The sequence below is a fragment of the Sesamum indicum genome, linkage group LG13, assembly GCF_026168435.1.
Source record: "Sesamum indicum cultivar Baizhima isolate 11 linkage group LG13, ASM2616843v1, whole genome shotgun sequence".
In the NCBI taxonomy this organism is placed as follows: domain Eukaryota; kingdom Viridiplantae; phylum Streptophyta; class Magnoliopsida; order Lamiales; family Pedaliaceae; genus Sesamum; species Sesamum indicum.
The window spans coordinates 12805878-12927946 of record NC_142669.1 but is presented as its reverse complement, the minus strand read 5'-3'; the positions used below and the strand labels follow the sequence as shown (position 1 = coordinate 12927946).

At 33.8% G+C, this 122069-nt stretch overlaps 9 protein-coding genes and 3 non-coding genes across 14 annotated transcripts; 9 read left to right on the top strand and 3 right to left on the bottom strand.

Moving 5' to 3' along the window:
* Positions 1 to 5144: 5144 nt before the first annotated feature.
* On the bottom strand, positions 5145 to 10069 carry MIS12 (minichromosome instability 12 (mis12)-like protein). The gene is made up of 7 exons (XM_011098636.3): positions 9649 to 10069; positions 9485 to 9542; positions 9230 to 9349; positions 7431 to 7526; positions 7186 to 7324; positions 5506 to 5643; positions 5145 to 5411 (listed from the first exon to the last, which is right to left on the bottom strand). Exons 1-7 carry the CDS (start codon positions 9768 to 9770, stop codon positions 5353 to 5355), a joined length of 732 nt encoding a protein of 243 aa, XP_011096938.1. The 5' UTR covers positions 9771 to 10069; the 3' UTR covers positions 5145 to 5352.
* Positions 10070 to 20371: 10302 nt separating this feature from the next.
* LOC105175984 (serine protease SPPA, chloroplastic) lies at positions 20372 to 40903 on the top strand. The gene is made up of 13 exons (XM_011098635.3): positions 20372 to 21243; positions 21827 to 22010; positions 25326 to 25463; positions 26599 to 26769; positions 26852 to 26955; positions 28128 to 28195; positions 28683 to 28849; positions 33236 to 33305; positions 35326 to 35480; positions 37573 to 37678; positions 38899 to 38986; positions 39114 to 39257; positions 40367 to 40903. The coding sequence occupies exons 1-13, from the start codon at positions 20812 to 20814 to the stop codon at positions 40592 to 40594; spliced, it is 2055 nt and encodes a 684-aa protein (XP_011096937.1). The 5' UTR covers positions 20372 to 20811; the 3' UTR covers positions 40595 to 40903.
* Positions 40904 to 46752: 5849 nt separating this feature from the next.
* On the top strand, positions 46753 to 54478 carry APG5 (autophagy protein Apg5 family). 2 transcript variants are annotated; one of them, XM_011098634.3, is made up of 8 exons: positions 46753 to 46983; positions 47401 to 47525; positions 48432 to 48498; positions 49182 to 49271; positions 49729 to 49816; positions 51329 to 51472; positions 53061 to 53189; positions 53988 to 54478. In XM_011098634.3, the coding sequence occupies exons 1-8, from the start codon at positions 46858 to 46860 to the stop codon at positions 54320 to 54322; spliced, it is 1104 nt and encodes a 367-aa protein (XP_011096936.1). In that variant the 5' UTR covers positions 46753 to 46857; the 3' UTR covers positions 54323 to 54478. The 2 variants fall into 2 exon arrangements, with proteins under 2 accessions (XP_011096936.1, XP_020554365.1); XM_020698706.2 differs by lacking the exon at positions 51329 to 51472.
* A 988-nt stretch (positions 54479 to 55466) lies between these two features.
* Positions 55467 to 57070, top strand: LOC105175982 (putative glutathione S-transferase parC). The gene is made up of 2 exons (XM_011098632.3): positions 55467 to 55832; positions 56726 to 57070. The coding sequence occupies exons 1-2, from the start codon at positions 55515 to 55517 to the stop codon at positions 57068 to 57070; spliced, it is 663 nt and encodes a 220-aa protein (XP_011096934.1). The 5' UTR covers positions 55467 to 55514.
* An 11580-nt stretch (positions 57071 to 68650) lies between these two features.
* On the top strand, positions 68651 to 73076 carry LOC105175981 (NAC domain-containing protein 54). Its single transcript, XM_011098631.3, has 7 exons — positions 68651 to 68777; positions 68964 to 69269; positions 70474 to 70751; positions 70903 to 71196; positions 71427 to 71870; positions 72025 to 72106; positions 72232 to 73076. Exons 2-7 carry the CDS (start codon positions 69113 to 69115, stop codon positions 72774 to 72776), a joined length of 1800 nt encoding a protein of 599 aa, XP_011096933.1. The 5' UTR covers positions 68651 to 68777; positions 68964 to 69112; the 3' UTR covers positions 72777 to 73076.
* A 7923-nt stretch (positions 73077 to 80999) lies between these two features.
* On the top strand, positions 81000 to 90250 carry LOC105175980 (plant/protein). The gene is made up of 11 exons (XM_011098630.3): positions 81000 to 81511; positions 84748 to 84850; positions 84996 to 85009; positions 86277 to 86495; positions 87211 to 87282; positions 87444 to 87533; positions 88054 to 88092; positions 88659 to 88763; positions 88853 to 89018; positions 89676 to 89785; positions 90044 to 90250. Exons 1-11 carry the CDS (start codon positions 81302 to 81304, stop codon positions 90125 to 90127), a joined length of 1212 nt encoding a protein of 403 aa, XP_011096932.1. The 5' UTR covers positions 81000 to 81301; the 3' UTR covers positions 90128 to 90250.
* Positions 90251 to 93461: 3211 nt separating this feature from the next.
* Positions 93462 to 94654, top strand: LOC105175979 (beta-1,3-galactosyltransferase pvg3-like). The gene has a single exon (XM_011098629.3). The coding sequence runs from the start codon at positions 93729 to 93731 to the stop codon at positions 94611 to 94613; it is 885 nt and encodes a 294-aa protein (XP_011096931.1). The 5' UTR covers positions 93462 to 93728; the 3' UTR covers positions 94614 to 94654.
* Positions 94655 to 94702: 48 nt separating this feature from the next.
* On the bottom strand, positions 94703 to 99053 carry LOC105175978 (sucrose synthase 5). The gene is made up of 15 exons (XM_088877109.1): positions 98730 to 99053; positions 98436 to 98590; positions 98065 to 98257; positions 97852 to 97970; positions 97520 to 97736; positions 97335 to 97430; positions 97089 to 97262; positions 96870 to 96986; positions 96612 to 96778; positions 96255 to 96479; positions 95591 to 96157; positions 95367 to 95505; positions 95200 to 95279; positions 95092 to 95115; positions 94703 to 95007 (listed from the first exon to the last, which is right to left on the bottom strand). Exons 1-15 carry the CDS (start codon positions 99051 to 99053, stop codon positions 94992 to 94994), a joined length of 2613 nt encoding a protein of 870 aa, XP_088733235.1. The 3' UTR covers positions 94703 to 94991.
* Positions 99054 to 101432: 2379 nt separating this feature from the next.
* On the top strand, positions 101433 to 101541 carry LOC148784521 (small nucleolar RNA Z103). Its single transcript, XR_016063912.1, has one exon. It is a non-coding gene; the product is annotated as a small nucleolar RNA Z103 (small nucleolar RNA).
* An 80-nt stretch (positions 101542 to 101621) lies between these two features.
* On the top strand, positions 101622 to 101721 carry LOC148784520 (small nucleolar RNA Z103). The gene has a single exon (XR_016063911.1). It is a non-coding gene; the product is annotated as a small nucleolar RNA Z103 (small nucleolar RNA).
* A 368-nt stretch (positions 101722 to 102089) lies between these two features.
* On the top strand, positions 102090 to 102197 carry LOC148784519 (small nucleolar RNA Z103). Its single transcript, XR_016063913.1, has one exon. It is a non-coding gene; the product is annotated as a small nucleolar RNA Z103 (small nucleolar RNA).
* Positions 102198 to 107682: 5485 nt separating this feature from the next.
* Positions 107683 to 111583, bottom strand: SDG40 (SET domain group 40). Of its 2 annotated transcripts, none has more exons than XM_011098626.3 (7): positions 111388 to 111583; positions 111154 to 111304; positions 110443 to 110574; positions 110182 to 110322; positions 109899 to 109989; positions 109688 to 109818; positions 107683 to 108384 (listed from the first exon to the last, which is right to left on the bottom strand). In XM_011098626.3, exons 1-7 carry the CDS (start codon positions 111528 to 111530, stop codon positions 107770 to 107772), a joined length of 1404 nt encoding a protein of 467 aa, XP_011096928.2. In that variant the 5' UTR covers positions 111531 to 111583; the 3' UTR covers positions 107683 to 107769. The 2 variants fall into 2 exon arrangements, with proteins under 2 accessions (XP_011096928.2, XP_088733080.1); XM_088876954.1 differs by having other exon boundaries at positions 110280 to 110297.
* Positions 111584 to 122069: the final 10486 nt, after the last annotated feature.

The following is a 122069-nucleotide window of genomic DNA, read 5'->3' as shown; positions in this document are numbered from 1 at the left end:
CAGCTGAGGATACTTGTCTAGCTTTTCCTAATTCTAATGAGGGCAAAGGTTTCTGAAGTCATACTGATAAATTTGCCTTGCTGACTACTCAAAAGTTGAGGAGTTTCACAGGTTAGGATAGCATTGCCCTTCCTTAGGTATGGCTTTGAGGCCTATCAAAGGCAGTTTCCTAGGTATGGGTATCCTTATCTAGGAACAGAGTTCACATTTCTAAATTTCGAGGCAATCCTAGATAGTGCTCCAAATCCTTTCGCAATAGCCCCTTATCCACCTATTTTCAAGTCATCTCCTATAGATTCAAGTAACAGAGTTGCCCGTCTCTTATCTCTTCTCACTGAAACTTTTAAGTTATTGTATGATATAGCCAGTAAGTAATTTTTAGATGAAAATTTGGACACATTCTAAGGGCCGTCATGTAGGAGGTGCAAACCCCCTAGCCTGCCAATGTGCCCGTAGTTATGGATGCAGATGCACCTAACGAGCCTTCCTCAAAGCCATATTTTGAGCAGGCCTTAGCCCCTGTTAGAATATTTTTACCAGAAAGTCAATTAGATGGGCGATTTTGAGAATTTTTTGTCAATCTTTATCAAAATAATATTATCATTATGAATAAAGTAAATATTCATCAACGGTTTAAGTGTTTGTTGTGCTTACTACTTAGCATTGAATGGCATTTCAGTATCACAAAAAATGCCCACAGATCAAATGGTTAAACCCATTGAGTTGGGTTGAGTATAGGTTAGCAGCTATGAGACCAACTTTTGAGGGATCATCTGAAACGTTCCAAGTCGAGGACCTCAAGAGTACAATAGGGACTTGCAATAAGTATTGTTGTGTCGTGTTTCATCAACAAGAGACACGGGTCGTCTATGAAATTTTAGTGGGTTGGTTGGCAAGATAGCCGATTCACTGAACTAGCTCAAGAGAATTGTTGTATGAAAGCCTTGAAACTTTGTCGATATGACTGGAATTCTCAATTTTGGTAGTATGGAATTAGTTCTCAATCTTAAGGAATTATGGCAATCTCATACATATGAAGATTGTACATGGATTTGGTGAGAGGTGACTGCATCATGAGGTATGGTTATTATAATTCTTGTCCAGTGCAATTGGAGCACGTAGCGAGAATGGTGATTTCAAGAAAGAATCTGTCCCCTGTCAGTAGTGCTTGATTGAGTGGGAAGCGATTTCTTACGTCGATCAGTTGAGTAAACGTATCTCGAATATGAAGCATAGATATCTAGTCAAGGATGGGAACCGATGCCCAATTCTATGCCCTAAACTAAAGTCAGGAGATGATTAACAGGAGGACCGTACCTATATAGAACTTGGAGCCTAAATGTTCACGCCAACATCACCTTGTCTCTAATACCATGAACTGTTGCTAGACGCCCACCCATGGTAGCTAGCATTTTTTATCATGGAATAATTAAAAATAATTAATTAAATTATATTTAATTAATTGCATTGGTCAAATGTCCAAAAGTCTAGTTGAGAGTAAACTTAAAAAGTTGCACACAAATCATAAAAAATAATAGAATTAATTTAAAATTAATTATGAAAGAGGTGGATTAATTTAATTAAATTAAATTAATTCCTGAAAACATAAACGAACGGATCATTTATGAGGAATCATCCATTGAATGGATCGTTCAAAATTTAATAATTAGATTAATTGAATTTTGGGACTTAGCCCTTTAAAGCAATTAGATTCATTAGCTTTCAAGTTGAACCGCTTTCTTAGGTTTAGGAGAGGGGGTCATGAGGGTCACATGGCTATTAAGTTAGATATAAGTAAAGCATATGACAGAATTGAGTGAAAAGTTTCTTAAGGGTATGTTATCTAGGTTAGGGTTTTATTGTCAAGTCGTCTCTTTGATTATGCATTGTGTTGAAAACATTCCTTCATGCTCAATGGTTCACAGTTCGGTTTCCTTTGCCCGAAGAGGGGAATCCATCAAGGGAACCCTCTCTCTCCATATCCTTTTATTCAGTTTGCAGAAGCGCTTAGCTATCTTTTGCAAAATAGAGAAACCTGGGGAGATATTTGTGGTGTGGTAGTGGCTCGGAATGCACCGAGGCTATTGCATCTCTTGTTCGTAAATAATATCCTTATTTTTTGAGAAGTGTCAAAGGAGGCCAGGAGATCATATACGAGAGGTCATCGGGCCAGTTGATCAATCTTGATAAATCTTCGGTCTTCTTCAGCCAAAACTCTCTAGTTGAGGTTCGAGAGTCACTTGCAGACATCTTGGGGCTTTGAATTGAAGTTAGCCCTTCTTGGTGGGCCAAAATAAAAGAGATGTTTTCAGTAGAGTCCCAGACGTGTATGGAAACAAGTTGGAGATTGAAAAGAGAAGCTTTTGTCACAGAGAGGTAAGGATATATTAATCGAATCCAATATCCAAGATATTCCCTCCAACTGTATGAGTGTTTTCAAGCTACCCACTAGTCTTCTAAAGAAAACTGAGAGTATTTCATCTAACTTTTTCTAGAATGTCTCCCCAAAAAATAAGATTTATTGTGTTGCTTGGGACAAATTGTGCAACGGCAAGAAAGAAGGGAGAATGAATTTCCGAAATCTCCAAGCTTTTAAACTAACAATGTTGGCCAAAGAAGGGGGTGGCGGATCCTTAAACAAGCAAACATTTTGCTTAGCCGTATTTTCCGAATAAGGTATTTTTTGTTAGGGGACTTCTTGCAAGCTAAAAGGATTTTTAATATGTTGTTCATATGGAGAAGCATCCTTGATGCCATGGTGTTATTGAGGCAAGTTTGCACTGGAAAATGAGATACAGGAAATAGCTACATCTGTGGTCCGATCCTTGGCTCCCAAGATCACATACATACTTTCCTATCCTTGGCTCCGAAGGCCATATACATACTTTCCTATCACTTCAAGAAATATTTTCCACGATGTTCACATCTCAAACATGGACTCGGCACATGAAGGCTGAAATTCTAACTTGTTGGATTATCTCTTTTATCCTTAAGATGCTAAACTTATTAAATCATCCCAACTGGACAATCACACCTAGGTAACCCACAAATCTGGCACTTTAACAAGCAAAGCATTTTTTCCATGAAGCCAACTTATCTGCCCTGCTCTCAGATTGGTCTCAAACCCCTCTCAGAACATGCCAGAACGTAGCAGCATATTCTTAGGGAGTTGGTCGTTTATCTGGAAATCGAAGATACCACACAAGGTGAAAATCTTCATGTTGCATATTTGCAAACAAGTCCTCCCTACAATATGGAATCTTTGTTGTTGTTGCTGTAATATCGAACCACATTGCCTATTGTGCGGAGGGCTAATCAAAGACATCCCACACATATTTCTCAAATGTCTGTTTGCTCAACAAACATAGGTTCTTTCTCACATTCAATGGGGTGTGATTGCAACATGGCGGGAGGAAGCTAAGGAATGGGTATAGAATGCAAGGAATGATCGAGATCATGATCAATGCAATATGTTCATTAGACTCTGCTGGAGCTTGTGGAGGTGGAATAGGTTGGTTATTGAGAATTCAAATGGTCGATCTAATGATTATGTGGCGTGGTGGTAAACTTCTATTCGACTTTCATAATATTGTTACAGTTAAACCCTCTGCTCCTCTATGCTCTCAGTGGCTTGCACCCTGTCGTGGGGAGATCAAGGAGAATTTTGACGCATCAGTCTCAAAATAGAAAAACGGCGTTAACGTGGGGCTATTGCACGAGATCTTTGGAGTTGGTATGTTGCATGGAGTAAGGCATTTTTTGCATGTATAATATACCTAGAACATAAAGAAGTGCTAGCGGCCTGCCTCACGATCTTGTTGTGTGCCGACATTTTGGGTAGGACACCTGCATTTTCGAGGGAGACTGTCTCCAAATTGTGCAAAAGTTATGGTCTCCAATGGTTGATTTCTCTACTGTTAGACACATTATTCATGACATATGCTCCCTCATACCTTCTACGAGGAGTTTATCTTTCTGTTTTGTGCGTAGGTCAACTGATATGGCTGCTCTCACCTAGCACGTCGTGATTATCCTAATTGGGTTTGAAAACTATTATGAGTTATGATTTGTTTAAGTTACTATGAACAATCTTATTTATACTAGAATTTTATTTTTATTTGAATATTTGAGTTAGGTGATAGAATAATTTTATTTGTAATTGATATGTTAAATTTTCTTTCTTTTTATATTTGTGAACAATTGATTTTTTAAAAAATAAAAATAAAAAAGGAATTTGGGTCTACCGAATCAAACGTCCCCAACGGGTTTTGTAGCGGGACTAGGCATAAAAAAATACCAAGCCAGGTCCCGTGTCCACTGTATTCACATTCCCTTGCCATCTCTAAAAATCCTTCACTCCACCCAAAAACTTTCAACCAAAATTACTCAAATTTTTCTATCAAAATTGAATGCATATTGAAGAGGAAAAAAATTATGTTTCCGCAGTGCCACTACAAGACCCTGAATGTAACGACTTTCCCTCCTAACTACAATAAGATTTCACGCTCTTAAAATGATTGTGTATGTTGCTGGCATTAAAGAAAAATAAAGAGTTTGTTTTGCATTCCAATTAAGATTCTAAGTTTTAATGGTGCGTATTACTCGATTCATTTACTACCATTTTTTATTGAAATGGTAATAAAAAATGGTTTCGAAATATGTAATTCTATTGTCTAAACTCTTTTTTTTTCAACTTCTGACTTGGATTTGCAAAACAATGTTCCACCAAATGGGTTAAAATCCAATTGCTCCGAAATGCACATTAATTTTCACCAGAGAATTGAAATTGCCCAAAAATAATTGCCAAGGAATTAGCTATAGGACCGCGGTCGCCGCCACCCCCCTAACTTACAAATGAAAATTGAAATTTTTCCCTCCATTTCTTTTTCATGTCAACATCTTAGATGACACTTACCCCAATTTAAAAACCCTGAAATTGGCTACATCAACTGACTCCAGCCAAATTTGACCACTCCCATGGCGAAGTCCTTGAATTGCATAAAACTAAATAACTGTTGTCATTAAATTGCCACCCCATAAATGGTGTTTTCAGAATATCACCCCTCCTAACATGCTGGATTAAAAATGCAATTTAGCCTTCATGTCACATAAGCACTATGGATATAAATTTATTTTTAACTATATAATTAAAATTAACATTTTATACATATAACGCACATATATGAGTTGAAATACAAATAAAATATCAATCCAAAAGACATGATTCGGGCAGAAATCAAGAACATAGACACAAATGAAGTTGAAAACAGTAATGCTAAATCCTCAGGTAAACTCCTATGTAACAAACCACAATAACGATGAATTCTTACATAACTACGACGTATAATGCTATTATCTCATTATCTCATCCAGAAACTCCTGAAGTTCTTCCAACTTTGCACCAAACGGACCTACAAAATCAGAAGCCATCATTTGACAAAGGAAATTAGTTAATCTCCCTCAGAATCATCTGACATAAGTTCTGCAGTCTGCCGTTAGCGTTACCATTGCCATGAGGCATATTGAGCAGGTCACCATGTCTGACACGTAGCCTATCTGTTCTATCACACTGAATTTCCTCTATCTTCTTCCTTTTCAGGTTCTCCAACTTTACACGAAATTCTGAAGCCACAGTTGTCAGCTCTGTTGGAATAAAGAATCTACTTAAAAATCAATCGGTCTATAACAATACAATTATCAACTGAGGATGTGCAGCAACGAGAAACCAGAACTGGTAAATCAGTAAGTATAACTTTTCTCAGGAATTCTCAAAAAGTACAACATGTGATGAGACAAGTTAAAAGGAAAAAATGACTTAGAATGATAAAGAAAACACAACGTCATAGAAGCCACTTCCAGATAGGAACAACTGTACCTTACTTAATGTTCTGCAAATGGAGTTGCATTAGATTTAGATTGCAGTGGAAAGGCTGAAGCGAGAAGATCCCCCCACCACATAACACATAATTTTGCTCTCATTGTGTTTATAGGCGGAAATAAATCAAATTATATGTGAAATTTAAAAGAATTAAAAGTTTTCCTGGCTAGAAAATACTAGAGTGACAGTTTGCTATGGCATGCAAAACATCCAAACAATCAAAGCATGTCCTGTCTATTACTACTGGTCAGCAAACCAAACTCTATTTTTGCCCAAAAAAAATAGATACCAAGGAATTTTAATAAAGACATATAAAGTGGAGGCAAAAGTTTGGCAGAAAAAATCTCAATAAAGATCCATTAATTATAGAAGTTGAGAGAAGAGAGAGATTTAAACAAAAGGAAAATGTAACTGAAATAAAAAAAGAAAAAAATAGTGGAGAAAGAAGAAGGAAAATGCATGCAAGACAGGAGAGAAAGGATATAGAAGGATATACATGTTGAACTCGAGTTGAACTTTTCTGAAATGTAAAATTTGTAGCGTTCAAGCTCAAGATTGAGTTGAGAATGTGCAGCTCGAGTTCATCGAGTTTGAAATTTTAAGCTCAAGTCTCGAGCTCGAACTCATTTAGAAATATCAAGCTCAGGCTCAGTCATTTGTAGTTGAGCATATTTGAGCTTGAACACATGCATAAAAATATTAATATACTACTTGAAACGGAACCAACTTGAGTTGCATTGTTCTAATTATTTATGTATAATATTCATACTGTCACTGACATGAGTATTTTTTGTTATAAATGTTGTTATGACCAAAAAAAAGCATAATCATATTTATGTATTATATAATTATTAAATTAAAATATAATCCTATTACTGTTATTATTATTATCGTCAGTAAGAATGATAATATCATTAATAGTTATTATATACCACTATTGATATTATCAAAGATTAAAGTAATATTAGTAGTACAAACAAACTCAAAATTTAAGAAAAGCCTGCAATCCGCCTCCTGAGCTTCTGAATTTTTTTATTTTTTTTTTGGAAAAACCACCTAGAGGTTGACTCCAGCTCAGTTTGTCAAGGAATTGAGCTTGTGAGCCATCTCGACTCACCTTACACCCCTAGATGAGAATGCCGACAGGGAGTTGATAGGGTAAAGACCACCGTGGGCTCTTCATTAATCTTGTCTTTCAGGAGTAACATGAGAGAAATCTCATCCCAGAAGTAAAGGTATTCATAATTTCTTAATATACCTAAAAAAAGAATTTCATCACTATTACTAGTCAAAATCTAATTAGGTACCTTGGAACATTTGATGGACATCATTTTCCTTGTATAACTGCAATGCTTCGTCAATAGACCCCGCAGACTGATTACTTAATGAAGACTGCCTCTCCAGTGCACGAAGTTCTCTGTCAAGCTCAGCAGATTCTTTTCCTATCTTTTTAAGAAATTTAAAAGTTTTATGAGGAGAAAATATAAGAAATGACCACGCAAAGTTATTGCAAACAACTGAGGAAATTTATGTCTGAAGGAAAGCAAATTACCGCAGTAAGTTTGTCACGCAGAGAGTTCAACTCCGTGTCGAGCTCTGTGTCAGTGAGAGCATCAATATCTGGTAAATCATCTCCAGACATCTCGTTCTACAATGTAATATTTAAGAAGGAACTCAATATACAATTCCTTGGCAAAAAAGATAAGCAAATAAAAACTCGCTATAATTTCATTTTTCAGTTGAAAAATATGAATTATGAGTAATGAATGATGCTATTTGCTTTAGCATTGATAAAAGCTAAGAGATAATTGAAAAACTGAACTACCCCAAATAAAATGAAAATTATATTCATATATTATGCAAGAGCTTTTGGGTACCTTATTTTTCATTTAAGTCACATAGTTAAGTAATTCACAGGTCTAAAGAAAAGCAAATTGTTCCTTGATATGCAGTAAAAGAACACTCATAATTGGGAATGCAGATCTTTTATGGCCTCGACTAGTTGTAGACTTGGGATAATAATATTTAGCATCAGGAGGTACGCTGAATAGTTAACAGCACCGGATCAAAACGCAACCGTTTTTCACCTTGAATTCCAAGATATCAACGCCTGTCTGTCTCAACGTACTCCTATTATACTATTGCGTAGCCTAGCCTTTTGTGCTCCCAAATGATAAAAACTTCCATTCCTACTATCTCCTCAGACTTATATTGGCACTACACTTGATTAATCTAAAATTTCTGCAGAAGTTTTCTGCAAAGAAATGCTGTCTGGGTGACAGGACCAGGGATAATGCAGTAATGCATCAAGTGTTCTTTATCTTGCAGCAGCAAAACATGAGTTTATGAGATCATTGTTGTTTAAATGGCAAGGTGCAACGGTATATTGTGGGCATAGGAGCAATGCAAGTTGCACATGTTATGAAAGTGAGGTGCTAAAATGCATGTTTTCTAGTAAGTATCTATCATAGCAATACGTTAATAAATTTAAAATGCTCATAACAATTTTGAACTTATAGGCACTTAATAAAAATGTTCCTTAACCATCTCAAATAAAAATATATATATAAAAAATAAAAACGTTCCTTAACCCATCAAATTTACATAACCTGAAATGTTTTCAGCAACTAACTTTAGAATGTATTCAAAGAAACCATGTATTTCTTCACTTAGTTTAAAACAATATTCATAAATTTCAGTAGATTTATTGCATATCTGGATTGTTCGGCAAACAAACAAGAAAGAAAAACAAATAATCCCTATGGTAGGTAACTGGATCATTCCGTAAATGATCTTGACTAAAACAGAGCGACAAAGATGAATAGATAATAATATCTTTGGCATAAGAGAAAAGAAAACTCAGGTGCAAAAAGTGGGAGTGGAATTTGGGATACATTCCAAGTTATCAGTGAAAATGAATCCTTTAATTTCATTCCAAAAATATTATCATTTCCCAATGACATAAATCTAGAAGAGGTGGCAAAAGTGATCCATTATCTATTGAATATGTGGTACCAAATAGCAAATATTGGTTCTCAAACATAGCCACTTATGTATTTTTGGTAATCAAACAATTTGATGTTGCAGTATTGGTCCTCAAAATGTTAATTTTTTTCGATTTTTTTAGTCATTTTGTTAATAAAACGGTTAAAGTTAATGGAAGTTTAAAAATCATTTTTCCCCTCATTTTGTGGTATTTTTCAAACTTTGGCCTAATGCACATAAATTCATACATTTTAGCTAATAAAGACAACATAACCAAAAGAGTTAACCCACAAGCAGCAGCAGCAGCAGCAGCAGAAGAAGAAGAAGAGAGAGAGAGAGAGTTTAAGCGCGCATTAGTAAACATACTGCTTTCGGCAGTGCAAATCCTTCCGGTACACGAAAACAAAATCGAAGACAATATTCTTCCCACTTCTGCATTCGCTGGTCCAGGGCCAGTTGAACCAGATTCCGTATATAAGCCACACCCTATTGATTGAAAACAAGAATCTCCAAGAAATTAATGGTAACAGGTAAACCTACAAAACCTAATCTGAAAAGCCAATCAAAAATGCAAATTCATCACGAGTAACAAAAATCAATCATAAATAGAGAGCAAAAAACCTTGCTCAGGTCGGCAGATCGATCTGTCCCCTCAACTTTCAGTAACGTAGAACCCTCCCTGTGACAAATTAAACAGAACAGCAAGAAAAAGGAGGGAAGTTTAGTAAAGTAGATAAATTTCCGAGTAGCATACCGGAAAAAAATTTTACTGGAGAGGGTTTTACTGGAGAAAGAAATTGAAAGCCTCGTCGAGCAGATCGTCGACGATGTTGAGTACTTCATTGATGAAGAGCTGTGGGCTCAGATTCAACGACTCGAATATCGCCTCACTATTGCTTCCTTCCATCTCTTATTTTCCAGCTTCTATTTGAAATTGAAAATGAAATTGTCGAGGGTTCAGGCAGGTGGGCGCCCGCTGGGGGTTGAGGAGGGGTTCAGGCAGGCGGGAAGCCTATGGGGAAGGGCAATGACGGAGCTCTGTGAGGGCGGAGAGTGGCGAATGAGAGGGAAGGGTGCGGGCGACCAATGACGGATGAAGGGGAGGGGGCGCGGGCGGTTGGAGAATGGGGGGAAAGGCGTTGGCGAACGGCAATGCGGGGTGGCGGGCGGGCGGGTAAGTCTGGACTAGACATTCAATTCAAATATAATGAAATCTTGCCATTCATTTTTATTTAGACCACAACCATTCATATGTTAAACATAGATAATTTAGAAATTGTTGATATTTGTCCTAAAAAATTCGTCCATCTATATCATATAAAATTGAATGATTAATAAATTAAGGTTTAAAATAATTTTAATATAAAAAATCAGAAAAAAATTTCATATAGGTCGCGTGTATCTCATCACAAGGGCCGATGGGATATATTGCTATATTTTTAAAATCATTGGGGAGGGTTTAGTATTTTATTTTTTATAAGAGGTATATGAAATATGGTTAAATACACATTTTTTTATATGTATAAGTGGTTAAATACACGTTATTTCTCAAATCATTTTTTATGTAACATTTTTCGATAAACTAATGAATGTAACATTTACCCCCATAGATGGAAAAATTACCCCTCATACAGTGAATGTTTATATTATTTTCAATATATTTTAGTATTTTACAAATTAAATTATCACCAAATTATTTTCTAACTAAAAAGATCTTTTAGTAAGTAGAGAATTTAAATTAGGACAAGACGCATAAAACCCCATGTGTTTTAAAAAGTAGGCTAAAAACACCTTTCTATTTTAAAATAGGCTAAAATCCCCCTGTATTTTGTAAAACTCAGTTCAATCACCCCCTCTTCGTTAAATCCAACTAATGGTGTTAAGTTTTATAAAATAACTGTTATACCCTTATTTAATATATATTATTTCTTATTTTAATGACCGTTGGATCTTTTTTATCTAATATTGCTCGTTAGATCTAATTAATTAATTTTAACCGTTAGATTTTAAAAAAATGAAAGGTTTAGATTCAGCAAATTTTTTTACTTATAAACACATACACATTCGAGGTTCGAGGAGGACGGTTCTTGGGATTCACAGTAACTGAGAAAAGGATCGAGGCAAATCCGCTCAAGATTAAAGCTATTCTAGACATGAAGGCTCCAACCAACGTCAACGAAGTACACCGATTGATGGGAAAGATATTTTAATAAAATCATGTAAAATAATATTTTAGTGTTTGTCGAAATTAGCTAATATTTATTTTAGTAAAATCAGATTTAATATTAACTCATTATCAAAAAAATATATATTTTTTATTCACTTGAAAAAACACACTAATACTGAGGAATATTGGAAGTTGCTCTAGTTAGCACGGATAGACGGAACGAGTTGTTCCTCCTATTGGAACATTGTTGTCGACTGGTGTATGCCAATGCGATTAAGCTCGAACAAATCATGCTACAGCAGCAACCAAAGATGTAGTGGATGAAAAGGGGGGGGATCAATATTCACGAATCTTCTTTTACAAGATTGTGTAACGTCGGCCTGTTCGAATGATATTGCAAATCAATGATGAACATGGGACTACCTACACAGAGCCAAGAGCGATTATTCATGAGTCTGTCTCCTTTTACCAGGCTCTATTAGGTGGAGACAGTTGGATGCAAGTGATAGATATCTGATACCTAAGGTCATGGGCGAGGCATGTGCTCAATGAGGAGGAGACCCTCATAATCCTCCAACCGGTGACCGCAGCTGAGGTGAAACAGCTTGTGTTCGATATTGTTGAGGACAAAGCACCAGGACCTAATGGGTTTTACTCGGGCTTTTATAAAGCCACTTGGCCAATTCTGGGTCCTCAAGTAACGGAAGCGATATTGGATTTCTTTGCTACAGGGAAGATGCTTAAGCAAATCAACACCACGCTGCTGGCACTTATACGCAAGGTACAGTCCCTTAAATTGATCACGGATTTTCGTCCTATATCATGTTGTAACGTACTGTATAAAGTGATTGCTAAAATTATTGTCAAAAGTTGAGTAGGGTGTTGGATAAATTAATCAGCCTTTGTCAGGCTGCTTTTGTTCCTGATCATAGTATAGGCGATTCCGAAAGCCTGTGACACAGTGGAATGGGACTTTCTACTAGCAGTTTTGCACATGTTTGGATTTCCAGCACAATTTATTTGGTGGATAGAAGAATGTGTATCAACACCCATGTTCTCGGTGGGTTTGAATGGAAAACTCCATGGATTTTTTGCGGGCTCACGAGGGTTGAGGCAAGGTGATCCCATGTCGCCTTGCCTATTTATTCTTGTGATGGAGGTGTTACATCTTTTATTCCTACAGTTGATTGAACAGGATGGGCGTTTTTCGTTCCATTGGAAATGTGCTCCTACTCGACTTTTTCAGCTTGGTTTTACAGATGATCTGCTACTATTTTGTAAAGCTTATATGGATTGTAGGGGTCTTCGAGTAGGGCCTAGTTATGTTCGCATTTTGGTCGGGTCTACGGCTTAATGCACATAAAAGCCACCTTATTATCTCTCGCTCGGCACACGGGATTCGAGAAGAGTTGTTGGCGATGCTGGGATTATAGGAAGGGTAGTTACCGATGAGATACTTGGGACTTTCGCTCCTCTCATCTCGATTACTGATACCAAATTGTCAGCCATTTTTATTAAAAATTGACCAACGCATTAAAAGATGGGAAGGTTTGGCGTTGTCCTTGCTGGGAGGATTCAGGTCATCAAATTTGTCCTTATGGTATTAAACATTTACTAGGCCTTAGCATTTCTATTGCCTAAAGGTGTTATAAGGGAGATTGAGAAGCGACTTCGAGCGTTCTTGTGGAAAGGGGGACGACTAGGGGCTATGCCAAGGTAGCATGGCAAGAAGTATGTAAGCCATTTTTCGGAAGGTGGGCAGCGCTACGAGACATTGCTACCTTAAATCGGGCTTTAATGTGTAAGAAGCTCTGTTACGTTATAAGGTGTGATAGGACGTCTATATGGGTGGAGTGGCTCTATCATGGGCGGGTGCGAAATACATCTATTTGGGCGGTTCTAGACCGTGGGGGTTCGTGGGGTTGGCAGAAACTACTTCGTCTACGATCCTTTATTCGGCCGATGGTGGACTTTCGGTTTGGTAATGGGGCTGCGTTCTATCTTTGGCAGGATCCTTGGCACCATCTTGGGCCCTTCATTGCTAGATTTTCCCATGGATCACCACTCCCTGAGCTTGGGATTTTTACCAAGCTCAATAACATTATCATAGAGGGGCAATGGCAATGGCCCTTCATTAATTACATTGAGTGGTTGGAGATTCTAGAGTCACTGCCTCGGATTCATGGCGATGTTGATCGCATTATTTGGCGGTATGAAAATGGTAGTCCTACATCCACATCTCTATACCGGTCACTAGTCCCTCCAGGACCCAAGGTAGGTTGGTCTTTACTACTCTTGGGTTCCCTCAAGATCCCCAAGCATAATTTTATTTTGTGGTTTGCTATACTGGGGAAGCTTTCGACAGCTGATAAACCATGGTTCTCTTACCTATGAGCCTGTGTTCTATGTGATGAAGGCGTGAATGAGATGCATAGGCACTTATTCTTCCAATGCCGCTACACCCGATGGTGCCTTATAGCTATTCGACGATCTGTTCGCTTCAATTAGCCAAATCGAGACTGGCCAATGGACATAGATTTGGCTACAAAGAAAATGGGGAGGGCAACACATTATTAATCTGGTTTATCGTGCGCTACTGCCTTCATGTGTATATCATATTTGGAAGGAACGGAACTTGAGACGTTTTGAGCAATCTAAGCAAGAACTGACCGCACTTGCTGGACTCATTGTGGAAGAGGTTAGACAGAGGATTCTTAGTGCTTTTTTAGCTTGCCCTGTTAGTTCTTGTGCCTTATATAGACTTTGGCGTATCCTTGGCCTATCGAGGGAGACGTCAGTCATTGAGCACTGTTGTACTGTATGATTGTACTATATATTTAATGATATTATATTTACCTAAAAAAAATAATATTGGAAGTTGTTGCCATTGGTAAAGACTCTACGATCAACCATTTGGAGGAATTTTGACGAAGAATAAATACTTTGTAATAAGAGATAAATATATGGTAAATAATAAAATAAAAAATAAAAACAAATAAATCTTAATTCACAACACAAAAAAATCAATTTAAAATACATTAAAAAAACGGAGTAAATGTCAACTGCCTTGGGTGGGCAAAGGTAGCAGATAAATGGTATGGAGCTCAATTCTGCACCATGTAATTCATATCCTTTGGGCTCTGCCATAATATCTTGTGCCAGCGGTTACCAATTGAATTCTGGTTTTTGGGCGTCTTTCTCTCTTTTTTCTTTTCGGGAATGGCTCAGTTACTTCCTACGTCTCGCTTCACCTTAATCCACCAACACTTAACTCGTTCGATTAAATGCCCACCCCTTTTGTTAGTTCACTACTCGCTTATACTACTCCACTTGAAGCCACATTCTTTCCTCCACAAGAACCGAAATTTTCCCAAGTTTTTTTACTCGGGCTTTTGATACAGAGAGCGATGAGAAATTATCATATGATTATCAGAAGATTGAAAGGGGAGGTGGGAGGGAGGGGGAGATGGTGGGTGATAATGGGAGCTCTTTTTCTGGAGTTGATGATGACAAGTACCCCAGCGGGAGTTTTTGTATAGGGAATATTATCTTTGGGAGACTTTGGTTGTGAAGTTCAGGAAGTTAGTTGCATTGCTTTGGGAGCGTGTCAAGAAGGGCATCGTGCTTGTGATGAAAATTCACGGAGAGGTGAATTATGCTTTCCATCTTTTATTTTTCTAATGACGGTGGATTATTGTTGGATATTTGGTTATTGTGTTGGGTGATAAGATTGTTTGATACTCGTAATTCTTCTACAATTCATTGCTATTAGATATCATTATATATATGAGATTTAATTTTCAAGCATGTATTGTTATGATGATCTGGTTGTTCATATCATGCAATAATTTTGTGATGATCCATTAATTGTTGCAACATTTGAAGAAAGTTTAATGAGGGAAAAAAATTAAAATATATATATATATATATACAGGGAGTTAGTATATGTGGATTTTAAGAAGTATGACACTGATGGTGGGTGGGTACACCTGTTATGATCACATAGATTTGTCTTGTCAATATGTGGCATGTGATAAGCATAAGTGAAATAATGAATAAGAATGATATATGTGAATATATCTTATGAATATAACTAATGCACATATGTAAGACATATACCTTATAATGCAAAAGTTACATCTTTGAATTTCGAAATTAAATTATTACTCTTACCCTTTACTCTTATTCTCTTAGCTAGGGGAGGTTTAGATTGTGTTGATTAGGTGTTTGACTTCAATACAATTTTCTAACATAATGAATTTGTGAGTTTCTTGTTGGAATTGTTGGGTGCTCAAGGCGAGTGTCTTCATGATATCCTCCAGGGGCATACCATTATTGGGATTAGTTTAAAGTAGTGGTAGTGGTTGTTGGTGTGGAACCCTTTGAAAGTTTTGAGGTTGACTGTCATACCTCAAATTTGGGTGATCTCTCCATCCAGGGTTATAGGCATTGGAAAATGGGTCATATCTCCTTTGTTGTTGCCCAAAAAATCCACCGACGGCGTCAGCATGTTCAGTTGATTCTTCGTGAAGTGTAGGACAAGCGTCGGTGCAATGTCCCGAAGATGTACATATCCCACAAGTCTTGACTTGTTGAATGCTTCCCCCTATAAGCTTTTCAACAAGAGAAGTAAGTTTATCTAAACGTTCATCAATAGAAGTACTTACCTCGTTTACCCTTCGTGGGGGGTTGTCATTTCTACTACTGAATTGTTGATTATTATCCGCCATGGTTGCAATTAGTTTGCTTGCTTCGGTAAGAGTTTTGTCATACAAAGCACCTCCACTTGCTGCATCTACCAAGCTTCTATTTTCCTCAAACAACCCTTCATAAAAATATTGAATTAGAAGATGGTCGGAAATTTGGTGATGAGGGAAACTCTCCACCAATTGCTTGAATCTCCCCCAATACTCATAGAAACTTTCACCGAAAAATTGACGTATTCCACTTATTTCCTTATGAATGCTTGTAGTCCTTGAAGTGGGGAAGTAGTTCTCAAGAAATTATTTCTTGTGCTCGTTCCAACTAATAATAGATCCCGAAGGTAAGGAGTAGAGCCAAACTTTTGCTTTATCACCCAATGAGAATGGAAAGGCTCGTAGCTTGACTTTTTCTCCGGTGACTCCTTGAGGTCTCATGCCGTAACACACCACATGAAATTCCTTTAGGTGTTTGTGTGGGTCTTCACCTGCAAGGCCAAGAAAAGTGGGAAGTAAGTGGATGAGACCGGATTTAAGTTCAAAATTAATATTTAAATTAGGATATTCAATGCAAAGTAGTTGTTGATTTATGTCGAGGGAAGTCATCTCTTTGATCGTCCGTTCCAGATTTTGGGCCTTGACTTCGTCCTTAGAGTCGCTAGACGTGGGCACGTCTAATTTAGAATCTGCTGTTGGTTTGGAAGAAGTAGAAACCTCTTCCTTGTGTTGCTTAGTTTCTTTTCAGAGTCTACAAGCGGTCTTCTCGATCTCTAGGTCAAATTCAAGTTCACCTATATGAGAAGAACGTGGCATAAAATCAAGTAACTAAAATAAAATAATTTAAAAACACCAATTCCCGGCAATGGCGCCAAAATTTGATGAGTGTCGAGTCCACCAAACTAATTCCTATGAACACTTTTGTAGAAGTGTGAGTAGGGTTGAATCCACAGGGATTGATTTTAAATTATTTCCTTCAAAAATAAAAATAATTAAGGGATTTTTGATTGTGAAGAAGAATAAAAATAAATAATTAAACTAAAGAGCAAATAAAATTAGAAGAGATAAATATAATAGAAGAGTATTCCAGTTAAAGATAGGATCATGCTTAATTCCATGGTCGATCATAGATGCAAAGATAACAATTATTCATGATAGATAAATTGGTTATGTAAATTGGTACGACCTAACGACCTCACGTTTTCTTACCTTGTAGATAGTCAAGGAACGTCCATTCACTAAATCCCTAATCAGTAAACAACCTTGGGAATATTATCAAGATTTAATTTACCGACAGCATTAAGAACTAGAAAAGCCCAATTCTAACCAATAAATTCCTACGAGGATTTATTTAAGTTAGATTGTGCATTCCCCACAACATAATCGAAAACTTCTACATAATCAATTATGCTATGTTACCACTAGTTATTGAACTAAATAAACAATTACGATTTTTTTTGGGGTAAATGTAAGTTTTATTAATAAAATAAAATCGTAGAGTACAACAGTGCTCAACTGGTGGTTTCTCCCTCGACAGGCCAAGGGATACACCATAATCTATATAACGCACACGAACTAACAGAACGAGATAAATTAACACTGATAATACTTTGTCTAATATCTTCTATAATGATGGTGGCTATGATACTCGGTGGTCGCTCCGTATGCTCAAAGCATCTCAAATTTCGTTCCCTCCAAATGTGGTAAATGCAAGCAGCAAGGAGTACACGATAAGCCAAGTTAATGATATGTTTTCTCTCCATGTCCTTCAACCCACTCATGTCCCGTGGTCACTCTCTATTAGGCCATTCAAACCGAAATAATTCGCCGAATCGCTGTCAGGCATCTTCTGACATAACGACATCGAAAGAATAGATGAGTATGTGTCTCCATTGCACCCTCATCACATAATATACATGCGCCTAAGTATGATAGCCATGGTTTATTAGTTGTGGATAGTTTCCCCAAAATCACAAGCCATAGGATGAAATTATGCCTGGGGATCTTCAAAGAACCCGAAAGTAGTGAATACCAACCTACCTTGGAACCCGGTGGGTCCAATAGCCTGTAAAGAGATGCAACTATGGGTTGTCCCGTCTTATATCGCCAAATAATGCAGTCTGTCTCATCATGAATTATTGGCAATGCATGCAAAATCGCCAAGCACTCAATGTCCATAATGAGTGTCCATACTGAGAGGCCAACGCCATTGCCCCTCCATAATAACACTGTTGAGCTTGTCCGCCATCCGAAGCCCAAGCAGACATGGACTCTGTGGGAATCTCTCAATAAGGGGACCAAGGTGATGCCATGGATTGTGCCACAGATAAAATAAATTCCCATCACCAATCTGATAGTCCACCATCGATCGAAGCAAGGGGCGTGACGAAGGAGTTTTCTCCAACCCCACGAACCCCCATTGTCTGTTACTGTCCATACAGATTTATCACGTAGCACCCGTTATATAACCATTCTACCCAGATTGATATTCTATCACATTGAATAACATCACACAGCTTCTTGCTCATCAAGGCACGGTTTAAAGTAGCAATGTCTCGTAGGCCCTGACCCCCTCCGACGCCAGCCTACAGACATCCCTCCATGCTACTTTAGCATATCCACTGGTCGTTGTGCCCTTCCATATAAAAGCTCTCAAACGTTTCTCAATCTCCCTTATAACACCTTTAGGTAGGATGAACGCAGAAACCTAATATATACTTAACTCCATAAGGACAGATTTAATAATCTATACCCTCCCAGCATACGATAATCTCATTCCTTCCCAACCTTTTATGCGGTGATCAATTTTCAATAATAAAGGCTGGCAGTCTGTTAACGATAACCTAGAGGAAGTCCCAAGTACCTCATCAGAAGGTGCCCTTCCTGGAAGCCGAGCATCACTAACAGCTGCTCCCGTATCCCCTGTGCAGATCGAGAGATGATAAGATGACTTTTATGCACATTAATCCGGAGACTTGACTAGGAGGTGAATAGGTCCAACCCCTGCTTAAAACCCCCTATAGAATCCATATTAGCTTTGCAGAGCAGCAACATATCATCTGCAAATCCAAGCTGAAATAATTGAGAAGGCTCACATTTCCAATAAAAAGAAAAACGCATATCCTGATCAATCATCTGTAGAAGAATCAAATGCAGAACCTCCATTACGAGAACGAATAGATATGGCGATAAAGGGTTCCCCTGCCGTAACCCTCTCGATCCCGTAAAGAAATTATGGGGTTTCCCATTCAGCCCAAACAATTACGGATTTGCAAGTTCAATTGGCTAGGCAAATATTTTTGACAATGAATAATGGTACATATCCTTCATAAATCAGATTATTTGTAATAAAAACATAGAAAACAACACAAATACCAATATGAATAAAAGTAGAAAGCATAAATTAGATCTCACAACTTGTTAGATTTAAGCATTCATCAAGTTTTCAACCGAAATGAGAGAACTAGCTAGACATGCTCATATAAGAATGCATGAAAAGCAAAATAGAAAAATATGATAAAAATGTAGAGAAATAGAGAGACGAGAATTCAAGGTCTGAATTATCAAGAGTTCAAAAGTTGTCTCTTAAAGTGAATTACATCACATATATATAGTAAGTAGATACCTAATTCTACTAGGATTAAAAGTTAGAATCCTAATTGAACTAAAAGACTAATTGAAATAAAATTATAATCATAGTTAAACTCCTCATTCATAAAAAAAGGTAGTCCAAGTAGCTTCAATTTCTTGTCAAAAATCGAGTTTGAGTCTTGTCCGAATTTCTATTTTGGTTATTTTCTTCATTTTTCATTTGTTTGTCCTAATGCCGCAAAATAATATTTAATTAGGAGCATTTTGATCACAAAATAGGTCAAAATATCACATGAAATAAGCACAAAATGAGATCCTATCACATGGACTCAATACCCATGTTGTCAAAATTGCGAACCGAGAATGTTCTTGCGGCAAGTGGACTCAATTTGGTATTCCTTGCAGTCACGCTCAAAAGATATGCGCTGCATACATGATTAATGCTGTATCAATAGTGAAGAATTATTATGATGTAATGACTTAGAGGAATATATATTCTACGTCATTTGAACCTATGGATTTCGAAAATTATTGGGATGTCCCAAAATTTGAGTTGGTCGACGACACTACTATTCGTATCTCTACACGCCCTAGTCAAAACCAAACATCACGTATTCACAATGAGATGGATTGAGCGCAAACGCATGAAAGGGAATAAGCCTAACAAAGAGATTCTTCTACATAGTCAAATGTACCGGTGCTGGGTAATTAATAATAATTGTATAGTTTATTGTATTTTTTATAATTATATAAAAAAGTATACACTATTACATCTATATACTTAATTGTATTTTTAAATTAATACAATTTTAATATATATTGTTAAAAATTAATTTTATATAATTAATTTATATAAAATCTAATTAAATAAAAATTAAAAAAAATAAAAAAGAGTCGTGGATTGGAACCACTGCTTGTGCAAATTTTTTTTAAAAAATATTTTTATATTCGACATCCGCGACGCGTTATAATTATATTATACAATTTCTTTATTTTTTTAATAATAAGAAAATAATTAACCCGCACAAAAAACCTCTCCCCTCACCAGAATTTCTCAGGCACACACAGACACAGAGAGTGGTCTAGAGACTTCATTTTTACTAACAATAAATTGAGGACCACTGTCTTTCTGGATGTGGCAGTAGCTGAAGAACGTATTGCCACATTAATGAAATCTTTATGCTGGAGATCTTTTTCATCATTTCTTTCTGCCATATAGTGTAGAAAGAAAAATTATGAACACACTGCTACTGCGCAGAAATTTCTGATATGTATTATTTGTTGTTAGTTTTTGAATTTGGTACAGCAGTTTAAGTTTTGACATTTTACCAGCGGTACTTCTGAAATGTCAATTAGGTTAAAAGATAAATGGTATGGAGCTCAATTCTGCACCATGTAATTCATATCCTTTGAGCTCTGCCATAATATCTTGCGCCAGCATTTAACAACTGAATTCTGGTTTCTGGGCCTCTCTCTCTCTCTTCTCTCCGGGAATGGCTCAGTTACTTCCTACGTCGCGCTTCACCTCAATCCACCAACACGCAACCCGTTCGACTAAATGCCCACCCCCTTTGTCAGTTTACTACTCGCTTATACCACTCCACTTGAAGAAGCCACATTCTTTCCTCCACAAGAACCGGAATTTTCCCAGGTTTTTGACCCGGGCTTTTGATACAGAGAGCGATGAAAAATTATCGGATGATTATCAGAAGATTGAAGGCGGAGGTGGGAGGGAGGGGGAGATGGTGGGTGATAATGGGAGCTCTTTTTCTGGATTTGATGATGACAAGTACCCGAGCGGGGAGTTTTTGTACAGGGAATATAATCTTTGGGAGAGTTTGGTTGTGAAGTTCAGGATGTTAGTTGCATGGCCTTGGGAGCGTGTCAAGAAGGGCAGCGTGCTTGTGATGAAAATTCGCGGAGAGGTGAATTATGCTTTCAATCTTTTGTTTTTCTGATGACGGTGGATTATTGTTGGATATTTGGTTATTATGTTGGGTGCTAAGATTGTTTGATACTCGTAATTCTTCTACAATTCATTGCTATTAGATATTCAATCTTTTGTTTTTCTGATGACGGTGGATTATTGTTGGATATTTGGTTATTGTGTTGGGTGATAAGATTGTTTGATACTCGTAATTCTTATACAATTCATTGCTATTAGATATCATTATATATATGAGATTTAATTTTCAAAGCATGTGCTGTTATGATGATCTGGCTTTTCATATCGTGCAATAATTTTGTGATGATCCATCAATTGTTGCAACATTTCAAGAAACTTTAATGAGGAGAAAAATTAAAAAATGCCCGTCAATTTTCTTGTTCTCGTTCAACTTTTTGATGCAGGTGGATTTGCTTAGTCTTAAAAGATTACAAGGCAGCCAATGGGTTGGGGATATGAAAATGCATTTTGTGTTATATTACAAACCTCAATATGTTGTTTCATATTTTTGTATAATATTATGTTATAAAACTGAAAATGTCTTCCTCGTGTTCTTTTGTCAGATATCTGATCAGCTGAAGAGCCGTTTCTCCTCAGGATTATCTTTACCTCAAATTTGTGAGAATTTTATAAAAGCAGCTTATGATCCTCGCATTTCGGGTATTTATCTCCACATAGAACCATTGAGTTGTGGATGGGGTAAAACTGAAGAAATTCGAAGGCACATTTTGGACTTCAAGAAATCAGGTATCGCCATATAATAATGAGGGCTTGTGCTCTGCTTGCATTGTGTTCTTTTGTTGTGTCCCTCAGAAATAAAGAAAACAGATTCAGATCCCTGATAGGGTTTGGCTAGAGAAACTCAGTGATGGGCGGGCTTGAAAATCTAAAATTGGCTCTATATTTCAAGTACTGCATGCATAAATCGATAGATGCTTGTATGCATGTGGCATTAGTTCATTAAAATGCACCTTCATTTACTTGTCCCTTCTTCCTTTGTCTCCTGCCATGTGTAATCACCAAAAGGTAACTATAAGGCTCATCGCAGAAGTGGCTGGTTACATATAAATTATCCATTAAATAAAACTAAAATTTTGTACCTAAAGTTGGTTAGCTATTGGTGAAAGTGGAAAAATGTTATTGTTTGACATTTATATTGTATTGCATCGAAGTTGTAAGATGGAGAAATGTCTACATCCTATTCTATATTTTTAATGGTGTTAGTAACTTGACAAATTAACAACTAATGGATGCGGAGAGGGGAATGCCATTGTTTCTTGGTCATCGTTACGATGTCCGTATCACTGTAAATTAATGATAAGTAATAACAGATGATTGCCAGCTTTTCTACATTGTTTTTGATATCTTCAAGTCTAATCAACTAGTTTTTTTGAGCACTCATGTGAGTTATTGCTCAAGGAATAATTAGGTAACGCAATAGTGTTTTTGCTTGAGTTTCTGTGAGGCAACAACAACCAAGTAAGTTAATTATTAAGATAAAAGAATATAGAGATCTACAATTTATGTGCATTACTTTCAATCATAAAGTACTGCTTCACATGGATGAACCCTCAGAGAAGCTATTTTTCGTTTATAGTTCAATTGATAACCTTACTTGGGTTGATATTTCTTTTTGTTTGCATGTGGGTTCAAATGTATTCTTGTTGGATGGAATTTGACTTTTGGAGCTCAAAATGTGTTAAATGTAGTTCCTCCTTTCTTTTTAACGTTTTTTTATATGTTGCATAAACGTCTTTCTGTGTGCTTAATTGCAAACTTAATTTTAAATGTTCCGTTCTTGTTTGTTTCTTTTGTTGTGGAAAATCATTATCTGGTTTTAGCGCCAAACTTGACACATTTGTTGCACTTACTATAGTGAATAATTCTATACCTAATGCTTAAACCACTAACCAGTCCAAGACTTATTCTGTGAAATCTGAGGTTCGGGAAAGACCATAACAACTTAGAGCAGATAGAATTGTGTACCAGAAGTAAGTTGGTGAGCTTTGGTTGATCTAATACATGCCAATTTATTGCAATTGGTTCTGCGGTGGGATGGCAAATCAATTCATTGGCTTCTGCATGAACATCATATGGAGGTTGTTTGTAGCATTTTATGGTACTTACACGTTGCCTTTTGGAAAGGAGTATAATTTTCAAAATTTTGTATGCACAAGCTCCAAAAACTGTAGACAGGCTGATCAAGAACTCAGCTAATGACCACAAAGTTCAAGTATTTTGGAATGTGTTGTAGCTATTTTACTTTTTAAGTACTTTTTGGTCTGTAATTTAAGAAGAGGAGAAATTTGTTGGACTGGAGAGCCAATAAAAAAATTGTTATAGCATGATTGAGTACAGAGGCAGAGGTTTGAGCTGTTTCTCATATTGTTTCTGAACTGTCTCTAAAATGTCTTGGAGGTCGTCTGGACCCAATTTGACGAGTCTTTAACATTGTATCGTGATAATAAAGAAATATCCAATGTTTCCCATGATCTAGAACATGATAGGTAGATTGCGGATTGAGGTGGATGGACTCTTGTCTAGCAGAAATTGGACCATAAGTTGATCTTCAGCCATTTTGATTTGACAAAAACTGCTTGCTGTAATTTAACCAGTAGAGTCTTATTTTCTGTAAATTCATTATGGATCCACTTCTATTGGAGAGGTAAATGAACATGGCGCAATAGCTGCAAGTTTAGGAATAACAATAGCAATAGCTGGTACAATCTGAATACAAGAAACAATATGGGAAAATCGAAATAATGGGATTTGTCTCGTACATCAAAGTCAAGTTCGAATTCCATGATTATTTTTCGGCTTAAGATTATTTTACAGCAAGTGGGTAATTGCGGGTTAATATGCTGGTCCGTAAAGTGCTAATTTCTGTGTAGGACTTTGTCCAATATAATTCTACCCAAGCTTATTTGATAAATAGAATTCAATCCAATATGCTTGCAAGTGGGTTATCTGATTCTTTTTGCTTAGTCCTTATATTATCTGAACTAATTATAAAGAGCTTGTCGGGGTTTAGATCTTTTTATTCTGAGTACTTCTACAATCGAGGATACTAACTTGTGGGATTAACTCTTATTTCTCTGTGTGACTTTGCTACATTATCAAGACGAGGAAATTAATTAAAAATAGTTTAAAAAAAGAGAAAATTGACTAAACACTGCATTTTGAAGAAGTTTCAAGATTTAGGCAGAACGGCGTCTGTGTTACATAACTTCTGCCTTTAAAATTATATTTGAAAAAAGAAAGAGTTCCTGGAAAACCAAAGAAAAAAGAAAACATAGAATTTTACAACAGCGCAGAACCACACTTTCAAAGCGCAGTCCTGCTCTGGGGGGTTTTTTATTTTATTTCGTCGGCAGCCAAGCGGCAGCATTGAAGCTTTGTTACTGCCATCGATGCAGCTTTGCAGCGCCAAAGCAGGGGAGGGCCCACCCACCCTCCTCCCCTCAATAATGATCATCCCCTAAATAATAGCCCTCCCCTCTCTTTCACATAACCACACCAATGCACAAAAGCCCTTTCCCCTCACCAAAATTTCTCAGGCATACACACAGGCACACAGAGTGGTCTAGAGACTTCATTTACTAACAATAAATTGAGGACCACTGTCTTTCTGGATGTGGCAGTAGCTGAAGAATGTATTGCCACATTAATGAAATCTTTATGCTGGAGATCTTTTTCATCATTTCTTTCTGCTGTATAGTGTAGAAAGAAAAATTATGAACACACTGCTACTGTGCAGAAATTTCTGATATGTATTATTTGTTGTTAGTTTTTGAATTTGGTACAGCAGTTTAAGTTTTGACATTTTACCAGTGTACTTCTGAAATATTGTGTCAAAACTCTGAAATTCTCTAATTTTGTAATTATATATAGTTCCTTAACTGGATAAAGCTGTTAAGAAGGCATTATGTTTTTAATCACATTTGCCATCTGAGGCTCCTATGATGGATCATGAAATTCCTTATATAGAAGTTGTTTCATCTACCCTTGTGGAATCTTTTCTGTCATAAAAGTTCATGCATGTATCTTTCTTCCAATATGCAGGCAAGTTCATTGTGGGCTATGTGCCAGCATGTGGAGAGAAAGAGTACTACATTGGTAGTGCTTGTGAAGAGCTTTATGCCCCAGCAAGTGCTTACTTTCAATTGTATGGACTCACTGTTCAGGCATCATTCCTTGGAGGTGAGTTGTTTCTGGTGGCTGCAGAAGGCTTATTCTTTAGTTAAACAAAGGACCCAGTACAGTATAGCCCTAACTTAATGCTGATGTAAGATGGTAAAAATGATGTGGATGCTACAAATATGCTCATTTCAACCAAATTTTCACTTTTGAAATTCGACTCTTTTTTTCTATTTAGATTTCAGTTTGTATATACTATAGGCACAGCTATGTTGGCTCATCAGAGACCATACAAGATGTTTCATAACCAGTAAAGAACTTTTAAATAGCCCAGTAATAAGCCCCTGCCCCCTGAACTAAGTGACTGAGGGTAAAAAAGTTACCTTTAGACTTACGAAAAAATTAAAAGATATAAATATGTAATTTACCAACTCCAAAATGAAAACCAGTTGCTTAGTTAATAAAAGAATGAGACAACCTCAAGTTAGCCATTTGATTTATGTGGAGGGCCAACCAAGTAAAATACTTTGTCATGCAACGGAACCCAAGTCACATACCAAGACTTAACCTGGTAGGTCATTGTCTTGCTTTGCTCACCACATCAATTGCGACGTTTATCTTATTCATGTTTGGTTGATGTTATGTCCCTTAGTTGGGCTTGGAGAAGTAGTTCCTACTTTCCAACTGTATGTTGTTCATTTCAGGCTCAAGTCGTAGGAACTTCTTTATCACTTCCTTTATTCCAAGCTGTTGCTTTCCTTATTATATCTGTACATGGCATAAAGTCAAATATATCCGGTTATGAATATGCATGAAGTTGTCAGTGCCTTGTTATTTAATCCATTATTAAGTTCTTCTTTTCTGCATCGTATGTGGCTCTGTACCGACATTCAGATATTTAAAAGACTGTTTTCAAAATTTTGGTAGCCCTCAGGTTGTAAGATTCAGCTAATAAACAACAGCTTTTGTCACTATTCAATGTAATGGTTTGGTTTTTTAATTTAATGAAATTATCCCTACCTCAAAACAGGAAAATGTACTTTCTCATTGTTTCTATACATAAAGCAGCTTACCAAATTGGTAAGAATTCAAATAGATAGAAAGACTGGTAACTTATAAGCATCTTAGGCTGCACTTATGCATATCCTTATAATCTCCTTTTAACTGCAGTGGAGTGGCGTCAACAATTGTTTTGTAGGTGTCCTGGAGAAAATTGGGGTTGAGCCACAGGTTCAACGGATTGGTAAATATAAGAGTGCTGGGGATCAACTTACGCGTAAAAACATATCTGACGAGAACCGGGAGATGCTAACAGCTTTGCTTGACAACATTTACGCAAACTGGGTAGAGAAAATTTCGCTTGAGAAAGGTAATTCTTGCAGTTAGTGGCTTGGTTTACGATTTACATTCAATAGATATCTGGTCATCTGATCTCTTATTTACATATGCAGGAAAGAAAAAAGAAGATATTGAAAATTTTATTGATGAAGGAGTTTATGAAGTTGAGAGATTGAAGGAAGATGGCTGGATAACTGATATAAAATATGATGATGAGGTGCGTGAGTTATATGTTTCTTACTTAAATTTTGCGACCTTTGTGGTGTGCGGGATGGTTCCTGGGTTTGGTACTCCTAACACAGAAACACTTAATTCAAAGGGGACATGGTGAAGCAGTGATTCTAAGTGATATCTCCTTTTATTGTATGGAAGACATGCAAAAGAATTTTGATTTCTGTTCTCTCAGATGCAGCATCTAACAGGATGCATTTAATTAGGCATCTAGTACTACCTGGGAAAAAACACTCTGACAACTTGTTGCTTAGCTAATTTGTGTAATTTGATATTTACATGCTTTATGATCAAACAATAATCTGAAAGCTTCACTAAATGGATACAGAGGACGTATGATATATGAAAAAGAGTGTTAGACTATAACAGTAGTCAGTGAAGGCAATAACTCAATAACATTAGGATTTGGCAGTTGAACACACATGGAAAATACGTAGTTCTTTTGCTGATCCTGCTGACATGACATAGTTATTGGTGCTAGGCTAGGCCTTAAAACTGGAACCAATTCTGTGAATTGGTCAATATGCTGTGTCCTGCATTTTCTTAGAAATAAACATACGAGACATTGTTGACATTTTTTTATAGATGGATACATGTCATATGCAATGTTGAAGAAAAAGTAAGCATATTTTGGTGAAGTTAGTAAACTTTTCTGTGTGTTTCAATAAGCATTATTTCTGAACTTGCAATAGACATTCAATTTTCTTGTGAGATGAATACCGAATCAATAATTTGGAAAAACAAGAGCCAAACCTATCCCTTTCTGACCGGCTCTTGTTCTACATAGGAGAAATACAATAGATCAATCCATTCCTCACTGAGTCACTCTCATACCTGATATTGTTCTAGAAAGGAATATAAGCAATCAATCTTTGCTGAGTCCCTCTCTCGTCTGGTCTTGTTCTTGAAAGGAAGTAAAATCAATCTATTTTCACTGAGTGTTGATTTGAAGAGTTGCCAGCTTCATAAAATTAGCTAGTTTTATGACTAAGGTAACTTAGATTACCGTTTGTTGTGTAATTTTTCATTACATGTGAATCATTTTGATTTCTGGGGGATTAGATTTGGGATCAGCAATGTCAACTTTTCATATCCTGAATCTCAGTTTCTCTTTGTTACTGATCATTCACATCTTTTTAGTAAGTTTCCATATTTCAGGTTATGTCACTGCTAAAAGAGCGTTTGGCAATTCCTAGTAGTAAAAATCTTCCAACAGTTGACTATAGGTATTTCTTTGTTGAATTTTATATTCATATCAGAATGCGACATGTATTTTTCAATTTTTTTTATGGTTTACCTATGGGTTTGGTATACTCTTCAGGCTGCCGTTGCAAAAGACAATGAGACTTTGCATCAATTGCATAATCGTGATGGTTAAAATATTTGTACCTTAATTTTCTGAAGTCCTTAACTCAGTTTCCCATAAACTATACTTAGAAGTTCTATACATAGTTAATAAAGTTGACCTTGATGATTAATCAGGAACTTTCTGTTTTGACCAACAGTCAGTGGTAAAATCTGTTTTTATTGGGAAGATAATATCTTTGCTACTCACCTAAGTTCAGATGCATTAGCAGTACAAGTGTTTGAAAAACTGTTCTTATCCCAGGAACAGGTCTTGGAATTGTTATAATATATGTAGGATGCAACTTCCCTTGTGTTTAAACGGATAATATTCTATGCTTATACTATATTCTTTCCTGACACATGTAGGAAATACAGCCGCGTTAAGAAATGGACTTTAGGCTTGACTGGATTTAGAGATCAAATAGCCATAATTAGAGCCTCTGGAAGCATCAGCCGTGTACGAGGTCCACTAAGTGCATCCAGCTCTGGGATCGTAGCTGAGCAATTCATTGAAAAGATTCGCAGTGTAAGAGGTACATGTATTTCCTATATATGTGAGAAAAAATGTTAATCTTATATTTGGTGTAAAGAGCATGCAAGCAGAAAGCTGACTCACCCTTGTACATCCTGCATGAGCACTACATAATACTCTATGTTATCTATGTTTTAAGTAAGGCTGCTCGAAACTTTAACATATAAAATTTGGTATCAGCAATTGCTTTTTTTTTTGGCAATCTAAGCATGTGTGTATATATATATTTTATCTTATAATTATAAGTTCTTATGTGTAAGAGTATGAATATTAATGATGTGGGGGGTTATTAAGAGAGTAAAATTTGGAAAAGAATTGAAATAAATAGGACAATTGCAGACTCGTTGGGACAAGTCTGAGCTCAGAGTTATTGAATGCTTACAATCTCTAAACAGAGAGAAAAACACTAGTACCCATTCCTTCTCTCATCAAATGGAAATTTGAACACGACTAATATACAAAAGTTTATATTTATTCATGCTTAATGATTGAAGTCTTTGAAAATAAATGTCCTTGTTCTTTGATTTTTATAGTGTGTGGATTTAAAATTTGCGAATGACTTTCCATTGATTTCTATTGTGAAGCCTCAATCAAGCTAGCAGATCTTTGTCTTCCAATAGAGTTTCTCAAGAAATATGAATATGAGGACAAATGAATATATCCAGAAATTGCATGGCTCTATTACCATTTAGTACCAGGAAATGATAACTAAGTGAAGATCAAATATAAGAAACATTGTTGGAACAAACATGAAATTGTTTGTGAGATAAAAGGCTTATTCCAAATTCTAGACAAAAAGGGTCAAGGGAGAATAACAATTGAAAGATATTAAACTAAGAATAAGAATATAAGAACTAAAATTGAGACTTACTCATTGAATTACTGGACTTGAAAAATTACAGAAGTTTTATAGAAATAAACAACGTATAGAGATGTCAACAATCAAAGACATTCTTGTTTTTGTTTACTAGAATATTGCAAACTTGCTAGATAGAGGGAAGTAATGAATTGGAAAAAGTTCATTTTTAATCTTGTGGCTAGAGGGGAGTTGCATTTTTACCCTTTTCTTTTGAAAGAATACATTTAATCCTATAATTTTAAAAATGTGATGGAGAAAAGCGTGTGTTCTTCATGCGTGAACGAGGCTGGTAAGTTGTGGATAAAATGTTTAACACATGCATTCTTATTTCATAATCCCAAATTTTCTATTTCCCATTTTTCTCACAAGCACTAATTTTTCACCCCAATCCATTGGAAGACCCAATATCTCTTCCTAATTCATCAATTGAGACCTAATTTGTCTCATTCATTCCTACCCAACCTCTAACCCATCCTGAAGATTTCCTTTTTGCAAAAATTAAGCAGTCTGAGATTACCCCATTAAGCGAAATACCAAATGTCTGAAAAATCTTGAAGTGCCTTTTTCAATTGTAACTGCAACATACTTGCTGAGCTGAGGAACTCTTGGAATTGCATCATTTTTATGTATTTATTTGAGGAGATTTAGGATTGATTCGAGAGAATAAGGCATTTTTGGAGTTGGATTGAAGAAATTAGGGATTGAGGGAACGGAGGCTTTTTGGGAATTAGGAGTTTTGTCTTCTATTCAAATGAGGAAGTATGTTTAAAGGTTTAATCCTCTTTCTTAGATAAAAAAAAGTATCCTTCTTGTTTTTTTCCCCCTCCGGCCACAATTCTTAGTCACCGACAAGTTTAGGAGTAAAAGTGAGTAAATGTGCTTTACATATCTAACGGCAGGGCTGAATTTGTTCACTAAGTAATTACGGACAAAGGTGTCAACATTATTAAACTTACCAATTAAATGTGATTTTTCAAAAGAAAAGATGACTAAAAGTGCAACATCTCTATAGTAACAAGATTAAAAATGAAATTTTGCGTAATGAATTGCTTAAAGTGGTGAAGTGTGTGTGAGAGTTGCTGAATGCAATCTCTCCCTCTTCCTCTTCTTTCAATTGCCTTTTATTTCTAGAAATTGAATGCATGGTGGGTGAAATTCCTTGTACGAGGTGATGGCAATAATGGGTTTAAATATGGACACAATAACCCACTAAGATGGGTGTGCAATTATAATTTTTGCCATTTTTCATTTTTTGTTGTTTTTCTGTGTCAGAAAATTACAAGAACAATTGTGAGTACTTCTAACAATCCATTTGCTGAAATTTAGTGTGGTAACTGCTTTTTTCCCTAATTTTTTCTTATTTCTGGACGCTTAGATTGAATATTCTCTTGTTTTTCACTTTGGTGGTCTTTCAAAAATTTTCCATTTTTTCCCAAGACTTTGGCCAATTTTTTGTAGCCAAATTTTGTTTTTCAATTTGAAATTTTTGCTGCTGAAAATTTGTTTCTTCTCCCAAGATGGTAGAGCATTGGCAGTATTCGGGATTTTGCTGGAGCTACTTTGGTATCATTTTGTCCTACCACTTGATGGGACATTCTTAACCATGGAGAAAATTTGAATATTTTCATTTTTAAGGCTTTGACTCGTGGTTTGACTTCTAGTATCCACGTGATATTGAATTGAATGTAAAATTTTGAGACATTGGGATTTTGGAGGATGTTGTCTTGGAGAAGAAGTGGTTTGCACATTTTTAAAGAACTGTTTTAAAGGATTCTTGTATTGCTTTTGTGGTTCACAGCCAAAATAAGGTCATAAACCAATTAGGAAACTTGATAAGTGAGATTTTAGTTCCAATTAAAAAATAGAAGGATTTGATATTTTTCTTATTTTGTTTACAAAGGAAGTGTTGCAATGTTTGATGTAATCATAATAAGAGACTAAATGGGAATATTTTTAAGAAGGACATGTTGGGATGCTTTGGATGGAGCTAATGGAATTGGTTTTCCCATGGGAGTGAACCTATTAGGTGTGTGCAATTTTTGGTTATGTGACCGAACTGAAAGTTCAATTTTTACTGAATATCAAACCAAAAATTTAGTTCGGTATTCGGATATTCTTTTAAAAAGTTTTGGTATTCGGTTCAGTTTCGATTTTTTTGTGCTGGTTAATCGAACCGATATGAATACCAAATTTTGAAATATATATTATATTATAACAGATATATATAATAAAAAAAATAATAGATAAATATTAAATACCTTAATATCTGTATTTATAAGAAAAAATAGTTATTTTATAGTTAATATATACTTAGTTGTTATAATTATTGCTTAATTTTTAAAAAAAAATTCTGTTAATTTGGTACAAAAACCGAACCGAAAAGCATTTCGGTTCGGTATTAATGGCGAACCGAAATTTTAATTAACCGAATTTTCGGTTCAATTTGGTTTGGTTATCCGAATTGAACACCCTTAAATCTATCACTTGTTTGGACAACTATTTGTGGTCGGATGAGACTTTTTGTGGCCTGGATAGAGACCGATAATATTCTCAAAGGTTTGGGGTTTTAGGAGTTTGAGGGCATAAAAGTGGAAGTTTTCTAGTGCATGTGGATGTTGAGTGGAGGGTATTCTAATTTGGGAACTTTAGTTGGTGGTTTTGCCAAAGGACTTACCTTTAGCTTTTGCCCTTCTAGTTCTTTGGACATCACGATAAAATCTCGAAGTAGAAAATTAGGATTATGGTTATGAGATTCCTATATATATTCTATATCAAAATTGACACATATAATACGGCATTAAGGCATGCATGCCATCTGGCAAAAGTTTGTTTTGAAATTAAATTTTTAATATTTTTGGTTAAAGCATCTTTTGCACCTCGACAATCACCTATTAAAAGAGGTTTCTTATTAAGTTAAAATTGAAATTTAGAAATGCATAGGGCAATAAATTATATTTCTTCTTTGTGAATAGGATGACTTTGTTTGGCTATGGTTTTTCACACTCCACACTAATAAAAAACTATAATTTGTTTTTCATCAATGATTTGACTATGAATGCTTGTGTATCCTATTTCACATGCACGTGTTTGAATTGTTTTAGATGTAGTGGATGACACATACTTATGCGAGGAATTGCTTTAATTTTCATCTTTAATTTTTTTCACTATTTTTGTACGGAGCTTGATCTAGGGAGTTGGAGGAGATTTTGATCTATATGTGGTCTATATTGTTTTGCCTTAAATTGGGATAAAAATCTGTAAATAATTTGGGCTGCCTGAGAGTCTTTTGAATTGTGTTTTGTCAATAATTTGGTCTGGAAAATTTTCTCCCAAGGTTAGTGACTTTTGTATTGGAATAATAGTTCCATGGTGAATTTGGTGTCCTAAGAACCTATTCCATCTTTTTTATTGATAAATTTGCTTTATCAGAAAAGAGCAAAAGGTTCCCTTCTTTGGTTCCTTAATCCTTTGTATTTGATTGCATACTTGTCTATTTATGTGATTTATATGCTATATGGTCCTTTTCAGAATCAAAAAGGTACAAAGCTGTTGTCCTCCGCATTGACAGTCCTGGAGGGGATGCCCTTGCTTCTGATTTGTAAGTCTTTTTTCTGTATTTGTGTTTTTCTTCTTGTAGTTATATACTTGTTTTGCCTAGTAGACTGAAATATGTAATAAAAGATATCGGTGTTCTAAAATATGTGAAATAGTACATAAAATAGTTTAATTTTAACTTAAGGTTACTCTAATTGGGCCTAACTTTGTTCCCTGCTGCTAGGAAGAACTCTGTTGCTACAACCACATTATGACTTACCCTTTTATTCAAAATTTTATATCACATATTCCATTGGTCTGATGGAATTCATAACCTCAAGCTGTGGTGAGGAGGATAAATATAAATACTAAGCATATACTTTGAGAAAGGAGCCATTGGAGAAAATTTTCTTACTTCTGTTACCTTGAGTATAAGATGGGCAATCATGCTCGGAAACTTCACAAGAATCACACCGTAATTACTTCTATTACATTGCTTAGAGAAGCAGGGACAAGTTCCTCTAGTAAATTTGGAACGGTTGTCCTATATGCATGTGTAACTACATCAAATATGAAAAAGGAAAAAGAGGGAATCAAAGTTTTCTTCAGGACTAGATTGTGCTCAACAGTAAGTAGACTTCTTAGATAAGGATGAACCAACGTCTAGTTAGTAAGTCCCTCCTCCCCCATGCTCTGGCTCTATGTGTCGTTCTCTCTGTTAGAAAATTATTAATGCTGCTATACATAAGAGAGGTTTTAAAATTGAAAAGCATCATAATGATTTCCAAAACATTTAGTTTAGAGGCCATCAGTGTGTTCACACAAGTATGAAAGCAAGGGTGCAGCTTGTAAAAGAAGAGCCAATAAATGCCAGACTTGTTTTCCAGAAAAAAGAAATGGCGGTGGAACCATACTCATGGTTACAACAACAAAGAGGATTTTGTGGTGGGTATTGAATCGATAAGCAATAAACCATTATCTCTGAGGTGCATTAGTCATTTAAATTATGTCCAAGTTGTCTTTTCTCGCTTGACGGAAAAGATATCCCAGATCATGAAGGGAGAAAATTTTTTGGACTTTGTGTAATTTACTTCAGTGAGGCACTTACCAAGCCTTCAAATGAGTTCCATGTTGTTTATAAGAATCTAGTTTCTTGATTATTTCTGGCAGCGCTATCCAGTTTGGTAGTTAGCATGATAGAATCCCTGATGAATACAGTAAACTAAAGTGAGCTTGTGAAATACATGGGAGTGAAATGTCTATTTATCACTGCTATGATGTGCAGTAGTAATTATTGGTTTTCATGGGGGGAAGGGATCAGGATATAAGTTGGGCCACAAAGTTTTGTCAATTACCAGTGTTCTTTTTTTATTCTTTTTGTTCCTAAATGAATTTTAGCTTGTAATTTCTCTTGGATGCTGTACTATAGTATCATTAGACCACACAAAGTAGAATAATCCTCTCTGACTGCTTAGGCAAGATGGAGAAGAGATGCTTCTTGAATCATTTTATCATTAGAAAAGATGATCTGTTAAAGAACTGAATATTGACTCTTCATATCAGAGATAAGTTCTGGTACTAGCAATAATTATCTTTACATGTGCTAGAACATAATGAAATGCACAAGCTTCTGAAACCTAGTATTCGCTATTGCTGTACTATAAAGGTTTGATTAGTGTGTATGAATGTTGACCACTGAGCATGAGAATGCCATTATTTTAAAATAAATAGTCTTTTTAGATATTGGCTATGAAATTTTTTGCAGAAGACTTTCTAAACTTGTCCCATATGGTTACATCACAGAAACCTTGGTGGTATTAATATAATTATCTCATATGTTTACTGAGTTCTAATGGAAATGAGAGGATTTGGTGTTCCTGTAGTACTAAATCACGCGATTCTAAAACGATGAATCCAGTTCTAGCAAATTGAATCGTTCTCTCATCAATTCACAAACCTAATGCTAAATATCTATTACAATTTTAAAACAATTTGAAGTGTATTGAGGAAAAATAGCAACCTATGTTCAACAGAATATGCTCGTTATCATTTCATTTACTATTGATGTTCTTGGGATTCAACAGAATGTGGAGAGAAATCAAACTTTTGGCTGCCTCAAAACCTGTTGTTGCATCAATGGCTGATGTTGCTGCTAGTGGAGGATATTACATGGCAATGGCTGCACAGACTATAGTTGCGGAAAACCTTACCCTTACTGGTTCGATTGGAGTTGTGACAGGTCATTCTTCCAACTCTTATCTATCAGTGGCAAGAAATAAGAAATTTTTTACTAAAGTTGTCCAGTAGTTGCATTCTTCAATGGGCTTCAGATATTCACGTTACATGTTTTGATTTTAGTTAAAGTAAGTGACAAGAAGTTGTTAATTGAGACACTCAAATTTGTAGAAGTCAAAAGAAACTGTGGGTATTTTTACAGTTGTAAGGCAACTTCGTCCATATAAATCAGAATTTGGATGAATAATATCTGTTTTAAGTTTCCTCGAAGAAACCACATCTCAAAAGATTAGGCACATCCATAAAAGTTTGCAGGTTTATCTTGACCTGCAATTTGCTTTTGCTTTATGAGATGGTCTTTATATTCAGACAGGGGCTAATACATTCATGCTCCTTGGGACCTTATCCTATAGTGCAATTACACTTTATGTCATTGAAGCGATTACACTTAGATTTCCTCTTAAAATTCTTTGTTTGCAATAGGACTCTTTTACCCTTAGGATTTATGACGGAAAATGTTGACGTTCACAAAAAGTTTTAAATGGACTTTCAATTTTGTTCATCACCCAACGATCCTTATATTTTGTTGACCAGAATACCCTCGTTAATGTTTTGAAACTTGGAGGTGTAAGTGTAATGCTTATATAGTTAAAACGGGGAGTAAATATAATAAAATACTAGTATGGAATATAACAGCTGGAGATGGAAAAAATTATCTATTTTTTTGTTTTTCATCTTTCTGTATAGAGAGTGACATTACAACCATTCTTGCATTTGTTACAAAAAGCTGTCTTGTTCAAACACTTCTGGTATAGTTGGATTGAAATATAAAAAAAGAAATATTTACATTTATATGAAAAGAAAAACAAACGCGATGATGCTAAAATGATAATAAATCCCAAAAGGTGGTTGTTGTGCTGCCATACAAGTTATTGATACGAAATCTAATGAAATTAGTGAAAACTATGCTACGGTGACTCAAAAGTAAGTATTTAATATAGTAATCGTTGTAGGAACAAATCCATTGGTTGTCTCAGTCATTGTTTTAAATGGCGCGTCATGGCGCATGCGGCAAAAGGCAAGAGCCCATTGCCATTTTTTGAAATGGCGCTTGGCTTTTGCTTGACGCGGCTATAGTGTGCTCTAAGGCGCCTGCTGAAGTTAAGGCTAGGCTGGGCTTTTTATAAAATGAAAAAAAAAAACTGACAAAAAACCCCTAATCTGCGACATTTTTCTTCCCCCTCTTCATTTAATGTCGTCTTCTTTCTTTCTGATACTATGGCCTTTTTTTCTATCCTCTTCTTCTTGTCCTTTCTTCTTTCTTTTCTATCAAAGCTTTCTTCTTTCTTTTCTATCAAAGGCTACGGTTCCACCTCTTATTTGGCATTCAATTAATTTCTATGTCCAAAACACAATATATGTTATTGTTATTTAATGAATACACAATTTCATAATTAATAACAATATACTACATCCATCATCACTTCAAAATATGATGAGACACCCCTATTTGTAAGAACATTAAGAAAACACCTCCTTAGCACATTAGAAATATTATAAAAGACACCCCGTATTACTATACTGCCAAATCACATCATATTTAATTGAACGTATATATTAATTGTGTACATACTGGATAAGTATGAGGATATTAATAAAGCTTAGAAGGCATACATTCTACCTATTCATTTTAAAAGTTTGAAGATTTCCTAATCAATTTTTTTAAGCATTTTCTCAAAACATTGAGAAAAGAAACCTATAAAGATATTGCTTGAACTATAAAACATGATGAATTCATTCATCAGAAAACATAGACATTACAAATACAGCCATTAACAAATTTATTCCATTATCTTCTGTAAGTCAAGAGTAAAATGAAAATTTCACCACTTTAGGGTTTACAATGGAGCATTTCCGGGGGGACTCTAGGTGCACTTTCAAAGTTTTCATACAATAGATATCTGATTGTGTTGTGAAAGTAAAGTTAGGTGTATTGATATTTATGCTACTTTGCTACTGGGGAAGTTTGATTTGGATAGATTTTATGAAAACATTGATGATAAAGTTTATTGATATTTTTGCTATTTTGCCCCTAGGAAAGTTCAATTTGGAAAAACTTTATGAAAGGATTGGCTTCAATAAGGAGATTATATCAAGGGGACGATATGCAGAACTTACTGCAGCTGAACAACGACCTTTCAGGTATGTTAAATTTTGTGTTGCAAAGGAGATATGAACTTGCATTTGATATATAGAAGGGTTCAATTTTGCAACTGGGCGTCAAGTTGGTGAAGTTATGGACTGGCTTCTACCATAATTATTGTCATCTTATTCCCCTCTTCTTGTCAGCACATTGCGACCTTTATACATCGCTGTTGCAGTTAAAATTACTCTACACAAGGGCATAAATCTTTTGATATTTCTAGGCTTTTACATACATAAAGTGAGGTAAAATGTTGTACGTTATGAGCGTTTTTGGGGTTTTGCATACGTAAAGTGAGGTGTGTTGTATGTTATGAGTGTTCTGACAGGAAGTAATGCATTGGGAAACTCTGTAACATAATAACATGGCTTAAAGTATCGGTCAAGATGATATCCTTTGATACATACTCAAATTGGTCCTTGTCTATTGTGGGATACCAGGTGATACCTATTATTTTTTGAGTTTATATGTATTATCAATGATGTCCTAATATTAGATTATATTACCGATAAATTAATTTATCGTCAATATCACGATATTCTCAGCGATATTATGTGGTAACATTAGATTGTCGCATGTATTATATATTTCCCAAAGACTCTTTGAAATATGATTTTTTAACGTATTATTATATGTATACAGAATATTTTCATATTAGTATTACTCAAATTATTTTTTATTACGAATGCAAGTGTAACGATAATGTTTATTTAATTCTGTTCAAAGAATTTTTAACATATATTTATGACTAGTAATTTATGTTATAATTTTATTCATTTTCTAGAATTTTTTGACATCCTATAATACATTTTTTTCTTATCTCTTGATAATATGCTGATACACTCCATCCGATGTGGACGACCCCTACCGATTCTGTTGCCAATACTACAACCTTGATCTATGGTAGCTGAAGTGGCCAGTGGAACAATGGAGGTTTTAAAATCTCTGGTATTAAAACTCAGAGATAAAAGAACTCCTTTTCACCTCATGTCACCACTTCTATTTTATCTGGTGTAAACTGTTGAAACTCAGAGATAAAAGGACTCCTTTTCACCTCTGGAGTTTTAAACAAAGGGAAGAAAATGCAAGACCTAGAGTGCCATTTATTTGTATACCAATTTATAGAGTTATTCATCTCTGTTTTTCCGTTTGATTTATGCTTATTATGGGTCCTTTTGCAGACAGATTACTTACGGACTATGGTTTTTTGTTATATAAGGGCTGATGAAGCAGAACTCTTTGCAAAGTCAGCACAGAGTGCATATAGAAGTTTCCGGGACAAGGCAGCCTCTTCAAGATCAATGACTGTATGGCATTCAGTAACATATACATCCCCTTGCCAGGAGCCAACATTTGCTGAAAGGAAAATTAATATCATAGGATGCTATAAATTATATTACCAAGTCCCTTATATTCAAGTAAATCATGTTTTAGGTAGACAAGATGGAGGAGGTTGCTCAAGGAAGAGTTTGGACTGGCAATGATGCAGCTGCACGAGGTCTAGTTGATGCTGTTGGTGGACTATCTCGAGCTGTGGCAATAGCAAAACAGAAGGCTAATTTACCATTGGACAAACAGGTTACTTTGAATAATATTCTATTGATTCTTGGCATATGAATCATTAATGTTCTTGTGCATTTATAGAATATCTACAAGAAAGGATGGTTTTCCTTTTCAAAATGAGCCTAGAGGAACCATAAAGTAGATCAAAATGCATCGGTAAACTTTTCTGGGGAGACAAATTAAAATCAGGTGTAGGGTGTTCTGAGATAGAATAACAATAATACTACAAGATGCCTATAATATTTACAAGATTTTTATTTCTCAGATGCTATTGGGGTTGACTGTTCGAAACTAAAGTCATTAATGTGGTTATTAGTTCTTACTTCATGATTGCTTAAACAATTTGCATAGGGCATAAATTGTTTGAGTTTAAACTTTTTTTTCTAAACTCAAATGCTTTTAATTCTTTTTGATTTGCATTCATGCATAAATCTTAAAGAGTTAGTTGAGATCATTTGGTATTTTTGTATAAACATTCACGACCTCAGGCCAATGAAACCCTCACTTTCATGGTTATTGTAGTGTTTTTTTTTTCAGTTATTGTGGATAAAACTCGTACTAGGAAAGGATTGTCTGTTGTTGTACACATGTGGCTATTGTCAAGTTGTGATAATATCCAATCCAGGCCCATAATGATGATATAATATTCAAGCCCAAATCCGAACCAAATAGCTCTATAGAAACCCCAACTCCGGCCTAAACCCAACAAAATAAATATTTTAGGTATGGTAAGGGGTCTACTCAAATCACCCTATACCCCAAATCTTTTCATTATAATCATTAAAAATTATTTGTAAATACAGAACATTATTTACCTGGTGATGAACTTCGAAAAACAAATGGTGGGATTGGGTGGAGTCTGGATCCATCAAATTGATAATGGGTAAGTTGTGGATATGAGCATGGTCAGGGTATTACCCGCCTATTGACAACTCTAGTTGTGGCTTGCCATAGGATATTTATAGTGCATTGAGATTTCATTACAATGCAGGTTGTAATGTGAAATCATGCATTTACTGTTGGATCTCATGTGAACATGAATCATACTCAATCTCCAATACATGGTACTCCCCCTTTCTCCATGAGTTCGTGTTTTGGCATTTCTAACGAGTCCTAAACTTCAGGTCACCCTGGTTGAGCTGTCAAGACCTTCTACTTCTCTTCCTGAAATCTTGGGCTTAGGTAGCACTCTTGTTGAAGCAGACAAAGCATTTAAAGAGTTGCTACAGGTCATGGCATCATCTGATGTAGTTCAAGCCCGTATGGATGGAATCATGATGGAACAATTAGATGGAGCTTCATATGCCAACTTTATCTTCAGACTGATAAAAGATTACCTAAGATCTCTCTAGTTTTTACAAAATTCTTCCTTATTTTCGTAGTCAATCAAAGCAAAAGCAAGTTGGTATGCATCATCTGAAAGCGGATTGGCCATGTAAATTCAGCCTGAATACAAATGCATGTTATCCGTGGTACACAGCAGAGTTTGCTAGGTAATGTTCTAACTTCCAGAGCTATTTTGTACTCTGCTGCTAGGATAAAGAGCACAGCTCAGCAATTGAAGTCTTTGAGCTTGCCATATTGTAGTGCATCTAGAACTTGTTCATGTGAATAGTGGGTGTTTTCCCTTTATTTATATAACAGATCTGTATTGTTACCAAGCCTCGAACGTGAGAAATCTAGAGTTAAGAACTACTCCTGCATTGTGGGCATACTATTTGAGGCAGGATTCTTGTGAACTTTGTAAAAAGTGATGTTAGGTAACCAATGTTTTGTTCATGTAAACACTAAATAATGGCCCAATAATAGGAGGCATCACACCAGAAAGACGAAGATAGAGACATTCTTTCTGATAATCTGTGCTTGTTACTATTAATGATGCTTTTAATCACTGGGGATATATTTTTCCAAGTGAGGTACTTTTTCCTTGATAGATTGTTTACGGAAACTTACTACATAGAGCATTTGTCTTGATACAAGTATGTCTTTCAAGTAGTATAATTGTGGCAACTACATAAAATATATTGAATCAATATGCCAATCACCAGAGTGATGGATGGCTGATGCTGGGCTAGTTGTTGGAATTTGTTGATCTTTTTTGTGAATGATCTTTCATCTATATTTTATTCAAAAGGGTGGGAGGTCTTTGGTTTTTCACCTTTTCTGGTATGCTATTTTGTATTTTTAATATTTAATTTAGTTTTCGTATTTTGTTATTTAACTCCTCTCTCTCTCTTGTTATAAAATATGGTCCATGACTTATTTAGTAGACCCAGCCTAAAACCTCCCAAAACCATTCACTGGATGGCTTTGCCCATATCTACCGCTTTGGCCCATTCCTTTATCTCAGCTCACTTGACCTACTCGGCTCATTATTTGACCCGACTCCTCTTATATAGTTATCCTCCCATTTAGTAGGTGAAAACCCTAACCCTAATTCTCCTCGTCTCCTCGTCTCTTTCGCCCTTTCTCTCTCTGATCTCCTCTTAGTTTCTTGCTCCGCTATCTCCCTCTCTCTCCCACATCAATGTTTTCCTCCTTATTTAAGCAGCCAGTTTTTCTAGTGGAAAACAACCGAACAAAAACTCTCTTCCTCCTACATTTGTTCTTTGTGACTAGCCTTTCCCAAGTGGAAGTTATGATCCTTTGTGGATAAGGGCTTGGTGGTGTGTTTTGGGTGTAGCAACCATGAGTGATTGACGGCTTTGGTGGCTATGGGCTTCTCTCTACTGGATGTGGGCCCTGAGCCAAACACTCTTTACTATTCTTATTTTTCTTTTACTGTATTTATTAGATCTATAATTATTCGTAATATTTGTTAATATTTTTGTATTATTGGTTTGTATAAGGATTCCGTAACCTACGGTTTAATGTAATAGTTGTTAGGGTTTTGTAATCTTGGGTTCACTGCTGGTGGATTCTTCCAAGAGTGGTATCAAAGCCATAAGGCTCTTTCTCTCCGGTGCCGATAAGATCGCCTTCATCTTGTGTTAAATGCTGAAAATTTTGAACTTAGTACTTATGAAGAAACTTTACAATATGCTAATTCGAAACACTGGATGCAAGCCATGAATGAAGAAATGAAATATTTGCATGCTAATAAAAATTGAGTTCTTATTATTTTGTTATTGATTGCAAATGGATTTTCAAAATTAAAAACAAGAAAATGATTCAAAACATTTTAAAGCAAAGTTAGTGGTAAAAGGCATTACTCAAAAAGAAGGAATTGATTGTACAAAGATTTTCTCTCATCTTATGAAATATACTACTGTTAGAATAATTCTTGCTCTTGTTGCTCATTTTGATTGGGAATTGAAACAAATGGATATTAAAACTGTTTTTTTGCATGGTGACTTAGAAGAACAAATTTATATGCACCAACCTAGTGGTTTTAGTGACAAACAAAAATCTGATTATGTTTATCTGCTAAAGAAATCCCTATATGGATTAAAACAATCACCTAAGCTATGGAACAAGAAATTTAATCTGTCCAGGCATTTCTTAAGTTTTAATAGAAGTGCCTTGATCATTGCTTGTATTTTAAATATGATTATTCTGTTCATGTGTTTCTTGTGCTATATGTTGATGATATGTTAATTGTTAGTTCAACTTAAAATCGATTAAAGAATTGCAAAATAACTTGAGCAGAAATTTTGAAATGAAAGATTTGGGTGATGCTAAGAAGATTTTAGGGATGTCTATCGATAGAAAAAAAAAGTAATTCTACAATTTTTTTGAATAAAAAATTCTATGTTAGATCTGTACTAGAAAAATTTTCTATGGTTGATTCAAAACCCTCTTTTGTTCCTTTAGCTGCTCATTTTCAATTAAGTAAAAATCATAATTCTAAAACTGAATCTGCAAAAGAACAAATGAAGAATGTTCCCTACTTTAGTGCAATTGGGTCTGTAATGTATTTAATGGTTAGTACTTGCCCAGATATTGCCTATGTTGTAAGCTGCCTAAGTAAATATATGTCTAATGCTAGGCTTCGTTATTGGGATGCTCTTAAATGGTTGCATAGGTATTTAAATGGTCTTATGAATACTGATATGAAATTTTCTAAGTGTGCTGATGGTGCAAAATTAATAGGATATGTAGGCTCCAACTATGCTAATGATAGAGATGGTAGGAAATCAACTACATCATATGTGTTTACCTTATGTGGTGCTTGCATTAGCTGAAAATCACAACTTCAACACATTGTTGCATTATCAACAATTGAAGCAGAATATATATCTAAAATTCAATTTCGTAAAAATTCTGTCTTTCATGATAGAACTAAACACATTGATGTTAATTATCATTTTATTAGAGACATAGTTGCAAAGGAAACTATTAATTTAGAAAAAGATAGATTCTGAATCTAATCCTGCAGATATGGGTAGTGTTTACTAATAGAGAAATTTAAAACTTGCCTCAAAATCTTGAACTTAGACTAAATAATTTTTTTCAGTATTCTTTGCACTTTCTAACCCATATATATACAAGAATCTCTATCTGTTTTTGCAGGATATATCACGGCAAGTGGTAATGATGAAGCCAGATTCGATTTTGGGCTTGGTCCCCTCTTTGGGTCCTAATCCAAGTCCCCTCTATGGGTCTTAGTCCAAGGTGGAGAATGGTATGAATATGGCCCATTTGGTAAGCCCAGCCTAAAACCCCCCAAAACCATTCAGTGGATGGCTCTGCCCATATCTACCGCTTTGGTCCATTCCTTTATCTCAACCCATTTAACCTACCCAGCCGATTATCCGACCCGGCTCCTCTTATATATTTATTCTCCCCTTTTGCAGGTGAAAATCCTAACCTAATTCCACCCCTCTCCTAGTCTCTTTTGCCCCTTATTTCTTTGATCTCTTCTCAGTTTCTTGCTCCGCCATCTCCCTCTCTCTCCGACATCAATGTTCCTCATTTAAGAAGCCAGTTTTTCTTGTGAAACACAACCGAACAAAAACTCTCTTCCTCCTACATTTGTTCTTCGTGACTAACCCTTCCTAAGTGGAAAGTTTCTAAGTGATCCTTTGTGGAGAAGGGCTTGTCGGTGTGTTTTGGGTATAGCAATCGTGAGTGGTTGCCGGCTTGGTTGGCTATGGGCTTCCCTCTACCGGATTTGGGCCCTGAGCCAAACACTTTATTGTTTTTAATATTTCTGTATTATTGGTTTGTACAAGGATTCTCATAACCTATGATTTACTGTAATAGTTGTTAGGGTTTTCTAATCTTGGGTTCACTACTGGTGGATTTTTACAACAGTGGTATCAAAGCCATCAGGCTCTTTCTCTCCGGTGCCGATAAGATCGCCTTCATTTTTTTTTTCCTCTGCGAAATAACCTCTTGATTTTTTTGCTTTGTGCGATTTCTGTGATTATTGCTTAGTGCTTATTCTTGAAAATGTGATATTGACCACTTTGTCCAAAAAATAGCTTAGTGCGAAAAGTAACTTATTGTTAAATATTTCCTGAAAATCTAATATCTTTCTGTAATTATTTCGTTGTTAGAGATCCCTATTTTTCTTTTTACTGCTATGTGCTATAATTTTTCTGACATTGCTTAGTTCATTTTTCTTTTTACTGCTATGTGCCGACGTCCAAAAACTAATTTTCTTTTGTTCTGCATTAAGAAATGAAAACTAAACAGAAGATTTTCAGAAAATTTAATTTTCAAAAATTCATCAAATATTCATAATTAACTTACAAAATTAAACAATGTATTTTAAATATATAATCATCAATTGAAGTGATAAAGATGCTTTCCAAAAGCCGATTATAACACATTGAACATGCTAGAACACGTATTACATGTTATACCCATGACCTACACACTGAATCGGACTTTGAGACTGCTAAAAAGATCGGTACGGCTCAAGAATGCAACGGAAGTAAGAAGAAGTACAGAAATTAAAATGGAATTCTCAAATAGTCTAAATTTTAACCGCTTCAGGACTATTTTTTGAGCGAATTTGCTTCTTTATCGAACGTTCTATAATTATTATTTAGTTTAGAGAATTTACCATACAAATGCTAAAGTTTAGTGCTACTTTTGAATCATGTTTCATAGAATTTTAAGGTACTCCAAATTTTAGCAGTTTCAAGCCCTTTTTTTTTGAAAGCTAGTCTATTTTTTTTTATACGTTCTGTAGTTATTATTTAATTTAGAAACTTTACCATACAAATGTCAGGGTTTACGGCTACTTTTGGATCAAGTTTCGTAAAAATTTGAGATAGTCCAAATTTTAGCAGTTTCAGGCCTTTTTTTTCAAGCAAGTTTATTTCGTTTTCATATTTCTATAGTTATTACTCAACTTAAAAAATTTACCAAACAAATGCTACGGTTTAGGGCTATTTTTGGGTCAAGTTTCGTAGAATTTCGAAATAGTCCAAATTTGAGCAGTTTTAGGACATTTTTTTCAAGCAAGGTTTTCTTCTTTTTCATACGTTATGTAATTATTTATCTTATAAAATTTACCATATAAATGCTAGACTTTAGGACTTTTTTGGTTCAAGTTTTGTGGAATTCTGACATAGTTTAAATTTTAGCAGTTTCAGGCCTATTTTTGAACAGTAAACGCTTCTTTCCTTAAGCACTAAATACGTGTTTGTCATACGTTCTGTAGTTATTATTTAACCTAGAAAAGTTACCACAAATGCAAGGGTTACAACTATTATTGAGTCAAGTTTCATGAAATTTTGAAATAGTTCAAATTTTAACAGTTTCAGGTCTTTTTTTCCAAGCAAGTTTACTAATTTTTAAAATGTTTTGTAGTTATTATTTAGTTTAGAAATCTATCATATAAATGCTAGGGTTTAGAACTAATTTTTGGTCAAGTATTTTGGAATTTTGAGATAGCTAAATTTATCAGTTTCAAACCTATTTTTCAAGTGAGTTTACTTCGGACTTTTGTAGCTATTATTTAGTTTAGAAAATATACCATACAAATGCTAAGGTATAGGGCTGATTAAATGGATAATTTCTTTTTCAAAAATTTTCTTCTACCTTGTCCTATTTTTTACAATTTTTTTTAAAAAAGAAAGAATACAATAAGAATAAAGTTAACAATTCGAAGTCGCCATCCAAAAATCATATAATTTCATCAAATATTAGGATGATATTAATAATTTTTCAAACAATAAGGGAGTATTCATAATTATACTAAATTTTCTAAATTTGGGGGAGGTTTGTTGTAATTTATTCTAAGAATTATTTACTTTTGAATGATTATATTATAATTAAAAGTTTTAGAATAATAACACAAAATGTTAAGAATATGATTTTTTTTTTCAGAATTTTATCCTAATTTTATTTTATAAAATTTGTTGTCTAAATTGCTGAACCTTACAAAATCATATCCTTAAGATAGGGATTCAATCGAAACATTTATAAAAGTTTGGGGTGGACCAAATAATGCAATTTAAAGTAAAGTGGGGGTGAAGTGTGATAAAGTTAGAGGGTAGGGGGAAGAATGTAATTTACACAAGAAAAAACAAATGTTTCTTCACTTTTTCAACTTCCCTGCGACTAGACGCAAATAGAGGTGAAGTAAACACAGGCAGAAAAGGGAAACAAAATCAGCAAGAAAGTTTCTGTTCGTGCCCCGTTCCTACGGAGAACGAGTATGGTAATGGGTGATAAAGGAGGAGGAACAGAGGCGCAGCAGTACGTGTGGGGAGGCGCGATACCGCTTCAGATTCATCTCCACGATTCCGAAGTGACCACGCTCCCACCTCCTCCCCCTGCTTTGGTAGCCCTTTTCTTTTATTTTGTGTATCTGGTTTTGCATTGGTGGTGCTTGATGAAATGACTTCTGAGAGTGCTCGTCGCTCGGTTCTTGAGTCGATGTCGGTGGTTTATTAATATTTTCTGTGGTTTTTATTTGTATTTTGGGTGTTGAGTAGTTGTCTTTTGGACTATTTATTACTGTATGTTGTGGATTGGCAGCTGTTCATTTTCAAGTTTTATGTGGTTTCTTGGTGGGGGGTTTGAGAATATTTATTTTCTTATTTAGAGGTACTACCTTGTTGCTTTTAATTGTTTTTCCTTATGGTTGTGCTTCTAATGTGGGATTTAGTGTTTTGAGAGAGTTTTCCGCTGACGGACTGTGTAATTGTTGTGTTTAAAATATTGATCTTTTTCTTGTGGTTTGGATTTTGTGTTACAGATCTTGGCTCCTCGGATTGGGTACTTGCCTCTGTTAGTACCTCAGATTAAGCCATTCTTTAGCAGTTCTCTTCCTCCGGGAGTTGATACGGTGTGGTTTGAGTACAAAGGTTTGCCGCTCAAATGGTATGAGTTCATGGCTTGACTTGAATGGAGATTTTAGAAAGTGCTCAAGTTTGAATTTAATGTATCATTTGATTTTCATAATAAGTTTGAAAATGTGTCATTTGGTTTTCATGATAAATATTATTTGTTTTGTGCTACTGTATATTTGCTCCTACTCTACTGATCGTAGAGTTGGTGTTTTCATATTGTTTGAATGTGTTTGAAATAGTTAAAGGAACCAAACTGATTACCTGGAAAATTTGCTTTTGTATCATAACCTACCTGATAATATGGTATTTAATGTCTTGCTTCTAGGATTGTGATGTATTCTGAAGAATCTTAGATTACATTTGGATTGCTGGTTTTGGGTTTGAGAGAAGGATTTTGAAATTTGAAATGACTTCATATTAGAAGATTTTGAAATCCATCAATATTTAGGAAAACATATTGATATCTAGAGTTGAAAGATTTGAACTCCTTTAAATTTAAAATTATTCAAACAAATGAAAAGGATTTGTTACTAGGGTCTATGGTTTCAAAATCTATGAATCCAATTGTAAGTTTGTAACCTTCAGGAATTTCTCTAGGTGGAGAAGACACTGCAGAAATAACAGGAGTAATGAGGATTAAATGTTTGATTTGATGTTCATTTTAATTAGTTCAGCGAGGTTTAGTACTTGTAGATTTTGCTTATTTTCTTTTATATTATGAGAATTAATTTCATTAACTCTCACATGTTTTTGTAATCATATATTGTTGTAAAAATAAGGAGCTTACATGTCTAATTTGATGTTGTGGGGGCCTTATGTTGCACTTATAGTTCAATTTTTGATGGCAGGTGCTCTATTTATTTCTTGTACTATCTCCTTGACAAGATTAGTGCTTCTTCTAATTTGTTTTGCTTTGCATTATTCACATCTATGCCAGGTACATACCTACAGGGGTGCTTTTTGATCTTCTGTGTGCTGAACCAGAGAGGCCTTGGAACTTAACTGTATGAGTAAACAAAAAGCTTTATTTGGTTGTTTATAACTTATAATAGATGCATTAGAGTATGACTATTGTTAGTGTGTGTTTTAATTTTCTAGCTTGTTATTGAAGTAGCTAAAATCTAGATAGAATGGAATAGCCTCTTATAAATGCAAATCGTAAAATATTTAAATCTATAAAATAGTTTGTTCTGCATCATGGACTTTCTATTGGAGCTTTATCGAGGAGATTATTTATTGATTTTTGCCATCTTAGGAGGTGGGGTGTGTGATTCTCGGAAGAATAGATCCGGTGTTTTTCAGTATATCAATTGGACTTGGAGAGACAATAATGTGTTCGATTCGGACAGCCTAGTTAATCTTTATGGTGTGAGTTTGTTAAAATGTGTTGTTAAAGGGTTGGATTTGTTTTTATGTGCCAAGCAGCCCTAATTTGTCTGCGACATCACTTTGTCTCCTGAAAAGTTTTCTCTCTATAACTTTTGTACCATATAAAATAAGAAACCATGACATGTACTTTATGCCCCTCACCCCTGTCCCAATTGTACTCTTGATCATCCCGCATCTTAAATAAAACGAGCTACATGCTTCACCAAGCAAAACCTTAACCTGAGTCCCTGAAATACTCATCCATTATTATTTCTTCTTTGATCACTTTAACATATGGGGCTCTTCCATATCTCTGCAGATACATTTCAGAGGATATCCTGGAAATATATTGACCCCTTGCGAGAGTGAAGACAGTATAAAATGGAGCTTTATAAATGCCCTGAAAGAGGTTAATATATTTTCTGTATGCTTTTGCAATTTTTACCTTTACTAGGAGTTCAGACTTTAAGCAGATTCATTTTATTTAATTGCATGTTGGGGCATATGTACAAAGAGAAAGGAAGCATAATTTCCCTTTAAACCATGCACTTCATTTAGTATGGGAAAAGCACGATAATATGAACAGACATGATGTATGCACCTTTCACCCATATGTGGGAGAAAGGATTCAACTTCACTAGTTCAAGATGGGGGACAGACTTGCAGCTGCGCATGGAATATTTTGTCTGTAGCTAGTGGACTTGTATATCCTAGTCTGTATGCCCTAGGTTATCTCCTCCTCCTTTTTCCTTCAGTATACACTTCTGATATCTTGTATTAGTTTTCCTGGTTGAAGTGAAATTGGTGAATGTTGGTTGCCCACTTTGGTTAGTCTAGCTAATATAATTGCATAAACTACTCTACAGGCAGCATATATTATAAATGGAAATTGCAAGAATATCATGAATATGTCTCAACCTGATCAAGCAGAACTTTGGCGGTCTGTCTTAAATGGTATGGAGCTGTATTTGGATATGTGTGTTCTAAATGATTGCTTTATTGTAGCTTCTGTTGGTCTGCGAACACTATTGTTTTTATTTCGGTGAATTACTGTTCGATATGATAATCCTAATTCATTGTGTATATTCATTTAGCAAAAAGGTTAGTTGGCAACTAAATGGGGATGGGAAATGAGAGCCTATTTTAATTCCTCTAATTTATGTGAGTATTGGAACATTTTTACCACAGCCATCTTGAAACTCCAGCTTAAGCACTATGCATGTTATTAGAAACTAAAAAGTTCTGGGTTAAGTACTCGTGAGCTACAGCTATTTAGGAGAGTAATTATGTTGAAGTCCAACGCCTACAAGTTTTCAATAGTTGAAGAAGATTAATTGTCTGTGTTTTTAGTGTTATTTATGCTCTTACTGACAGGAAGAAGGAAAGACATATGGAGTGAGGGAATCCAGAGGGCAAGTTTATACCTTTCTTTCTATCTTTTCTTATCTTGGCTGGGTTTGGGGGAAAAGAGAATTACTTGCTTCTTAAACAGTGAATTTGGCAGTCTATTTGATAGACTCCAGAGCAAGGAGCCTCATCTAGATAAAATCAGGATTGGTTGCAATATGTTTCCCTGGAACGCTCAATATCTGTTTTACCTTGGCTTAGTGTGGTTATAATATCACACTGAAGAATGAAAAATGCAATGTACTCCTTTCTACAATAGAAATTCCACCTTGTCTTTGATCCGTTGGTCAATACTACACCTTTTATGGTGTCTCATTAGATGCAGTGGCAGAAATTGACCCCCTCTCTTCTTTTAGCTCCCAGTAACAGCCAAGTTATATTTTTTAAAGACTTGATCAATAATTCAAGAAGTTATGAGGATAACATAAAGTAATTCTGGGAACTTGGTGAACCAATGATCCGGTTGTACTTCTATTTTGTTCCAAGTTTCCAACATATAACATATGAGAATTCCATCCAATTTTTACAGTAGAAACAACTTCTTGTTTGAGGTTCTTGTAGCTATCTTATTTCTCTTGCTTCTAAGCATTAGCAGGATTTACATGCTTGTTTATGTTGGCTTCTTTTCTGGAAAACCTGGGACCTAAATATTATCTACTCCAGAGATAGTTTGAAGAAATACAGTGCCTCCAGTATTATGGTGCCATTGTTCCTGTTAGAAAACATTTATCCTTTACCTGTGAATATAGCTGATATCTAGCTTATTTAGAACGAAAAGGCTTAAAAATTATGTTAATCGTGAAGGCACTGGTGCCTCATGCTCTTGCAGCTATTCTCTTTATTAAGAATGCAGTGACCTGCAATCTTGTCCCCACGCCTTTCAGACAGTCCGGAGATTGTTCTTGTACTACTTACCTGTCATTGCTCCTTTCCAGATTAATTGCCTTAAATTTTCATAGTGAAGTTGCTGGAATTTTAGTCTTTGTTGTTGATTCTTGATCTTTTAGTGCATTTGTTTCCTCCAGCTTCATTTTAATTCCAAAATAATATATGCCCCAGGTCAGCTGGAAGTTTACCTCCGTGTTTCTTCCAAACTTAAACTTGACATCGTTGGAGATGACTTTTCTCTCAAATTGAACTCTTCCACATCAAAGTCTAACCAAGGAGTTAATGACTTGGATGCCACTGGAACAACAAGGACAGGTTAGAAGGATAAACTTGTTTTGCTGGCTTACTAAGTATATGAAGTGTGCATTTTTATTGTTTTGGTCCTTTCTGAAGCTAAATCAGGGTGTTCTGTTTTGTATTCATTTCTTGGAAAGCACCAAAAGGGAGGTGTAGTTGGAGAGATAATAGTTAATCATCTATTTGTGTATTAGATGCAAACTTGGGACTGAAGAGCTCATCTTGAGGGAAATGCTAAGTTGATAATGCTCTAGAATGATCCACTTAAGCTTAATAATGATGCTAGTTTCATTTTTTTCATCCTCAGGTTCATCGTGGCAAAATGGTTATGATCCATGAATCCACCTATTCGAAATTATGGGATTGGGGCTGCAAGAGTTGACTTGCGTTGGGTTAGAGTCTATTTGGTGTAAGTTAAAGATATTGGCCACATGAAGATTGATGGTTAAGTTACCCCCTCAACCGGGCAACAAACTAAAACCGAAAAAAGAAAAGAAAAAGAGGAGAGAGGGGGAGAAAGAAAGAAATTAGTGGGTTTGAGATAGTGAAGCAGTGGTTTCGAAGTGTTTAAAGATGTAATCTTGTTTGCGTATACGGCTACTTCTTAGTACGCTGGGCCATTTTTGTTATGACATTCATCTCGTTTTCTGTAATTTTCTTCCCTTGAATTTAGTAACAACTGTTGTTCTCTACAGCCCCTATTTCCTTTCGTAATTCCCAACTGATTCCTCTCCTCCAATCTGCCGCACTACTTATCCTTAACACATGACCCTTCCTTGCACAGACAATGAGTTTGCAATTTAAACTGAACCAAGTGTGACCTGGACCTTCCAGAAAACATCTCTAAATACAAGTAAGTTTGGTCTCAGCTCATCAATTAGCACCCTGTTTCCAGTCTGTGCAAATCCAACCCAACCTGCCAGTTTATGAGCTCTCTTATGTACAATGTAGTGTTTTTTGTGTTTGTCCCTTGCAAATAATTCCTAGGACGGCGCAAAAGCATACTTTCTGTGAGGACCTGTTTTTCTTTCTTGATGACTGGTTGGCAGGTGTTACCAAATTTGGCAAGTTTACCATTGCTCAAATTTTAGGCATCCAGTAATTGATATATTTCTTATCGATAGAGTCAGGTAACCAGTTTATCTGAATGTGGAGATGAACTACAATTTAAAGTACTGTGACAAAACATGAAATGCCCATGACGAGTAACTTTAGTCTACTGTAATTAAAGAATGGTTTTGCCTAAGAAAGATAAAATTGTTTTTCCTTGTATAAGTTTCAGATGTTCCATGTAAGGTTAGTTCCAAGTTTTGAATTCATACCTTTGTGATGCTTACAACTTGATAAGTTCTAAGTCTCTGTTTGCCTAGTATCCTGTACTTAGTTGAGTATTAGGAGAGTAAGACAGTATGCAAAGCTGAATTTTTAGTTTGTGTATACCTTTGCATAAAGCTTATTTAGAAAGAAGAAAATGAATGCAGGTTTTCAAGTAATTTTTGAATCAAATTCCTGCCCAGCTCTGGGCTGTGGGTTTTATATCATCTCTTTTGTGTATTTACCAGTTAGACCTCTTGGTTCTGTGTATTAAGGATGTCTTTCTCATCAGGTAGAGTTCCCGTTCGGTTATACATACGGACTATTGATGAAGATACTGATGATTTAGAAGATGCGCCTGCTATTGGTAGCTGGGAAAAAGTTTCTTACATAAATCGTCCTGTTGAAGTTCACAGTGAAGGTAAGACTGATAGCAATTTCCGATTTAATAGATCTTTGGTCAAATTGGTTATTGCTTGAGCTTTAAATAATCTCATATTTAATTTTCCTTGGACCAATTGCTTCGATGTGAGCTGGTAATGGCCTTGAGTATAGGTCCAAGAGAAGAAATTGATGGGTAGAGGTTTCAGAAGGGGAAGAAAACTTACCTAGCCTGAACTTTATAGAATAGATATGATTCACTCTGATTTTTCTCTATCACTATTGGTAATATCAAAGGTATGCCAATTTTTTACCTTTATGACTGGAAAGTTTTTCATGATTTTCCAACAGAAATATCTTCACATGCTAGGTTATGCAAGTTGTGAGTAAAAGAATTAGGCACTTAGCTAACGCTGCCATTCTTTATATGCTCTTCTCTCAAGCATCTTTAGCTAATTTCTGCTTTTCTGGCTCTGAACGATTCTGCCACAAAAGATATACTGATTTGGTAATACTAAGCATTTTAATGCTCAATACTTTATTTCTGTTTCAGTATTTTGAATAGATTCACCTAATACTATTCGATGTGAACAGATTCGTTACTGTCCTTGCATTTTGAAGTTTATAATGATGTATTCTTTTCTGCCTCCCCAACTTCATTTTTGTCTCGTCTGAGGCCGATGGTCGTGTTGGGATTTGCCTGATGCCTGCTGATGTTTTTTCTGTACTCAAAAACATTTCTGAAAACTATACTTTTATCTGCTGCAACAGATAATCTATATTGCTTTGGTTGGGCATGCCTAAGTTACATACCCTTATACATTTCATCACATTGCAGGAAAATGCTTTACTCTGAATGATGCATTAAAAGTTCTGTTGCCCGAGCTATTCACAGAAGCGTCCTCGACAAATGCTCACACATCTGGAGCGGAAGTAGAGGGTGGACAGAGATCAGATGGAGACAGCTCAAGAAGCCCTGGGGAAACCGGGGCAGCATCAAACGAACATTCACAGTTACCATCCGACGGTGCTGAGATCAAGCTTGTTCGCATTCAGGGAATCAAGCCGCAGCTGGAAATTCCATTCAGCTGGGTAGTGAACAACTTGATGAACCCTGATCACTATCTTCATATCTGTGTATATGTCAAAGTTCTTGAACCAATCACCATATGATAAATAGCCCTCTGAATTTCTTTAGCATGCAGGAAATATATGACCTATTGTGTAGAAAATGTACAGAACAGTCATTGTGGTTCATCTTATCAATTATAATGCATTCAACTGATTTTGGAATAAATTAATATCAAGGAAACAGTGTATATGCATTTACCTTCTTGTTGTCCTATTGCACTTGGATATTACAACATAATTTATGCTGTACGATGTTATTACACTGTGTAAATATAAATTAAAGACTGCTTTCTTGAACCCATTTAGATTTCATCTGGTCCTAAAAATATCCGCATCCATTAAAAAGTGAATCATTCTGAAATCATCTCCATGATTATCTGCGCGTTGATACTATACTTGTAAGTGTGAATTTAAAGATTGTATGAGACAAATGTATGCATTTCCATTAGGTTTTGTTCTATGGTTATGATTCTACCATATGTGTCTTATTCATTCAGTTGAAAATTGATTTTACGGTATCAACACTTGTAACCTCCCCCTCTATGCCTTGCGGTAATGATTCTTCTGACATTACGACTATTACCATAATGATGTTGTCGATAGATTAAACTATTTCGTGAATTGGATTTCACTTGATTGTCTACGGTTCCATTCCGTGTGCTTGGGGTAGAATTTTTTTGTATAAATGTATCGGCTATGGTCATGCTATTAAGTATTTCAATTTAAGTTTGAGTCAACCTCAATGCAGAAGAATACCAAATTGCTTTCTATTTTTCTTGCTGCCAGAAGCCCCATTTTAAATTCTGAGATGGGGTTTATATCGGATCTAATTTTCTGTTGAAAATCTTATTACATCTTCCTTCATTCAATATGCATGTCCCATGTGTATAAAATTACACGTGCCCGTGTGTGTATTGAATGGATTAGAAAATATAATATGTTTTGCAACAGAAAATGCAATGCAAATTGATTGCCGTCTCTATTTGACATGAAGTGTATCCTTAAGGTTGAAAAGAAATAGCTGCACGCTCCAAGCTACATACAACTAGAACAGAAAAAAACACCTAGCAACGGTGAAAACGAAGCTGTTATTGGATTGTCCAACAAACCGTCTTGCATTGTAACTTCAAGAACACTTCACTATATAAACAGGCACATCTTATGACGCTGCATCATCAATATATCTAGCGAAAAACCTCAAAAAAAAAAAAAAGAATTGATATTAAGACTTAAGATGTCGAAAGACGAGCTGGTGTTGCTGGATTTCGGGTTGAGTCCGTTTTGCATGAGAGTGAAAATTGCATTGGCAGAGAAAGGGCTGCAGTACGAGGGACAGGAGGAGGACCTGTTCGGAGGGAAAAGTGAGCTGCTGCAGAAATCCAACCCCATCTATGAGAAGGTCCCTGTGCTTCTGCACAACGGCAAGCCTATTCTTGAGTCCACTAACATTGTGTATTACATTGATGAGACTTTTGCTTCCCCGCCCTTGCTGCCTGCTTGTTCTTACGGACGGTCCCGGGCACGCTTCTGGGCCGACTTCATCGACAAAAAGGTACATTTTCTTCAGTAGTCTTGATCTTTTATATATGATGATATTTATTTTTCACGTTTATAAGTTTCAAAACATTACCAAAGAGAAAATTGTAGTTTTGCTCCCGTAGATATAGAGGGATGGTAATTTTAGTCATATTGGAACTCAATATGTCGATTAAATCATAATATCTGAAGGCATATTAAGAACAAATTTAGTTGAAAATTGTAATCTAGCCGAAATTTGGAACTCACGTGATGGACACATGCCAAATTCCTGCCAAATCTATAAGTTTAAATAGAAATTTTGTTCTTAATGTGCTAATATCTAAAATTGGAATGCTTAATTGTCAAATCGAATTCCAAGGGGATTGAAATTGCTATCCCCTATAATTGCTCAAACAAATTTCTATAACTTGGAGAAAGGGGCTATTTTCTTTATGAAAAATGTTTCATATTTTGGTGTCATTCACAGGTAAAATTACAATTCTAGTTCCATAATTGATATAGAGAGTGGCAATTTTAGTTGTGTTGGAATTTAATTTGACAATTAAACCATATAAATAAAATAAAATTAACACTCTAAGGACAATATTCATTAGAAATTGAAAGCCTGGCCGGAATATGAGGTGCACGTACCAAATACCAGCCATATCTTGGATATATATATATATATATATATATATATAGACACAAATGCAAGCATGGCCAAAAAAATTAAAAATCTTACCAATTGATCAAAGTTTGTGGCAGATGTATATATCAGTAAAAGTACCAAATAAAAAATAATTCAAATGATTAGCACTGTTAGCATCATAAATGAAGAATTTTATAGTTCACGAGAATATTGAACCGTAAATCACAACAGACACGCAATATTAGCAAACAATATTGTGGATAATGTAGTTTCTTCAGGTGTTTGATGCCGGAGCCGCAATATGGAGGAGCAAAGGCGACGAGCTTGAATTAGCTAAAAAAGAGTTCATCGATATTCTGAAGAAGCTGGAGGGTGCAATGGGCGATAAGGACTACTTGGGAGGTGACACGTTTGGGTTTGTTGACATTGTACTCATCGGATTATCGTCATGGTTTCCGGCCTACGAGAAGTTCGGGGGTTTCAAGATTGAGGACGAGTGTCCTAAAATTGGAGCTTGGATCAAGAGGTGCAAGGGGAGGGAAAGTGTGGCCAAAACTCTGCCTGATCCTCAGCAAGTGTGTGAGCTTGTGGGAATGCTCAGAAAGATGCATGGAATTGAATGAGTGATGATTTGCTTAGTTTTTGTGAGGAATAATGTCTCATCTCATGCTTTGTTTGTGTGTGGATGAGTGCACTTTTCTTTATGGACTTTTTGAGGTAAAAGTCTGTTTGTGAGAGTTTGTGTTTCATGTTTGGTGATTGCTTGTGGATGTATGTTTCATTGTCAATGTAGTTAATAAGAATGTGCTTTTTTATCAAGTATTTGATATGTTGTTTTGAAGCAAAAGGAATTTTAGTTTGCATTTGATTTTGCTTAAATTTGAATGAGGGAATATTTAACTATACGTATATATACGTCCATTTCTTGATTTATTGTCTATTGTATAAATTATTATTATCTTTTGAAAAATTATACATACACTCACTTGAGATGTCAATATCGTGAGGAAATAGTATTTTTGGTCCCATAAGTTAGGTTTGTTTTATTTTTGGTTCTAATCATTAAGGGATAGCGGTTTTAGCTCTGTAACTTGTAGAAATTAGCACTTTGGTCCTCATTTAATTTTTCGCCTACAATTTAATGATGTAGGACATATGATCGTTAAGTATATTTGGTTGTACGGAGAATTGACCCTTCTTCCCACAATAGCATATGAGTGCTCCACTTGGCCCACTTGATTCAGTTGTGGAAAATATGATACTTTGTGTTCCTTCTATGTCATTTCAACTTACTGAAACATGGAAGTGTGGTAATAAAGGGATATTTTTAGAATATCACATGTAAATTTTGCAGGAACTATATTAATTAAATACAGTTTTATATAAAACGAAATAAACTTCAACAAACAAATATTGTAATATATAATTTAATAAAAATATATTTGTAATTAGGTCAACCATTATAGAATGGGAATGTAATTTACCGCATAAATTTTAGAGAAAGTTAAAACTTGAAACATGCAAAAGTAGAGAGCATTTGCGACAAATAGTGACAAGTAGAAAATTTATATCAGTTATTTGGTAAAAGAGTAAAACGCAGTGGAGAATCATGTGTAAATGAACTTTGAAATAATTTACAAAACTGTAAGATTAGTTACCAAACCCCTTCCGCCACCCTTTCTCCCCCGTCGCCCCCTCCCAATCCACCATCCCCATCACCTGACCCCACCTTCCCCCCCCCCCCCCCCCCCCAATTTGCCGCCCTAGCCTGACCCCCTTTCCCCATTGCTAGCGCCTCCCGTCCCCACCTTCCCCATTCTCCTCATCACTGCTGCCCCCCTCCCCCAACTTCTCCCCTTGCCCGTCCCCCCCCCCCCCCAATCCACCATCCTTGCCGTCTGACCTCACCCCGCCAACTGCTTGCCCCCTGTTCCCCGTCATTGCTGATAATTTGCATTTAACCCCATATTTAAATATCCTTTGATAAAATTATATAATTTTTGAACAAAGGTTTAGAATTGTCAATTTTGTCATTGATATATCTTTTTCTTATTTTTAATTTATAAAAAAATGGACTGAAATTGATGAAAAAACTTAATTGTAATTTGTCTTTTTTGAAGGATCCAAAATAAAAAAAAGATAAAAGTATTTAACGTTTAGTATTTGTAGACACTCCTATTTTATTTAATATATACAAAGTATATATATACCTCGCAACAACATAATTTTGAATCAGGCGAGCTACTTAAGGTCTCGTGTCTCAATTTCTTGTTATCTACCTATATGAAAGTATGGTTCCTGAGAAAAGAACAACTCGTTAGGCTAGTTGGGATATCTCAAACTAAGATTCTCAGATGCTTAAGTCAGCTTAAGATCGAGATGATTGTATTTGAACCTTTATATTAAATATCGTAGAAAGTAATAAATATGTGTTACTATAAATACGGTGGAAAGACTGTATCTATAAGACCATATGTCTGTACTTGCCTGGTCCACGAGGCACCATCTCAAATCAGAGCTGTAAGGAGATCTACTGCTCAGATCTCGAGTTGCTGGAGCAGGCTGTTGGAATGGGTCGTGTTAAGAGACCCAACCCTCTGTAAAAAATGCGGATCCTGGCACTTGCTGATATTTTAGTGTTATTGGAGGGCTATTCATTTCATTTTTCAAGTGAGCATGATATATCCCTGTTATTACTCCTCCATTTCTTCTAGTGTGAATCATCACAGTAGGAAAAGTTGAACATATCAGAGTTTTAAATAAGTAAAGAGAGAAACAGAAGACCAATACTTACGTGGTTCAGTCGTATGACCTTCATCCATCAGACAAATACCCAAATGACTAAATAAGAAAAAATGACACTTTTCATCCCGTAACTTAGGGTCTTTTCATTTTTGGTTTAATTGGTCCTAACTGGGGTCGAGCTTTCCCGTATGCTTGGATACTTCAATCTTTTTTAGGACGTGATCTCCCCATTGGAAGTGCCTTGGGTTGACCTTTTGGTTGTTGCTTCTCATCATCAGACTTTTGTGGTGTAGAATTCTTGCATATGTTTAATCCCTCTTTTTTTTAATTGTGTTGAGGTCGAAAGATCTCTCCTGTTGGTTGTCTTGGGGGTCATACTGGCAGATTCTTGCTGTTTTTTCTTCAATCTCTATTGGTATGATTGCCTCACTGTCATAAACCAAATAGAATGGTGTTTCGCCCGTTGCGATTCTTGATATTGTTCGATATGCCCACAATACCCAAGAAGCTCCATTAAGATCCTATTTGTAACCTCAGTCTGGCTATTCGTTTGTGGATTCCCTACTGCAGTAAAGTTCTGCTAGATCATTAACCTTTCTATGATCCCTTTTTCTTGAATTGTGTGCTGCTGTCCGACATCAAAATCCTCTGGATGGCGAATCTGCGGATGATATTTCAATTCAATTTAAACTCAATCCATCTAAAAATTATATAAACTCCATATTTTGATATGGACTTTAATTTGAGATCTATTTATCAGCTAATTTGTTTGTACTTGTAATTGGTAATTTATCCACAAAAAAAAAAATCATGTAAACAATATTTTACTAGCATTTTATGATTGCATTTAATTAATGTCTGAATCTTGAAATGTCAACTTTTTCCGGGGGGGGGGGGGGCAAAAGAGTTTGTCAAACATGTTTGAGAACAGAAAAAACTCACACTAAAATTTCACATTAATTCACACAAAAAACAAAAGTCCAGACTAAATATATCTGCAGGCATTTTAAAACAATAACATAAAGTAATAAAGCTTAGTTAGAAACCATGATAAACATTCAATGGGGACAAACTGCCCCTTGCAAACTTGACATCCAAATATGAACAAAATAAAGCGAGTTTAATTATATATTCAGATTAAGACAAAGAATGCCCTTTTGCCTTTTTATACAAAAAAAAAACATATACGATTATATATAGGGACCTTATTTAGACTGCCCAAAACAATTAAAGTACCCCCTACATTATTTAAATAACCAAAATAAACAGTCTAAGGATCGATGCAGTTCCTCCCTCCTATACCCAACTGATCACATACTCGACATCCATATAAATCAGAAGTGGACGTAGGGTCGTATGCTCCAGCCATTTTTATAAATGCATAGCCCCGGATACCATGTATATTTCTTTACAATTTTGAGTTACATTCATATTAAACGGTGATGTGGCCGAGGTTTTTACGAAGGGATAAAATTGATAATTTTACCTGCGGCACAATTGTGCACCAGGTGAAAATACGATTTTCAAGGGAGGACTTTTAGTAAGAAAGTGGTCACTATCGATGAATAGTGGTTGGGTTTAAAAAAAATAATATTTTTGGTATTTATAGTAGTGTTGGAAGTTATATTAAGTGGTGGGTCGCATTTGTTTAACATGTGTTTCATATATGTAAAATTACTTTTTTACCCTTGCAGGTTAATATTTTTTAGCAATATACATCAAACGGCTATAATGAGGGTCCCCTCAAATTGTTCTTCCTCATATTTCTGACTACAAATACAGATAGATTAGGCTATCGATCTTAGTTCAACCCAAGCACTAAAGAATTATTTTCTATTAATATAATTTTTCTTGGTTAATTTGTCCTAAGTTATGGTGGAGATCTTGTGTGACGTCGTATTGCGCTTTCAGACCACAAAAGAAAGGATTTAGGGTTCCTTTCGGCAAGAGTCGGAATTTTGCATGTAAATAAATTGACACACTATTATATATAAAAGGAAATTGTTAAACTAACTCACGATAATATATGATTGAAATGTACTTTCGGTATTCCAAGTGAGATTTCCTTTTCTTCATGAAATTATTAGATTCTTATTCTATCCCCACTTTACTTCTCAATCTTCATATTATTTTATTTGAAAATTATTATATATATCAATATTTCGTGTTAAGAAAAAAAATAGAATCGAATTACATCTGTGATGTAAACTGCGATTTGATCTGTCCCGCCGTACAAGATATTGACTGTTTTGGCATCGTATGAGCTTTTTAGCTTTGTCCTTAAAAGGTACCCCATTGTAGCGGACATACTTTGGGTCTTATAAACCTTGCAAGCTCATCGTCTGCAATAAATATGAGACATTTGCCTACGGTATTAATCCGTATTGCAAAATATTGAAAAAGTTTTACGAGCTTTGCTTAACAACTCAATATTGATGCATTAGTTGACGATTAAAGGGCGTTTTATCTAACCAATGATCTCTTAGCTTAAAGTTGAGGTCCCATGACTCTATTTGAAATCATGGGTTTGAGTTCTATCGAAGGTACGGATGCTTTGTCTCACTTTTAAGTGAGTTTACCGTAATTTATTACTCATAATTCTTAATTATACTAATGTATTGCTTGAACCTATACACTGTTTGCTCAATTTATTCAAACATTAATCTAAAAGAAAAAATGAGCGCTTGATCTAATTCATGGACCTCAATTTTATTAATCGGTACATTATTTAATTTTGTGTAAGTGCTTAAACGATATAACTAATTTCTTATGACAGTACAAAATATAACTTTTTATCATAATTAATTACTATGATTAAAAAGTAAAATTTTTATCAAATAATAATTAATTATAATTATTGCACAAGTGTTAGCTGTTAATACAATGTTTGGAGTCAAAATATTAACCATAACTTCAAAAATCACGATCAATGTTTTATCGTTGAAAATTTACTATATTTCATAATATATGTATATATATATATTAAAGGAGGATCAAAATTGTCCGACCCTTCTCTTGTAATTCAAATTTATAACTTATGTTTGACAAAAACAAAATACCAATTGAGCCACTTGATCGTCTCTTGTTTTCTTGCTTTATGAATGCTTTCTTGACGGCTACAAATGAAAGAGATTTATTTGTAAACAAATAAGTGTGAATTGATTAATTAAATAAGAGTATTGGAAGAGAAGTTAAATGTAAATAAATAATAATTAGTAAGAAAAAAAGAAACACAGAAACCCATAAAAGGGGAAAAGCACAAAAAGATGGATTGACGAAAAGGCAAAAGAGACAAGACTGGAACAAGTGATTCTCTGTCCCTCCCACTTGCCACGTTGGATTTCCTCTTTTTCACGTGGCAAAAGTAGGGCCCCCACCTCCCCAAATTGGAACCCCTTCCTCCCCCTCTATTTTTCTTTTGTAATTGTCACTATCCTCATCTGAGGTGTAAAATAGGATTATGTGATTTTTTTTTTTTTTTTTATGTTTAGGTAAATCGAGGGTTTGATGATGTTGTTCATGTGAATTTGTATTTATATAAGCTATCAATCATTAGATTGTAAATAATATTATCATAATGTGTTAATTCAACAATTCACAGCTCATGTGGCTACAAACTCACATCAATTTCGAAGCTGATTATATCTAATACTTGTTCGTTATCTGTTTATAATAGAATTATCTGAATTGTATGACCCAGTGTAATCTGATGATTCAGAAATGATCAGATAGGTGTAAAGATCGATATATCAACTGTCGTAGTTGATTAGGTTCGAGTTCGGGCTGTGAAGATCCATAGTATCATCAATGAATTGAGGTCTTTTAGTTATTTTTTGTGTACCATGTTACTACATATAATGTACTAAAAGAAATATAATTTTTTATCATGCTTAATTATAATAGTTAAAATCTAGCATATACTAATTTAACTATGACCAGGCAACGCTGACAACCGTTGTTTACAAGTAAAGCCAAGTGTTTGTCAACTGAAAACTATGACAAATTAATTTTTGGGTTATAAATAAATCATGATAAATGTTGATTAATTATAGTTAAAAATTAAATTTTCACACTGATTTTGTTTGACCATGCAGATAGATAGTATTAATTTACCATAATTTTCGAATTGTAGTACTTTGTAATGTAGGAAATCATCCACGTCTTTTTTGTGGTAACTATTTTTGCACTGATCTGAGGTCTTAAATATAGGATTTTGTAATTTTACACTTAGGCCCTTGATCTCATTATATCAGCTCAAATGATATTATTATAAAACGTCGGTAAGAACAATATCCTATAGATTCTAGTTATAGTTTTTCAATCTTTAAATCAGTAAATTCAAATAAGAATAATTAAAAGTATTAAAATGCAGTAAAAAATATACTTCATTTTTGAGATTATATATTTATAAAAATAACTGAATTGTATGATTCAATGTAATTCGTGATTGAAAACGATGAGACGATTGTGACAATCAACGTTGGCCCATCAGATCAGATTCGAGTTCAGATGTGAAGATCAAAGATCGATGACATCAATGGACTTTTTGATTTAATTATTATTATCTATGTACCATGTTAACTACGTTGTCGGAAATTCTTGAGTGCACATGAAGGTTTTGCTTCATTTCATAACTAATCATGTGCGTTTTTAAAGAATAATTAATTTTTAATTATTAATTATTAGACAGATTCTTTCACAATCATTTATCAATATTAGCATCATTAACATATGGGAAATTTCGTATTTAATATTTAGTTCACATCTATTAATTAGAGAGACATTAAAAAGAAAAAAAAAAGACTCGTTATATGTTGTTTTGACCGACAATTGAAAGATTTGACCGAAAACTCGTAAGAACAAATATAAATTTTTGTTATTTGTAATTATCATGATTAAAAGTGAAAAATTGTAATAGATATTAATTAATTACAATTTCACGACGACAATCAATTTTATTTAATTATTTTTGTGACTATATTAATAATTTTTATAATTTTAATAGTGATAATATTTAAGTAAATGGGATTAACTAGTGACATAAAAAAGTATACAAACTTTTTTATATACATAATTAGTAGAAAAAAGAAATTAATCCCTACTCTATATAAATTTTTGAAAGATAATGAATGATAAATTAAATAATAAATTTATTTCAATTAGGTTAAATCGTAACAAGTGATTAGTTACAATATGCAATGCATAACAAGCTCATGACACGTAGATGATGGTTAATAATGCCCAATCACCATCCAATCATGTCTAATCAACCAAATATGTGTCTCCTTTGATTGAAATCATGATGTGTCATTAGGTGAAACCCTTTGAATAGAACGATGCGTCTATTTGAGTGAAATTGTATGTTTTTTTAGTGAAATGATGCGTCCATTCGGATGAAAGGTTATAACATTTCAAATGCATATTTTCTGATTGGATATGTCCATTGGATAATACCTTTTTAACTTCTGTAAATAGGTTCCCCCTATTCACTTCATTTAAATAAGTTCATTTCATTCAATATGGAAAGCATTTTAGAGCATTTTATTATGTTACCAATAAAAGCATGTTATCTTTTATTAAGAAAGTTTCAAAATATTGCTTGGTTCGTCATTTTTTAAAGTTTGTAATGTTGCTATTTTGAGATCGTAAGTCGTTGTATCTTGGGATACAAATTGCCATTTCGGTTAGCATTAGAGCAGGGCAATTATTATCTTAAAGATAAAGAGTCTAACTTTTGCCTCGACTTCGTAACACAAAAATCCCGCACATCCCTCATATTATTCAACAACGTGAATCACTATAATTTTAAAACCTTATCAAATCAAATATTACCTATCGCCATAAAATAAAATTAATGCGAAAACTTAAGGCCTGACTACCGTTAATCAACATTCGCATTGATTTTATACTTATAACTAAAATATTAATCTGTCATAGTTTCTAGCTATATCTAATATTTTGCCTCACTTGTAGAAATAATGACTAGTAGCCATTATTCAATCGTGTTTAATTAGCATTAGCCATAACAGTTTACTTTTAACTGTAACTAACCATAATGCGAGTTATATTCTTGTTGTGTTACTCTCAATGTAGTATTAATCCAACAATTTATCTTATTTTATATAAATTTATTATAATTATTTCATTATTACATTATGTCCAACCAAACGTATTGATATTGGTCTCTCTTTATATCATATTTTATTACTTTTTAATTATATTAATGTATTCATTATTATATTAAGATTACATATATGATTATAAAAGGGGTAAGACTTATATTCTAATCTTAATTACCATTTTTTTCTTAGTGTATAGTGCCCACATTTATACCTTAATTTTTATCTTTACCTTTGACCAAAATTATTACATCATCATACTACTCAAAGAATAATTAATAAGATATATGGGATCATTTGTCAAGACATGCATACCATTGTTCGTATTAATTTATTTACAGCTTTTATTTCTTCAAGACATCCTAAAATAAAATGTGATATTAACAGAGGCCATTTGTTATTTACTCTGAGAGTAGGGAATATGGTAAAAGAAATTTTTGTTTTCTTAAAAAAATTTCCTCTAAATTAATATCCATATTAATTAATAAATAAATTCGAGTTGTACGTAAAGAATGTTACATGTATTTAACGGGTACAATTTAATGAATTATTATATTATTGGGTGACGTGATCTAGTTTTACAGTACTGTTATAAAGTGGACAAGTTCCTCATTTGTAAATTGACACGGGAAGCATGTCAAGATCTAACTTAGTGGCACAAGAATGATTGTTTATTCGGTCTTTTCACTTTCATGATTCTGTCTTTTAATGGATACGAGTCCTTAAAACTTATAAACAGCACAAATTACTCATTTGCTATTGAAATAAAAAGCATGACAACATTGTCAATTACTATAACTTGACTAGAATTTCTTAACTCAAAATCAAACAAAAAAACAACAATAACTACATTGTTTGACTGTATAAGGATCCTAAATATAAGGGTGGCAAAAAGTATTTTAGAATTATTTTTTTTTTGTAATTGCAGGACTCTGGCCCTCGAATTCTTAAAAGTGGTCGGAATTTACTTAAGTGGAAAAAAATTAAGGGTTTTTTTAGTGCTTTGTTGAATTTGATTTATTTTAAAAACCAACTGTCACCTAAGCACGCTTAAGTTGAAAAAACCCTTGTTACATAAGTCATATCCCCTAATATACGAGACAGTAAATACTAGGGGTGGGCAAACGGGCCGTGTTAATTGGGTTCCAACCTGACCCGATCGAATACGGATGAAATAGGTCAAATTTTTCGGATAACTCAAAACCCGCCTATTTTAATCGGGTTCGGATTTTTAAACCCAACCCGAATAACCCGATCGTGTACCCAATTAGAAAAAAGGCGCAAAATTGAAAAGGGTTTATTCCATAAAACTAGAGATTTGAGTTTGTGCATTTGCTAATGCAAAAATTGAGTTTATTGTTGCTAACTTGTTCTTTATGAAATAATATGTTTAAAATGAGTTTATCAATTATAAGTGTTGGGCTATTGATTATGTTTTTAGTTGGGTTGATGGACTTTTGTGATTCTTTGCAATTGTAAATTTTTTTGCTTCACAATAAAAATAATAATAGAAAAAAAATTCTAACTTACAGAAATTACCCGAACCCAACGATTAATTCGATCCGACGCCCACCTCTAATTCAATCCTACCTCAGAGAAGTATAATTCATACCTTTTTTCATCATAGCACGTTGAAAAGTTGGTCTAGACCAGACAACTATACCCATCATACGATGTCGTTGTGAGTAGCATGTGTGAAAGGAACATGAATGGTTTTTGATTTAAGAAAGCCGCCAAAACGGAGTTCGTAGGTGTGGAGGGGTTGGTTTCTTTCGGTTGGGAGGAAACTGAAAGATCCTTAACCAAACACAGGTCAGGTGGGCAATGTATCGAATGACACGCCACCACGTGGACTCCCCCCCCGCAACCTCAGATTCCAAGAAAAGGACAACTACCCAAGCATCGCATCATTGTTCCCTTAATTACTCTCTCACCTACATTACAATTGCATTACACCCACCATTCCTACATCTCTATCTCTATCTCTATCTCCATCTCTATCTATACTTTTTCTGTCAATAACAATAATAATAATAAACAATAATTACATTTTTACCTCCTAATTTATAATTTATTTATACAACTCACCCTTATTTTTTGCGTAATTACATAAACCACACCCTATAGTTAAAAATAGGGGTAGTTTATATAATTATGTCAATATTTTTAGAGATGCATGCATAATTTTTCAAAAATTAAATGCTGTTTGTATATGATATTGACGTTTTTGATAAGTATGTATACGCCTAATTATTCAAAAAATATAGGTGATTTATATAGATAAATCATAGGTCAGAGGACGTGCATGTAATTATTCTTAATAATAATAATAATCATCATCATCATAGTGTTTTAAAATAAAAAAAATCATAATTCAAACCAAATAGGTGTATGGGTGCAAATTAATTAATAATGAATGAGGAAGCATGTGGCAAAATATTGAACATGACAGAAGAGAAGTAGGCACAAATTAGTCACAAAAACTATCAAAAGTAGAACAATTTAGGACAACAATCCTAATACAGGGCAAGAGAACAATGCATGTTTTGTTTTTTTACCATGAACGGTTTGACTTTCAATATCAGTTTCTTAAGGATAATATACAGTGACTAAAAGCAAATACAAACTTTAATTAATTTTTTTAATTCATATATATAATTATCTAAAAGTAGGTCGTTATATCTAATTAAACCTGATACTATTATAAAAGAAAACTCGTTTGTTCTACCAATTTTTTAATACCCAAATTTACCCCTTAATTCATTTCGTCCCTTAAAAACAATTGATTAGAATAGTAATTTTAATATTTTCACTCTCAACCCATTGTTCCATATTTCTCTCTCACCTTTTCCATCTTTTATTTCCACACAAACTTCTATATTTTTAATAAATTCACAATTATAATTTATTTTTCTTTTTAACATTTTCCACTTTTTTTCTCCCCACAAACTTATATATTTTTACAAAATTCATAATTATAATTTATTTTTTTCTTTCTCACCTTATCCGACATTTCTTTCTTTTTACATATTTTTTCTTTTCTCCTCACCTCACAGGATATTTATGTCTTTTCATAATTATTTTTTTCTGTTCATTTCACATTATAATTTTTTTATATGTTCAGGGACAGCATGCGACAACAACGGGTAAGATTAAAATGGAAGGTATTTTCATGGGACGAAACGCGTACATATTTCGCACAATATAAAAGGGGAGGGAGCTTGAGAAGAAAGACTGGTAAAGAAAGCAACATTTGATGTGGAAAAAACTAGTATTTTCGTTAAAGAAAAAGTGATAGTTGGTGGTAGGGGGTGGGGGGGGGGGGGGGTGGCAGCCTCCCCCTTCCTTCCCTTTTCTATTATTTTATCTTCTCAATTCTCTTTTTGTTCTCTTATCAAAACCCCCCCACCACCACCCCAACTTCTCCATTAACCTCCAACTCTGTCATTCATTTCCTTCCTTTAAGGTCTCTCTCTCTCTCTCTCTCTCTCTCTCTCTCTCTCTCTCTCTCTCTCTCTCTTCTTCTTACATTAGTCACATGAGATCACTTGTTCATGTCATACATTAGTTCTTCTTTGTCTTGCTAGGAACTAATTGTGGTTTGTATGTGCATGTAAACTAATTGGTTTTAGGGTTTTCTTGATTTGTGCAGTTGTATAGTTCCTTGATTCCCCGGGCTGGTCTCGATTATTTTTTGGAGTTGAGGCTAGCTCTCCGGGGGGAACACACATTTTTTCCATTAATTAACGTCAACACAGCTAGCCAGGAGTTTCCAAGGCTCAGGAGACTGTAATCATACATATGGCACCAGTTTCATTGCCTCCAGGGTTCCGCTTCCACCCCACCGACGAAGAACTTGTCGCCTATTACCTAAAGAGAAAGATCAACGGCCGAAAAATCGATCTTGAAATCATCCCAGAAGTTGATCTCTACAAGTGTGAGCCATGGGACCTGCCAGGTATATACACACACTGTGATTTTCATCAATTACTCATAAATTCTACCTAACCATATATGCATATAATTATTATTTATTATTAGTGATAATAACTATACGAATCGATATTCTTTAGTTAGCATATCATCATGTTTATACTTGGATTATCATCAAAGCAAGAATAGAACAAGAATTTCACAAGAGGGAAGTTAAGTGAACATAAAGATTGAAATAAAAAAAAAAAATTAGTGATGAAGGAAAGTATATATATACATGAAAACCCTACTGTTATTATATACACCATAAATCTTAATTTCACATATATATATATATATATATATAATTTTTTAAGAAAAACCCTTCAACGTACATGGTTGAAACTTGATCATGATATTGAATTTAAAAAAAAATCCCATCAATTAATTGTTTCTTCAATGATATTTATGGAAAATCATATAAAATTATATATTGTTATGTTTATATATATATGTGTGTGTGTGTGTGTGTGTGTGTATGTATGCTTTTAACAAGGTTGAAAGATGAGTCAAAACTTGTTTGTTCCAAAGGAGAGAAGTTTGTTGAGGGTCCCTACATCTTTTTCAAATCCTGTTCTTCACAAAGATGCATGCAATCATGCAAGATTTTCACTCTAAGTCATAAAGCAAAGGGAACAATTACTAATTGCATCATAATCCCCACTTTTTCTCCCTTTTCGGCTGCCTCTCTCTCTCTCTCTCTCTCTCTCTCACTCACACACACACACACACTCTTTCTCTTAATTCCAAGGACGCATAAATAGTAATGGGATTAAGAAATTAATTGAAAGAGAAAAAAGATATAGTTTTGATCTAGTTAATATAAAATTATTAATTAATGTCTTTATTACAAGCAATGATAAGAGGGAGGGAGGCTATTGTGTGTCTTATTTATGTGGTCCTAAAGAGGAATTTGGAAGGATAAAGAATGAATAGCTATTTTAAGAATAAAGGTAATTCCCATGCAACTCTTTTTTGTTTTTTTTATTACATTTATAAGTTGTAGGCTATAAAAAGGCAATGAAAGAAGTGTAATAACTTAAGAATATATCAAAAGAGGGGTAGAGATTGAGTGAGATGAGTGATCTATCTACTGTTCTTACAGAAATTGTGCATATTGTAGTCATCAATAGTTCAGCATTTTCATTACATAAAATCTCATTGATTGATTATCACTGTAATTTGAGCAGGGAAATCATTGTTACCTAGCAAAGATCTGGAATGGTACTTCTTCAGCCCCCGAGACCGTAAATACCCCAACGGGTCGAGGACGAATCGTGCAACGAAAGCCGGGTACTGGAAGGCCACCGGCAAGGACAGGAAGGTGAGTTCACAAATGAGGGCAGTTGGAATGAAGAAAACCCTAGTTTACTACCGAGGTCGAGCTCCCCATGGAGCTCGGACCGATTGGGTTATGCACGAGTACCGGTTGGACGAAAGAGAGTGCGAAAATCCCTCTGGCTTGCAGGTGAAGCTTCCATTCTTCTTTTTCTCTTACATTATAGTACAATATTGATTTCTAAAACCTTGATCGTAGGAGATCTTAGAAAAACATACCCTTTTTCCTATTATCGCTAACGTGTTTACTATTTATATTCTTTTTCTTTTTGAAAATTTAGGATGCTTACGCGCTATGTCGTGTATTCAAGAAGAGCTTGAATACTAGCCCAAAAATCGGAGACCATTATGTTGCATCAGCCAGCGATCGGTCCTCCAGCATTGACCTACATTGTGAAGGAAGATACGAAGATCTTGACAGTTCTGACTATCAAATGCCGTTGACCTCATCCCCTGCTACGAACATGACTAGTTCATCAACTGATGCAAGATGGATGCAATATTTGTCGGAAGAGGCATTTAGCTTCAACAATCCATACTCCAATTCCCCTCCTATACCGTATCCACCATCAAGGGTAATTATGCAAAATTTTATTACATATATATACCTCAAAAACACTCTTCGTTGTCTGGTCCCATAACTATGTGGTCGTGAACAATATATGATGGCCCACGTGTGGGCCATGCGTAGCGAAACAATTGTTAGTATCACAATCACGTAGTCGTGATCAGACCGGCTGAACATCAAATTATACATTCAACGGTTCTTGATTATTATGTAATACATTGATCTCCCCCTTTTCAGGTTGACATAGCATTAGAATGTGCAAGGTTACAACATCGGTTTTCACTACCGCCATTGGAGGTCCAAGATTTCTCACAGGGTGCATTCGCTAACAACGATCCTCGGATGTCGACCCATCCAAGTGTTTTCCATATCGAAAACACGAATCAACCTGCGGACATCGTGCAAGAAATCCTTTCAGTTGCTCAAGCTTCTCAGGATCTTCAAAATCAGGAGACATGGGCTGGAATCAACCACGGTCCTGTCGATGATTTTTCGTTTTTCCTCAACAGTAGTCAGCCAGCTGATATGATCAGTAATTGCTCCAAATATTTAGACAACTTAGGAGGAGACCAAAACCATCACAGGTCTATTGAAATTGGAGACAACGATGAAGTCTTCCAAACTGGGAGAATGGTCGAGAACTTGAGGTGGATTGGAATGTCTGACAAGGAACTTGAAAAGGTAAATTTTTAATTAGTGTTACACAAATTAATTATATCTATGGCTATGTATATTAATTATTATTGTTTTTACAGTTACTATTTTCCTATTAATCATAATCTGTTTTCAATAAATCAAAATTTTCATAATCTAATTGACTCAGTCACCATGACAGGCCTTCTCCGATGACTTCAAGACAGTCCCAATCGAAAACATTAACTCCAATATCCATGGAAACCAATTCCATGATTTCCAAGGTTTGTCATGACTTTAACTCCAGCCCCGATCCAATTAAATATTTTCTTCTAATTTTACTCATTAATTAATTCAGCCTCGTACATATATAATTAACAAAATCAAAATCGAAATTTGACAATTGCAGGAGAAACCAGCAGCCACAGATTCAATGCATTCACCAAGGCAACAAACGAGAATATCTCGATTGGACCTCATGTTAACGACAACGTCAGCGACCACAACTTCTTGGACAACGACGGGGACATCGATGATTTCTCGACCTCCCCAAGCTTCGAGGTGTACGAGAAAACTGAAATCAATCACGGATTGCTCGTTTCAACCCGACAGGCGGCCCAGACGTTTTACCACAAGGTGGTGCCGTCCAGGACAGTCCAAGTCCATATAAACCCCACGACGATGATGCATCAAGTTCCAGTATCAAAATCATGCTCCGTGTCTATACCTAAACACGGGAGTTTGTCCGAGAAATTCGTGTCGTTTTCAAGAAACATGGTAAGAAACATGTCTATGAAGATCATGAAATCCCAAAATTGCCAAGAAAATGAAATCCCAAAAGTTGTTGAAGAAGGAGGGACATTTTGTGAGGAGGTGAACAACATAAAGCCATACTTCACTTTTGCTTTGGCTTTGTGTGCTATTTGGGTACAAATTGTAACACCTTTCTCTTGATTTGTGTAATATTAATTTGTAGGATATGATCACTACTATGATAATTAAGTGCAACATGGGAGGGGAAAGTCTAGTATACTAATTGCAATAATTTATTTTTTCTTTTCTATTTTGATTTTTTTGGATTATTTGGATAGGGAAGTGGGAGTTGAGGATTGATATTGGAGTGGTATACTGTAACTTTTATGGAATTCGGATATACTTCGTTTCTAAGTCAATTTATAATTAATTGTAAAATTTAAGAATTGACCTCCTTCTGGAGTGATGTGAATATGTGAATCTAATTAAATATTTCAGTATTTTTGCGTGTTGATATGTATATTTGTTTAACGCACCACTTTTGATTATATACCATTTTAAGGAGATCTGTGTTTGGTTGAACATTTTTATGTGGAATTGAATCATCAATTTTTAGTGTTAAAAATTATCACAAAATATTTTGACCCGAACATATTTTCATTCTATTACGTCTTTTTAGAAAAAGATAACTATCACATAAAATAAAAATACAAATACTTTTAAATTTAAGTATGTATTTTGGTAAGAAAGTCTGTCAAAACATGTATATACTAATTCAGATATATTTTCATTTTTTTTTTTTATCAAAACGCAATACAAATGTACAAATTCAATTGAAATATGATAATCTGGAATATTGGGGAAAAATATTATTTTAATCCCCTTAATATGTCTAATTTTAATTTTAGTCCGATAACTATGTCTATTTTTATTTAAATCCAATAACTTACGAAATTGCTTACTTTTAGTCCTTTGGCAGATTTTCGAATAATTTTACTTCTATACAACTTTTGAAAGACAATTTTAGTCCATATGCACTCATAGGGGTAAAATTGTCCGAAAATCTGTCAAAAGACTAAAAGTAAGCAATTTTGTAAGTTACTGGACCTAAACAAAAATGGACATAGTTATCGGACTAAAATTAAAATTAGGCATACTTAACGGAATAAAATAATACTTTTCTCGAAATATTGTAAACAAAACCAAATCGAACTTAGGTTTAGATGGCACTTTAATATTTTTGAAAAAGAAGCATCTTACGCCCATCTGTCTTTATTGATCAGCTATAGGAGCCCAAATATTCATTCGCTACCACTTAGTTTTGCTTTATCTCCAACTTCAATACATGACCTTTTGTTCAGGCATGTCGGGATTGGAGAGAAAATAAATTACGTGCTAATTTGAATATTTGAGCTTTTATAGTTAGTACGAGGAAAAAATAGATAATGTATATGTAAATAAATATGAAAATCAGTTGGAAATTGCATTATTAGAAAATACAAGAAGGTGGAGCAAGTACTTAATTTTCAAAATGTTTAAGATGCTTTTTTAATTTATTTTAAGTTAAAAATATTTTAAGCCTATTCTAATTTTTCACGTGGGGGAAACTTGAATTCTGCTCGTTCAAAGAAATATTATGTCTATGAGTGAAATCTAAGTATTTTATGTTATGTGAAGGTACAAGACATAGTTGACTTATATCATGTAAATACTTTGCTTGTTATGACCCAAATATTAATCCACGACAAACCCAAATAGTCCTACAATTGTTTTTGCTCGTAGAAGTCCATGTAAAGTATATGCACTACATAAAGACACGCTTTTAGCAATGAATTCTTTAAAATTTATTTGCCACGATATTTGCAATGGATGTCGTCGTAATAGTGCAACGGAGTTCGTTGCAATATTGGAACGGAATTCTTGTAACAACATTTGTTGCGACTTTTATAGTAAAATGCTTTACTATAATCTGTTGCAAAAAATCATTTTTGTTTACAACGGCCTTTGCAATGGAAGTCATTGCCATAATGTAATGCATCTTTTGTAGCGACATAATTTATTACAATTTGTTGGGAAATTATTTTTATTTACAATGACATTTGTAATGGAAGTCATTATAAAATTGTAATGAATTTTTGCAACTACAGTCCATTGCAAATTTTGCACTCCACACAAGCTCAGGAAACATTTGACGAAGGACAATCAGGATCAACTTCTGCATGAATATGTGACAATCATGACTCTTCATGCCGTGAAGTCTCAACTCTTTCATGTACACAACGGGCCAAATTAGATGCGTAACCATCAGAAAACTTCATATGACTAATTCATTCACATATCCTCCTCTTCTACTTCTTGATTAGGGTATATATATGACTTTGGCATCACTTCAACCTCTTTTTTTCCACCTTAAGCTCCAATCGATTATATATGATCTTCAGGTCATTCCATTCATTCAAATTATCCTTCATTTTTCTCTTTATATCCATTACGGTATTGAATATATTGTCAAACACATTATTGTCAATGTGCATAACATCAAGATTGTATTATATCAGATGCATTGACCAGTACTCGGGCTCCCAGAAGATGCTTTTCTTTGTCCATTTATGCTCACTACCGTACCTGTTCGGGAGTGACAACGGCACATCAACCACAGGACTAAACTTTTTAATCCATTCGTGGATTTATTCTCCCATCAATCTTGGTCGTGCAACCTTTCTTTCTACTTGATTCTTAGTGAATGCTTTTTTGTTCCTATAGTATGGATGGTTTGAGGGGAGGAATTGTCTGTGGCAGTCAAAGTAGCACACCTTCCTACCGTTCTGTAGGTAGAATGCACTTGTATCTTACATACAAACCAGACACCCATAACACCAGCGAAACTCCAACCAGATGCCATCTCATAAGCCGATTTTTTAATCTTTATTTTATATCATAAGGGGGTAATTGATATTTTAATTTTCACAGAGGGTTTTATATCATTCTTATTATCACTGAGCTAGTCTCTGGATTTTTTCCAGTAATTAATATAGAACGTCATAAGATTGAACCATGCTTTTAATATCAAAATCACAAAGAACAAACCAATTAAGTTTCATTACTTGTTTTGAGCTTAGAATTATATATAATTGTTTTGTGAGAAATAACAATTTTTCATCCCAAAAGTTAGAACCGTTTCATTTTTAGTCCTATTCATTATAGGATTAGCACTTTTAGTCTCATAACTTATAAAAATTATCACTTTTGATCTTCATCCCTTTTTTTGCCTACAATTTAACGGTGTGAAGGACGTGCCTAGCATGTGATCGTTAATTATTTTTGACTGGAGAGAAAGTTGGTTTGTTTTCCAACTTGATATTTGGAGAAAAATATGACTATATTTGACGGAAAAAATAAATTTTGAAGGAATTAGGGCAAAAAATATAGTAATTTCTCTCTTCATTAACAAAAATTGATCTTATCCTTCCCATATTTTCATTTGTTGAAGCCAACTAGAAGCAACATAAAGAATCATGTCTTCTACAACTGAATCAAATAGAGCAAATGAAGCACTCATATGCTACTATTGAAAAAGGGCCATTTATTTCCTCCAACCAAAAATACTTAACCTCAACGTGCTAGGCACGTGTCCTCCATCATTAAATTATAGACGAAAAAGTGCATAAGGACCAAGAGTGCTAATTTTTATAAGTTATTAGCTAAAAGTACTAATTCCATAGTGAATGTGACTAAAAGTGATATGGACCTAACTTATGGGACTAAAAATACTATTTCCCCTTGTTTTGTTATAAAATTATATCCTGGAATCATTAGGCTATAATTTGTAGACAAAAACAAGTGATGTTAAAAGAACTGAAATGGATTTGGAGTGATCCCTTCTCATTATTTTTTAATTGAGAAAAATGTAAACAATTCCCTTGGAATATTGCGGGTAAATTATATTTTTGGTCCAATAAATGGATTTGTTTTCAATTTTAGTCTCATACTCAGGCTAATTCCCACATTTAGTCCCATATGTGGATTCTTTTTTCAATTTCAGGATCAAAGGGGGATTCCGTTGAAAAATTGACGCTGACGTTAAGTATTTAACAGGTCCACTTATGGGACCAAAAATGTAATTTACCCTGATATCGCGAATAAGTAAACTACTCCCTTATGAAAAAATAAATTGTGATTTACCTCCCTATATTTTTTAAAATACTAATTTACCCCCCTATGATTTTTAAAATGAAGCAATTTACCTACCTATATAAGGAGGTAAATTGCTTCATTTAAAAAGTACAAGGGATAAATTACTATATTTTTTTATAAACAGGTAATGCACTCATTTTTAATATCACATAGGATATTTAATCTATCTGCAAACATAGGACTGCTATACAATGGAAGTGGAAATCCAGCTATCTAAATGAAGTGATGATGATGATTCTCTGATCTAACTGCTTTTGGTTTTCCCTTTTGTTTCTACTAGCCAGCAACTTTCCCCCTTTTTTACTTTCTTATTAGTTAATTCCCACGCTTGTAATACAAACCCCCTTTTCCGTTAAATATATAATGAAAAGGTATTATAAAATCAAGGTACAATTATTTTAAAATTATAAGACAAAAACAATAATTTCATAATTAATGGGATTAAAAATAAAAAAAAATCTAAAATTACGGAATAAGATTTGATATTTTCACAAGGAAAAAAAAATCACAAAAAGCCTAATTAAAGATGATTTCCGTCGGAACAGAACATCCATCGAAAAAATGAATTTACAATGGACAATCACTCAACCACAAAAATCGTCAAATTTTATGTAATACGAAAATGACAGTCGTGATTTTTTATGCCGCCTTTAGCTCGAACTCGTCCGCGCATCTCCCGGGGTTCTTTTATTGTCATAAACTTTTCATATTAAGTTATAAATACTCACTTTAGAAAAAAATAGAGCATTAGCGATAAGAAATTAAGTGATATAATATATATATATATATATTAAAGTTGTTAATAATCACTTATAATTATATTATGACAAAAATATAAAATTATTCTCTCTTAATATATTTATTCAATGATAATTTAAAAATTACCACTTAATATTTTGTCACTAGCTACTCTTATCTTTTATTATAGTTAACTATGACAACAAAATTTTGAAATAATTAAAGTATCAATTAAAAAAGCCCAAATAAACCGGCTAATAATTGAATTCTGAATTAACGCCCGTAAAAATACTAAATTTTCGATAAGCCATTCCAAATTCGGACTTATTCATTTTAATAAATTGAGCCCAAAAAAAATATACAATCGTTATTTTATTTTGAATTGATTAATTGAGTTAGAGCATGTTCAAGTACAACCCGTTAGAAAGTTGATCTATGTTAAAACCGATGGTATTCAAGTCTAATAGAAGCTCAAACTATGCTACTCATGCTTATGAAAACAGGCCGCGACTACATACATACAACAAATCTTCAGAACTCAAGTCCCAAGCAAATCTCTCTGGCACAACGAAGCTCCGCAATCCATGAAGATTTCGCATCTTCTTTAGCGTTAAACTCTCAAAATCTTAACATCATATTTCAAGATATAAAGTGCATATATTTAGATCTAAATTTATGAGAAAAAAATCAAGAAAGAGTCATCACTTTAGAGGTTGTAACTTTGTTTGTATTTAAATTTATATTTATTTGTAGCCCTATAATTTATTTTTGGAGATTCAAAATTTGTATGAAAAATTGCTATTACATGTGAGTTGTGAGTCATGCAATCACAATAGTGGTTGGGCAGAAATCCTTTCACAAGAGAGAAAGAGACAAATTTATATTCATATAAAGTGCAAACTCTTTTTCCTTTTACTTGCAAAAAAGTGCACATTTATATATTTTATGGGGGTTAAATCCATTTTGCCCCCCTGTGATATAACAAAATATCAAAAACCCCCTTATGAAATTTTTAATATCAAAAATCACCCCTAGGTTACCAATAAATAATCACACAGCCCCCTGGTCAATTTGAATCTATTTTTTTAGAAACAATGACTAAAATACCCTTCTAGTCAAACCGGTCAACTAGGCTTATTAATATATAATTATTTTAATTTATAATTTTTAACATATATTTATAATACATATAATTATAATTTATAAAAAAAATTAAAAAAATAATAATTATACCCCATTCCCCCCACCCCCACCCCCACCCCCCACCGGGCCCACCCCCACCTCCATCTTCTTCCCCACCTCCATCTTCTTCCCCCCTCCCCCACCCCTTCCACCTCCAAACCCCCCCTTCCCTCCCCCCCTCCCCTATCCTCCCCCTCCCCCGGCGCCCATTTGGGCGACGCCGGCCGCCCAGATCTGGGCGGCCGGCGTCGCCCAGAAATGGAGGGCGACGCGGTCGCCCTCGCTGGATGGGCGACCGCGTCGCCCAGATGATGGGCGACGGCCGTCGCCCTTGCTGCGTTGGGCGACGGCCGTCGCCCATGGTGAGGAGGGCGCCGGCCCTCGCCGCCGCTGCTTTTTTTTTTTTTTAAATTATATATAAAATTAATTTTAATTTAATTAAAATAATATTTTATTATATAAATAATTAAGTAATTATTATATAAAAAAATATTTTATTATTAATAGAAATATATCATATTTTAATTAAATAATTATTATATAAAATAATATTTAATTCTTAAATACATATATATAATATTATATGTTAAATGTGAGAGAAGGGCAAAAATGTCAAAAAAAAATTATTTTTATAGAAAAATCGCAGTCAAAGCGCGTGTGGCCCAATTTTTGTACGGAGGGGGTTTTTTGAACTTTATTTTATATCATAGGGGGTGTATTTGATACTTTAATTTTCATAGGGGGATTTTTGAACATTCCTATTATCACAGGGGGGGTCTCTGGATTTTTTCCTATTTTATGGACATAAATATTCACGTGAACTATTGTTTTACCTGTCCAAAAGCAAAATGGTAGAGTGGTAATAATTCTAAAGCAAGAAAAGTACAATTTTTGTTGCATAATTACTATATAAGGGATGGCAATATATTTCGGATTAAAGGCAATTTTCGTCCCCTAATTTCAGACCATTCTCGTTTTAGTCTCCTAAGTTACTAGGGTTTCATTTTGGCCCCGTAAAACTGAAAAAATCTCAATTTCGGTACAAATTTGATCGAAAAGTTGAGTCATTCGTCGGAAAAAGTCACATGCTAGGCATGTGACTTTTTAAATTGGGGCTTGCATTGTGATTGGTTGGAAAAGATGATGTGGTGAAGACATCTGAAGTTAGGGGACTAAAATGAGACTGGTCTGAAGTTAGGGGACAAAAATTGCCTTTAAGCCTTTTATTTTCAGCCAATCACAATGCAAGCCCTAATTTAAAAAGTCACATGCCTGACATGGACTTTTTCCAGCGAGTGACTCAACTTTCCGATCAAATTTGTACAATAATTGAGATTGTTTCAATTTTACAGGACCAAAATAAAATCCTAGTAACTTAGGGGACTAAAACAAGAATGACTTGAAATTAGGGGACGAAAATTGCCTTTAAACCATATATTTGTCTTGTTTGAATTCAAGTCAGCAATTTGTCCCTATAATTTTAAAAAAAAAAAATTAACATAATGAGAACAAAAACCTAGATAAGTCATAAATTTGACCAGAATGTTGCATGTGAGCTTCACGTGAGTTTTTAAGAATTAGAGTTTCAGACCACATTTGACCAAATTTGCAATTTCCATATGATTTTTCCTTACTCCTTAATGTGCCAATATTTTTAAATTGCAGGATTAAATTATCAAAATGAAGTCTAATTTGCCATCTCCATAATTACACAAAACCCAATTTACAATTTTCCCTAATTCTCACAATAGCCCTACTTCTTTTTTTTTTCTTTTTAATTAGTTACGATTACATCATAGATTCCAACCATCAATAATTAATAAACATCAACTATCAATATCAAATACGTAAACTAACTAATAATTGCTAGCTATTATAGTAAAACTACTGCAAAAATTTCAATTTTAGTACTGTAATTTAAGGGATGTAACATTCCATGTGACTTGCACATGGCCCAAATAAATTGTATTTAATCCTGTAACTTAAGGAAGCTTGGTAATTTTTTATCCTTCACGAACAAATTTACGTTCATGACTAAAATTGCAATTTAATTAGATCATATATATGCAAGTCAAATACAATTTTTCAGTCAAAACGATCGAAAATTGACTCAAATTATCAAAATTTTAAACATACAAGACTAAATTACGAAAATAAATTCACATGGAACCAAACCCATCCTAACTTAAAAAATTAAAACCACAATTTTCTCTATAACCATTAATAAAATAGAGTAAGTAGACGAACCCATAACCTCTTAGTCATGAAGCATAAACCCTATTAGGTACAATAGGTAGAAAGGGTAAAGTATTATTGCTGCGCATCACATGGCAGGGCTGCAAGAGGAAAAACAAAAAGAGGAAAGAGATGAGTAGAAGATGACACACACACAAAGGCAAACATTTGGTTCACGGGTCTCTCTAATCGATTAACCACTAACCAAACATGATATCTCCTCTTTTACAGATGCCAATAATTATTATTCTTCTCTCTCTCTCTTCAAATATCACTCTCTCCCAAGAAACACACAGTGTCACACACATTGATGGTGTAGAGGGTTTTGGACAAGAGGGTTGTTGTGGTTTCGACAGTAGGCAGTTTGAATTAGGATTATGTGTGGATTGAGGTTGTGTTGGGGTTTTGTGTTGGCGGTAGTTGTGTGGTTTGGAAGTGAAGAAAGAGGAGTGAGTGGAGGTGTTGCAAGTGTGAGAGTTGGGAACATATCGGAGGTGGAAGATGCAGCCTATTTCCGCATATATTATGGCAACACTTTCAAAGTCATCAAGAATGGATTTGATGGCAAGAGTTATCTTCTCATTCAGGTATCTATCTATCTATCTATCTATAATCCTCCCTCTACTCTCATTTACTTATTTTTTTTAGGGAAAAAGTATTATTTTAGTCTGCTAAGTATGCTTAATTTTAATTTTAGTCCGATAACTATGTTCATTTTTTTAGGTCCAGTAACTTATGAAATTGCTTACTTTTAGTCCTCTGTCAGATTTTCGAACAATTTTACCCCTATGAGTGCATCAAAGGGGTAAAATTGTCCGAAAATCTGTCAGAGTACTAAAAGTAAGCAATTTCGTAAGTTATTGGATCTAAACAAAAATGAACATAGTTATCGGACTAAAATTAAAATTAGGCATACTTAGCGGACTAAAATAATACTTTTATCTTTTTTTTAGTAATATATCGATTCAATCAATAAATGAAGAATAATAACAAATTATGATAACTCATATAAAATTAGACAAATAATTATATGTCAGGTTGGATTCGAACCCATGACCTAAAATGTATTCATGGGAATTTAGCTTAATCACTAAGCTAAAAACATCATTAGTTAATTTACTTGTTAATATTTAATTAAGTACCCCCTTGAAATCAACTTACTTGGGAGGCAAAAATCAACGGATAATTGCATTTTACTCCCTTAAAATAGATTTCGTTGACACTTTGCACCCTTCAGTTTAAATTTTAACATTTTGCACCATTGATATATATGTGTGTGTGTGTGTGTGTATGCTCATGTTTGACAATGTGCAACCTGATTCATGCTTAAATGGATTTCTAGGGGCAAATTTGTCTACTCATGGTTTCTCTCCGTCGATGTGCAGTTTAAGTGAAACTTGAGGGCAAAAAGGTCAATACAAGAATGCCAATAATTGAATTTAAGAGTGTAAAGTGCCAACTGAATTTATTTAAGGGGAAGTAAGAAAAAAAAATATAAAATTTGGTAAGAAAAATAAAACAGCTAAAAGAATAAAAATATAAAATTATATATTTGGGTAAATTACAGTAACACCCTATAAAGTTAGACTAAATTACATAAACATACTCTGTATTTTACGAAATTACATCTACACCCCCTGAGGGTGTTAGCGTAATATTTTTCAGTAGATGTTTATGTAAGCTTTGCGTTTGAATGAGGAGTATAGTTGTAATTATAACTACGACCTCATAGGATGTAACTGTAATTTTACAAAAATAAAAAAATCTATATGTATTTTGACCTTATTTCAGGGGGTGTCAATATAATTTACCTTATATCCTTTTTAATAGCATTATTATTTAGTTTTTTCATTCTTTATATAGAAAGAAAGTAAATGTAAAACTTCTCTTTTCCTAATAGATAATTTAATACAAGAAATTATCAATTTTCTATATTAATATTCCGGAACTTTTTTTATTGTCATTTTCAACTATTTTCGGTAAATAATTTAGAGGGATTTGGATTATTTTTGTCATTCGTACTCTCCACCTTTCGATCACAACGAGAGCATCGTTTAATTTCTTTTATCCCGATATCAAAATATTAATAAGTACTAGATATTATCTATTAATATTTTTATGATTGACTTTGTTTCATTTAATCCAGGGGAAAAATGCAAGCAACCCCCTTCTGATATCGTAAATGAGCAAATTACCTCCTTATGAAAAAATAAATAGCAATTTAACTCTCTATATTTTTTAAAATACAATAATTAAAGGAAGTAAATTGTTTCATTTTAAAAAGTATCTGATCCAGCAGTGGACAATGGAGGGCTGTAATAGCTTTTTTGTAAATCCCAAGACTCTTACAATAGCACACTGTACATCCATAAATCACATGTGAACATATTTTCCAAAGACAAAAAAGTAGCACCATGATGGACCGTTTCTGTCCACATTTCAATAAGTATAGCAAAAAATTGGAAATTCGACCTATCTTTTTATTTATTTATTTAAAATATTTAAATGCATTACTACTGTAGAATGTCACTGATTTAATGTCCTGCTTATATATTTATGGCATATTCATTTTAAAGATGTAATTAATGAAATATATAGTTAAACTAGAATTAAATATGTGATATGATTATTTAATTAATCATACTTCTTTTAATGTATTAAAAGGGCGAAAAAAAAAGGTGATTGGTCAATTCTACCTTTTGAGGTGCGTTTCATAATCATAATAATAGCGTGAATAGTTGCGCGTCGCGCGAATAATAATGAATTTCAATTTAATGAAGTAAATATTGGACTAACTTATATTATTATTTCAATTCCGACTAACAATTTGAAGTAAATTAACACGCCCTTAGTACACTTTTTTGTTTGACAACTTAATCAGAACCTCAATAATACTAATATCGTCACTAATTATACTTTTTTTTTTAGGGGCAAGAGTTTTTATTTTGTCATAATAATGAGTTTATAATATATTTTTTCTTAGGGACAAGAATTTTATTTTTTTCGTAATAATGAGTTTATAATTTTACTAGTGATTGTTATTTCGATAAAAAAAATATTATTAACCAAAATTAGCAAAATAAAAAAGTTGAATGTAAAATTATTGGTTTAATTATTTTTATATTATGAAAAAGTTATTAAAAAAAAGTTGAAGTTGCAGATGGTATTTGCGACTTTAATTGTTGAAGTCGCTAATAACATCCACGACTTGAATTATTGAAGTCGCCGATAACATCCGTGACTTGGAGTTGCGGATAACTCAAAATTCCAAAAAAAAAAAAAACAAAAAAGAATTTGTGTCAAGTTGTGTACAGTATCCACAACTTGACATATATGTTTTTTTAAAATTATAATTGTAATTTTAAATAATTTACAAATTTTAATTAATAATAAATTTAATTTGTATTGTAATAATTAATAAAATTATGCAGTTACAAATTTTAAAAAATTAATAAATCAATATAATTTTAATAAAATATATATAAATAAATATATTTTTATTTTTACTTTAATTATCATTTCAAAAACTTAAAATTAAAAATGATAATATTTATTAATTTTTAATTAAGCCTAAATAAGAGAAATATAATATTTAATTACGCCTAAATGTTACAATTAATAATAAATAGCTATAACAAATAGTTATTAATCACAACCATGCAATAGATGTTAGCCGTGGATTTTGCGAGGAGTGCCTCAAATATTTGTCAGATTAAAAGTGTGAAAAGAATTCCAAATTTCTGATATGAAATGCAACATATGTACTATCTGAGTTTTATCTCTTGTAATTTTGCAAAATTTAATTATGTAAATCATTTTGTAGAATAATTCGAAGATGGCGACTAGAACAAAATATTGCACGTCGAGGATAAAATCGTTCGTCGTTCCATTAGCCAATTATTCGATCGAGGCTGATTATTTTCCAGGTGATCTAAATTAATTCAAGTCCTTTTCTTTTATTATTTTTATTTCGCATTTCATATGAATTAATAACTCTATGATATGGTGATAATTTTATTCTGTTTTTTCTTTTCCTTTTTGTTTTCCTCCTTTTTCCTTCTGGAATTGCAGTTTCCTTCTTTGAGGTGAGGATTCCCAGTTTGATCAGTGCTGCATTTATGAATTTCTTGTGCATACACACAGTTAATATTAGGTTCAATTATTTAATTATTTCTGCACAGAATAGTATAGAGGAAAAAAATAAAATACAAAATTGTTGAACTCTACCAAAACCTGAATCTTTTCCTATATTATAAATTAAGGAAAAGTATTATTTTAGTCCGCTAAGTATGTTTAATTTTAATTTTAGTCCGATAACTATGTCCATTTTTGTTTAGGTCCAGTAACTTATGAAATTGCTTACTTTTAGTCCTCTAGCAGATTTTCAGCTAATTTTACCCCTATGAGTGTATATGGACCTAAAAAAAATGGACATAGTTATCGGACTAAAATTAAAATTAGGCATACTTAGCAGACTAAAATAATACTTTTCCCTATAAATTATTATAGCTTGAAAATAATGGTAACTCAATTATTATCGACCACGATCGAGCAAAAGTAATACGAAACTTAAGTTTTGACTGTGCACGATCAATCAACATCAGTGTGGTTTTAACTATATTCAAAATATTTGTCATTGTTTTTAGTTATAACTGTTGTTTCGGTCTCGCTTGTAAAATATTTTGTCGTCATCTTCTACTTTTAGCTATGGTACTCAATTATGACTAGAAATAATATTTATTGGAGAAGGTAGAAAGAGATTAAATATTTGTAATTTCGATCATTTTTATTTTAATTTCCTTTCTCTTTGGGGGTTATTTTATGTCTGTAAATAATAAATACATACTCAATTATAGGAGCATTTATTCAAATTATATCGACATCTCTTTAAGTTAGATCTAACTATAAAAACATTATATGTCCTTGTAGAATTACAAAAACACCCCTTGGAAGGGTGTCGAGGTTATTTTCCAAATGCAGTGTTTCTTGATACAATTAGGCAAAATTGATCATATATAATGGGAGTTAGTGTAAGTACTGAACTAGTAATCTGAATCCTATAAATTTTAATTTAATGACAATTTTAATCCTTTCGGTGAAAATTGATCAAAATTTAGCCAGATAGATTGGGGATTAGAGTTTTGCCAGCCAGTTAGACTTGAGAAAAACACGTGGCAGCCTACATGAATGTAGGGCGTAATCACAGAACATCTCAAATAATACAAAAATCATATTCCTTTCCAAAAAGAAAAAAAAACGTAGCGAGGAGGCGAGCCACGTTCTCAAAACAACACCGTTAACGTTTTTGTTTTGACGGCACTGAATATCGTAAATCATCATCGTATGGGGCAGCTTCTGGGACTACTAGGGAGTCTGAAGGGCATCACATCAGAGTATGTGGCTTCTCAATGTGTGTTGAAACTGTACGAGGATGGACAACTGCAGCTCATCAACAAAAGTGAGTCACAGCAGCTCACTCAGTTTGCAGCACACTTCATTGTGAACACTGATCAGCCACAATCCTGCAACTTTGCTACTTTTCTCCCAGTGGGTGAGGACACTCCTCTCCAGGTACAATTTTCTGACTGTTTTTCGACTCCATAAAAAACGTTGTTGTTTTTCTCGTGTATTTATTACAAGGTATTGTTGTCGAGAACTTAGTTGCATGAAACTCAACCATTCATAGATTTTAGGAATACTTACATGGTCCTTCTCTGAGGATTAGTGTGATTATAGGCAGACTTTATATGGTTTGAGAAACATTACGTTTGTTTTCGTCTAATAAATAGATCTATCCATCAGTCAAAATTCACTGAATTTCCTGATATTAGCCAAAAAGAAAGGAATGAAAATCCATCTTTACCCTCGATTAACTTATTGCATGTCAAACAATTTTTTTCTAACCAAAATATACTTATAGATCTTCACATGCTGATACATGTAAGGAAGTTTATATAGTCGCCCTTATAAGGGTAGTATATGCATGCTACATACATAAAAAAAATTGCGTCATTTGAAATTTTGTACACAGTATATGTTGAATGGAATAGCAGATGCATGAATTTGGATAGAAAATCCGCTATGTTCTTTTGTCGAGTCATGAAGTTGGTGTATATCTTCAACCGTATCTAAGGCCGTCAGTTCCATTCTTCATTTCATATGCAAAAGAATCCTACAAAATAACGAGGTGTTTTAAGTATTAAAAACTACTCATAATACGCAATGCAAAAACGCTAATGCTTGATGCAGTGAAATCTGCTAACGTTCTAATTCTTGAATTTCTCAGAGAGCTGAGTGGATCAAGTACCTCGGAGTTTTTGCAAACTTGGAAACGAGAGCGAATCAAGTGTACGATGCAGTAAGTGAAAATAACGTTAAAATATTATAGCAATGAACTAGTTGATTACCCAATATTCTTCTCTATACGTGTATGATCTATCCGTCTAATTTTAATACTTCAGAAAAACTTTCTTCAATATTTTTCACAACCCCATCATCACAATTGCAAGTCTTCTGCAGATTAAGAAGAATTACATGTGCCTGAGTAAGACGGCGACTAGCCGGCAGGCATCATTCAAACCGATAGTCGCTTGGATGGCATACAACGACGTACGAAAACCGTTACTCGTTATTCTGGAGTGTTTGCAATAGTTTAAGTGCTTAACAACCTTTTTATTACTGAAAATAAATTGAGAAGATTGGTTTCGATTTACAACTTATGTTTTCAAACAGCTTAAATTTAAGCTTATTTGAAGCCTAAAGCTTTCGTCAAGTTTCTTTACAACTTATTAGTAAAATTGTACATAATAAGTTTTTTCCCCAATACTCCAACTTTTAACTTTTTTCCACGTTTGTTTTTGAACATTTGCAACATTCACTATAACTTATTTGCCCCTAAATATCTGGTTAAGTGTAATTTATCCCTTTGTGATATGTAAAATGAGTAAAAAGGTTCATGAGAAAAAAACATTTTGCTATTTTTTTTTAATAGAGAGATTTTTACTAATTTTTCATATCACGTGGGATAAATTGCATTTTGCCCCGTAAACGTCATCTAACAATTCACTTATTCAAATCTTGACAAACTGTTTCTCAAAAGTGATCTTGGTGTTTGTTTTTGTATCTGCAGGGTGTCTGGTCTTTCACAAAAGAGGCATACAAACTAAAGGTATTCCTTCATATGCAAAATGCATTACAGATTCTTGTCTTTTCAGCTACCATTTTTACTCTAATCTGACTTCACATTTACCTGCCATTCAAACTTCATTACAACGTTCAGATGAATTTAAGTAGATTAATGTGAAGCTACTACTGTTAACTATCACGGCAAAAAATATAATTTTTCGCTATAGTTAATTATTATGATCAAAAGAAAATTATGGGATATACAAATTAACCATAGTTTTGCGACGGTCACTGGCCGTGATTTCTACAAGTGAGGGAAAAACATTAGCTATAACTAAAACCATGACACATATTGATTAACAATGATAAAATTTAAGTTTTTGTGTTGATTTTGTTTGACTGTGGTTAATGGTATCAATTTACCGTAGTTTTTAAACCGTGGATCTTTATAGTATTGCGACAAATCAATTTTTCTTGTAGTGTAAGTTGTATGACAAACCTTACTTAAAAGGAGACCTCGGAGTGTTGTATAATCTATATTTCTCCTGCAGTTCTCATAATATTTCATTTTCTTATGATTGTCGTTTCAATTATTTATCACCCGAGCAGTACGTAGAGGATGCAGGTGGCGAAAATATTGACGACTCGATCAACAAAATCACATATAACGTCTCTATACCGGACGACTTGGAAGCATTTCATGCCATCCTATGTGTAAGTACACCACAACCTTTCATTCATTTTTTTATTAAAAAAACCTTAGATTTTTGGTTGGTTTATGCTATAAAATTCATTTGTATCAGACTGTCGATGTGGTGATCGATGAGACCTATACGTCTGACCCAACGGTCTACAATGCATCCACGTTCCTTCAGAACTTGAACGTCGAAGATCAATCTTGCTTCGCCTTCATGGCCAATCAAAGCCTGTGGAGATACGATAAAAGAATTCAGAACTCTATAGTTCTTGGTAAGTTATTGTGGATAAATAAACAAGGGTAAATTAATTTTTTTTGTCCGAACTATGCATGTTTTTACACTTTGCCATCTAAAATGTTTCTCTATGTCAATTTTGCATCTCAACTTTGCAAAATTTGCACTTTTCCATATATGATTGTTTTTTCTGTCAATTTTTCTGCTAAAAAAAATATCATATGCATTGTACATGTGATATTTTACCCATATATTGTCCTTAAATATCACTCTATAATGCATGTGATGTTTTTTCAACAGAAAAATTTATGAAAAAATGATCACATATTGCAAAGTGCAAATTTCGCAAAGTTGAGATGATAAGTTAATACAAAAAAATTTAAATAACAAATTGTAAAAACGGATATAATTCAAATGGCATAGTATAATTTACCCAATAAACAATACATGGCATGTTACTTTAGCATATACAGTACTTTCATGAATTTCGTATTTTACACTTTTCGGTGTTTCCTGCTTTTATTTTCCGGTGCTTCATCTTTCACTATTGCGATAAATCATGATTTTAAGATCGATAATTTCATGTTATTACTCATTTATAGATAAAAACATTCCCATATAATCATTTTATTTCCCCACACGTAAATACTAATAGCAATGAAAATTTTGTACTCTCTACTCGCGATTGATGAAGATTGGTATGACGGAGCTATCTCTCAGCCGCATCTAGTCCTGGCCGATCTCGTTGAAGCTTTATTTCCATCAGGAAACTACACCACCAAATACTTCCGAAATATCGCGAAGGTAGTATATGTTTCTCTTTACTTAAATGGAAATAAATTATATAAACACCTCTTAAAATTTATGTATATTAAAAATAAAACTCTTTTATTTTAAACAAATATTTCAAAACACCTTTATAGTTATGTATTGTACATTATAAATTTTTAGAAATAATGAACTTTTTTTTGTAATATACCTTAATTTCACAGTTGTTAATGTAATTATTCCAAAAAATTCATAGTTGTGTATAAATATTTAATCCTGTTTTTAATAATACAGGGAGAAGGAATTGTAAGCATTGGCCCGGAAATGTGCGACAGAGAGAGCTCCATACCTATGGAACCCTTAATTATAGCTTGCTAATAGAAATGTCATAAATTTGAGAATTCTTCCTCACATTTCTCCCGATTTTTCTCTATGTGACATTATGATTTCAATTTCTTCTTTGTACATTTTTTGCCAATGTATAAATGTTGTACCTATTCATTTATGTTGTTTATTTAAATATGCATTTGGACGGAAGGATTTCATTTTGCGAGAAGGATTTAGAGTAAAAATTTCAAACAAATAGAGCCTGTCGATAGTGCCTATTTAAATTATCTCGACTTAAGAGTATCAACTCGGATCCAGACGATAGCCATGAGCTCTTGCTTAATAAGGCTTCGCGCTTGGTCGAAAATGACTTGAATGTATTTCAAACAAAGGTTCCCTCATCACACAACACCTTAGACATAGCTCATCATCTCGATAAATAGGAGAATTCCTACGGGCCTGGATGCGGACCCCACTGAAATAACTTAATATTAAATATATTTGAATAGGACTATCCTACCCAAGCACAGAGAAAAAATAAAAGATCTATATCCAGGCACAATGTATATCATTAGGCCAAAACCCATTAAAAATATCTATTGTGTCTGGATCGGATCTCTACCCATCAATAAAATAGTTGAATAATTAGTTATATAAATATATTAATTATGTTAGGTATATTTTGCAGCATGTTGATAGACAATAATGTTTGGTTGATGTGATGAACTTGAAGCTTAAATTCATATAATATTAAATTTGATTGTCATTAAATATATAGATTTAATATTTTTATTAAATTATTTTTTAAATAATATAAAAAAATTATATATTCTTTAAAATAATTAAATTGAAAAGGATTTTTTTTGTGAATTGAGTCTTAAAGTTTTGTTAATTTATTGATAAATCATGTGTAAAAATAAAAAATAATAAGAAAATTTTAGTACATTGATAAATTTAATGTATATACTAAACAATATAGTGAATTTATGCTAATTCATAATGTAAATTCCTATTCTTATAATCATTTATATTTAGGGTTAATAACATTTAAAACCCTATGAAAATATTAAATTATACTTTCCTTCAAAAAAGTTTTAAAATTACACTTACACCCCTTTAAAAATTTTTAATTTACACTTGGCCCCTTCCATTAGGATTTGGACGGAAATTGCTGAAGAAAGCATAAAAAATATATAAATTTTTAATTTTGTCTCCTATTTAATATTTTTATATATATTTTTATACTTATAAAGGAATAAATGTAATATATATATATATGGAGTGAAGTTAACATCATTACATTTTTCCTTCATAAATACAAAATCATTACGTGAAAGCATTAAATGATTGGAAAAATTGTACATTTATCAATTTTTTTTTTGCCAACGTCTGTATTTTTTCATCCAAATCCTAACAAAAGAGAGTCATGCGTAAACAGTGAAATTTCGGAGGGGTGTAAGTGTAATTTCAAAACTTTTTGAAAAAAACTGTAATTTTATATTTTCAAAGGCGGTCTACGTGTAATTAACCTTTATTTTTCATATCCAAATATAGATAATCAATCTATTTTGTCTCACTTTGATGAGTTTGATCTAAGCAATATTATGTTGAATATATATATCTAATATGTTTTATCATTTTTTCTTGAATTTAAATTTTATGTAGCCTTTTTTTAGTACATTATCTTAAATAAAAATATCGACCATTATTTAACATCACTAAGAAAAAAAATTAGGACTATGTCATCATACCAGTCTCATCATAATCCCTCTTACTGTTAGACACATCGTCGATGGTAGTGAGGACAATTTTCGCGAGGCTCTTGCTTACGAACTGAGAGGTCGCGTTCTTTCAAGGGAGGTTGCCCCTCTTTCTGTAGGATCCATGTATTTTTTAATACAATGAGTCTTTTATGGGTATGGGTCTGAATAGAGTATGACCCTACCTATTAATAATCCTAGATTTGAGATCAATATCGATATCACAAAGTATAGTTAAAAAATTTGTACCATGGAGTTATCCAAAGAAGTATGATGGATTTGTTATTATGATTTGAAATTGTAGATTCAAATATGTCAATTGAAACACAACATAAAAATATATAATCGTGTTGGGGTCATTTCGATGGGTAGGGACATTAGATCAGTTCGAACTGGACTTAGGTCAATCCGATCAAAGTCGCAAGCCCTTTTGAGAGGTCTACTTGTTTATTATACTTACAGATATAATTAGAAATTGTTAAGAAGTCGAGAAAGAGAAACAGAAAAATCGAGAGAATTTAGAAAGTAAGTGTAGTAAAATTATTTGATCCTTGTAGATTTGTATTTATAGATATAATTTGTTCGATTGGGTCATAGAGTCAGATTTGAATGGTCTAACAAGAGGGGAAAGAACAATAATTTTTTTTCAATTATTTGATATAATGGAGGGAGAAGTACATTTCAAATATTTCCACTTGCTAGTTACGAGCAAAATAAATAATGAAGTAAAGACTATTTTTCTAATTTTACAGACGGACCCTTTCAATCATTTTTTATTACAAAATCAATAAGTCCATACTAAAATAATTTAAATAATCAAACAATTTAGAAATTAACCATGAAAACATATTAATAAAAATATAGATAAAAAATAATAAGAATGAAGTATTTTTCAGATGTAAAATATAAAATAAGAGAAGCTTTTTTTTTTTAAATCATAGATGCATCGTCTACAAGTAACATAATAAATAAAAATATATTTAGTGTTATCTGGTCCTTAGAGTTTTGTACTTCCACTTTTATATTCAATTTTAAACAAAAAATAAAATTAGACTTCGAAGATATTTCATAGACATCGACATTTACTTTTTTTACATTTATTTTTTCTAACAAAATACTAACATAATGTTTGGATTCGTTTTCTGAGTGTTTTGTTGTGTTTTGTGGAAATAGAGAGAGAAAAACAAAGATAAATAAGTGTGTGTTAGAGATAGTATGTATGTTTGGATTTATTTTTGGAGATAATTTAAAATAAGTATTATATATTTAATGTTGTGTTTTGGGAGATAAAAATTACTATGCATTGTCAAATCATGTCTTTGGAAATAATTTAAAATAAGTATTATATGTTTAATGTTATATTTTGGAAGACAAAAATTACTATTCATTGTCAAATCATGCTTTTTTTTATATATATTTATGTATATATGTGTGTATATATATATGTATGTTTTTATGCTAAAACAGTTAAAAACACCTAAATAAGGTGTTTTTGAATGATGACAAACATTGGGTATGTTTTGACTTGTCTCAAAAATAAATTAGAAATAAAAACAAACATAGTGTAAATGTTTTTCGTATATATTTATTTTTACTTTCACTTTTCTTAGACGTCCATTCCTCAGCCAAACCAAACAAGCTCTATGAGTCACCAAGAACAGCACTGCACCTCACATTTTCAATCACACAGGAAACTTCCTTTTTTCATGAGTTTCCAACTCCTAGCCCATCATGACACTTTTCTCACATTTTACAGCAGGGCAGCAGAAATACACAAGTCTCTTTTTGCACCTAAACAAACTACAAAATCATCATTACAACATATGCACTCTGCTAACTAATAAATTGCATGAACACAGAGCATACATGCCTAGAAGCAGCAAACTACAGAAATGCTCAGAATTAGCCTACTTCAAGCCATATTATCCACACTTGCTGTTGCTCTCCTCATCTTCTTCATAACCTTCAGCATCCACTACAACTCCCCTTCTTCAACTCCAACCAGCAAAAACATGCTACTCCAAGAAACATCCCATCCACAACCTCACTTGAGCCTCTTGATCGGCATCCTCACGCAGCCTGACCGGTACGATATCCGCCACTTCCTCCGCCTTGTTTATGGGACGCAGTCTTCCCCCATTGCCAGAATTGATGTCAAGTTCGTCCTCTGCAAGCTCACCAAACAGGAGCAGAGAGTCCTTGTAGCCCTCGAGATCATCCGTTTCAACGACATAATCATCCTCAACTGTTCCGAGAACATGAACAGCGGGAAAACCTACACCTACTTCTCCAGCCTCCCAAGAATACTCTCGGCCCCATACGACTACGTCATGAAGGCAGACGATGACGTGTTCTTGAGGCTTAAGCCCTTGGCATTGTCTCTCCAGATACTGCCAAGAAAAGACTTGTACTATGGTTTTGTCATACCTTGTCCTAGCATGAACCCCTTTGTCCATTACATGTCTGGAATGGGATTTGTGCTGTCTTGGGACCTTGTGGAATGGATAAGTACGTCACAGATTCCTGCCAACAGTACATTCGGACCGGAGGATAAGCTGGTCGGAGAGTGGCTAAACAGAGGGAACAAAGCCAAGAACCGGATTTCGGACAAACCAGCAATGTATGACTATCCTGGAACTAATGGTAGATGTTCACATGACCTTATACCAGACACAGTTGCAGTTCATCGAGTGAAGAGGTGGGATCAATGGCTACGTGTTCTTAGTTTCTTTAATGTTACCAAAGACATTAAACCTTCCAAGCTCTACAATGTATGACTGCTGAGATTATTAAGACATGGTGGTTGCTGCTAGAACATTTCAATTAGGATAGATGAATTGAAAAATGTGGGACAATGAGTAGATCATTAGATATTGTTAAGACCGATGTTTATTTTGTAATAAGAGTACAATCACATCAAGTACATGCGAATTTGTGTATTGGACTTGGCTGGTCTAAAACCAGACAACAGTTTCTTATTCATCATTTTCTTTTGTATTTTTTTCATAGTTACATATCATCATCTGTTAGCATGTTTTTACGGCACAATCTTCTGTAGAAACTGCAAAATGAACGGTATTCAGAGTCCAGTTCATTTCATGGATGCTGCTCTCCCTGTTCTGATCTTTATTCGGCTTCGGCTTTTTTCAAATGGTTCAAGCTCCGAACAACCTTAAGATTTGCAAGAAGTCAAGAGTTATTACTATAAACACAAAGTTCATTACCATATTCAGTACATGGGATTAGTAGTCGTACCTCTGCAATGTGGAACCCGAGCGCCTGAAGATGAAAGAAAGTACTTAGAGATAATTGTAAATGAAATCCATTCAGGAAATAAGGGTCATCAAGTGTTAGTAATCATGCCTTCGTGAGGGCTGTGGCTTTGGTTTCTCCTGTGGTTCTTGCTGTGGAGTTTCGTCCGTTTTAACAGTAAGATTCTTCACCTGTACAGGTTTTCATCAGGAGGGCTGTTGATAATCTGCTTCCTTAACATAAATCAGTCAAGAAAATCATAGATGTTTGAATATTACCAAGCTCTTGAATTGAAGATTGTAGAATGTCTGAATATATCTCCCCTTGGCTTGCTTCTCCGCTCTGTACAACCTCCTCCAGAAGCTATAGGTGCAGCCCATGTTCAGAACTTTGTTTGCATATATCTTCCATGTGTAGCTTCAAAACAATCACCATAAGACCAGTCATCGATACTCTTGACATATCACTAAGACTAAAAACATATACTTGATTGAAAAGTTACCATTCGTTTATACGTTGCAGCCCTTGGAGCGAGATCCTATTCCAGTGGTCAGGATCCTCCTTGCACTTCTGGAAAAAGTCGGCAATCTTGTTGCTCGACTCGTCTCCGTTATTGGGGTCAATGTGAAAACCGGAAACCCCATCAATGATGATCTCGGCAGGGCCACCTTGACTAGTTGCGAAAGTCGGTAAGCCACAGTTCATTGCCTCGATCACCGTTAGGCCGAAAGCTTCATAGAAAGCTGGCTGCACAAAAGCTCCCTTTGTATCAGCAATGGAACGATATAGCTCACCATTACGCTTCCTGTCTGTCTGGGCAGCTATCCATCTAATCTGTCCCTTGAGTTGGTACTTGTCTATTAGCATGTGCATCTTCTTTATTTCTGCTGCTTCTTCTCTGTCTTTCGATTTTGAAGGATCGAAGAAGGCTCCAACAATAACAAGATTGACTAAGTTCCTGAGCCTTTTGTTCTTGCCATACCACTCTGTTAGTCCAGTGATATTCTTGACTATATCAAGTCTTGCCATGGAGAAAATAATAGGTTTCTTTTTGTCTTCTAAATATCCACTGTTTTAGAAAAAGATAGACGGAAATACATCAAAAATAGTTCAGAAAAAGTTCATAATATTGCATGGAATCACGAATATGGGAAATGCAAACTGACATGTGTTCAGCATTATCAGCTTTACTAAAGAGGAGGTCTTCGATGACGGGACGAAATGTTGTGAAACGCTTCTGTTTCTCCGTGTAAGGGAAGTAGATCGATTGGTCGGCCCCAGGAGAAGCAATGTTGAACTTAGGATCAAAAACATTGATCCCTGATACAACTCTGTAGAGCCCTGGAAGCGTAAACGCTGTATGGCTTTCGTATTGCCCTGGCCTATCTTTGCTGCAAAAAAAGAGAGAATTTTCATCGAAGTTAATATCACTCTCTTCATTATTTCAAATTAGCTCTTAGGTGCTAGAACGCATGAATTCAAAATGTTACTCTGAAAAGTATCAGCTAGTTCAGAAATTATACCTCCCGGCGATCTCTTGATATGTGCTTGTAATGATGAAATCTGCTGTGTTCATTGCAATTAAATCAGCTGTGAACTGGCATGAGAAGTGATACTTGGGGTCGAACTCCTTCCATCTGAGGTCTGAATCTTCGTACTTCGTCTTCTCCAATGCATGTGCAATTGTTCCCTATTCCAAATTACATCATTTCAGCCATCAAAACTTTTATTAGCTTAATGTTCTAAATTATATGAAGGTTATCAGCATTAGCATTTAGTACCAGGGTTGTGTCAAGTTTACTAGCCATGAGGGCTGCAACCAGATTTCCATCGGTGTAGTTTCCAATAATCAGATCAGGCTTTCCTTCCATGATTTCGATGATTTTGTTGGCTGCATCCTGTTAAAAAACAAACGAATGCAAGAACAGCAAGAAAACAAGAACCATGAACAAATACGTTGCACAACAACATAGAAACTTTTCACAAATAGCTGCACAAACCTGAGTATATTTCTCAAGGTAAGGATAGATATCGAATCGTGAAACCCATTGTCGAAGAACACCATTTTCGGTCATAAACGGCACTCTGAGGATGTGGGAGTGTTTTGTGTTCATGACTGGTTCTAGTTCGACATTGCACTTAGTCCCCTTAGCATCAGGGATGAGTCGAGTGACCTGAATTAGCGAGAATGATGAGGTTTTGATCATATTGGAAGGAATAACGTTCTCCTCATTTACGCTGCTTACCACTAGAATCTGAGGCTTCACATTGAGACCTTGCTGCTTAATTCTCCCCAGTAATTCCTCTTCCAATGCAACTACTTGATCCAAGACATAAACCACCTATTCGGAAACAGCAAAAGAGAAACTTTTTTTATTAAGTTCCACTTTCTATAAGAACTTTTATCATCATCAGGCCGTAAATTTCCTACCTGCCCACCGGTGTCTGGCAAGCCAAGAACATCGGACTGTCCAAAGTATCCATGGACAGAGAAAAGAACGACGTTGAAGATTATAGGAAGCCTTCCAAAAAATCTGTCCATGTTTAACGGATCGGGAGCCTGGAGTATTTCTGAAAGTGAGTGCATTGTCTCCTGAACTCTCTCGGCTTTATCACCCCATCCTTTTTCGAAGCCCCACTCCTTGAACCTACATTTGACACACACACACCCACCCACACACACACACACATATATATATATATTTCATACTTCATCTCGTCATATAGGTGATGAAAACAGGACAAAGAAGTAGATGTATTCACCTCATCTCAAAGCTCTGATAAGGTGTATCTTTGGGCAGTGATGACAGGGCTGCTTCAGCTACTATTAGCGCAGCCTGAAGCTTTGAGACAGTGTTGAGGGTCTCATTTATCATGAGTTTCTGCAAGTTTCACACCAAACAAATGTTCAACTAACATTCACTTCTTTACAATATATAGATGGCTAAGAATGAGTTTCATATGAAGTGATCATACTTCTCCTTGATGTTCTAATGAGAGCAAGTAATCCACAAGAGATTGGGCGCTCGCGGGGCTGTTATTCAGCTTTGAGGTAAGGAACTTGGAAATGTAGCTGAGCCCGTTTCCAATAGAAGAAGATAGCGTCAGGTGAGGCAAAGAGAAGTCCATTACTCCAAAATCAATCTCCAATGCATTCTCATCGTTTGCCCTGCATAGTCGGAGAACGTCGTCTCTCATTAAGCCTGATTCTTATGCATAACGAGTTAACACAGACAATCGATTTGAATACAATAAGCTTCCATTTTATCCCAAGAAACTGAGGCAAACACAAAAAAGAAAAGGGAACAGCAATGAAAGCACAAGCTAAATGTCCATGATTCTTATACCAGCTCTCATCCACTGTCATCTCTTTGTATTTCAGGTATTCGGTAGCTGTGATGCCCTCCACGGACAGATCGTTTGCGCTCACTTTAACGTACTCCCAGAATCCAGGAGACGGCCTAATAGCAAAGGCAACATATGGAGGAACAACTGCTGCCTCCTGCAATATCCGACATGGAAAATGAATGAAACGTTGTGGAAAACCAAAATACAGCTGAAGTTTTCAGAAAACCGCAAGGCAGATCATGCAAATGGTCATCCAAGTTCCTCATACTATCATTCCTAAGACTACAAATTACCTGAGTCGTGCACAAGATGTATCCGAGCAACCCTTCTAGCAACTGAGTCCTTTCGGCCTTGTCGTCTATAACTTGCTCCATCTCCCCCATCAAATGCTGAAGTTTCATCATCCTCTTTCCCTTCTCAGTGTACTTTGCAAAGCACCTCTTCATATGGTACCGGCTTTGCCTCAAGGCCTCCGGCATGCTATCTGCTATCGTCTCCGACCTCTTCAAGGCTGGTGCATTTGAAGCCATTTGGTTACTACTGGTATAAGCGTAATACTTACCCCTTAACAAATATAAAAAAAGATCGGTTCTATGGGCCGTTGGACGTTTTTTCATGCATTTATAGATGGATGTATGATCTTTGTCTATGCATCATAGAAGGTTATGGAGCAGCAAAAGGGAGGTGTTAGGAGGGGAGAAAGAACATTCTGTTTTGGTCAGGAAATTGCATAAGAAAGGAATTTTGAAGATTGATTCTTGGTGGTGTGCAAAGGGAAAGTCCTGTCTTTCATGAGAATTTTGGGTTGGTATCATTCTTTTCTTTTCATTCAGAGTTTAGACCCTCTGAGACAATGCATGAGTAGCCTTAGTATTTTTAGTATAGTACTAGGAAATCAAAGTTGGATCAAGAAAAAGTGCATAACTTCTCAACTGGGCAAAACTCAAGAGCCCTTTTAAAAGGTTTCTTTTGGGAGGAAAGTGAAATTTCTTATTTTTAGAGGGGTCTAGATGTAATTAATTCTCAAATTAATTACAAATTTGGTATTGATAACACACTGTAAGCTCCATTATCGTATTTTATTTCATAAGAAATATGAGCTTATAAACACTTGAAATAAACTTAATTAACTAAATGGGTAAATTTATTTTGATATCCGAGTTTTATTATTTTACAGCATTTTGGTACTCAAGTAACTACAAATGGCTCAATCGTTACACGAGTTTCAGAATTTATATTTATTTGGTATGCAATTGATTTTTCCTTTTATTTTTTTATTTTTAATAATTACCATTTTACCCTTAGATTTTAAAATAAATGATAATAAATATACTTAAAGAATGATTTGCATAAAATATCAATCTGTATATTTTGTCATCACATTGGATTATCAAGATGTTATATTTTTATTTATTTTCGTATTTTTTACAATATTTATTTTTAATATTTTAAAAAAATCATTATTAATAACTTGTATAATTTTCAAATTAATAAGTCCAGTCATGAATAAATAAATTTATGGAAGTATTGTGCTAATTAATATAATAAAGATATATGATGTAAGTATTTTTATTCATCGCTAAAGGTGTTTGTTTGCATTTAACAGAGATATTAGAATCTGAGTGAAAAAACTTAAATTTAGGTTCAAGAACTTAAGTTTTATATTATAAATTTCAAAACTTAAAATAAAAATTATTTGTTTTCTAGGTTGCAATATGTCTTGATTTTACCTTGAATATACATAATTAGTATTAAATAAATATAAATAAAGTTAGTGAAAAATAAAAAAATATTATTATCAGGTATAATAATTAATCAAGTATAAAATTTGAAAAATATTAATTTTTTTCATTTTAGCATCTCAGATAAAACGGTCATTATATACAAAGATAATAGAAGAAATATATATATAAAAAATATTAATTGGATGTGAAAGTGATATTAATGATGAAACTAACGTATCAATCGGGTTATTTATAATTATTCAAATATCAAAATAATATTAATGATAAAATTCGGGTACCAAAATGCATTTCTGAAACTATATGAAATATCAGCAAACACATGATCCACTTTTAAAAATATGAAATTATATAGTTTTTTAAAATTTTTTAAAGTTATACTTACACTTTTTTAAAAAATTCTCTATTTATATCTGACCTCTTTCATTATAATTTGAAAAAAAATGCTTACTCAACAAAAATATTATATATATTTTTTTAATTTTAGCTCTTTTTCAACGTTTTCATATGCATTTTTATATTTATAAAGCGATAAAAGTAATATATATATATATATATATATACATGAATTGATGCTAACATTATTATATTTTTTTCTTTATAAGTATAAAATTATTACATAAAAATATTAATTGGGATGCAAATTAAAAATTTATATATATATTTTTTTTTCTAATCTCGATATTTTTCATTCGAATTCTAATGAAAGAGAGGAAGGCATAACCAGTCACAAAAAAGTTGGCAAAGTCGCAGAACCAGTCACAAAAGAGTTGGCAAAGTCGCTGGTAATTATTAGCGCGTCTAACCGGCCCTCATTTCTGAAACTAGGGTTTTCGTAAAACCCTAGCTCCGCCACTTCCTCCACGCCTATATATAAGAGAACTTCCCCCACTCTCCTCTCACAATTCACGGCGAGCCTCATCTTCCACTCTCATCCAGGCTCCTAAACCCCACTCTCCCGCTCCCAAATTTCTATCCGGTTTCCCGATTACGCAATTTTTAGGTTTTCTCGTATGGATGTTCGTTGTGTATAATTGCGTCGATTACTGATTACCGGCGCTCTTCGATTGAAAATGGGCGTTGCGTATGAGCCGACGCTAAATTCTTGGTTAACCGTTTCTGCGTTTCAAACGGAGCTTCAATTTCGCAGCCGAGCTTTGCTCTATCAGAACCGGTGAAATTTATTTGTTCTTTTTTATTTCAATTTCCTCTTTTTCTGAAAGAATTGTACGTTTTTTCGTGTTTATTGTGGAGATGGAGGTGATGAATATTTCCCCAGATGATTCGAAGCTGAAATTACTGAGCGCTATTTTTTGTTTTTTCTCCCTTGTGGAGAAAATCCAAGCCAGATTTTCTGATCCATCTCTACATTTTATAATTCAAAATCGTTTTTATTTAAAAATTTTTAATCGTATATTTTAGCCTATTTTGGTGAATCATACTATGGATATGAGGACTTTTTCCCCAGATGATCGAAGTTGATTAAACTGAGCTACTACAATTTCTCCTTTCCGGAGAAATCCAAGCCAAAAATCTGATCCATTCCCATGTCTATCGATTTAATAGATTGAAAGCTTTTGCTGAATATCAACATATATTCACATAATATTTCTTACCATTTTATTTTTTTCTTACGGAAAATGTGTGATAAATGTTACTGGATCTTGTATTTGGCTTAGATCAGTCTTGTTCCTGAATTGCATTTATCTTACAAATCTGTTCTACCAAATCCTGCCTGTCTTGTTGAATCTTGCCTGCGTGACCAATTGGAAAGGGGCCTGAATTTTGACAAGGAAAAATTCCTGAATTATTTGTAATGTATCAAGGAAATATTGAAATTGAAAATGAGTGCTGTGAGAGAATTATTGATTTTTGGGTAAATTTTATTACTTTTTTATGATTGTAGTGGAGGTGGAAGTGATGAATATTTCCCCAGCTGATTCGAAGCTGAAATTACTGAGCGCTACTTTTGTTTTTTCTCCCTTGTGGATAAAATCCAAGCCAGATTTTCTGATCCATCTCCACATATGGTTTGAACATTTCACAAATTATTTTGACGTGCTTAATTTTTTTGATTATATTGTGTAATTTTGATTGAACTTTTAAAATTTTGAATTTTTCAATTATTAAAATAAAAATTCTTTGGTTAATGTAGTAGCAATTTGAATTTTAGATTTTGAATACACGGTCTTTTTTATTTTGAATTAAAATTCAAAACGTAGTATGAGCATATTACAACATTGGCTAATGATTCTTTTAAAAATAAAAATTTGAAATTTGATGAAATTAGTATTTGATCAAAATCATGCAGTTAAGTGAAAGATGCGTTTTTTATGTTACATTAGTTATTGTAGCATGTTGTATTTTTTTGCATATAATAAAAATATTTATATTTTAAAATATATTATGAATAAAAATTCTATATAATTTAATAAAAAGAAAGAAAGCAACAAAGAAAAAAAATCAACTTATGGATATTATCAACATAACCAAAAAAATTGGTGCTGTATCATAATTGTTTGTGAGAGAAAAAAGATATTCTGTTATGCTTGATTATGATTAAAATTACATTTTATAAAATTTATTATAAATTATATTTGAACTTTTTTTTCCACTTCATATCAATTTTGATTGAATCTTTATTTTTTAAAAATAAAAACACAATAATAAATCGGAGGTGCAAATTTAGAGATACTAAATTGTATTTTTCTGGGAAATATTGACATTAATGCATATCTATCAATGGTGAGATTTGAAATTGTTGGCTTGTATATTGTTTTAATAAATTATATTGTTATAAATAAATAATATTTAAATATTATTATATTAATTATAAAAAATATTAAACATATGTATGATATAGCATTTCTGTTAATTGGTTTAGCAATAATATAATTAGTAATAGTATAGAATATTATACATTAAATTATCAAAATACTTGCATATAATTTTGTATAGTTAAGAGACGAACTTTTTAATCTATTATATATAGCAATAAAATGGTAATATATTATTTAAAATTTATCAATAAAAAACTTCAAAAGGATCCACATTTGAGATTAATTTATGATAATTAATTAACTTAAAGTCAGCTCAAAATATTTGTTAGTGTGTTGGATCTTTTTTTATTTGTTACTTTGGAGAATAGGTAGAAATGAAACTTAATTCTGGATATATATATATATATATATATATAGCAAAATGATGGTTGACCAAATATTTTCTTTTTGGTATTTTTGAAACTTTTTATTACTAAGAAAAAATTCATTAGTTAGAAAATCTCATTTATTATCAATTAAGACTTTAATTCATATTTATCTACACAATATTTTATTTTCAAAATTAGTACTCATATAAAATTTTATCTTCAAGATTTAGATTGATACCATAAAAATATATTTGGCCCAAAGAAGGGGACTAGCTTGTAGGAGGCCCCATAAGGGGCCTAGAAGATGTACGCAGTCTAAAGGGCGTAACCGGTCACATATATTTACATTCTTTACATTGGATCAGGACCCAATTGGTAATTTGGCCCATAACTTGGGCTTGTGGCGTTTCATCATTGCCAAAAAGGATGCCAGTAAAATTAACGGCGTGATTTTTATTCCTTTCTTTGTTATGTCTTTTTGAAAAGAATTTCTATATTTTGGTTTTCCTTTCACAAAATTAACCTCATTTTGTTTCTTATACAGTTTATTAGTCTTTAGATCAATTTTTTTACTTTTTAAAAACTGTTGATAACGGTATCAAGACTAATATTATATCTACGGTATTTGATAGTAGCTTTAACATCGCTATAATCATCAGGGATTGCATTTAACAAAACAATAGTAGAATACTCATCAATATTCTTATCACCTGTTAATTTTAATGTCTTGAATTAATTTTGTAAAACTATCTAAATTTTCTTCTATATTTTTGGACAAATTCAATTTATAATGAAAAAACTTTTCGAGTAAAAATAACATATTTGGCAAGGATGTTTCTGTATACTATTTTCAAGCTTATTCCATAATTTTTTTACAGAATTTTATTTTCCGACTTTTCGCAAAATAGTGTCAAAAAGGTTTAAAATTATTGAAGAATAACCAAACTCATCAATTTCAAGTTTCTTTTCGTCAGACACACTTTCGGCATATTTTTCATCAATTGCTCTAAAAACTTTCTGTTGAATTAGAATTTCTTTCATCTTTTGTTGCCAAATATTAAAATAGGACTTCCCATCAAAAGGTTGCAAGTTATATCTAGACATACTAGAAAAAAAAGATGACAATCACAAATAAATTACAGAATTAAGAAGGATCTCGGTCAAGCTCAACTAGATACCCGCAACCTCAAGGGTTCGGCCAAGTCAGTGGTTTGAAGGAGATCGAGGAATGGGCCAACAATAATATATCACAGAAATTCCAAACACAATTGCAGCGGCAAATAGACACAAACAGAGGTAGAATAATCGATTTTATCAGAGGCGAAAAAAACGGCTAAACCGCATAAAATTTTCAAAAATATCACAGAATTTTTTCGGCCAAGTAACAGTGAAAAATACAGCAGAACAGCAACTAAAGCAGTAGCAGATATTGTCAAAAAGCAGTGAAAGAACAACAAAACAACAACTAAAAAACAACATGTATTTTCGGTCAAAAACAGTGAGAACAACAAATTTTAGCAACCAAAAAACTGCAGGTTTTGTTGCCCAAAAAAGCAATAAAAAACAACAGCAAAATAACAATATAACAACAGTAATTTTTGCCCTAAAAATATTAAAACTGCAGCAATTTTCAACAACAAATAACGCACCAAAACAGTAATTTTCAGCAGCAATTAAACATGAAAATAAGAGGATGGGTTAAAGAGAAAATACCACCACTGAGGCGAAGGATCAAATACCTTGCTCTGATATCACTGTTGCATAAAAACCCTTCAGCGGAAGCTCGAGAACACCTAATTCAACTATTACAGATTTCGGGGATTTGAACCCTTAAATTAATAATATTGGCCAAGATATACAACAATGATAATAAATATATAGAAATTTAAACAACAGTAAAAGGAAAGCGGTAATATCGGCTCAGAGAGCCACAGATCCGAGGTAGTCGCATACGGCCACGAGAAAGGCCGGCAACCACAATAACCACCACGGTTGCTCCTTCTTTTCTCACCAAGAGAAACTCCTTATTTTGTTCACTCAGAACCGAAAACACGAAGAAAAATAGACAACCACTAAGGTTTCAATATCACAAAAATTTCCAGAGATATTTTTTGGTGTTATTGACATAAGGAGAAGAGATAATATTTATAGTGTCAAGATAGGAAGAAGATGGCGGTTTTGAGTGTTCCCAAAGACATTGGGAAGCCATTCTTGAAGATTAAGAGGAGGAAGAAGACTAGGAGTTGGCTTGAAGAGGGGGGAGGAAATCGGCCGCTGTTGAGAGAAAACTAAGAGTGAAAATGATTTTAGGATGTAGGGTTAAAGGGATTATTAACTAACTGGGGCGGGTACAAGAGTGGGATGGGTCGGTTCATGGGCCTAAGTGAAATACTTGGGCCTTGGTGATAGAAAGGTCTTCCAGTGGGGATTGGATTTGGGCTTTCCAAATAATTGGTCATGGGCCACATACATTTACAGTAGCTATATCAAGGACAGGACAAAATAACGAATTGAGCCAATTTTGAGTCGAGTTGAACCGAGCCAAGTAGTTTGTGCACTAAAATCGAGCCAAACTCAAACAAAAAAGAGTTGTATGGCTCCAGGTCAAACCCAACTCAACTTTTTTTAACCGAATTTGAACAGGGGAGTGTTTAACTTTTCTAAACATGGGTTATCAGACATACGATAGGTGTAAACTGAAGAGTCCCTAATTTGCTGATTTGAAAGGAAAGAAAGAAAGGTTGATTGAAGGAAGATTCTTTTTTTCTTTCCTACAACATTTTAGAACTAGGATAACAGGAAGAAAATAAGGAAGCAACAAGGACGATTTTTGCTGGAGACAAAATCTGAAAATCACACTCAAGCACGAGGAGAAGACAATGAGACGAGTGGAGAAGTTGATCCGGCACCAGAGTGACAACCGTTAAAACCTAATTTTCATTCCATGAGTTGTTCTGAATCTATCTTCTTTGTGTTCAACTTAGTATGAACTAATATACTTTTTACTAAGGCTTTTGGGAACCCTAAGAGATAATGTTTTGAGTATTTTACCGAATTAATCTACGACTTTATTTTCATATGTCCACAAATTATTGTGCTTGTTATTATAATTTGAGAGTCTGATTACTTTTTAAATTAACTTAATTATATTGATGGACTGGAAGAAAAATCGACATAGTGGACATGATATAACTCGTGGTGTGAATTGAATGGTATATAGACGTCATTCATTTGGTTGCATAGATTTTTCACATATCTTAATTATTGTCAAGAGTTTCATAAAGGAGGAATTCACTAATTCCTTGATAGTAATAGATTTGGTATAACTCGAAAGAGTATATTGAATTAACATGGGAAGAACCTCAGTGTACGAAAACACTTGCACATTAAATTAATTTGTTAATTTCGCATTCATTGGATCAATTAGGTGAACCTATAATCTTAGCATCTCTTTCACTCTTGAATTTTATCCAACGTGTTCGTTCGTCTTATTCTCTTTAGTAATTATTTTTCGTAGTAGTAATCTATTACATGATTCACGGTGATCCAAATAATTGTAGATTAGTTATAACATTTAAATTCTTATGGGATCGATACAAATTATACTACTTAATAACTAGTGGACTTGCTAGTGATATATACACATTTTGGCAATCACACTAAATTTTATGACCCACTACCCATTTCAATCTCTATTTTTTTGATCCGAACCCACCCCATTAAGAGCGGAATCAAGACAGGTTTTCCCGAGTTCAGATTCAATCAGAGGTGGCAATTTGGGTCAAAACTCATGGGCTAAATTGGACTCAAAATATTTTACAACTTCACCACGGGTCTTATATGGATTAGTAATGACTTTTTTGTAGATTAGTGATGAATCTTAAATAAGTCGAATCCATAGTTAATTGTTTAAATTTATTGTTGATTTAGTTGTACTACATATCACTAACTGCTTTCATATTTTCTAGCTTCTTTTCACATTTGTTGGAAGAAACAAATTTACTAGATCGTGGTTAGTATGTTTGAGTCGAATTTAATTAAATTTTATTGTACCATAGATCTTATATGAGTTGATGATGAATTTTAAATAAGTCGAATACATGATTTAATTATTTAAAATTTATTGTTGATTTAGTTGTGCTATAAATAACTAACTTCTATAAATGGGACCCATTTTGCAACCCAATCCTTTTTTAACCCATTAATTTTAGATGCATTTAAAACCCAATCCATTTTGAATCGAGCCCATTTTTTTACATAATTCTAACCCGACCCAACCTACTTATTTATCACCCTTACTTCCTCATCAAAATGTAAAATTTTTCTCCTGGAGGCAAATATTCTCTAAGATCAAGATTCAGAGAAGAATCAGCTTCTTTTCTTCTGAAGTGATTCGATCATATTAGATCAGGTCACAGCTGCAGTTATGGTTGGATAATATCATCAAGAAGGATTATCCAACATGCTAGTACAATATGAGATGCAATCAGATAAAATTCTCTTGTACCTGTGTCTCCATTGAACTGCCAATTTCCACCTATATACGGCCCTTCTCGTTTTTAAAGAAACATGCAACTTGGTGGAGAGTCCTCCACATGTCACATGATTGCTCTCTAAGAAAGCACGAATCTCATCACATAATGCTGGTGATAGCTCTGGTTCTCCCGTGTAATCTTGGAAGTTATCAATGATGTGGAGCATTAGCATATCTTCGTCAATTGTGGATGAACAACCGCTCAACAATGCCCGACATTTATCCGCTATCCATTCCATTACAGCAGCCTCGTTCTCAGCTGATATACGATTGCCTGAGAATGCAATGTGTTTAACTGACCGTCGCTTGCTCATAGGGGTTGCCCACAAACGGACAGTTGAGAGAAGAGCAAAGGATGGCTTTCCATCTTCAGAAATGTAAATTGACTCTCTGGGCCACGAACAAAGGGAATGCATTTCAGGTTCCAAGGAAATAAAAGCCTTGTCATTTGGGTTTTCCTGCAGGAGAAAGCCATAGTGCTCGAGAAGCTCCAAATTTGTGTATGTACCATAACTTAGAAGAACCTGCAGACAAAAAGTATATTAAATATTATAAATTGGTATCATCACGCAGAGAACAAATGTGTTTTTCGACAGCCATTTCTTAGGTAGAAATCAGAGATTGTCCATTCCGGAGACAATTTAGGTAGTCCAAATTAATAATCAAGTGTCAATAACCCAAAGGCTTACTTATTCGTTCAATGTGGAGGGAAGCTTATCCCATTTGATTTTGGGAAGAACTGACAATTTCCCAGTCCCAAATGAATCACATTGCTGTAACTCCCCGTGGATTAGAATACACACCATATGCTCCCCCGGCCGGGGTAGGAGTACTCCAATGTCACAAGGGTTTTTGCTCAAAACTCTCACAAGGTATTCTGCACACCATGTATGTTGGTCTACCGACTTAGACCATTATCTAGAGACTCTTGCAGGCTGGGACCAAAACAACTTACAACAAGTTTCTTTCTTCAGTAGCCCTTTCTTTGGATATAGAAGGAGGGTCAACGATACCCACACTATTATTAAAAAAGACGCTTCTTTATTGTCCTAGTTGCCCATCATTACGTAGTTAAACAACCAGGTCCTGACAGTTATATTTGCCATAAGCGACCAACTTATTTAGAATGTTCAAGAGCAGCCCAGCTTAAGTTGGTCAGTTTTTTCCTAAAAACAGAACAAAAAGTTGTCCACTTCTCAAACTTTTTTCTAAAAACATATTATTAAGAAACCTTGAATTACTGTTTCTGTAGCAGCTATTATATATATATATATATATAGATATATAGATATAGATATAAACACACTGTTTTAATGATTGTTAAAGGCACATGGTGCAAAGGTGCTCCGGAGCCATGGTGCACAACGCGGCGCGCCTTTTCGAAGCATGCGCGTAATTGCATAAATAATTTATATTTTATACCACTAGTATGTTTACCAAAAAATCAGCATGTTAAACATTAGGTTTTAATCTTTTATCCAAAAGATTAAAACAAAAGCAATCTTGTTTAATGTTCAGCTTTCTTTTCCCTTATTTTATAGAAACCCCAGCCTTTCAAGGCTTGGCTTCATCCACACGCACTAGAAAGAAGCACGTGTTATCCTATGTAATGTGGCAAACAGATGTCTGAGAATTGCTAACCAATCAGAGAAGCCATAAGAGGTGTGCTAATGAAGTAGCAAGTGGGCCACCATACAGGTTGAATATGATGCACAGAATCAAACATGAAGCAAAAATGAATAAATTTATGTTCATAGGATAACACAAACACATATCACTAGCAACATCAAGCTAGATGAATAAACAGAAGGAAGATCTGAGTAATACCTGATCTCCTTTTCCATAGTTTCTCTTAGCATAGAAGCAATAACTAGCAACTCCTTCATCAAAACCAGCATCAGTTAACCTATCTGTGTTTGCATCTAACAGCTCATCTATTGAATTTCCTGACCTTTCTCCTTCAAATACCAGAAGAATAGGTTATGTGCGAGAAAGAGCGAGTAACACCAAGCAGTTTAACTGTTTAAGTGATACGGACCTTCTTCAGGAGGTGCATAATTAAAGAAATCTCCTACCGGACATAAACAACCCGCAGTATTCCATGGTATATGCATAGTGCGCGAGGATATCTTCACAAAACAATTCATCATGAAACTTCAGACTTACATTTCTGGTAAAGAATAATGTCAAAAATCTAAAGTGAACGGTTGAAGTGACAAAGAAAGCTCTGGACAACAAAACTATTGATACAGATTTTTCTCATTTCTTTGGATTAACATTTTTCTTTTGGTTGGGTGATCGGATGGCCGAGGGGTGCTTACTGTTGCAGAAGCCCAAAGCCATGCATTGAAGGTCATCAGCTGAGACCTGAGATTAAGTTCACACATAACTGGATTAGCTTCTTCCCATTCCATTTTACCTTTGTGAACAGCTTTTTCTGCAGTCCAAATAGCATCATCAATCTACAAGTGATATTTGCATGCTTCACATCAAGACCATCTCTTCCAATACATAATCATTTAATATTAATTTTTGAATAAATCCATAAACTGCCAAAAGTTGAATCATTAACCAAAACTGACCTGCAAAGCTTCTATCTCAAACTGACCAAAACTTGTGAGTAAGTCATAACTTTGAGGCAACTGCTTCAGGTAAGGGTACCACCAAGAACTCCTGCCCTTGTTCGCTTCATTCAGTAAAGCAATGGACAATATCTGGATCAAATCAAAACTCCAGTTAGTACATAAGATATACGTTATTCACAATTGCTTAGTCTTAGTCAGTGTTATTTACTTGACTTCATCAATTTTCAACATAAAGCCATACATCTTTTAGATATTTAAGTTCAAGTATATTCCCTACGGGGAAGTGATGCAATTGCTGACAAAAGTGATATTAAGACTCTAATTGAACCAACTCCATGTTGTTAAAAGCATCATGATTATCAACTTTCTCCGCCTTTTCTAATCAATGAAGTATTCTCACTTCTAACATCACTTAATGAATCAGGGACAGAACTAATTGCAGCTAGCTCTTTCCATTTTGCTTTAAACTAAACTAAAAGATCAATCCCAAATATATAATGATCTTCTTTATGTTCTTTCTACAACTAGGTGAATTCCCCCGTCCCTAGTTTTCAACTCAAACGACATAATATCCCTAGTTAGCAACTCCATATTCAAGAAACTCAACAGAAAAGCCTACTCCCTTTTGATCCTTCCAACAAACTGGTGAAGTTGCGGAGAACTATAAAACCCAAAACCCTCAAAAACAAATACAAACGAAATGCCCACCTGAGTACAAGAGAGTGAAGGGTATTTCCCCAAAGCAGCAGACAACTTCTCATCGTTGCTAATTAGACAATCACTCGTCACCAAAGCCGCCTTTGGAACCCTCAGAATCAACTCCCCTTTCCTTATACGACGCGCAGCAGCTAAACCTCTCCTGCATCAATCATCACAATACTTTCATTTACATTTACCCTTGTACTCCACATACAGAAAAACTACGTGGAATTTGAAATTCACCCGCCGGCTTCAGGAAAATGGGAGACGGAGAGAGTACGGCCGAGACAAGTGGAAGCAGAGCAGTCAGAAATGGGAGAATCTGAGATTCCCAGCGCCGCAGCCCATCGGAGGAAGCTCTGGAGGTTGGTTTCGTCTTCTTCCATTCTCCCAGTGTAGGACTTTCCCACTCAGCTCCGAGTAGATGGACTGTTGGTTAAGGCATATTAAACCCATATATGGTATTCGGGTTTGGGCTCCAAATCACTTCCCGGCCCGTTTTGTTAATACACACAAATCTTACTGTATAAATCTTTAAATTCATCAATTCACCTAACCAAAAGAAATAAAAATCTATACTCTTATAAAATAAAATATTTTATCGTACTAATTTTTTTTAATATCCAAATTTACCCTTAAATTCAGTTCTTTTCCTCAAAATAAATTTGGCCGTCATAGTAATTTCAAAAAAAAATTAATAATCTCACAATTTTATATTTTTTTTCTCTCACCCACTACTTCCTGTTTCTCTCTATGAAAACTTCTCCATGTTTATTTTTATTATAAACTTCTAAATTTTTAATAAAATCTCCATCCCACATCATATTTTTTTTATATACTCACGAGAACCGTATGCAATGACGACTACTAATTGTAAAAAGTATGATTAAGGGAGAACTCAATTCTAATATAATGATATATTTCAAGCCCTTCATATTTTCAGGATTCCATTTTTCAAATAAAATTTAAATTAATTATCTTTACCACGATAGCACGTGAAATTGCATATATATTAGACCAAGTTATACAAATATCCACTACATTTTATAAAATTATAGCTATATATTTTAAGACTATAGTTGTAATTACAACTGGACCCCTTATTCAAAGGCAAAATTTATACAAACACCCCTTAAAAAATATTACACTAAAACGATTTAGTGTAGCTGTAAACATTACAATAACACCCTTCAAAAGTGTAGCAGTAATTTTATAAAAATAGGGGTATTTGTGTAATTTAATGTAATCTGACGAGATGTCAATAGAATTACCCATATACATATATATATGTATGTATATTCTATTTCAAACTTTTGGAAAGAATTTTGAAAGTAAGAATATAGTATTTCATGGTTAATAGATGATTTTTGTTATATTGTGATATTACTCCTAACTAGTTTTAGAATCATTAGCTTCATAATAATGCGAATTAGGGGAAATAATTAAGATTTGTTATAAATTTAGAGAAATTCTACGTTTATTGACCTATCACTCTTAATAGAGTATACAGAAAATAATATATGTATTTCTCCAAATCACTTTTTTATTCTCTCCAAAAATCCATTTACAAATAAAATACACGGTGGTATTTATAAACCACCAAAATTGTGGTCACAAAATACGCCATAACTATTATAATTACAAATCATAATGGGAGATGCAAAAGGGTATAACATAATGGGTGTTAAAAATGAATAAAATGAATATCAAAAAGTGTACGCATTCATATATACATATATATATATATAATAAGATTGATTTTTTTTTAAAGAAAAATGACAATTATATAATATCATGATGACTTTAGCCTTTATAGTAACATACAATAACCAAAATCTTAAAAGTCTTATTCCAAAAATGTCTTTTTATCCTTCTAATTAGGGATTAAGAAAACATTACAACCCACAAACTGCCTCAACCAAATCAAATCAAATCATTTTTTATAATTTATTATTTAAACTATGATTTTAAATTTATAGTAAAATCGCACCTCACTATTAATTTAATTTTAATTTAAAATTTAAAAACACCAAAAAAAAATCAAACTGAACTGCTAAATATATAATTAATTATTTAAATTATATATATTAATTTGATAAAATAATAAGTTTTTTTAAAAGGTATAAAATGCAAGCAGCCTTCCGCGATGCAATGGCCGGTCATTTGTGGGATGGCCGAGGACCGCTAACGTCAATGTTAGTTGAATGATTGTATCTGCGATATCTTAAAGTTGATCGGAATGGAACTGGTTTCATTATGAAAATATAATAATATTATATCGCCTTTGGATTTACAGTTCAAATAATTTATTATACATCTATAAATTATCATTAAATTCCAAAATTAACTTCATGTCAAGTGGTGCTGGTAGAATATAATGGTTATAATTGATACTCAAATAAAAAATAATTACAATAAGAATAAAAGCCATAAAGTATAGCTTTTATCTATTTAAACGTGATTTTTGTTTCACAAAATTGATTTGCAAAAATAGGTAAAATGACACCCAAAAAACAAAATGTGTTTTGCACTACAAATATATGCAAAAAATGACACCAAAACTTTCCCGGAAAAATTTATAAGAATTAGTTCCTAATAATTTTTATTAGGATACAGTAATGTATAGTACATATATAAATTTATGAAAAATTGTGTATATTTTATGTTCATTTATATATAATACAGAAAATTGCAGAAACAACGTTAATATATAACTTTGTCATTTATTATTTTTAATATTTTTTATTTCTTCAATTAAATTAAAATATAATTTAAAAAAGTAAAAAAGGTTTTTTTTAATTCTTAAAATATAATTTTCCAACTTTAATTTTTAGCCGAAATTATATAAATTTTCTAAATTACCCTTCAAAAAATTTTACCTTAAATCATTTTGTCCCTCACATTTCTATTTCAATACAATAATCTCTTGCATTCCAATAAATGTATGTACACAGAAGTCGTCAAGTTCAAAATGAATATATTTGTGCGTGAAAAAGATATTGATAATTTGTTGAAGGCAAGTGAATAACACAAACATAGATATAAGCAAAAGAAATTTAAAGATAACCATTTCAAAAAAAACCATTCGGGCCATTACATCAACCTTCCATCACGACACCATCAAAGCAGCCTACAACACCATTTATTCCAAAAAAGAAAAAGAAAAAAACCAACATAACCTCCAACAGCATCATCCAACAGTGTGGGGCTCATCCGGCGGGGCGGATTTCGACGAGCTTGCGCCGTTATCTTTCGGAGCCTTCGGGAGAGTTGAGTCAGCGTCATCATTGATGTCTTTGAAAAGCGCAGCAAATGACGTGGAGTCATCCGAGCTATCCGACATGTGCATGCGGACAGAATCAAACATAACAGTGACAAGCTCGTTGCACGGGGGAGTGGGGGTCCACCAAACCTGGATTCGCCGCAAAAGGATCATCACCATCTTCTTCTTCGTCTAATATCTAGATTGTGGCGTTCTCATGATTGTCGAAGAGCTCGCACATCTCATCCCACTTTGGCTCGTAAGCATTCATGTAGCATCGGGCGAGTTTTTTCTCCTATAGATTAGCATTGCACGGTTATAAGAATCATTATCATTAAATAAAAATAAAATTTGGCAATAACAATAATAAACAGAAACCACTTAAAATAGTAACACATACCTTGCAAATGTCCTCCCACATGGCGTCCTCCGTTGTCAATCTCCACTCGTCGTGGTTTCAATTCACACCGGAGTGATTTCCCGCCCATTGGAATGTATAAAATCGCTCGCGAAGTTTGTCCACCCTGCCATAACCCCACGCATACATTAGTCGCATCCCGAAGCCCAAAAAATACCTAGTCGCTTTAGGTAAATGAGAGATTGGACGAACAAGTCTCCGTCTCCCTTGTCCACTTTTGATTATAGAAAACGACTGACTGGAATTTATATCCTATCGGAGTCATGGTACTTTTAGTGGTAAAAATGAGAACAACTTTGCAAAGGGTTGAGTGAACAAAAAATAGGAAGATGGGGCAAGTGAGGGGATTGTGGCATGGAGATGGTATTTATAGAGAGTGAAGCTTGCATAGTTGCATGGGAAATACACAAATTGATAGGGACATGCTAGTAAAAACACACTAATACATCATGACATAGTATGATCAATTAGCTGCAACTTTCTTGAAAATGGCTCAATTGCTTCCACAAGCAACCTTCAATCGTGATTTGATTTAATGGAGCACAATCATTACAGTCCCTAAAAACTTCCAACCACCATTTTCACATCAAATAAATATATATATCATCATTCTTCACAATAAATTACAACTACTATTATTGTAATTTTTTTTTATCGTTAACATAAAATAATAGGTTTATCTTTGAACACACACGAAATTCCAAATTCAGATTTAACAACAATTTTCTATATTTTTTTGTGTACAATAAAAAATATACAAAGAAAAAAATTATTATATATAGTGATTTTAATGGATTCCCTATCGTAATTCTTACAAGAATTTTCTGCTCATGTTCGTTTTCATATTATTGATGTTCTTTCTTCTGAATTGTTATCAAATAAAATTATTGAATTATAATTATAGATATACAAAACTTCTTACTATGATTTATCGAATTGTTTGGATGCAAATAATTAAAGGATGGGGAAAATTGGGAACAGATCAAATTAATTTACAAATGATAGTTATTCCAAGAAATAGGACATACTCTCTAAATTTAAAAATAAAATTACTGAATTATAATTATAGATAGACAAAACTTCTTAGTATGATTTTTTTAATTTACAGCAGAATCAAAAGTAAACAAAAAAAAAATAACTTACAATTATAAAACTATAAAATTACAAAACGAATGAATGCAACAAAAATCTGAATAAGGTAAACAACAAAATTATTTTGATTACTTTAGAATGGTGATTATTTAAATAATATAATATGATGTTGAGTTTTTTATTTGAGGCTTGGTCTGTGGAAAATAGAATAAGATATATCAAATATATCAAATTTTTTATTTTATTTGAATAGTATTTTTACTAGTGATTTTCATTTTTTTAACTTAACTTATTCATGTCCGCTTTTCCACCAATGCACCCTTATTAGAATTTAAATTCAAATTTCGAATAGGAAATAAAATTAAATAAATCTCACTATCCATTATAAATACAATAATTTTCTATTATGTAATTAATTTAAATTCACCAACTGAGAGAGGACGAAATAATAAAAAAAATTAATAATAATAATAACAAAAGACTTCATGCCTAGTCAAAAACGACTTTAATATAAAACTACACCTAAGAAATCAAAGGGCAAAATAGAGTGAAAGTCGTATTATAATACCGCTATATCGTAAGAGATATGAAATTAGGATCATAAAATTATTGAAGTTGACCCAAATAAATTTTATTCTGCAAATTTGTGTAGATTATTATCGAATATTAGTTTGAATTTAATTTAATTGTTGATTCAATTCAGGTTAAATGAATTTTATTTGTTAATTATACGTAAATCGAATTCAAATAATTTAAATATTTTTAAATATCTTTTGTCATTCTGAATCAAACTAATGCAATTGAGCCCAAAATTTTATCATTTTGTGTATTATCGTACACAAAATTTTATTCAATTTAATTTTTAAAATTTAACAAAATAAATTTCTAATGAATTTTTATCAATCAATTTTAATCAAGTATCAAATTATTTGACTTATTTGTTAGCATTACGTGAAACTACCACATTTTAATATTAGCTTCATATTAACTTCAATGCACATGCATACATTTTGCCCATCACGTGAACAAAATTGTTATATTTTAAATGAACCAAACAAATAAAAAAAAATTGTACTGACTGCACAATACTATTGAATGTGTATATGTGAGCACTTAACGACTTGTTCACTTTCTATCTGATGTTGAAGAGGCTCATCGCCATCTTCGACTACTACTTATTGTTTGCATATTGGTGAAGGAAGGTCGAGCTAAATTCTTCAAAAGAGTGAATAGTTCCAAGCGCCAGCTGGATGACCCACTATTCACCTACCTTGGTTGGCATGGTGAGGAACACCTTCATCTTCTTCTTCATTGCCGCTGCTCCCCTCGCGCCCATCTCCCTCCCCTCACGCCGCCACCAACTCCATCTCCCTCATTGACTAGTGTATTATCTTGATCTACTCAAGTTCTTGAGTTGATCCTTGATCAAAGAAGAAGCAGAGATTGGGATTGGGGAGGGTGGCCGAGTATAAGAGAGACTTGTGAGGGAGGGTATGTTGTGTTTTTGTGTGCTTGTGTTGATGGGAGAGTGAAAATGTGTCAAAGCGCATTCTACTCGATCCCCTCAATCAAAACCCCTTTCCACATGGTAGGATCAAATCATTCTATGTGGAAAGGTCACAATTAGTGGCCGAGTTGCACGTTCCAAAGGTGCAATTCAATTACCTCTCATTTGGACTCCCTTCCTAACAATAAAATCAACTCTCAGCTCTTGGGCCCTAATTTAGCGAATTGGGCTTCATTTTAAATAAATTAAAACAAGCTCAAAGGTCCAATGGATTTGGATTAAATCCAATTAAATAAAATCAAACTAAATTACGCTCATTGTCATTTAATCCAATTAAAAATATAAGCTCAAATTTCTTTAATTAACAATATCAATTTATCTAGGACATGGAATTAGGTATCAATTCTCATCGTGGACTAACCATCTATGCTTAATATTTAAACTGTGTTTGCTTCATTGCTCGGCATTGAAAACTATTTCGTATTCGATCAATCATTGTGGCCACAAATTCTAAGAGCATGAATGCATCTCCGAACGCATAATAGATGTCGTTGTCATATATTGACAAGGAAAAAATCCTCTTCTTGGAACCCACCCCCCAAACTATACATTCTTACTACACTAGACAAGGCTTACAATAATCATATCTGTAACACGATCACATCTCGCTAGATCTAAGATACAACTACTCTGTGTGTGTGACTCTCATGGTTCCTCAAGTTTGAGGAATACTCCCGTATTATAGGAGTTGTGAATTCCAATTATATCAACCAAGTCTCCAAGACTTCCATATGACGGTTATCGTGAGTCAATTTAATCAACTGACTACCCTGTCAACTAACCCACTAAAATTGCATAGACATTCAACATCTGTCACCGATGATACATTACACTCATCCAATGAATGCAATACTTTGTGCAAGTATCTATAAGACTCTTGATGCCCTATTCCGGGATTCTCGACTTAAAATGTTTCAGATCAACTCTCAGAAGTTGGTTTTATAACCGACATCCAATGTGCAGCCCAACTATGGATTATCTAATTGGTTTGTGGGCATATATTGTGACGTAAAGAGCCATTTAATGTAATTGATAAGCATAACAGATACATATGCTAAGATGAATATTTATCATATACATCAAGACAATATTAATTTAATAAAGATCGTTGAATGATTTTCAAAATCGTCAATCCAATTGGCTTTTTAATCACCTATTCCAACAGACTTATATATTCTCACAAAAAATGTGGTAATCTATCTACATTAGGTGTTTCCATAGCCCAAGTATTTGCATGACCCATAGAAATTCTGCCATATATTAAAGTTAGTTTTGAGAGGAAAAGTGCCATGTAAACTCAAAACATTATGATACATGTAGCTATAGAATCAAATACTGATATGGGCCAAAGCAAACTCAACACTCACATAGGCCAGAGTCGATTCCATGGCCTCATTCAAACACTACATGCATATGTAGAAGAACAAAAAAAGGGAGAAAGTTGAAAGGCAATTGAGGAAAAGACTTAGTTGATTGAATTGGATGATTGTTTGAAGCCGTCCGTTCTTTCTGATGATATCAAGTTGACCAATCATATAATTTCAATACATGATGGATTTATCTCTATAGAAAATATAAATATTAAAGAGATAATGTAAAACTAACCAATCATATCGTTTTAAGTATATTATGTACTTATCTTTTTTTCTAATTAGATTATAAGGAGATAATACAAAAAGAGTTAAAGTAACTCACGATTCTACCTCTTTGACACTTATAGAAGTGGGTCTTTAAAACTGATTCAAGACACACAAGTAGAGATTGAAGAATAAAGTCAGCAAAGAAGATCTTGAGAAATTCTCTACAAAGTTCGTCGAGCTAAAAAATATTTAAAGGCGTTGAAGGTGGAGATCTAGTCGTTCGCCAAAGGGACGCAACCAATTATAGCATTTTATTCGGGATTACAAGCACAAGCCTCCAATCCACCTTATAAATTCAACTTTCAAGAAAATTCACTCGGGGATTCCACCTTTAAGTCCTCAAAATCAAAGATTATAACCTTTAATTCGGATTACGAGCGGGAGTTTTTGAATTAACATTATAAAAAGTCAAATTCGAATTTGAGGAAATTTACATGGAGACTTCACCTTCAGATTATCAACTATCAAATCTTCTATTTTTTTCAGAAAAATCAGAGGATTAAATAGAAATTGTTGCCCATTTTTTACCTTCAAATATATATTTTATTTATGATAAAAAAAATTCTTTTTTTGTTTTGAATTTCAAACACATAAATTTGTTTACACACTTTCAACATGGGCAGAAGAATGGAATATAATAACTTGTGGCCAATCTTGTGGGCTATACATAGGCCCATCTGAGTCTTAATTTGTTTTGCTCTTGGGCTTCTACAAGTGTTCAATTGTTTTTATTATGACTAATTATCATAGTTAAAGGTAAAAATTGTGATAGATGCTAATTAATTATAATTGTACAATGATTATTAGTCGTTGTTTCTATAATGGGGTCAAAATATTTGCTACAGTTAAAGATTATGATAAATATTTTGGCGTGGGTAAAATCATGACAAATATTAAATAATTATGATTAAAATTTAAATTTTTGCATCGATTTTATCTAACCGTGGTAGATGGTATTGATATATTACTATCTTTAAATCGTAATGATTTATAGCGTAGGAAATAACCATTTCTTTTTCGTAATGAGAGAACTGATTTCAAAATAATTATTCTTTACGAAGAAAAGTTATTATTTATCTGGATTCATAATTTTATAATTGATCATACAGATGTAGGTCCTAGCTATGATCCAACACTAACCCCATTTTAAGGGTAATAGAGGAAAAATTAAAAAAAAAATTAATAGACTGGGATATTAAAATGTGATTTTATTGAAATTTAATTCTAAAAGTTGTCAAACAACAAGTTCGACCGGCTCAATCACAGACCTAGACGGGCACTAGGTACCCTCGATCGCCCTCCAATTTCAAGCCGCCATTTATGACTAGATATCCGACCCAGGGTAAATTTCATTGAGACCCCCTGAGAATAGGTCAAAATACACAAATACCTACGTATTTTACAAAATTATAGCTACACCTCCTGAAAAATACTACAATTGTAATTACAACTACACCCTCTATTCAAATGCAAAACTTGCACAAACACCTCTTGAAAAATATTACACTCACACTCCTCAAGAGATATAACTGTAATTTTATAAAATACGAAAAATATTTGTATAATCTGATCTAATCCCAGAAAATATCAGTATAATTTACCCTATAACACTTAATGTGGAGGCACATACATCAATTTGATGTATTATTTGTGGCATAGTAAGAGCAAGTTGGGCTGGTTTTTAGTGTCAACTCTCAATTAATATCTTCATTGAGATCCAATTCAAAGAGATCATATTGTGCACCCAAACCTATATTTTAACTGCAGAAACTATGTATTGTGAGTTAATCTAGAAAAAATATAGTCAACTCTAAGTTTTTTTTTTTTTTTTTAAATGTTAGTTCACACTCCACAAAAATCTATGGAAAAAAAATACCATTTGGGAATAAATTAAAAAAGATGTTTAGTTGATCTTATTATTTACTTCTTTTTGCAAGTTTAATGCAAGAAATGCGGATCCAAACTTATAATCTCGAAATAAATAATTTGCATCTCCAATAAGTTAGATGGAATAGATTACATATTTCAATCCTTTAAAAATCAATATTGTTTATATATGACACATTCCTTAAGTTTTGAAATTTTATTTCAGGGATAATTATACTTTTCTCCTCTGGAATTTAGTGTAATTATAAGTAGACCCCTATGTGATCTGAAAAATTACATTTAACATCTTGAGATTTGATTCCGTCTAACAAATAAGTTTCTCCATTAGTCAAAATTCACCGAATTTGTTAATATTAACAAAAAAAATAGGAAAAAAAAATCATATTTACCTCTGATTGGATTATTATTGATTTATTGCATGTCAAATAAATATTTTCATTACCAAATTACCCTCATATGTCTTCACGAGTTAATGCATATGAGGATGTATATCTTCATCGTTATAATTATAGTTTAGTTGGAAAATAAATATTTGACTTGCAATAAGGTAGTAATAAATCAATCGATGGTAAATATCAATTTTTATTCAGTTTTTTTATTTTTGACCAATGCGGGGCTTATTTGATAGACAAAAGTAAACCTTTGGGGTATTAGATGTAATTTTTCAAACTACACGAAGTTCATGTTTAATTATATCAGAACTCAGGAGATGAAAGTGTAATTATCCCTTTATTTTTTAAATATATTTCTTGGTAAATGTAAACTATTGCTTCAAAAACAGTTGGAACTCAACAAAAAAATGTAAGTCTAATAACCCTTTCCCTCAAATAAGAAGCAAACAAGAAAATCATCACTATGTTTAGATCATGATGCATTTATGAACTTTGTACCATCAATGCTGGTCAAATATTCAATTAATTATATAATTAAATTTGAGCCCACATCTCCATTCTCAAGGTATACAAATAATATAGAATACGTTAACAAATTAAGTCTTAATTTAATGGGTAATTTACATCCATAATCCCTGATGTTAGCTCTAATTACACAAATACCTCA

Excerpts from the sequence above, each read along its gene's own strand:
- MIS12 (XM_011098636.3), bottom strand. The coding sequence starts at position 9,770 with ATGGAAGGAAGCAATAGTGAGGCGATATTCGAGTCGTTGAATCTGAGC. Across the intron at positions 9,543-9,648 it reads GCTTTCAATTTCTTTCTCCA|GGAGGGTTCTACGTTACTGA; the intron begins GTAAAACCCTCT and ends AATTTGTCACAG. Across the intron at positions 5,644-7,185 it reads TGTCCATCAAATGTTCCAAG|AGCTGACAACTGTGGCTTCA; the intron begins GTACCTAATTAG and ends TTATTCCAACAG.
- LOC105175984 (XM_011098635.3), top strand. The coding sequence starts at position 20,812 with ATGGCTCAGTTACTTCCTACGTCGCGCTTCACCTCAATCCACCAACAC. Across the intron at positions 28,196-28,682 it reads CTTCCAACAGTTGACTATAG|GAAATACAGCCGCGTTAAGA; the intron begins GTATTTCTTTGT and ends TGACACATGTAG. Across the intron at positions 37,679-38,898 it reads GCTGAACAACGACCTTTCAG|GGCTGATGAAGCAGAACTCT; the intron begins GTATGTTAAATT and ends TTGTTATATAAG.
- APG5 (XM_011098634.3), top strand. The coding sequence starts at position 46,858 with ATGGTAATGGGTGATAAAGGAGGAGGAACAGAGGCGCAGCAGTACGTG. Across the intron at positions 46,984-47,400 it reads CACCTCCTCCCCCTGCTTTG|ATCTTGGCTCCTCGGATTGG; the intron begins GTAGCCCTTTTC and ends TTTGTGTTACAG. Across the intron at positions 49,817-51,328 it reads TTGGCGGTCTGTCTTAAATG|GTCAGCTGGAAGTTTACCTC; the intron begins GTATGGAGCTGT and ends TATATGCCCCAG.
- LOC105175982 (XM_011098632.3), top strand. The coding sequence starts at position 55,515 with ATGTCGAAAGACGAGCTGGTGTTGCTGGATTTCGGGTTGAGTCCGTTT. Across the intron at positions 55,833-56,725 it reads CCGACTTCATCGACAAAAAG|GTGTTTGATGCCGGAGCCGC; the intron begins GTACATTTTCTT and ends TAGTTTCTTCAG.
- LOC105175981 (XM_011098631.3), top strand. The coding sequence starts at position 69,113 with ATGGCACCAGTTTCATTGCCTCCAGGGTTCCGCTTCCACCCCACCGAC. Across the intron at positions 69,270-70,473 it reads TGAGCCATGGGACCTGCCAG|GGAAATCATTGTTACCTAGC; the intron begins GTATATACACAC and ends TAATTTGAGCAG. Across the intron at positions 72,107-72,231 it reads CCAATTCCATGATTTCCAAG|GAGAAACCAGCAGCCACAGA; the intron begins GTTTGTCATGAC and ends TGACAATTGCAG.
- LOC105175980 (XM_011098630.3), top strand. The coding sequence starts at position 81,302 with ATGTGTGGATTGAGGTTGTGTTGGGGTTTTGTGTTGGCGGTAGTTGTG. Across the intron at positions 87,283-87,443 it reads CGAATCAAGTGTACGATGCA|ATTAAGAAGAATTACATGTG; the intron begins GTAAGTGAAAAT and ends AGTCTTCTGCAG. Across the intron at positions 89,786-90,043 it reads ACTTCCGAAATATCGCGAAG|GGAGAAGGAATTGTAAGCAT; the intron begins GTAGTATATGTT and ends TTAATAATACAG.
- LOC105175979 (XM_011098629.3), top strand. The coding sequence starts at position 93,729 with ATGCTCAGAATTAGCCTACTTCAAGCCATATTATCCACACTTGCTGTT.
- LOC105175978 (XM_088877109.1), bottom strand. The coding sequence starts at position 99,053 with ATGAAAAAACGTCCAACGGCCCATAGAACCGATCTTTTTTTATATTTG. Across the intron at positions 96,779-96,869 it reads GTAAACTTGACACAACCCTG|GGAACAATTGCACATGCATT; the intron begins GTACTAAATGCT and ends AATTTGGAATAG. Across the intron at positions 95,506-95,590 it reads CTGCAACGTATAAACGAATG|CTACACATGGAAGATATATG; the intron begins GTAACTTTTCAA and ends ATTGTTTTGAAG.
- SDG40 (XM_011098626.3), bottom strand. The coding sequence starts at position 111,530 with ATGGAAGAAGACGAAACCAACCTCCAGAGCTTCCTCCGATGGGCTGCG. Across the intron at positions 111,305-111,387 it reads CATTTTCCTGAAGCCGGCGG|GAGAGGTTTAGCTGCTGCGC; the intron begins GTGAATTTCAAA and ends TGATTGATGCAG. Across the intron at positions 109,990-110,181 it reads GGCTTTGGGCTTCTGCAACA|ATATCCTCGCGCACTATGCA; the intron begins GTAAGCACCCCT and ends TGTTTTGTGAAG.